Source organism: Panicum virgatum, chromosome 3K, assembly GCF_016808335.1.
Source record: "Panicum virgatum strain AP13 chromosome 3K, P.virgatum_v5, whole genome shotgun sequence".
Taxonomy (NCBI): Eukaryota; Viridiplantae; Streptophyta; class Magnoliopsida; order Poales; family Poaceae; genus Panicum; species Panicum virgatum.
The window spans coordinates 26,512,038-26,630,296 of record NC_053138.1 but is presented as its reverse complement, the minus strand read 5'-3'; the positions used below and the strand labels follow the sequence as shown (position 1 = coordinate 26,630,296).

At 46.9% G+C, this 118,259-nt stretch overlaps 8 protein-coding genes, 3 long non-coding RNA genes and 1 pseudogene across 11 annotated transcripts; 4 read left to right on the top strand and 8 right to left on the bottom strand.

Moving 5' to 3' along the window:
• Nucleotides 1–11,125: 11,125 nt before the first annotated feature.
• On the bottom strand, nucleotides 11,126–12,022 carry LOC120700778 (ATP-dependent DNA helicase PIF1-like). The gene has a single exon (XM_039985005.1). It carries the CDS (start codon nucleotides 12,020–12,022, stop codon nucleotides 11,126–11,128), a length of 897 nt encoding a protein of 298 aa, XP_039840939.1.
• A 12,466-nt stretch (nucleotides 12,023–24,488) lies between these two features.
• Nucleotides 24,489–26,361, bottom strand: LOC120698704. The gene is made up of 3 exons (XR_005684991.1): nucleotides 26,347–26,361; nucleotides 25,507–25,819; nucleotides 24,489–24,906 (listed from the first exon to the last, which is right to left on the bottom strand). It is a non-coding gene; the product is annotated as an uncharacterized LOC120698704 (long non-coding RNA).
• A 2,596-nt stretch (nucleotides 26,362–28,957) lies between these two features.
• Nucleotides 28,958–44,754, bottom strand: LOC120700777 (annotated as a pseudogene).
• Nucleotides 44,755–48,552: 3,798 nt separating this feature from the next.
• LOC120701364 (protein NRT1/ PTR FAMILY 3.1-like) lies at nucleotides 48,553–51,027 on the top strand. The gene is made up of 3 exons (XM_039985448.1): nucleotides 48,553–48,747; nucleotides 48,819–49,614; nucleotides 49,788–51,027. Exons 1-3 carry the CDS (start codon nucleotides 48,663–48,665, stop codon nucleotides 50,587–50,589), a joined length of 1,683 nt encoding a protein of 560 aa, XP_039841382.1. The 5' UTR covers nucleotides 48,553–48,662; the 3' UTR covers nucleotides 50,590–51,027.
• Nucleotides 50,902–51,378, top strand: LOC120700776. The gene has a single exon (XM_039985004.1). The coding sequence runs from the start codon at nucleotides 50,902–50,904 to the stop codon at nucleotides 51,376–51,378; it is 477 nt and encodes a 158-aa protein (XP_039840938.1).
• A 7,310-nt stretch (nucleotides 51,379–58,688) lies between these two features.
• Nucleotides 58,689–60,661, bottom strand: LOC120698703 (protein NRT1/ PTR FAMILY 3.1-like). Its single transcript, XM_039982415.1, has 2 exons — nucleotides 59,899–60,661; nucleotides 58,689–59,779 (listed from the first exon to the last, which is right to left on the bottom strand). The coding sequence occupies exons 1-2, from the start codon at nucleotides 60,435–60,437 to the stop codon at nucleotides 58,861–58,863; spliced, it is 1,458 nt and encodes a 485-aa protein (XP_039838349.1). The 5' UTR covers nucleotides 60,438–60,661; the 3' UTR covers nucleotides 58,689–58,860.
• A 2,571-nt stretch (nucleotides 60,662–63,232) lies between these two features.
• Nucleotides 63,233–68,720, bottom strand: LOC120698702 (protein NRT1/ PTR FAMILY 3.1-like). Its single transcript, XM_039982414.1, has 3 exons — nucleotides 68,468–68,720; nucleotides 64,501–65,287; nucleotides 63,233–64,407 (listed from the first exon to the last, which is right to left on the bottom strand). Exons 1-3 carry the CDS (start codon nucleotides 68,568–68,570, stop codon nucleotides 63,501–63,503), a joined length of 1,797 nt encoding a protein of 598 aa, XP_039838348.1. The 5' UTR covers nucleotides 68,571–68,720; the 3' UTR covers nucleotides 63,233–63,500.
• A 14,059-nt stretch (nucleotides 68,721–82,779) lies between these two features.
• LOC120701363 lies at nucleotides 82,780–83,626 on the bottom strand. The gene is made up of 2 exons (XR_005686064.1): nucleotides 83,562–83,626; nucleotides 82,780–83,258 (listed from the first exon to the last, which is right to left on the bottom strand). It is a non-coding gene; the product is annotated as an uncharacterized LOC120701363 (long non-coding RNA).
• A 2-nt stretch (nucleotides 83,627–83,628) lies between these two features.
• LOC120701362 lies at nucleotides 83,629–84,867 on the bottom strand. Its single transcript, XR_005686062.1, has 3 exons — nucleotides 84,847–84,867; nucleotides 84,305–84,617; nucleotides 83,629–83,703 (listed from the first exon to the last, which is right to left on the bottom strand). It is a non-coding gene; the product is annotated as an uncharacterized LOC120701362 (long non-coding RNA).
• Nucleotides 84,868–87,694: 2,827 nt separating this feature from the next.
• Nucleotides 87,695–89,641, bottom strand: LOC120700775 (protein NRT1/ PTR FAMILY 3.1-like). The gene is made up of 4 exons (XM_039985003.1): nucleotides 89,551–89,641; nucleotides 89,088–89,436; nucleotides 88,656–88,805; nucleotides 87,695–88,568 (listed from the first exon to the last, which is right to left on the bottom strand). The coding sequence occupies exons 1-4, from the start codon at nucleotides 89,639–89,641 to the stop codon at nucleotides 87,695–87,697; spliced, it is 1,464 nt and encodes a 487-aa protein (XP_039840937.1).
• Nucleotides 89,642–105,741: 16,100 nt separating this feature from the next.
• On the top strand, nucleotides 105,742–107,682 carry LOC120701361 (protein NRT1/ PTR FAMILY 3.1-like). Its single transcript, XM_039985447.1, has 2 exons — nucleotides 105,742–106,488; nucleotides 106,665–107,682. Exons 1-2 carry the CDS (start codon nucleotides 105,914–105,916, stop codon nucleotides 107,584–107,586), a joined length of 1,497 nt encoding a protein of 498 aa, XP_039841381.1. The 5' UTR covers nucleotides 105,742–105,913; the 3' UTR covers nucleotides 107,587–107,682.
• A 4,483-nt stretch (nucleotides 107,683–112,165) lies between these two features.
• On the top strand, nucleotides 112,166–112,765 carry LOC120698701. The gene is made up of 2 exons (XM_039982412.1): nucleotides 112,166–112,444; nucleotides 112,516–112,765. Exons 1-2 carry the CDS (start codon nucleotides 112,178–112,180, stop codon nucleotides 112,615–112,617), a joined length of 369 nt encoding a protein of 122 aa, XP_039838346.1. The 5' UTR covers nucleotides 112,166–112,177; the 3' UTR covers nucleotides 112,618–112,765.
• The last annotated feature ends 5,494 nt before the right edge of the window (nucleotides 112,766–118,259 follow it).

The window sequence follows — 118,259 nt, the reverse complement described above, 5'->3', positions numbered from 1 at the left end:
ATCAGTCGGAGTCAACTGACCCCCGATCGACAAAAGCACCTCGATTCGCAGCTGGCTGCAATAGAAACACTCTCAAGCTGCGAGAGTACCTGAGAGCTTTAGAGTGTTGTGTCTCCAACACAACACTCTAAAGCTCTCAGGTACTCATGCTTAGGAGACATCTCCCTTCTCCCTCAGTTGCTTTCTGCATTCCCTTCGCTAGAACTGTGCACACAGTTCTGGCGAGAGTAGGCCTCCGGAACCTCTGCAACGCTGAGATCCTGCTCGGGACAGCGGGGCAATCAAATTTTTGGGGAGCATCTTGACGCGACTGCTCGCTCCCCGAACGTCTACGTCCTCTACTTCCTGGTGGCCGAACGTCTACGTCCTCTACATCCCGGTGGTCGTACCTGTGTTCTCCAAGTGAACATCAAGATCGTCTCGACTACTTCCCGATGGCCATCTGCACTGCAACGACTAAGGTCGGCTACATCGAACAGCCCTGACCGACACAATATCCAGTCATAGGAACGGCGCACCCGGTGCCTCCGGCACTGGTCACGTCTTGGAGTACAGTCTGAAACTCATGTGTTTCATTCTGTTTATTTTTGTGTTAATTCTGAACACATGCACATGCTTTGTTTCCCTCACTGTAGTCATGGGAATATTGCTTAATTACATAATTAATTTTGGAATTAAATTATGTCTGAAAGTGCCTATATTTCTAACAATCCAAAAACCTGATTTTGTTAATAGGCTTTCGGTAGTTAGCTATCCATCATCGATCAAACCACCATCTTTTACTGGTTCCAATTACAAGCGTTGGCGTGAATGGGCTATATTGTGGTTTACGGCAATGCGCGTGATGTATGTGACAGAGGGGAAACCTAGTCAGTACACTCCAGAGGAGGAGAGTGCTTTCGAAGCTTCTGATAACCTCTTCCGAGGTTGTCTCATAAGCATGCTTGCTGAAAATCTTGTGGACACATATATCTGTCTCACGACTGGCAAACAAATGTGGGATGCTCTTGAGGCTCAATATGGAGTTTCTGATGCCGGCAGCGAGTTGTACATCATGGAGCAATTTCTGAACTACAGGATGGTTGAAGACCGTTCTGTGGAAGAACAAGCTCATGAAATACATACGCTGGCAAAAAATCTCAAAAATTGCAGCAAATAGACTCCATGTGTACTTTCAGATAAGTTTGTGGCCGGAGGTATTATATCTAAGCTGCCATCTTCTTGGAAGGATTTTGCTACTTCACTAAAACACAAGAGGCAAGAGTTCACCATTGACGGACTCATTGGGACTTTTGATGTTGAAGAGAAGGTGAGAGCAAAAGATGCACATGGAAAAGGAATAGTTGGAACTTCAAGTGCCAACTATGTTCAGAAGAACGATTCCCACAAGAACAAGAAGAAGCCACTGCAGAACCAAACAAAGACTAAGCAAACAACCACGTTCAAGAAGAAGAAGAAGAAGAAGGGAACTTTCTTTGTGTGTGACAGTCCGGACCACTTTGCTGCAAAGTGTCCGAATCGCAAAGGCAAAAATTCTGCCAACATGGTCATTAGCGAGGCTGGAGGAATATTGGGGTACGGTAATTTATTACCTACAGTTCTTTCAGTATTTTGTTCACCCGGGTGGTGGGTGGATATTGGGGCTAATATTCATGTGTATGCTGATGTTTCTTTATTTTCTTCTTACCAGGTCGGAGGGACTGCCTCCTTGTTGATGGGGAACGGATCACATGCGCGTGTTCTTAGTGTTGGTACGGTGAATCTGAAGTTTACTTTGGGGAAGACCGTGCAGCATGTCCCCACTATCAAGAAGAATCTAGTCAGCGGCTCTCTACTGCGTAGAGATGGTTTTAAGTTAGTCTTTGAGTCCAATAAATATGTCTTGTCTAAATTTGGTACTTTTATTTAAAAAGGTTATGATAGCGGAGGCTTGTTCCGCTTGTCTTTGTCAGATGATTGTAATAAAGTTGTGAACAATGTTATTAACGTTGATGAATCAAATATTTGGCATTCGAGGCTTTATCATGTTAATTTTGGTTGTATGATGCGGCTAGCTAATTTGAGTTTAATTCCAAAATTTACCTTTGTCAAAAATTCTAAGTGCCACGTATGTGTTGAATCAAAACAAACTCGCAAGCCACACAAGGCTACCGAGGTGAGAGACTTGGCACCTCTTGAATTAATTCATTCCAATCTGTGCGAAATGAATGGCATATTGACAAAAGGTGGTAAAAAATATTTCATGACTTTAATCGATGATTGCACTAGATATTATTACATCTATTTGTTGAAATCAAAAGATGAAGCTTTGCACTACTTTAAAATTTATAAAGCTGAAGTAGAAAATCAACTTGAGAGAAAAATAAAAAGAGTTAGGTCGGATCGTGGTGGCGAGTACTTCTCAAATAATTTCACTTCATTCTGCGAAGAACATGGTATTATTAATGAGAGGATGCCTCCCTATTCGCCTCAGTCAAATGGGTTACCGAAAGAAAGAACTGCACTCTAACTAATTTGGTTAACGCCATGTTAGATATTGCGGGACTTTCCAAGGAATGGTGGGGTGAGGCTATATTGACTGCATGTCATGTCCTAAATCGTGTTCCTACAAAGAATAAAGAAATAACACCATACGAGGAATGGGAGAAGAAAATGTCAACACTTTCATACTTACGTACATGGGGTTATTTGGCCAAGGTCAGTGTGCCAATAACCAAGAAACGTAAGTTTGGACCTAAAACTGTGGATTGTGTCTTTCTAGGTTATGCTATTAACAGCATTGGTTATAGATTTTTAATAGTGAAATCTGGAGTACTTGACATGCATATTGGTACTATTATGGAGTCCAGAGATACTATATTTTTTGAAAACATTTTTCCTATGAGAGATGAAACAAGTTCATCTAGGCCAGAGTTTATCGAAAATGATAACTTTACTGAACCGATAGAACACAGTGAACCTACACTTGTGGATATTCCTGAGGAGGATAACAATGAAACTCTTAGAAAGAGTAAGAGACAAGTGACTGCAAAGTCTTTTGATGATGACTTTATTGTATACCTCATGGATGATACTCCCAGAACCATTGAAGAGGCATATTCATCTCCTGTTGCTGACTATTAGAAGGAAGCAGTGAGGACTAAGATGGATTCTATTGTGTCTAATGGAACCTGGAAATTTGTTGAACGTCCTTATGTGTGCAAACCTGTAGGATGTAAGTGGGTGTTCAAAAAGAAGCTCAGGCTAGATGGTACTATTGAAAAGTACAAGGCTAGACTTGCGGCCAAGGGTTATACCCAGAAAGAAGGAGAAGATTTCTTTGATACTTATTCATCTGTTGTCCGATTGACAACAATTCGAGTGTTACTTTCCTTGACAGCCTCTCATGGTCTTCTTGAGATGGACGTTGAGATAGCTTTCCTTAATGGAGAGTTGGAGGAGGAGATCTATAAGGATCATGTGACACCCTAGGTGTCTGCACAGTAGTTGTGTATCTATTGTGTGCATTATGTGCTTGAATTGTTTGAAAAATGAACTTTTTGTAAATATAAAGGTTATATGTGTAATTATGATTTTATGCAAGGTCCTTTCTACAGTTATATTTGAATAGGTTGGGTAATTACAGCTTTTGTGGAGGGTGTTTTTGCAAAATTCAGTGCAATCATTGCTTGGCAGAAAAACTTTCATTTCAGCCTAAGTTTAAAGTGAAATTACCTTGAAAAAGATAAAATTCCTAGAATTCAAAATTCCTCTTATGTTTTCAAAATTAGCTCTTGAATCTTTGATCAAATAAATTTTTGCACAACATCAAAGTTGTAGATATTGAAAAGTTGAAAAACTTTCATGTTGCACACTTTTTCATTTGAGCTTTAGTTTAAAAGTTATTGCTTGTTTACATTTGGGTCCCTGGAAATTTCAGAAATTGCAACTCAGTCCACCTTTCTTCTTCCCTCTCTGCTTCTCTGTTCAGCGCCGTCGGCGTGTCGCCGCGCCGCCCGCCGCTCTGGGCCACCTCCCCGCGCCACTTCTTGCTCGCGCTGGCTTCCACGGGTCGCACAGAAGCTCCCCACCGCCCTTTGCCATCGCGCTGTGCCTCTCCTTGCTCTGCCATGCGCCCCCGCCGAGCCCAGCGGCCGCCACCTCGCCGTCGCGGTGGCGAGCCCGCTGCACAACCCCAGAACATCAACTCGCGCACGCCCCAGCATCTGGAGAACCCCTGCACTCTATTCCGCACGCTCTCTCTCCGATTCCCCACTCCCAGAGCTTAGAACGTCGTTGCCGCTCCACAGAACGCTGGCGAGCTCACCCTCGCCGTCGAACCGCGCCTCCGCAGCTCCTCCGCCCGCGCTGACACCCTAGCGAGCTCCGCCGTGACCTCGCGCAGCTCTTAGGCCCCTTCTCCTCGCCCAATCCTCACTGGAACCACCCCGCCGCCGCACAGAGCTCCGCCACCGCTGGCTGCTCACCGTGGAGTTCATAGCTCCGGTCCTCCTCCGCTCAACCCAGCCCCTCCATTAGCTTCGCATCGATCTCAAGTAGCTCACCCACCCCTCCCCTTTGCCCAGAACCCGTCGGAGCAACCTCGCCGTCGAGTTCCCTCCGCCGCCGCTCGCCTGCTCTCGTCGCGCCACCGCTACAGGCCACCCCGACCTCAATCCCGGCCATCTACAGGTGCGCAAGGGTCTGGTGAATCTCCCACGCCCCTCCACCCTCGCCACCGGTGACCCCTCTCGCCGGTTTTGGCCAGTCAACGCCGTGCCTCCCCGCTGACCCGGCCAAGGACCCCGTGTTAGAAGGAACAAAAGTTCCAGGGGGCTGTCTGCAAACCCCGTGACACATATGAATAGTAGCAGCAAGGGCTCCTTTGTAATTTTTTGCAGTGAACTTTGAATTTCAATAGAAATTCGTAGAAAATTCGTAAATTAGCAAATCTTGATGTTTTGGAATCCTTGTGCAAAGCTCTATGCATTAGAATCATAATATGCTGGGTGTTAGTTGAAATTTTTTGCTGGAAAATTAGATTTATGTTACTAGTTGCATAAATACTAGTTGTTTTATCTTTTTCTTAACTATTGTTTGAAGCCATGTCTTGCAGTGAATTTTTATGGTGGTTTGTTCCTGTAACACTAGTATTTCTATAAAAATTTTGTGATCAGTTCTCTTGTGTATCTATTTATTTGATTTAATCCTTGTTTAGCAGACTTTAATTATGATAAATAGTTTATGCTGATGATAAATCATGAAAATATTCCTGAGTGTTCTTCTAGAGTATCTTAGCTTGTCCATGAAGTTGAGACCCAGTTCATGACTAGAACAGGAGCTAAAAATGAATCTTGCTAATCTGATGTCTGTTTTGTTTATTTTGTCAGAATTAATTCTGAGTAGGTAAAATCATGAAAAATTCGCAGTAGCTAATTCATCCCTGTGTAGGTCTTCTGTTAAATTTTGAGCTTCTGTTTTGCTATGGTTTAACCTGTGTAATTCAATCTTGTTCTAACTATTATTTGAATGAATGAATTGTTGTGTTTAAATGGCTACATGTTTTAGCATAAATTTTACAAGGTAGCCTACTCTGTTCATGTTCTGTTTAGGGTAATTTTTGCTAAATTTATTACTGTTTTTGCTCTGAGTTGTTAATTTATTAGCAAACCATGATTTAATTGCTATAGGAATCAACCACCACTCACTTTATGAAGTTAGTATAGCTTTCTTGTGCTGTTGATCATGATGCCTTGTGTAGTTAGATTTGTTAGTTAACTACTCTATAAACGATTGCCCATGTGTGTTTTAATTTTGTTTGCTTAGCTTCACCACATCGTGAGTGTGTTTATAATTCTGTTCTTGCATTACATATAGATACGACTGCTTTGTCGGACGGGACGTACGAGCTGATCCCGGATTCCGAAGGAGGTGATCTCGAAACTCAAGCGAACACTACTATACTAACTGAAGCCCCGGACCAAAGTTCGGAAGAGCCCAGGGCTGAAATAGTTAGTGGCTACCGAGAAGGCAAGCCCCGGACATAACCTATATTTCAAATTATTATCATTTACTGTTATTACTTACTTGTGCATTTATAGTTCTTAGGATTTGAGTTGAAACCCTAGATGCATGATCCTAGGAACCTTTGTACTGAACACTAGACCTGAGTTCGAATAATTGCTAAGCTTATAGGACCGGTAAAAGTCGAGTGATTGCCTGTCACTCGCGAGCTTTATAGGAACTGCTTGTTTACTTTCTGTTATCAATATAAGGACGACGGACGGGGTTGTGTTCGATATCATGACCTTATGTGAGACCCCGTCTGTGTTGATGAACTTGCTAAGGTCGCGGTGTGTGGTAGTGCTGGTTAAGTTTTTGAACGTACTAGCCACATGCCGTAAATATGGTACGCGGTAAGCCTATTAACCGATTGGACCGGGGAGTGGATATACTGACACTCTCTCTTAGAAATAGGTTTTTAATTATGTTTATGTTGATCAACACCACGGGTGCAGGGAGGAAGTTGGTGCCCTGTAGTCGGGGAGAGTGTTCCTATCCACAAGCCGGAAAGAAAGACAAACGGTTGTTTGGGAACGACCCGAAGGTGTTCCAAACGTGTGTGTTAGGTCTGCCTGGCTAGGTTAACAAATTCGATTCGAATCGTCTACTTCCCACAGTTTGGGACTACTTGATCTCTTTGCCACACAGAGTAATAAGAGCAACAATATTATGATCAATCTTGATGTTTGCTTAGAGTTCTACCATGATTGGATAGTAGTTGCTTACATAGAATGGTTAATCAACTAGAATCTTGGAAGCTAAAACTTGAAAGTAAGGACCTACTCTTTATTGCTTTTCAGCAAAAAGGAAAACCAGAGCCTCACAGAACCTTGCATAGTCTACCTAAAGTGGGCTACGTATACCCGTTGACGGTTAAGTCTTACTGAGTATTAGAATACTCAGCCTTGCTGTTGAAACCCTTTTTCAGGTATGAGTTTTGAGGACCAGGTCGCTAGTTTGCCTTGGCCCTGCTCTTTGCCTCCTGGCTGGTCCGTAGAGTGGGATAGGTCTTCGGCCGGCAATGACCTTGACGAGTGATACCTTGCTTGGGCTAGCTTGGTATACTTTTGCGACGTGTTGTAGCCGTCGTGTTTTATCTTCCGCTATTTAAACTCTGAAGTTTTACACTTAAGGCTTGTATAACAGTTTTACAAAGTTTGGTTTTGTAATAAGTATTTTGAATCATGTTGTAATCTTTACTTTGCCTATTTTGTAAAATTGTGGTTGTAATATCTCTAGACTCGCCTTCGTGCGGGGTATGCTTGTTCGATCCGAGAACCGGTGGTTGTATCGGGACGTTACCCGACAGACCAAGAATTGTTCCGTTTGAAGTGCGTTTGAGCTGGTGTTGCCTTTATGGTGATGGCCTGCGCACTTGAGCCGGGATAATTCAGGTGGTTCTGCCACAGATCAGCCAGATGGTTTGTATCAAAAGGTCAAAAAGGAATGGTGTGTAAGTTGCTGAAATCTTTATATGGTCTCAAGCAAGCGCCTAAGCAGTGGCATGAGAAGTTCGACAGAACTTTAACATCTGCGGGCTTTGTTGTAAACGAAGCTGATAGATGTGTGTACTATCATTTTGGTGGTGCTGAAGGAGTGATTCTGTGCTTGTATGTGGATGACATACTAATCTTTGGGACAAGCCTTATTGTGATTAAGGAAGTCAAAGACTTTTTATCTCAAAGTTTTGAGATGAAGGATGTGGGAGAAGCTGATGTTATCCTTAATATAAAACTTGTAAAAGAAAGTAATGGTGGGGTGACTTTTACACAGTCTCACTATGTGGAGAAAGTTTTAAGTCGCTTTGGTTACAGTGACTATAAACCTGTCTCAACACCATACGATGCCAGTGTGGTTCTGAGGAAGAACAAACGAATAATGAAAGATTAGCTGAGGTATTCTCCGACTATTGGTTCATTGGTGTATTTAGCTAGTGCAATAAGGCCTGACATCTCGTTTGCTGTGAGCAAATTGAGCCGGTTTGTTTCAAACCCGGGAGATGATCATTGGAAGGCTCTTGAAAGAGTTATGCGCTATCTAAAAGGAATAATGGACTACGGAATTCACTACACTGGGTATTCTAGGGTACTAGAAGGGTATAGTGATTCAAACTGGATTTCTGATGCAGATGAAATAAAAGCCACAGGTGGATATGTGTTCACACTTGGAGGTGGTGCTGTTTCTTAGAAGTCTTGCAGGCAGACCATCTTAACGAGGTCAACAATGGAAACAGAACTCACAGCATTAGATATCGCCACTGTTGAGGCTGAATGGCTTCGTGAGCTCCTAATGGATCTGCCGATAGTTGAAAAACCGATACCGGCTATCTTACAGAAATGTGATAATCAAACTATGATTGTCAAGGTCAACAGTTCTAAGGACAATATGAAGTCTTCCAAGCATGTAAAAAGTCGATTGAAATTTGCCAGGAAATTGAAAAACTCTAGAGTTATTGCCTTGGACTATGTTCAAACGGCGAAGAACCTGGCAGATCAATTCACAAAGGGTCTTTCACGAAATGTGATAGACAATGCATCCTTGGAATTGGGCATGAGATGCGCATGAGTCATTCTATAGTCTTAACCTGTTCTATATGATCGGAGATCCCGTGAAGTAGGATGGTAAAACAAACTAAAGTCTGACTGAGAAAAGAGAACCTTTGTAAAAGGCTCATTCCGTGTATAAGATGCATCTCTCTTCTTATCTGTATGGTAGGTTGGTCTATACTTTAATGTGTTCCAGGTGGTTTCTTTAAAATAAGTGAGTTGTTTTCTTAAAACAAAGATGTTGTCCTACAGAACATCTATAAGGAATACACATATATGAGTCTGACTATTGGTCATAGTCTATGAGAAGTGGGTAATCTCTAGAAACTCATGAAAGGTAGGGAGTACGACTTATAAGCTCCAAACTGCGGGGATGGTAACCCTCCCCTCCTTAGTCTATAAAAGGAGGAGGCCAGAACGCAGTCGCACAAAGGCACACGCACTCTTCCTATATTGGCACTCGCCTCAATCACCTCTACCACACCCAGGGACTTGGGAGCCTCTCTCCCTCTCCCGCACAGGCTTGTACCCTCTACTACAAGCACCTCGGTACAAGATAATACAGTACCCCTCTCCCCGCTGGATGTACGGCCTCATCGGCCGGAACTAGGATAACCCCGGAGTCACTGTGTTTTCCCTTGCATCAATCATTTAGAGACTAGGGTAAGCAGCATTATTACTAGTTGGTGCTAGACCGCAAGGTCCGGACACCGATAGGATGGGAGGACATTGATCAAAAAATTAAAGAACCACGTCGGCATTGGAAGCTCGCGTGGCACGTTTGGGACCTCAGATGAACTACTCAACACAGTTTAGGGATCTAGATGGACGATTTGAGAGTTTAGGAACCTAGGTGGAACTGCCGGACAACTTTGAGGACCCCGAGTGCAATTTACTCTTGTTGGAGACAGTCTAACGAAATGAGGTGGACTCAGGCCTCACGTAAAAATGAGGGTAGTTCCCGATTTGGATTTTTTTTATATTCGATTGATATAATAGTATTAGTCATGAATTATGACTTCGGCATGGCGCTCAAGTTGTTACGTGGGACAGAGACTGCCACATATTCTTTTGCGAAATAATTGCGAAATTTCTTTTCTGATTATAATGCAAATGTAAATTATTGGACTTGCTGATTAATAAAGCAAATGTAAATTATTGTACTAAATTAATATTAAACCTCAGTGCCGCACCAAATGTTTAGCACTTGTGTGGCGAAAAGGTATGAAAAAAAATTTCAGTGAATATTATCCAGCGCAAGCGTGCTGCTTAACTGAATTCTAAATCGTCGTCCGTAAAATTTTTTTTCTTTTTTTTCCTTTTGTGGATCAGAATCTCATCAGTAGGATAATGCTCCTTGCGTCCAAAAAAAAAGAGAAAAAGATAAGTGTTCGTGCGCAAATATAGCTGTCCACGAAATCATTGTTGATGCACCGAGCTGGATGCGCGTGCGTCCACGCCACGATCACGGATAGCAACGAGTTACCTTGTACTCCTTGTCATGCTACGAACAGCGGGCGGCGCCGTCCACCGGCGGCGTGGGGTGGGCGCCGACGGCGACGGCACGGCGGGTCAGCGGCATCTCGGTGAGCAGTGGAGCAGTGGCGGCACCGCTGCACTGACTGAAGATACTTGGCATCTCTCCCTTTTCTGGCGGAGGAAAATAGACGGACACTAGTGCTACTTGCTGGGAATGCTACATCCTACATGCCTACCTGGTCCTCGGCACTTCTGGCGATGGAGAAACATTGCCGGTATTCCCTTTTTTGAAGTTGAAATTAGACTTTTCAAAAAAAAAGTTGAAATTAGATACCAATGATGAGAAGCAGAGATATTTCTGCAGGGTTATTTTCTACTGCAGAAAGTGGCAAAGATTAGCACTTTATACAGTACTAATTGAATGCACGTGCGTTGCTATGGGAGTTAATTTTCTTAACGCAGAAAAAGAGTATACAAGAACAAATTATAATGCAAATCAAACATTCAACTGGATACAACAGTCTGAGTTAAAGATTCAATTATAAAAAGATGCAAATATGCCAACAAATATTCACCATTGTCACCAAGGTCAACTGAATATTCAAACAAGTGTACACTACATTCTATTTTATATCTCTTCCTACGATGCGGCTAAGATAATTTTTTACATCCGTAGGAAGTAAACTTTTATAAGAATTCAAGTCCGACGTCAACAGATCGATGATGAAGTTGGCCCGTGTAATCAGCCGTAAGAAAGCTGCAGACTTGCAGTAATATGCAGCATTTTGTTCGGACATATTATCCCAGATCAATTTACAACACAACAACAATCTTTACAACTTTTGATACTTACACTGTTTGGTACCAATTGAAGAATTTACAGATTTGATAGTAGCATGCAAGGACATTGCAATCCAGAGCTGCAATTTACAGAGCCATGGTGAAGGCGGATGCTCATCTATAGCGTTAGGACCTCCTTATACACAATATTCTTTGTGTATGTATCATTTCTCATCGGTCTCTTTTTCTTTTCGTTATCCAATATTTTTTTCTCTCCTTCACACGTTGGGAATAGTTTGCCCTTGTGCCTTGTTAACCGTCATGGCAAAGCTGAGCCTAATAGGGAATTGCTTTCTCTTGAACTGGAACGGGAACATCTCATCATCTGATGGGCATAAGGGTATCCGAGGAAGGAAAACCCGCTTTCCAGCATGCTGGCCCAATACAATTTCAGCGTTGATTGAGTTTTTTGCGAATCCTCGTACCACCAGTCTCGTTCCGTTGCAGAGTCCATTCGCAGGGTCGATATTTCTAAGCAATATGATTGGGCAGCCGATCTTAAGCTTTAGCATGTGTGGAGGTAAACCATTTGGGGTCAATGTGTTAAGAAACTCCGAGGGGTAATAGTTATGTGGATCGTCAATTGTAGAGTCAAAGCTATGATAAACCATCTCGTCCCCTTGAAAACTACTGATCATCTTCATATTAATCATATCCACCCGCTCATTTCGTGTTGACAAAATCGCCCTCGAAGTGATGTAGTCTTTGCTTGCCATGTTCTCATTCAGCTCTGGGAATATGCATTCAATCAATCTATCAAGATCCTTACCATCTCTAGTATAAGGCACGCATATATCGTCCGGGAGACGGACATCTCCATCACCGTTTACCTCCTCTGTTCCACCACCGATGCGCAAGAGATAATCTGCAAACCATGGGTCGCTCTGTGCCCGCATGTTGCGCACCAACTTTAGATGCCGCATCCAATCCCAAAGGTACGACCTCCGCAGCGAAGCATTGACTATTTGAGCCCTCGACCCCTTCAGGACAACAGGGAGGACCTGCCTGAAATCTCCACCAAAAACAACAATCTTCCCACCAAACGGCAGCTCCGGCCGATCCATTATATCTCTCAAGCTTTTGTCAAGAGCCTCCACCGCTTGCCTCTTTGTCATTGTAGCCTCATCCCAAATTATAAGAGATGTTCCCCGTAGCAGCTTTGCAGTACCACTTTGTTTCGTGAAGCTACATAATCCACCATCCTCAATAGTAAGTGGTATTTGGAAGCGTGAGTGAGCAGTTCTTCCACCGGGCATGATGGAGGCGGCAACACTAGATGTAGATGTCGCCACAGCAAGCTTGTTCTCACTACGTACTCTAGCGAGCAGGGCCCTGTAAAGAAAAGTCTTCCCAGTGCCGCTAGGTTTTTGGGTATTTTAACGATGCGAATTAATCCGCAAGCGCACGGATACCGCCGTAGCTTTCACCCATTAGTATTCAAGGGTATCGTATCCACAGGGAATGTGTGTGCACTAACTCCTAACTCAGTCGGCCCAAGGACACACCAAAATTAAGTGGCAAGGCTGGAGAGGATTCCTGCGGTAGCACTAATGATGAGTTAAAGGTCGATCTCTCGGGTAAGACTCGCTTCGGGCACCGACTTACCCCTAAAATGGTCAGGACCTCCGGCCAACGGCTCTACGCTATATCCGAACGTGGAGGGCTACTAAAGACCAACAAGGCTGTCACCACCTGCGGCCTACCTCACAGACCGTGGGATATAAGACAAACGAAGGTAACCCTTAGCCTAGACACCATGTCTATGCTACTGATTACTACTGCAGTCTAACTACATCTGATATCCCGTAGCAAACTACAGCACTCCGTATAAATACGGAGTGACGAACCCGCGAGTAAGAGAACTGATCTCACTCATACGAAAGTACTATGCAATACAAGAATCATAAATACTAACTTACTCATAATAGAGGAAGTCAGCATCCGTAGAGGTACAAGTTGGATAAGAGCGCCGACAAGCCGGCGCCCCTCCGAACTACTCCTCACGCTCCTGCTACTCTAAGCACTAGCCTAGGCAGCGCCTCGCCTTTGCAATGGAGCACAAGATCTACATGATGGTGGTGTCTTGAATGGGGTGTTGTCCTCCTCCTTATGTAGCCTCTCCAAAGGTGGATCTGCGGTTAGACTTGCGAGGTGGTACTATGCACGTCCGGAATATATGTAGGGGAGCTGTGGGAATTTGCAGCAGAAAGATGGGCCTGATTTGGCCCACTAGGGGGTCGGGCGACCCCAAATGGCACTCCCCTGGGCCTGCCATCCTCTGGACAGCTGATAGGTGGGCCCTGGTCTTGATCCTTGGGTGCATCTTCCTTGTCGTGCCCATTTCGTCTAGTTTGTGGGCCCTTCTTGTAAGTGAAACACAGGTGCAAAATATTCTGTGCATTTCTTCTCTGTTCACTTGTGTTTTCCTCGTTTTACAGTTGTGGGTGCCTGCAAATGATAATTCACCAAAACTCATGGAATTTGATTAGTCATAAGCCCTATAACTAAGTTTGGTGATTATTGAACATGAAAAGCTGCAGTAGTTGACGGCTGATTTTAGGACTTAACAGCCGTCAACAACACCCCCACACTTAGCCTTTGCTTGTCCTCGAGTGAAGGAGAAAGGACTAAGTTGGATGCCACTCCTTGGATGTAACCTGCATACAAGTTATTCCAAGCTTCCTCTAGTCCTGTGAACTTTGAAGTGGCTACCATGCTTTCTTAGGTAATTGAAGAATGGAATGATACAGACTTCAGGTTCCTAGCTCTTCTTGCTTAGAAACTTGGGTTTTATATTTTGAAACAAAAGAATAATCTTGCTCCTCAAATTAACCTCTCAAATCACTCTTTTTGTATCAGATCCTCACCAAGGCAATGTTGTTGCCTTCTTTTCTCCTATCATCTAATTAGGCTTATGTGGAGCTTAGGGTAGGAGTAAAGAGACATGTTTGCTTTGCTTATATTGCTAAGTCAAAAACATGATCCAAGTAGAAATGAGTCATACACTCTGATCAAGATGTGCAAGTGTGTGTGATTTTTTTTAGGGTGGATGAACTCCTTTGCATGATCCATCTCTCTTCTTTATTTTTCATGGATGTGGACTATCTTTCTCTTTTTTTTTCTTTTTGACATACCTTGTGGGCATGTGGCATACCTTCTTTGGGTATGCATCTTTCTTTTCTTTTTCTTTTTATTTTTTTCTAACATGCCTTTTGAGCATGTGGCATACCTTCTTTGGGTATGCATCTTTTATTTCTTTTTACATAGTCCACATCCTTTATGGTCACTTTAGAGAGAAAGAGTCATGGTATGTCATGGAATTTTATTTTGTGAGTGGTTGGAAATGCTTGCTATCTGTGAGTGGACGTCTACGTGATCTTGATCATGAGAATATGACAAGTCTCTAATAAGGGTCAAAGAATTTGACAAAACTCAAAGCAAAGTCAAACTGCATATGAAGGTTTGAGCATGAACATCTAACTTTGGCTTTGGTAGGATTTCATTAATTTGAGGAGACAAGCTGTTGATGATTTTTTTTTTGAAAAAAAAATCCCAAGTACTTTGCAAGGAAGAGCATGGTTCCATTCATCCAATCATATCACATTAGTCAATTACTTAGATAGCATGGGGTCCCTATGAGAATATATGTTCACAAGAACTTGAAAGAATGCAAGGAATAAAGAGTATGCAAGTTTATTCATGAAAGGGCATGGAGTGCATAAGGTGAATTGGCATAGGTTCATTGAGTTTAATTTTAGTGATCAGCATGCAATTTGTTTAAGCTCTAGAAATATGGAGTTTGAGGGTAGTGTTGCACAAACCATCGTTTGTTGAGGAAGAAGAGGGAACTACCCTGGTCCTCAGCGTGCTGGACTGTTGATGTTGTGCAACATGTTGGGAGAGAGATCTCGAAGGAGTTTGCATTTGATGATTTGAGAGATCTCTACCACACTTATTCTTGTACATATTTTTATTCAAAAGAAAAACAAAGGTGGAAACAAAAAGGACTCTACCGATTTTGAACACCGGGGAGTCTAAACTTTATTCAAATAAAAAGTGAGAAGTGCTTGAAGCACCATATATTATTTTATTTTTTGTTTTATATTATTATTTTTTGTAAAGATAATCCGGGCTACCCCCGGCAGTATTTTGTTTATGGTCGCAAGCTCGACCATGTGGGTTCATCCTGCAGCTACCATGGTGATGTAGTTCCCAGCTTCACCACCATTTATGGATTTATAGTTGTTCGAGCTGCAAGGTTAGTGCACAAATACAACAACGAGCCCTGCATAGATATTATGATAAGAAAAACCGAATACAACCATCCTAAAGGGCATTAACCCTCAGATGATCATAAGACTCACAGCGACTTGGCACAAAAGAACTCGGAGATGTCAAGGAGGAGCATGATCTTTGTGATGAAATTTCATGCTCATGAAGAGAGTGGCCTGATCTCCGGAAAGAAAAACTCGAGAATGTTAATGGCCGCATAAAGAAAGAGGATGTGTAACTCTGTGGGCCAAATGAACGATTCTGAGTTCGGTCATGAGGGAAATGAGTTTCTTTCAACTCATCCCCTCCTTAGGTAGGAAGCTTCGCATTTCATCAAAGATAAACATGGAGGCAAAGCAATCCTTCCTAAGCTTCCAATAGAAGTTCATGAAGTGTGAACATAACTTCTATTGGGCATCAATCAAAACCAAGGAACAAGACGAGAATTTTGATTCACTTGATTTGATTGGCATCGATCGAAAATCGAGGATAAGGGTGGGAGTTTGTCTCACTCGATTTGATCGGTAAGGAACGAGGGTGAATCAAGTAGCCGGATGAGGAACTAACTTCAGAGAGGATGGCTTTAAAGACTCACCCTACAAGGACGGAAGGTGTGTACGAGGATAACCTTCCAAGGGTAGCAGGGGTAGAGGTAGAGATAAGAAAAGCAAAAAGATACGAGAGTAGAATGGGTAGCAGGGGTGAGGTAGAGCTAAAGAAAGAGAAAACAGATTTTTTTTTTTGTTTTGAAAATATACGAGGACCAACTAGGTTCGAAGTTAGAACAACAACCGTTCCCCGGCAATGGCGTCAGAAAGCTTGTTGGGTATTTTAATGATGCGAATTAATCTGCAAGCGCACGGATACCGTCGTAGATTTCACCCGTGAGTATTCAAGGGTATCGTATCCACAGGGAATGTGTGTGCACTAACTCCTAACTCAGTCGGCCCAAGGACACACCAAGATTAAGTGGCAAGGCTGGAGAGAATTCCTGCGGTAGAACTAAAGATGAGTTAAAGGTCGATCTCTCGGGTAAGACTCGATTCGGGCACCGGCTTACCCCTGAAATGGTCAGGAGACTCCGACCAACGGCTCTACGCTATATCCGAACGTGGAGGGCTACTAAGGACCAACAGGGCTGTCACCACCTGCGGCCTACCTCACAGGCCGTGGGATATAAGGCAAACGAAGGTAACCCTTAGCCTAGTGTTGACGCTCCTTAGCGCCCCAATTTATGTACCGCAAGCGCACGGATCATGGTAGCTTTTCTCTTAGAGTACTCCCCCAAGGTTTATCAATCCGTGGATCGACAAAGAACTACCTAAGGTTTTCTATCTAATCTAATAGATCTATCCTAACATGAAGCATGAATTGCACATATAGAGTAAACCTTTAATATATATGAGTGTTGTGTAAAGGTTGATCTCATCCATGAACATAGGCGTAACCATAGCAAAACCAAAGACATGACTAGGCCTATCGTTATCTAGTTGTAGTTCAAGCTAACGAGCAAAAAAATCATGCATCTCAATCAATAGCATCCTTAAATCAAATCCTCCAATCCAACCCCTCGGGAACCCCTCTACTCAGGCCATGCCCTGTCATGACGCTCCCTTTGGACAAAAGCACCCCGAAGCACGCTAGACGTGTCGAACTCCCTTGGGTAGATCCGGTATGAACTCCTAGCCACCATAGCTACAAGAACACCCCATGCAATCTATCTCGAGAATAGATCTAGGAATAAGCTCACCCAAGGCAAGAACGAAATAAAAAAGGAGAGACATGATCGCTAATAGATTCGGAAGACATGATTATCATTACTCACATAATAGATGTGTTGGATCATCACCTCCGTGTGCACACCATCGATGAATCCAACTAGCTCATGAACTCCGCCATGGCACAACCACGCAGGGAGGCCATGGCGGCTAGGGGTGGCCTAGGCCATCTCCTAGATAACTTCGAAGACTTACGGCGGCCGTCGTCTCCCTCCGGTCTTGGCCCTAGGTTTTCGTCGAGTTCTGGGTGGATGGATGCCCCGAGTTGAATAAGGTGCGAGCTATTTATGAGCCGATGAAGCCACCGGTCGAAGGGGAGGACGAACCGCCTCGGAAACGGGCTAGGCCGGCCGGCTCATGGGCCTAGGCCAGCCGGCCTACCCTCTTTTGGGCCCGCCTCGGTCTCATCTTTCGCGTGTAGACTCCTCGCATGTTCTAGAGATTATGTCCTTCATGATTGCACCCCTTTGGATGTTGTTATCTTGGAGATATCTTCAAGAAAAGGATAGAATAGGGAATCCTTCCTTAAATTTTCATTTGCTTTGCTTAATCCCGAAGTATCTTGATCTCATCTTCGTGGGCTTGGTTCTTTGGGCTCTCATGGAGGATGGATGTGCATGAATGGGCTTCGAATCAACATGGGCTTTGGTCCTTCCTTTGGGCTTTGGCCTTCGTCTTTCTTCGTGTTAGCGCTCGATCACGGGCCTCGTCATTTCATACTCCAAAATAGGCCAAAAACCTACAAAAACGAAATTCCTCCAAAATATATGTGCAAATGTGAAAATGACCAATAATTAGGCCGGGGTTAGGACAGTTAGTGATTTTGATATTAAATTTATGCCATTATCACGGATAAACAAGAGATAAAATGGGTACTTAAGGAGCGCCAACATTCCCCACATGCTTAAATCTTGCTCGTCCTCGAGTAAGTCCAGGAGCTTTGCATATAAAGAAATCAGCGTTGCCCCTCAATGTCCTCTCTGCACTTAGTCATACATAACAAGACATATTGCTCTCTCAAGTATTTAGCATTTAAGTTCATGTTGTGACCGGCTACTTTTTCATTATGGAAGATAGACTAGCAATTAAAGAACAAGCCACAATAATAAATAAATACCATGCTCTCAAACTTAAGCGAACTTCAAACCTTTTACCTTGTTTCATCGTGAAGAGTTTTCAAAAGAATGCATATCAAACATAAGTGAGGTTCTCTTGCAAAAGATCATGGAAACACTCATCTCATCAAGTCGCTCAAGCCTACATTAGATTGTCTTCAACCTATTCTACTCATATATAAAAGTGGAAGGCTTATGTGGAGCTTGGTAGGTAAAAACAATCCTAGCAAAATATTATACTTGAAATATTATCAAACTAAGAGAGATCTAATGAAATTACCGAGACTAGTCAAAAAGGCCATTGGAAAATAATGTTGGAGAGGGAGAAAGATGAAACACACACATTTAGATAGGTGGACATGTGCAAGTGGCAAATGGATGATCCTGAGACAAAAATGAAGTTCTCGTTATCGGATTGCACATGGTTGGAAGATTTAAGTATGGACTAATTCTTCAAAGTAACTTGGAAAATTAATGAAACCAAAAAGAGCTAAGGAGCATTTTATTCTTCTCTTTTTTCTTTCATTTTTCTTTTTTTCTCCTTTTTTCATTTTTCTATTTTTCTCTTTTTTTCTATTTTTCTTTCTTTTTGCTCCTTAGAATTTTTGATAACATAGAATACTTACCCAGTCATCCCCCCATGCTTGAACGAATGCTCGTCCTCGAGTATGAATAGTGGGAGAACCAACTAGCTAGGGTAAGTATCTCAAAATCACCTTCTTCTTCGTAGAACCTCTTGAATCTCCGGGGAGCCTTGTCTCCCAAAACTTTTTTTTATATGGTGCCCTTGATTCTTTTGATTCTGTCGAAATGATAATCCATACTCAAATTGGGTTGTGGTCAAGGAGTTAATCACAAAAAGATATGTTTTTTTGGTTTAGAATGGATATCCAGTGAGGTTTGCAAAATTTCTGAAGTAGAAACTCACAATGCATGGATAAATAGGCTAGCAAAAAGAAGGTTACACAAAAAAATGGAATGACCAGCTTCTTAGTCTCATACCAAAGAAATCAATCTTAATCCAACTCATCAAAATATAAATTTGCAATCTAAAGGTTTCATCATAAAAGAATATGAATGTATAGGCTTTGGTAGGTAGAACTTTGCAAGAAATTCACAAATGTAGATAGCATAGGAATTAAGTTTTCAAATTAAACAACACAAGGTGTAAGGTCATCAGTAGACTTAAATCAAAGAGCAACATAGAATATGTGGTTCTAGAATTTAGTCATTTAACCTCCACAAATAAAAGAGCCGATATTTAATTATTTTAATTCCATTTAATTGAGAGGAAATGGTCAAGTCATATACAACATAGCGTAGGTAAAACAAAGCAGCAACTTTCATCATTTTTCCATAAGCAAAAAGGCATTGCCAAAATGTATCAATGTGGTGAGCACAAATTATGGTGATCCTACACTTATTGAAAACAAAAACAAAACTAGGTTGTCCTCCTAGAAGCCTTGTGATAGGTTGAGAGATATATACAAAGGTTGCATCTATGGTTGAAGGCATATATGTACAAGCATTTAGAAAATGAGAGAGTTGAGGAAGATTTACCGTCCTTCTCGATACTCGTAATGAAGTGTAGAGCAGCCTCCCCCATACTTAAGCATTGTGCTAAGTATGGAAGAAGAATCATGAGAATCTTGTGGCAACTGTGATTATCTTACTCCATGAGATCTTTCTTCCTTGTCCACGAAATCTCCCCCCCCATGCTTAGCATGATGCTAGGCGTGGAAGGAGAAGATGGACCATCTTGCAATTCTTGAAGTCCTCCCCTCATGTGTATGAATATCATCTTCAATGTGTCTTCACCTATGTTGCCTCAATTTCCTTCAACTTCTTCTTGTACTAAGTCATGGTCCCAATCATTGCTTCACATCGTCGTCGCTTCCTTCAATTCCTCGTTGTCCCATTGCTGTCTCATCTTCACAAATTTTTCTTTCAATTTCCAGAACTGAACATGTACTGAAACATTGCTCCATTGCGAAGTGCACGAATTTTCCTCTCCAACGAGTCCTCATTCAACTAAAATTGATTCCGAACAAGAGAGTTATGTCCATTTCATCCCAGCGCTGCAATCTGTTCCGACGAATTTCAGAACGCGCAACGTCCAATGTTCTTGCTATATCTCCTTGTATGGGTCTTCAAATTCATTGATCTTGGATGCGTTGGAACGGGAATTTCATGGAGCTTCTGAATATCAACTTTTTTTTCCTTGTACATCTCTATCCATGTGCAAAATTTGATGAAAACAGCAGTGCTTGATCTCAAACTTTGGAGATGTTGACGAATTTGATTTCTTTTTTGATCACGGATTCATGGGAACGCTTTGTCATGCCCGCAAAACAATCAAGTGCACACACTACCCCCGGGGTGACAGTCGGGAGTAGAGACAAATGCCAACAAACCAACCATCCCTAGAATCTCAACTTGTGGGATAGCTAGCTTAGCGAAATCTGATGAGTGTACGTGTGTGGAAGTGTAAATGCAGATAAAAGAAAGATATAAAAATAATGACAATGTTTGCACCAAATTCTAAACACCATGTTTACAACTAGGTTGCTTAATTTTCTATATAGCCATAAAGATATAATCGAGGTCAAAACACCATGTTTATTTCAAGGTTAAAAATTCTTCACGACGCAAGAAAGGTAAAGCACATTGCAAAGCTTATAAATCAACCTAAAGCAACATGAGAATAAAATAGATTGCTATCTTGGTCAAAAGAGCTTAAAGATGGAGGTCCGCAAACAAGTTTAAACACCACGTTTACACAAGATTGCAAAAGGTAAATGGTATCATGATAAGCAATACATGGATAGGAAAGCATACATCAATAAGATTGAGACCAAGCTAGCAAAATGAGGGCATGAACAATGGAATGGATGCAAAGTGCAAATGCAAAGTTAGCAAAAACAAGTGTTAGTATGGTGGAAAGGACTTTTCGATGTTGTTCCGCAACTAGCTTATTCAAAAACAATTGCTAAGAGTGGCAAAAAGCCTCCGCGACACTTCATACGAAGTGAGGCTTTTGTCAATGAAAAGGTTGTTAATCGAAGAGGACCAAGCAACCGAGCTAACTAGGTTTTAGAAGTAGGTTTATGGGTTTCCTATATTTTTTGGCTTAAAACAAAAATTTTGAAGAGAGAGTGTTGGGTATAGAAATTCTATCTAAGGTGGTTTTAAAAAACTTGAGAGAAACAGAAGTTAGATTTTTTTTTAAATGCAACATGCAATGCAATGCAAGGGTGAGACAAACAACATACAATGCAATGCAACACAGGGTGGGTGAACAAAATGATATGACATGATGAGGTGGTCTAAAACAAAATAAAAAGTTAGCCTAAGTTAACTAGCCACAAGTTTAGAATCAAAGGGTGGTGCAATGCTTCATAAATCTCTCTAAAAAGACACAAAAAAAGACTCAAAATACTAATAGGCACACAAAAAGGTCTACAAGTTTCCCAAGATCAAATAACAAAGTGCTCCCTCAATAACATTTAGAATGAACAACATGAAGTTGTGGTTTTTGTTAGAGCAATGGTGCAATGTTACTTGATATTCCAATTAAAAAGTGCAATGTAGACGGTCATATTAATATATATAAAATAAAAGATCGGGTTGCCTCCCGCAAAACGCTTCATTTAAAGTCATAGAGCTCGACTTTCTTACCTTCAAATTGATGCGAAGCCAAGGTCCTTCATGCAAGAGGTGAAGGTGTTCCATGCAGCTCTTATTCCACTTTCCATGTTAGACATGATCAATCACGCTTAATGGAAAACTTGGTCAATCGTCTCTCACATCATCGTCACCTCCTTCTTGAAACATGGTCAAAACGCTTCATTTAAAGTCATAGAGCTCCACTTTCTTGCATTGTAAATCTCTAGACTTGTGCACAAAATTGATGAGGCTTAGCGACGTCCGTTCTTGAAACTTGAAGATGTTGATGATGGTGATCAAAATTTTGGGCACGGTTTCCCTCCTCATCATTTGAGTTTCATGTCCTGCATGGTTAGTGAAATTCAGGGCTTCTCCCGACATGTGCTCTTTTAGGGTCATAAGCTTGACCAAACGCAAAGCAAGATCGAGATTTGCAATTATTTGTAAACGTATGCAACATAATCACATCCTCAATTAAATTTCATCAAAAAGGCATGGTGGAATTAAATGCAGCATGTGTTTCTTGCATAGCGTAGAGCTCATTATTAGGCAGAGGTTCTTTAAGCATGAAATCAACATTCTCAAGAAACTCTAGCCTATCATCATGAAAAGAACAAGGCATAGAATTTAAACTTTCATTCCGACTATCGGTTCGAGCATGAGATTTTTAAAGATTATCAACAAAACCAATAGAAGCTTGAGAATTCAATGTATACCTTGGCCTCGGAGCTTTTTCATACTCATTGGAGTCATGGTACTTTGTGCGAGATGTCATCTTGATGCACTCTTCGTGGTCCGTCGTGGCTTGCTTCTCACGTCTCCATGTGTTGAATGTTGCGCTCTTGTAATCCGTCCTGGTTTGTTTGCAACATCTTCGTTTGTCGAAGGTCGACCGCTTGTGCCTTCATTTGCCAATGCCATTGGGGTTCTTCCTCTGCTCCAAGCCTCTGAATTTTATCATGTACGCTTGATGAAAGCATCGCCCAAGCTCCCCTTCATTGTTGTCATCGTCATCTTCTCTATCTTGTTCTCATCGCGTTGCTCCTGCCTCTTCTTCGTGGAATCTCTCATGTATACTCAACAGAACATATACCAAAATATAGATCTATTGAAATGTTTATGAAATTAACTTTCCAACGATTGGTCATTCATCTTAAACCGAGTCCAAACGAGAGAGTTATGCCCGTTTCACTTTTGGCGCTGCGTGCTGTCCAGAAATTTTCAGAGTGCACAACCTTCAATGTTTTGGCCATACCCACTTGTAGGAATCTCCGATTCACTTGGTTCTTAATTTGTTGGAACGGGAACTTCGTGGAGCTTTTGAATATCCAAAAATATGCTGCTATTTGCTTCTGAGGTCGAGCTGGACATTGATGAGAACAATATCTTCATGTGAATTCATCTGAAGATGTCAATGATCTCGATCATGTTGTCTTTGGAGCGTAGTGTCGTGCGTCTCTAGGCTTCAAGGTCATCACCATTGATTACCAGAAATCACGGCTTCAATGATGTGTCTTCTCCATTGTAGGTCATTTGACTTTTTTTATTCTAATTTTGACAACTCATCTTATTCAAAAATTTGTGCAAAATATCACTTCTTTTGTTATGGATTGCTTTATTAATACAAGATCTTCAAAAATAACTTAAATTTGGCAATGTTTGCAAAAAAAAATTTGAATAAAACGAGTGGTCAAACTTAAGGTCAAAAAAGTCAAATGAACTACAACTTGAAACGGAGGTAGTATGTGTGTGTCTATATATATATATATATATATATATATATATATATATATATATATATATATATATATATAGGACAGCGCTATTCCATACCTTGGGTATGGAATAGTTATTCCATACCCGAGCCCATCTCTGGCGCGCACCCGAGCGCACTGCTCGGGGCCGCCTGCTCGTGTTTTTGGTTTTCCTTTGCGGAAGTGGCTCAGTGCGGTTCCCTGTTGCTAGGAAGATGCGATTTTCCCGGGAGCTGTGATGGGTGTGACGGTGGTTACATCTTATCCACGGGGGCGTTTGATGAATTCAGTGCTGAAAATCGTTTGTCGCAGTAAGCTAGCGGAGTACAAAATTACGCCATGCATATGCCCTGATGTGACGACTCATCCAATTCCATTTGTTTCTATCGACATGTGGATGCGTCAGCTCATGGATTAAATTATTTTTTCTTTACAATACCAACCGTGATACATCTGCTCATGGATTAAATTAATTATTCTTTACATCAATGACCATGAAAAAAGCATTCATTGGTTGAATAAGGGGCACTAACAGATCTGCTTCATGGCGCCAAATTTTACGATTTGGACTTGCAAGAAAAACCACAAATCAAACAACTAATTAAGTAACTATATGAATAAAAAAAAGATTAGCATCCAGAAAACATAAGGCACAGTACACATAAAAGAATTTACATATCTTGAATCAAGAATCTAGCTAGTGATTGATTGGCATACTAGTGACCAAACAACATGCCTATGCTGACCTTCACTTGCATCAGGCATGAACATATGATTTTTTTTAATCCAATCAGACCATAAGAAGGGTTAGGATTCTTAGGAAGGATCACACTACAGACGTTCAAATTCAAATGGATGTAGATGAGGATGTGCTGTTCTTGGCTTGACAGCATGCTTGCTCTTATCTTCCATCAGGCATGAGTACTTCCATCTTAAGATGCAGCAGCACCAGTACATCCAATTACATCTGAAAAGGAAACCCACACAAAGATTAAAAAAACTCTTTGGGGGATTGGTCACAATTAACCACAACTAAATCAATTTAATGTTGTATATACGACTACATATAAGGTGGCCCAATTGTTGTAACAAAATTAAAAATACGTTTCAGATATCAGAAAGGTTATGAATCAGTATGACATATAGGGGCAACTATTTACACTAAACTTTAAAGAAAAGGCATACATGGATTTGCACATACGAATCTTACAGCTGAAATTACAGTAAGTAAAACAATAGAGGAGGCGCCACAAAAGATTATTGTGATGACCTCCTCTGCCCCTAGCTGATGAACTACGGCTCGACAATGGCTCTGGCAATGAGCTCCATGATCTTCACGGAGTGAGACACCATGGGAGCTCAGACTCTCAGCTGGTACAAACCAGCTTAACCACCAGCTGCTTGTGTCCTCACACTGCACACAAGTGAGAGGTCTGAGAGCAGAGAAATCAAATCATCCCAAATCATGTATTAAATGCAAACAACAAAGCAGGATAAAGTAGTGATTAGTGAACCTGCCACAGCAAGTAATCAGAAAAATACTCCTGCTTGTTTATCCAGTATATGAATAGATATTTAGTAACTACTTATCATTGTATTCATTTCTTTTACATTCCACATAAACATATTTTCCATCATGTAGGACAAGGGAAAATGCAAAAAACATACTCTAAACTACAAGGGTTGAAAAAGATAGAAACCTGAATTCCAGTTAGTATAATAGAAGAACACACTGTCAGTGTACTCTGATTTACATGCCCTGACTGAAATGCACCCTAACCTTTTGTATGTACATTCTATCAGTTAATTGCGTACTGCAAACACTTGCTGAAAAGCACCAATCTTTGTTGTGGTTTTGACATAATTCTTAAATGCATATAATGATTAGTGGCAAGAAAAAACAAGGAGCAGATGGACCCGTTAGTGTATGTGCTGACTGGCACTTCTAATTCAAAATCAGAGAAAGACCTAGCAATAATCCTGAATACACGTGAGAGGAGCGTGACCACCTCACCTGAATCCAAAAGAGGGGCATTACGGTCAGTGCCACACATAATCTGAATCAAATTGAGTGAAGCATTCAGAAATTCAGGAAAGTGAAGTCCCTTTTGAGTACACAAAGCTTGTTCCTGCCCTCGTTGCTGATCTCCACGTTGGAGGAATGGTGCAGAGCAAATCAACATTAGCATCCCCAGCTCTCCGCTGCCTCACGTTTCATCTTCCATAACACATGCATCAAGTCAGCTTTAGCCACCAGTGGCCACTGGCCGTTGCCATCGCACTCGCCGTGCACGCCAGTGGGAGAGGTAAGTGGACGGATAGAAAACCTGCACCGTGATCTCAAAGTAGAATGGGTGAGTTCATCCATAGGTATAAGGCGAAGCTGCTGGTCAGATATTTTGCACGCAAGAAACAAGGGAACAGGGAAAAGGATCACAAAGCTAGAGATTTTACCAAGATGCGACCTAATTTGAGCTACAACCTCCACAAATTATCGGGATCTCTGAGCTAAATTGACCAAAACAACAGAAATTGATGGGAAAAGATAGAAGGGGACCTTAAGCCAGCGGGGGTTCCCCAGCGATTCATCAGATTGAGCGCCGCCACCCAGGGGCTAGAGTAAATCTTTCTGCAAAATTGAAGAAAAAAGGAATTATGTCTAAACTTTGCGCAGTGGAGACGTGCCTGCTGCGGCCTGCTGGAGATTCGACGGGAAACGGCGGTGCGCGGTGACGGGAGGGATAGCAAACTTGGGGATGTGCTGCTACATGACCCTGCTAATGGAAGACCTCGAGAGCGGCGACCATGATGTTCAACGGGCGCCGCGAAATTAACCGTAGGAACAGCAAGGGACCTTGAGCCAGCGGGGAATCACCTGATCCGAAGGCAGGCTGAGGAGGATCGACGGCGATGGGAGGACGGATCGGTCTCGTGGAACAACGACGGGAGCACTGAGCGGCGTCGCATTGAATGCGGGGACACGCAAGGGTTGGCCAGCAACCGGCCGCGGGCGGCGCCAGTACCCGGATCGGCGACGGGAGGAATGGCGGAGCAAAATGGATCGCGACCTGGGGAAGAAAACCGCTTCGGGAGAGGACGAAGCCCCGTCGGGAGGAGGGTGGGGCGCCGGAAGGAGGGAGCGCCACGTTGGGAGGAGGGTGCGGCGCCGGGAAGAGGGGATCCTGTTGGGAGGAGGGTGCGGCGCCGGGCGCTCCGGGAGGATGAGAGCGGCGTTGCCGGTGCGAGGGTGCGCCTCCGGGGCGTGGATAACCGAGATCGCGGTGCGGCGCCGCCGATGAACGGAACCCGAGCGGGGGGGGGGGGGGGGCGAGGCGTGAACCGGCGCCGGGGCGTCGAGTTGAGGGAGTGGCGACGGCAGGGTGGTGCGGCGCCGCCGGGAACGGGGAGGTACGGCGCCTAGGCGAGCTGGGCGGTTCGTCGTGGGGGATGGGGGAGTGGGGGAGTGGGCGAGCTGGGCGGTTCGTCATGGGGGAGGGGCGAGGCCGGGTTGGGGCGCGCCGCGCGCGGGGATGAGCGCGGGTCGGGTGCGCAGGCTGCGATCGGTCGGGTGCAAAGGTTGGTCCGGTTGGTTGGCTAGGGTACGAAATAGTTTATTCCATAACCAAAGTACTAAATAGAGCTACTATATATATATATTTGAAATGGAGGGAGTATATGTAATAATTGGGAATCAATTAAAATTCTATCGAGTGCTGAAAATCAAATGTTATCGAAATCGTCGAGTTTTGTTTACAGAAGACGAATCTGGCCCATTTCTTACCAGCCCAGTCGGGGCTTCACGTGGACCGCGTACGGCCCAGGCCATGTCTCTATCCAACGCCTATGGGCGGCCCGTCGCTGATCGACTAAAAAACCTGCAATTTTTGTCTCAGCTATTGCTGCTAGCAAATCCAAGACTAAAAAAAATAGAATACTATTGCTGAACCGATGACGGGCAGCTGTGCGTGCATGCAGCAAGCAGCAGCAGTGTTTTCCTTACCGTCGGTAAGGTGAACCCTGAGCAGCAGCAGATTCTATACAGTGCGTACTTGCTAGCTCTGGCACCATGTATTGCTAGCCTGGTTTGGACTGAAGAAGAACGTTTGGCTAGCTGAAACTGAAACTAAAATTATTTGCATACTAGGAGTACGATCTGAACTGGTTGCACTGAAAATATTAGAAGTCAAACATGCATGTGACTGGCGGTCATTTTATATTCCTGGAAGATGTTCTAGTTTAAAAAAATTGTTTCGCATTAAAAAAATGTTTCAAAAAATCATCTAAGTATAATTTTATTTTGAAGATTTTGTCGCAAACGTAGTGGTACAGTCAGATTTTGATCTACGGTTTTGAGAAATGTAACTATATGACCCCTACACGATGGGGTTGCTCTCGTGTCTTCGGCGCGCTCTCTCTTTCCTCGCTGTCCCCAACGTGTGTGAGAACAGCCACGCCTGTCGGCTGTCGCGTGGTTCGTTCACTGACTAGCGATGCTTCCGCTGCTGGAGCCTAAATTATGCTTCCACTTGATGATAATTTGTCATTGGATTGCTCCTTATTTTATCCCTCCATCTGTGCCCCACTGCTTCCTGTAGCTGATATAAACGTCGTTATAGTTACTGTTGATTATTCACCATCTGTACTTCTTATTCTTCTTCTTTGCCTTTTTTTTCTTTTTAAAAAAATCTCTTCTATAAAAGTGATCTAGTTCTCTCTGTCTGAGCATACTGTGGATACATCGGGCACAGAATCACCATTTAGAATCCAACACAAGATGGAAAAAGAAAAAAATAACAGTCGTAATCAGGTAGCCACAAATACTGAAAACTAATGCAGGGATGTTTCTTCAATCAATTTTCGTCGTAGTCTCAACGAAAAACTAAAGCAATACGATGGAATGGAAACAGAGAAACGGTACCATAATATCATGGTCTCGATATGATACCCCTGTTTCTCCCTCTTATCTCCAGGCAGCTCCAATAATTCACTTCAATCTTCGGTACACGACTACTTGCAACCATGACATGCCAAAAGAGAGGGGAAAAAAAGGCGCATCCATGCACTAGCCAAGGACCCAGAAGGCCAGAAGTCCTAGACTATGCGAATTCACATTATCCTATTTTCCAAGTGATTTGTCAGTTGTTACTTGTGACCCTACTCTCCTGAAAACAAACAGTTTCGGTTACGCAACTGTTAGGAAACTTTTTAACGCTACTTGACTAGAAAAACAATTTCCACTACGCCCACATGCTGTTGCCATCATTAGAAAATCTTTGAGCTGGTGCTGGTGCGCTATCAAAGTGAAAGACAGTCTGTGGTAGTATGTTTTTTTATTTTTATTTTGCGGGTAGTATGTTTACAAAACTCGTAATCCTTGTGGCATGAACAGGCGGATAACTACTTACTAAAGCATCCCAATAACCAGATGCAGCACGCGTTCGTTCTAACAACAATCCGAATCGATTTTATGCCATCCCGTCGCCATTTTTCTGTGGAGAAGGGAGGTCGCCGGGCTCCTCGTCGCGATGGCCACGTTCCTCAGCCACCTCCAGTGGCTTCAATGTGTAGAAGTAGAAGCAGCAGAGGTAGTGTCCCAGGTTGAGCACCATGACGAGGGTGACGAGCCAGTAGTAGTTGTCGATCCTGCCCCGGTTGATGTTGTCCTGGAGCCAGTCCCCGCGGCCCCGCGTGGCGCGCTGCACCGCCGCGACGAGCGCCGTGCTCAGGTAGCTCCCGAAGGAGCCGCAGAGCCAGAAGAGCGCGACGGCCGTGCTGCGCATGCTCTCCGGCGACTGGTCGTACAGGAACTCCATCTGCCCCACCGACGCGAAGGCGTCGGCGACGCCGTGGATGGCGTACTGCGGCACCAGCCAGAAGACGCTCATCGGGACGACGGCCTTGGGGCTGTCCAGGAGCCCGTGCTCGGCCGCCGCGGCGCGGCGCCTGGCCTCGACGAGCGCAGCGGCGGTGTGATAGAACCGCCAAACTAAAACTCAAATTAAGCTAAATGACCATCATTTGAACACATCAGGCACATTTTGCTTAACGGTTTAATTTGATAGTCCTTTCGAAACCGACATTCCGATCGAAACAAACACCAGTAGTCCCACGCGAAGGTGAGCGCAGGCAGTACAAACATGACGAGTACATAAAAATAGGATTACAATATCGAGTATAGTACACTAAGTTCTACAAACCTGGTTTAATTACAAAACAATATACAAGAGTAACTTTATTTTAAAACAAGGTCCGATATAGGAAACCTGACGACTATACTACATAAAACGCAGTATCGAATCACACACTCAGCCCACGGGTGTGTGATTTGGAAACTAGCACTGACTAAGCATCTGGTCCAGCCACCTCCCAACCATCCGCACCAAGCTGTATAAACTTAGCACAACAAGGGCAGAAGTCGATCCCATCCTGACCTGAAATAGTTTGAGCCACAACCCTGAGTATACTAATACTCCGCAAGACTTACCCGACTATGGGTATACATAGCCCATTATCTAGACATGCACGGCTTTTTGGCTGTGGGTTGTTTTGCGGACATGCATTTAAGAGTGAGTCCTTACTTTCAATATTTTAGCTCAAGGTTGGGAATGGTTACCTATTTTCTACAGTTTGCATTTCTATACCAATCAGTGTGGAAAAACAATTGATTAGGTACAACTATACTAATCATCTTATTCTCTTCCATATCCTTACTACGATGCGGTGCTGTGATAAAGGTGCTCATATCCGAGATGCGACGTACGGCGGATCGATCCGATTTAACCTTGCAAGGTGGACTTAACCAACACGGCACGTATTTGCCCCGTCGGACTATACATGCCAACCATTCCCCTCCCCGCCTCGAACTACAGGAACCAGCCCAACGACATATGGTCAGCCGAGCTCAACGTGAGACCACCAAAAGTAAACATATGCATCCCAATTCTCCGCGACTACTCGACTCACCCCAGGAGTTGGGTGCGGGTTCCTGTACTTTCGAAGTAAGGCAGTACTCGGCTTACCGGTTTCGACTACCTCCTACTCCCGGCATGCAGTTAGTACAATTCAAACTCGATCACAGGGCCAAACAACGAACGGTCTTTAATCGACACAGACGGGCTAGCCTTTCCCCGCCCGGTCTCCATTTCCTTTTCTTTCTCCAACCTATTCCATTATTCCATATACTCAAAACAACGATACATCCTATATCTCGCAAGTGACCAGAAATCACTCGACTTCTACCGAGATCTTATTAAGCATAGCATTTTTATCGTCCTATACATACTAGTAGAACTACAGGGAACCTATGGATCATATAACTAGAGTTCCAAATAATTCCTAAACCTAATGCACAAATAATAGAAACATATATAGATGTCATAAATTGAAATCATAGGATGTGCACCGGGGCTTGCCTGCGGGCTGCTGCTCAATGCTGGTGTCTACTGGGCCTTGGGCCGGGTCGTCACGAAACTCCTACGGGGCTGGCTCCGTCTGTTCCTGCGGCTCCGCGATCACCTCGTACACGACTTCCTCGGTCGCGGATTCTATATGTATGCATATGAGATAATGAGTAAATGCCATGCATATGAGACAATGAGTAAATGCTAACATGACTTTGCCACTAGAAGATAAACATTAAACAAATTAACAATTTACATAGAATGACGCATGTATGGTGATAATTAACTTTAACCCTAAGTGTTAGTAACAATTAGAAGCCAAATTATCAATTAGAGCATGATTTATTATAAAATAAAATATGACTAGCAAAGACATTATTATTTGCCTCTTATAATTTGTATAAAAATCTACATGTAAAATAAATATTATTATACCTATACATATAATTAAGTTTGGTTACATATTATATTCATATACTAAACTAGGTCCTATGAGTATGAAAATTTTATGGTGGATCACCCATGTTTAAAGTAAGTTACTGCAAAAAAATTCATAATTTTTAGATTAACAAATCTATAGAAACTAATTAAGCAAGACTAAACACAATCTAAATTCTTGCAGGGGTAAAAAGGTCATTTTGCCACTGTGGATATTTTTCCTCTATAGATCTTACCCTAACAAATCCAACAAAATTTATTTCATATTTTTTGCATTTTTCTTTGAATTTATATGGAATTTACAAATTACAGTTGAAATAAAACACAAAATAAAGAAAACTTTTTAACCCCTGACCCGTGGGCCCCTTTGGTCAGTGACCCAAAACAGAGGGGGGGGGGCAACGCGACCAGGCGCGCGGCTCGCGGCGGCGCTGGGGTGAGGCCGCGGCGGCGGCGCCGGCCGACGGCGAGCAGGGCGGCGGCGGGGCCCTTGGCTCGCGCGCCCAGGCCGCGGTGGCGGTGCGGCGCGGGGGAGGGCGGAGAGGCGGTGGCGGCGGCGCGCAGTCGCGCCAGCGGCGGCGCTAGGGCAGGGGAGGCGGCGGCGCGGCTCGTGCCGGCGGCGGCGAGGCCAGGCGGCGGCGGAGCGGCACGGTGCGAGCATCAGCGGCCTCGGGCGACGCCGGTGCGCGCGCAAACGGGGCGGGAGGTGGTGCAGAGGCGGCTCGTGGCGCACGGCGGCGACGGCGCAGTTCGGCCTGCGGCGGCGTGGTCGAAATCGAGCGTGGAAACTTGGTGAACGTGGAAAAGTAAGGGGAGCATGAGCTTCAGTGCATCACCTAGGGTCGATTTGAGCTGCTGGGCGAAGAGAACGGTGGTCGGAGGTGGGTTGTCGGCGTTGAGGCGGAGCTCGAGCTCACTGGTGACCGGCGGCCGCGAAATCAAGGATTCCCGGTGCTCTGGTCGAGGGGGCTCGTGAAGGAGAGGTCGAGGAGGATGCTATGGACGTGGAGGAACTTCGGTTGCGAGGGATTTGAATTCCATGGGGAGAAGCTCGCGGAATCAGCTGGAGACAGTGAGCTTGCTCACTCTCCGTCCATGGCGAACTCAGGGAGGAAAAGGAGAGGAACGGGAGCGCGTAAACGGGAGTGAGGCAGGTGGCGAGCTCGGAACGGTGCCGGGAACGACTTGGCGACGCTCGACGGCCGGGAAATCGGGATCGCTCTCCACGACGGCACGCACAGCGGCTTCGGGAGGCGTCGGCGCCATTACTGCGACGTGCAGCACAGGGGGAAGTATGGGAGAGGGGAGGGAGAGACTGACATGTGGGGTCCACGTGTAAGGTTTGATTTTCATTTAATCCCTAATTTTTGGATTGTTACAATCCTTCCCCCTAAAAGAAATCTCGTCCCGAGATTTAGGAGAAAAGTGCCGAATTGAAAGGAAGTCGGAAACTCATATACCTTGGTATAATTGGAGCAACTCAGGACATTTGGATTGAATAAATTCCTCTGTTTCCCAGGTAGCTTCTCGCTCTGAGTGATTACTCCACTGTACTTTATAGAAATTGCTGGTTTGATTTCGAGTGACCCGAGTCTTGTGATCAATAATTTTCACTGGATGCTCTGGATAGACAAGATCGGGCTCCAGTTGTAACTTCTCTATGTCCATTATTTTGTTTGGAACATGGAGGCATTTCCTGAGTTGGGAAACATGGAATATATTATGAACTGCGGATAATTGGGCAGGAAGTTCCAAGCGATATGCTACTGGCCCACATTGTTCGATGATAGGAAAAGGCCCAACATAGCGAGGGCGTGAGCTTTCCCTTCACACCGAACCGTTGGACTCCTCTCATCGGGGATACCCGTAAATAGACATGATCTCCCACTTGGAATGAGATCGATTGACGTTTCTTGTCCGCATAGCTTTTCTGCCAGGATTGGGCTATTTTCAAGTTCTCCTGTATAACCCGGACTTGTTCTTCCGCCTCACTGACCATATCAGGGCCGAATACATTTCTCTCACCGGCTTCCGACCAATTCAATGGAGTTCTACACCTTCGCCCATATAATGCCTCAAAAGGAGCCATTTTGATGCTTTCCTGATAGCTGTTATTATAGGAGAATTCAGCTAAAGGTAGACACTCATCCCATTTATGACTATAGGTGAGTGCACAGGCTCTAAGCATATCTTCGAGAATCTGATTTATTCTCTCTGTCTGACCATCAGTCTGAGGATGATAAGCCGAACTGCGAATGAGTTGAGTACCAAGGGCTGCATGGAAGTGCTCCCAAAAACGTGCAACGAATTGGGTACCACGGTCAGAAAGGATAGTCTTGGGTACTCCATGCAAACTCAGGATACGACTGATATAAAGCTCAGCATAATGTTGTGCCCTATAGATGGTTTTTACGGGAAGGAAATGAGCTGACTTCGTGAGACGGTCTACAATAACCCAAATAGAATCATATCCTTTAGAAGTCTTGGGAAGTCCAACAATGAAATCCATACTAATATCTTCCCATTTTCCTGATGGAATAGCCAGCGGTTGAAGAAGACCAGCTGATCTCAAGTGGCTCGCTTTAACTCTTTTACAAATGTCACACTCAGACACATATTTGGCAATTTCCCGCTTCATTCTTGTCCACCAAAATCGCTGCTTCAAATCTTGATACATTTTATTGCTGCCCGGGTGGATAGAATACCTAGAAAGATGAGCTTCATCAAGGATTTGTTTTGGGAGCTCTAAATCTTTAGGTACCACCAAACGATCCTTGAACCATAGAATTCCAGCCTCATCTAAATGAAAACACTTCACCCCCGGGTCATTTTCCGCAAGTCTTTGGCGAATCTTTTCCATCCCGACATTATGTTTTTGAGCAGAAATAATCCGATCTCGAAAAGTAGGTGAGAGGACCAAATTATTAAGACTGCCGTGTGTGATGATCCCCAAGTTTAATTTTTCCAGTTCATAACAAAGGGTCTCATTGAAAGGCACAATAGACAGGCAGTTGCACTGAGCCTTGCGGCTTAAAGCATCTGCTACCACATTGGCCTTACCCGGGTGATAGTGAATCTCCAAATCATAATCCTTAATCAATTCCAACCATCGCCTTTGGCGTAGATTTAGTTCATTCTGGGTGAAGATATACTTGAGACTTTTATGATCTGTATATATGTGAACAGGATTGCCTAGAAGATAATGACGCCAGATCTTCAAAGCATGAACCACTGCTGCTAGTTCTAAATCATGAGTGGCATAATTTTCCTCATGCCGTCGGAGTGCTCTGGAAGCATAAGCAATTACTCGATGGTCTTGCATGAGGACACAACCTAAACCCGTACCCGATGCATCACAATAGACATCAAAGGGTCGAGTAATATCAGGCTGGGCTAAAACAGGGGCAGATGTCAAAAGTTTCCTCAAGGTCAGAAAAGTCTGATCACATTTATCATTCCAATTAAATTTCACCCCTTTCTTGAGCAACTCAGTCATGGGCTTAGCAATTTTTGAAAAATCCGGAACAAACCGCCGGTAATATCCTGCTAGCCCAAGAAAACTCCGAATTTCCGGAACAGATGTAGGTGCTTCCCAATTCAAAACATCTTGGATTTTACTGGGGTCAACAGAAATTCCATCTTCTGATATAACATGACCCAAGAATGGAACTTTCTTTAGCCAAAACTCACACTTGGTGAATTTGGCATACAATTTGTGTTCCCGAAGATGCTGGAGAACAATGCGAATATGCTCAGCATGTTCTTCTTCATTTTTGGAATATATAAGAATGTCGTCGATGAAAACCACGACAAACTTATCCAACTCGGGCATAAACACCGAGTTCATGAGATACATGAAATGAGCCGGGGCATTCGTCAACCCAAATGACATAACGAGATATTCATAAAGCCCATAACGTGTGGAGAAAGCCGTCTTTGGGATATCTTCGAGCCTAATTTTTATTTGATGATAGCCCGATCGAAGATCAATTTTGGAGAATACCTTGGCCCCGACTAACTGATCAAACAAAATATCAATTCGGGGGAGTGGATATTTGTTTTTGATGGTGACAGCATTCAAAGGCCAATAGTCCACGCACAACCTGAGGCTTTGATCTTTCTTCTTAACAAAGAGCGCTGGACAGCCCCAAGGTGAAGTGCTAGGACGGATATAACCCTTATCAAGCAACTCCTGCAATTGCTTCTTTAGTTCTGCTAACTCATTGGGTGGCATACGATAAGGTCTTCTGGCAATTGGTGCCGTTCCCGGTTGCAATTCAATGGCAAACTCTATCTTACGGTCAGGTGGCATGCCTGGTAAGTCATCCGGAAAAACATCCGGATATTCACACACCACTGGTATTTCAGCCAGACTTTTGGCCTCAACCTGATTCACTGTGGATGTCGAAGGTATATGGTCCACCAGATTCAAAGTCATAGAACCATGAATGGAAGAGTTAATATGCACAGATCGTGAGGTAGTGTCTAGAAGAACTCCTCGACCATCCATCCAGTTCATGCCCAATATAATATCTACACTCTGAGTTGGTAGAATTATAAGGGCCGTAGGAAAAATTTTCTCTTGCAACTGTAGGGGTACTTGCTTAACAAATTGATTGGTGATTAATTTTCCCCCAGGTGAGTGAATATGGTACGGTTTGGACATGCTCTCTATTTTCAGTCCCAGTCTAATGACACACTCCTTGCTAATAAACGTGTGAGATGCACCCGAATCAAATAATACGGTAACAGGTTGATTATGAACTGAAAACATACCCGCCATCACTTGAGCTCCCTTAGGAACATTCTCTAGCGTGGTATAATGCACGCATCCTGGCTTGAAATGAACCACTTTCGGCTTCAGATTGTGCTGATTAGAACCCTGAACTTGTTTAGGTGGCATAGGGCATTCACGTGCGAAATGACCAACTTGACCACAGTTGTAACAGGGAGGGAAATTAGGGCGTACACCCTGTGGTTGCACCCATGTCTTCTGCACATTCTGCTGAGGCACCGGAGATCTGACTACCCCTTGAGGCTGTGGGTACTGAGGCGGTCTATACCCCGTCTGGTGCTGTGTTGGCCGATAACCCGACTGCTGTTGTGGAGGCCGATATGTGGTCTGATACTGTACTGGTCGGTACACCGGCCGATGCTGATAAGGTGCACGAGGGGGTCCGGCCTGAATCAGACGAAACCTCTGATTAGCCTGACTAGAAGATCCACCCACTGGTGCCTTCCTCTTTTTCTCTGCTTGGTGAGCTATACGGGCGTCCTCTTGGGTGATAGCCCCATTGACCAACTCACTAAAAGTGTTGAATTTGAACATGATCAAGCGCTCCTAGAGCTTGCTGCTAAGCCCCTGCCTGAAGCATGCTTGTTTCTTTTCATCTGTTTCCACATGATATCCAGCATATTGAGACAAGGTGTTGAAAGCTTGAGCATATTGTGTCACAGTATTATTACCCTGTTTCAGAGCCAAAAACTCATTGAGCTTCCTGCGAATCACCCCTGCAGGGATATGATGTGCCCTGAAAGCTTCCTTGAAATCATCCCAAGAAAACCGAGTGCCAGCAGGGAACATAGCTACGTGATTATCCCACCACGTACGTGCAGGACCTCTGAGTTGCTGAGCTGCAAATGATGCCTTGTCATTGTCATCATACTGATATAGAGTGAACTTGGACTCAATGGTCCGGAGCCAACTGTCAGCTTCCAGTGGCTCATCCGCCTTATGGAAAAGCCGTGGCTGAGTACCCAAGAACTCCTGATACCCAGGGACAGGCGGCTGGTGATGATTATGATTTCCATGCCGCGGTGCAGCACCTTGATGAACGAGCTGACGGAGCAGTTCCGTCTGTTCATCGCGCCCAGTCAACATGGCCGCGATTGCCTCAACCAAATTGGGAGGCGGTGGCAGCGCATTAGCACCATTGGGCGCAGAGGAGTCATTATCGGTGTTCGGCATTCTGCAATTAATTATGAATTGATTAGTCCCAATACCTTGATTAAGTTAAATAATCATGATAGCAACTAATATTCAATTCATGAAAAATGCTGAATTTAGAACACCGATTAAATAACTCAACAATTGTATCACCACTTTTATGCCCCAAAATGGGAATAAGAATAACTGGATCATGCATGAGGGAGGTAAAACCATTTTTGCATCAACTAGTGAATACAAAATAGGCCCCAACTAAATCTCAATATCACAAATCTTCGCGGTATAGATATGACAGTATCTCCTAAACTATACGTCCAAAAATTCATAACTTTTGCAAGTGAGTGGTTATCGAAATACTCCACAACTTTTGTATAACGCGCGTTTACCGCATGGACTGTCTTCACGAATTTTTACGTACTAAACCTCGGAATTACCATAAGTCGAATGCTAAGATGATATTTTACAATGGGATTACACACCTACAAACTCAATCCAAACATATACAAACCACAGTCCTTATCTTACATCAGAGTTATTCTAGTCATACTACCAGATCTAGTTGTCTCTCATACATTTACTAAACTACAATACTATGTTAACCCTAACTACTTCCAAAGTCCACTACTCAACGCGGCGGCTGGTACTCGAAGACACGCTCAACCTCGATCCCACGTGCGCGTAACTCCTCCTGCAGGCGTCCCACGTTCTGCTCGTTCACTAAGATGGCTGTGGACCCTGCCTGAGGTGGAACGTCGTTCTGACCGACGGAACTCGCTGCATCAGACATCTCCTGAGGCCCAACTCCTGACTCAACACCTGACACCTGAGGTGGTGGCTCAGGTGGGGCTGCGGCCTGCTGCTGCTGAAGCTGCAACTGGTGCACGTTCCCTAGTGCAACCTGAAGCGCGTCCTGTAAGTGGTCAGCTAGAGCCTCCTGGTCGTCCACCTGCTCAGTCAACTCCTCAATCTGCTGAGCCTGCTCCGCTAGCTGCTCTGTCTGCTCCGCTAGCTGCTATGACTGCTCCTCTAGCTGATGTGACTGCTCCAAAATCTGCTGAGCCTGCTCAACTATCCTCTGCTCCTGCTCCCAGAACTGCTGTGCCAACCCAACTACCTGCTGACTCTGCTCTGCGAGCTGCTGGCTCTGTCCTAAGATCTGCTGAGTCTGCTCCTGCACTGTGGCGTGAGCTGTCCGAAGTCCCTGCCGGTAGAGTGTGTTCTCACTCCTAAACTGGTCGCACACACCCAACATACCGGCGGCGTAGCGGGCGATCCTGGCCAAGGCTGGGACGTGGCCTGGAAGAGTAGAGTCCAACAGAAGAGAAAACCGCTGCCTCGAGTACTCAGAAGTCACTCTGACAGGAAAACCAACCGTCGAGGCAGAGTAACTCGCAAAGATGGGCTCCTGCTCACAAAACTGGGTAATAGCCATCGCAGCTGCACGATCCCAAACGCTCAAAATCTCGGCACCCTCAGTGTGCACCTCCCAAGGGTCTGACGGAAAGAGACCGAGGCGTGCCGGAACTAGCAGGCGAGCCTCCCAACCAGAGATGCCCCCCTCGGAGGACACGCGACCGTAGTACTGGGGAGACTCAGTGTGGCCAAACTCCTGGAGCACCTCCCATAGCAGCACGGGAAGGCCCTCACGGCGAAGACAAGTGGAACGCACCCACCCGTCCTCGTCAAAGTGGAAGTCCGACAAGGCTGCCATCTGCGAAAAACGCCGACAGCGGTAAGGAACATTCCCAAAAGAATATACGAACTCATAACTCATAAAACTGCAAACATTTACAGCACTCTAGAGAAACAAAAATTCTTTTAACTTCAAACTTCCAACAAACTTCACAGCACTCTAGAGAATGGTATTATGCATGATCGTCCTACGTCACTCTTCCAACAAAATTTGCCGACAATAATAGGGCATTATACGTGATCTTTCGGTGGCAACATACGCTCTCAATTATATAATCGATTTCTACACGCCTTAACTTACGCGTTCGTTTGTTAGTGTACCTGCAAAAAGCACATGATATACAGATATATGCATATATCCACGACTGGACCCTTCGTGCCAGCACACACGAACGGCCCCCATGTGTCCTATGCCCCATGGGTAACGCATATGCAGTTACCCACATATTCACACATACATCACCATCCACTATAGAGATGGCGCCCATGCGTTTAACGCTGCATGGACAGCGCTGCATACGTTACCGAGGCAACGTATTCACTTCCCGTACAAATCGCCTTACGGGACATCCAAGGGTACACGTGTCCCAAGGTACACGGTCATAACCAATCGCATGACAGATTTACATCTCGTAACATTGCCTTACGAAATGGCCGTGCTCACAATCACACGGTGGGAAGTCCGCGCTCCATATCAGGCGGCAGATAGCGACAGGCTCATTTGAATGGAGCCTTATCACCTCCTCGTATGCTCATCATACGGGACCCGCGCACGTATGAAACACGTGGGCTATTCTAAGGACTACCAAGAATGCTCACCTTGCTTACCTCAGCGTAGGTGCGTCGTTACAACATTAAGTAAGGGTTATGCAAGAAATTAAGGTTTAACCGAAAGAAATGTGTTGGAAGTCAGTGAATATAAATATTGCCACCAATTCATAAATAACCAAGTACTATGTAGGGCTTAATACGGATTTAATCGTAAAGCGTGACTGAAACGATTTTCTTTATAACCTAGAAATTTGTTTTTACTTTTGAAAGTCTAGAAAATAGTCACATCCATACCACCCCTGGTGTATTTCGGCTCTGATACCAGCTGTGACAGAACTGCCAACCTAAAACTCAAATTAAGCTAAATGGCCATCATTTGAACACATCAGGCACATTTGGCTTAACGGTTTAATTTGATAGTCCTTTCGAAACCGACATTCCGATCGAAACAAACACCAGTAGTCCCACGCGAAGGTGAGCGCAGGCAGTACAAACATGACGAGTACATAAAAATAGGATTACAATATCGAGTATAGTACACTAAGTTCTACAAACCTGGTTTAATTACAAAACAATATACAAGAGTAACTTTATTTTAAAACAAGGTCCGATATAGGAAACCTGACGACTATACTACATAAAACGCAGTATCGAATCACACACTCAGCCCACGGGTGTGTGATTTGGAAACTAGCACTGACTAAGCATCTGGTCCAGCCACCTCCCAACCATCCGCACCAAGCTGTATAAACTTAGCACAACAAGGGCAGAAGTCGATCCCATCCTGACCTGAAATAGTTTGAGCCACAACCCTGAGTATACTAATACTCCGCAAGACTTACCCGACTATGGGTATACATAGCCCATTATCTAGACATGCACGGCTTTTTGGCTGTGGGTTGTTTTGCGGACATGCATTTAAGAGTGAGTCCTTACTTTCAATATTTTAGCTCAAGGTTGGGAATGGTTACCTATTTTCTACAGTTTGCATTTCTATACCAATCAGTGTGGAAAAACAATTGATTAGGTACAACTATACTAATCATCTTATTCTCTTCCATATCCTTACTACGATGCGGTGCTGTGATAAAGGTGCTCATATCTGAGATGCGACGTACGGCGGATCGATCCGATTTAACCTTGCAAGGTGGACCTAACCAACACGGCACGTATTTGCCCCGTCGGACTATACATGCCAACCATTCCCCTCCCCGCCTCGAACTACAGGAACCAGCCCAACGACATATGGTCAGCCGAGCTCAACGTGAGACCACCAAAAGTAAACATATGCATCCCAATTCTCCGCGACTACTCGACTCGCCCCAGGAGTTGGGTGCGGGTTCCTGTACTTTCGAAGCAAGGCAGTACTCGGCTTACCGGTTTCGACTATCTCCTACTCCCGGCATGCAGTTAGTACAATTCAAACTCGATCACAGGGCCAGACAACGAACGGTCCTTAATCGACACAGACGGGCTAGCCTTTCCCCGCCCGGTCTCCATTTCCTTTTCTTTCTCCAACCTATTCCATTATTCCATATACTCAAAACAACGATACATCCTATATCTCGCGAGTGACCAGAAATCACTCGACTTCTACCGAGATCTTATTAAGCATAGCATTTCTATCGTCCTATACATACTAGTAGAACTACAGGGAACCTAGGGATCATGCAACTAGAGTTCCAAATAATTCCTAAACCTAATGCACAAATAATAGAAACATATATAGATGTCATAAATTGAAATCATAGGATGTGCACCGGGGCTTGCCTGCGGGCTGCTGCTCAATGCTGGTGTCTACTGGGCCTTGGGCCGGGTCGTCACGAAACTCCTGCGGGGCTGGCTCCGTCTGTTCCTGCGGCTCCGCGATCACCTCGTACACGACTTCCTCGGTCGCGGATTCTATATGTATGCATATGAGATAATGAGTAAATGCCATGCATATGAGACAATGAGTAAATGCTAACATGACTTTGCCACTAGAAGATAAACATTAAACAAATTAACAATTTACATAGAATGACGCATGTATGGTGATAATTAACTTTAACCCTAAGTGTTAGTAACAATTAGAAGCCAAATTATCAATTAGAGCATGATTTATTATAAAATAAAATATGACTAGCAAAGACATTATTATTTGCCTCTTATAATTTGTATAAAAATCTACATGTAAAATAAATATTATTATACCTATACATATAATTAAGTTTGGTTACATATTATATTCATATACTAAACTAGGTCCTATGAGTATGAAAATTTTATGGTGGATCACTCATGTTTAAAGTAAGTTACTGCAAAAAATTTCATAATTTTTAGATTAACAAATCTATAGAAACTAATTAAGCAAGACTAAACACAATCTAAATTCTTGCAGGGGTAAAAAGGTCATTTTGCCACTGTGGATATTTTTCCTCTATAGATCTTACCCTAACAAATCCAACAAAATTTAGTTCATATTTTTCGCATTTTTCTTTGAATTTATATGGAATTTACAAATTACGGCTGAAATAAAACACAAAATAAAGAAAACTTTTTAACCCCTGACCCGTGGGCCCCTTTGGTCAGTGACCCAAAACAGAGGGGGGGCAACGCGACCAGGCGCGCGGCTCGCGGTGGCGCTGGGGTGAGGCCGCGGCGGCGGCGCCGGCCGACGGCGAGCAGGGCGGCGGCGGGGCCCTTGGCTCGCGCGCCCAGGCCGCGGTGGCGGTGCGGCGCGGGGGAGGGCGGAGAGGTGGTGGCGGCAGCGCGCAGTCGCGCCAGTGGCGGCGCTAGGGCAGGGGAGGCGGCGGCGCGGCTCGTGCCGGCGGCGGCGAGGCCAGGCGGCGGCGGAGCGGCACGGTGCGAGCATCAGCGGCCTCGGGCGACGCCGGTGCGCGCGCAAACGGGGCGGGAGGTGGTGCAGAGGCGGCTCGTGGCGCACGGCGGCGACGGCGCAGTTCGGCCGGCGGCGGCGTGGTCGAAATCGAGCGTGGAAACTTGGTGAACGTGGAAAAGTAAGGGGAGCATGAGCTTCAGTGCATCACCTAGGGTCGATTTGAGCTGCTGGGCGAAGAGAACGGTGGTCAGAGGTGGGTTGTCGGCGTTGAGGCGGAGCTCGAGCTCACTAGTGACCGGCGGCCGCGAAATCAAGGATTCCCGGTGCTCTGGTCGAGGGGGCTCGTGAAGGAGAGGTCGAGGAGGATGCTATGGACGTGGAGGAACTTCGGTTGCGAGGGATTTGAATTCCATGGGGAGAAGCTCGCGGAATCAGCTGGAGACAGTGAGCTTGCTCACTCTCCGTCCATGGCGAACTCAGGGAGGAAAAGGAGAGGAACGGGAGCGCGTAAACGGGAGTGAGGCAGGTGGCGAGCTCGGAACGGTGCCGGGAACGACTTGGCGACGCTCGACGGCCGGGAAATCGGGATCGCTCTCCACGACGGCACGCACAGCGGCTTCGGGAGGCGTCGGCGCCATTACTGCGACGTGCAGCACAGGGGGAAGTATGGGAGAGGGGAGGGAGAGACTGACATGTGGGGTCCACATGTAAGGTTTGATTTTCATTTAATCCCTAATTTTTGGATTGTTACAGGCGGCGACGGCCAGCCCGATGCCCATGCGCTGGAAGTAGGTGATTCCGGATGGCAGGCCCGTGGCGCGCCGCGCCAGGGGCATGAAGGCGCGGTCGTAGAGGATGATGCTCACGAGCGTGGCCCCGTCGTGAAGATGGACAGCGTCGCCGGCGGGATCTCCAGGCTCCGGGTGACGTGGCGCTCCATGGTGCGCGCCTGCATGATGGTGAAGGAGCCGTTGTGCGAGCCGGCGGTGGCGAGGACGATGCCGGCCGACCAGATGGGCAGCAGGTTGGCGAGGGACTTGAGCTCCTCCACGCGGTGCACCGTCGACAGACGCCACAGCTTCGGCCGCCCGGCGTCACGATCGCGGCCCGGTCCAAGAATCTTGATGCACATTGCATTATTGTTGTGGATGTCAGAGATCAGAAAACTGTACCTTCGTTCGTGCACATCTAGAAGGAATTAAACTACCTGAGCTTGTCAGTATGCAGGAGCCTGCCTTTGGTGGAGATGAGGGCATCGAGCTCCTTGTCCTGGTACAGCAAGCCGGTGTCCTCCGGCACGGCGGCGTTGCGCTTCCTGAACGCGGCGGCGAGGACCTGCGCGAGCCTCGTGAACGGTTAGTGGCTGGGCATGCAGATCGTGCGGCGTGTGCGAGAGACTCGGAGTCCAGGACGTTGCTCGACGGGTGCGTCACGTTGTCGCCTGGGTCTATAAGATCCTGTAGTCATTTGCTTGTTCCGTGAGTTGAATACAGAGGCCAACATACAGGCCGTTCGCCGGCCGGGGCGTTCGTCGCCGCAAGTCTGTGTTCGTGTGTGTATCCACTTCCTGAGCTAGCTTCTCTCTCGTGTGTGCGTCCACATGAGTTCTTGCTGGAGTCCGTGAGCTCGTGCTAGCTACTGATCCTGGGCAGCTCCAACATACACCACGGCGAGCTGGCCCCCGGAGGGGCGCCGGCACGCGTCGGCGGCGGCGCACGGCGGGGGGCGTAGCGAAGGGACGACGGCGGACAGGACGAGGCCGAGCATGCCGAGCTGGTAGAAGACGGAGCCCGCGACGATGATCCAGAAGCGGCTGATGTAGGAGTCGGTGAAGAAGGCGCCGAGGACGACGGTGAGGCTGGTGGTGCCGCCGAAGTTGGTGAGCGTGTTGGACGCGTCCACCAGCGTCATGTTCAGCTGCTGCGTCAGGTAGGAGATGAGGTTCGCGTTGAAGCCGGCCGTGGCGAACCGGTCGCAGATCTCGTTCGCTGCAACGGACAGGCCGGTGATTCATGCGGCCGTCAGCAATTCAGCACCATAAACGTTAATAATCCAGAAGATGGCAGCGATGAAAGAAAGATCAACAAATGCACTGTGCTCACCCATGATGAATGGCAGGGTGTTGTACCCTCCCTGCTTCCATCTCTTCTGCTGCTCTCCATCTCCCTCCCTATCCACGGTTGCGGTCGCCATGGCTGCAGCCTGCAGAGAACCCATGTCCTCCCTGCTATAGAGCAAACGAGAAGTTGGTGATGCTCAACTGTTGAAGCAGGAACAAGCCATTCTATTCTGTAATAAACAACACATGCCTTACATGTGCTGTGAGGATCGAGCCATGTATGTTTTGATAAGCACGCTGAATCGCTGATCCAGCAGCAGACAAATCACAGCGGTGCCCAGGGGCTACCTGCTAGCAGTACAGTACAGGGCGATCTGAGTGTACCATGACTTCTGAGTGTACGATTTGGCTGCAGTACCAGATTATATCATCGATCTACTCAGCCGCTCTTGACTTAAATAGTGCAGAAACCAGTATCATAATCCGGCCTTTAGCTGTCACAGGGGTCCCTGATGGTGCCCCTGTACTTTTCAGCAAGTTAACTAGGACCTCGAGAAGGCAATGCCAGTGCTGCCAGCCTGATGCGTCGTGATCTGCATGAGTGAGGGCCTGGAGAAACGGTGTGGGGATGCTGCTGCCATGCTGGACACACAATTGCAAGTTGACTTTGCTGACGAACTCTACTATCTGCCAACGAAGCTGAGTAGACGAGTAGTACTCCCACAAGTTCACAGGAATCCAGAGCGGACAAGGAGGATAGAATGTACCCAGCCCTGTACGAACAACGGGTTCTCCACTGTATTATAGAAGAAAGGGAAAAGTCCGGTTTACGTTCTCAAACTATTACAAAAGTTTAATTTTCAATCTTCATCTACGAAATCGGATAACAAGGACATCCACCTACTAAAACCGGACAAATTTAGTCCCTTGGTGGTTTCGAAGATGGTTTCCATTTTCTAAGAATTAAAAATAGTTAGATTTAAACTAAAATAATTTATAAGTAATCCATTTTAAATAAAAATATGAGATGGTATCAAAAGTTTTCTCAAAATATAACATATCTATTGGCATGATACTTGTTAGTTATTCAGATATAATTATATTCATAATATTTGGTTGTTTGTAGTTATGTCTATTATTTTTTAATAACTAAAATTTAAATAGAGCAATAGTATATAGTTAAGTTTTTAGAAATTTTTTTATACTAGTTTCATATTTTTCTGATTTAAAATGAATTAGTTTTAATTTTTTATATTTAATTAGTATTTTTATATATTTTTAGAAAAATATAAAACCACCTTCGAAATCATCTAAGGGCCAAATTTTTCTGATTTTACCAGTTGGGTGGCCTATATTATCTAATTTTGTAGTTGAAGATTGAAATTCGAACTTTTATGATAGTTTAAGGGTGTAAATTAGATTTTTTTTCTAAAAGAAAAGGTATCCATCTCGCACGCTACAATCCGATGCCGAGGACAAACGAGTCGTGAAATGATCTTTAGGCTTCCAATTTTTTTTACGAGTCGTGAAAGGATCTTTGGACATCTATTTTTTTTTCTTCGACCTTTTTTATGATCTGCTGCAACATGCGCATTCTTTTATTGCCGCGCTGAGTATGACGCAGAGTTGGTAAGTGGGATCGGTCCCAGAGAAAGGTTTGTGGCTCGATTGAGCTGGTCTTCTGCATCTTATCCTATCTGTCACCGATCTCGCCCTGTCTGAACAGTACATGTTTTGAGGTTCGTCGACGTCTATGATCTGGTAATCAGGTGATCAATCCCCAATAAATATTGAGTTTACAATCGCCCGCATCTAGGAGCGAAGCTATTCCACAAGTTCACCGGGGTCCTATCTATCAAACGACGGGGTCATCAAGCACTATTAACATTTATGAACAGTGATTTTCATTGGATTTAGCAAAATTTTGTCGGGTCGGCGGACCCTGGCGAGAAGCTGCAGCTCTGCCACTGCCCGCATCCAACCGAACTGACGGTCGAAGAACACATGGAGGGGCCCACGACCACGTGATTCTTGGCCCTATTTGGTTTCCGCGCTAGAGAGTGTTAGGAAACTTTGACCGTTAATTACGGTGCCAAATAAAGTCAGTTTATAAAACCAACTCCAGAACCACTGCGTTAGGAACCTTGAAGAATCTAATGAGGCCTTTAACTGTGCGATTTGAGGATGATACTGTAGCATCACTGTAGCCAATCATCGATTATTACTGTCACTAGATTCGTCGCGAAAAGTTACACTCATTCCTAAAAAGTTTTTGCAAATAGACTTTATTTAGCACTCCATGCATACGAAATTCCTTTTTTAAAAACGTGCGCGCTAGGACGTGCTAGGATCATAGCACTCTCTTTCTTCTTTCCTTCTCCAGATCTCGCTCGACTGCAGGTGACTCCGGAGAGCTCCGCGCCCCAGGGCGAGTTGCGCAGCGACGACCTCCGCCTCTCGGGGGAGCGGCGCGGCTGTCCGACTACGGGGAAGGTCCGGCGACGGGGACCCTCTATCTCTCACCCTGTGTCTCTTTCTCCATCCATCTCTCCCTCCCTCTCTCTCCAGTGGTGGAGGCGCCGGCGGGGCCGGCTTCCCCGGCCGGTGGCGCGATGGCCTTCAGCGATGACGGCGTCGCCCCCCTCAGAGCCTCTGCTCTCCCAGCGCCGCCGCGGATCCGTCAAGCAGCAGCAACGGTCGGCAATTGTTTTTTTTATTTATCTGATGGAAACATTTTTAACAAATTTTTTTATCCAAGTTTTTTGTTTTAGATTTTTTCCTTTTGTTTTCTTTTTTTGATGGAAAATTTTTTATAACAATTTTTTTGCCCGAGTTTTGTGTTTTTGGATGCAAAAGTTTTCTCTTGCAAAATTTTCAGTGCATTTCTCAAAATTTCTCTTTGAAATTTTTGTCACAAAATTTTTTCCACTCTCGAAAATTTTTCCTGAAAAATTTTTTCTCCAAAAAACGACAAAAAGTTACTAAAAAGGAAAAATACACGGTCGGAAAAATCGAGACCGCAACTGACGGGCGACCGTAAATTAGCCTCCCCTTATCAATCATTCCCAACTTGAACCGTTGGTTTCCTACATGAGCCGGCCAGATCAAGTGCTACAAATATGAACACTACCTGGTGTATAGGACTGCTATAGTACCGCACAGTGATGAACAATGATTCACCTCTTGGCGGTGTTTGGTTGTAAAAGTAAAAAATTCGCGAAAAGAGAATTTTGTATGTATGAAATACTAAATGTAGTCTATTTGTAAAACCTTTTTAGAGATAGATGCAACTTTGCGAGCTGAATCTAATGAGTCTAATTAATATATGATTAGATACAGTAATGCTACAGTGACCATGCTCTAATCATCGTCAAAATCATGTGGTCAAAGGTCTCATTATGTATTAAATTGCTACAGTACCCATGGTTGTGGAGGTGCTTTTGTAATTAGACTTAATTTAATATGTCTAATTAGTGGTCAAAGTTATAAAAAGTTTCCATCCCTAACCAAACACAGCCCTCAATTGAGGACTACTGAGCTGTTGTTGCTACTGCAACTGATGCACAGGAATCGGACTCGGCGTGTGCCTGCAAATTCGAGTGAAAAAGGCACTTATAGGTAGAATCTCACATGTGTAATTTGGTCAAATTTGTTTCGGAACAAAAATTTCAAAATAATTTTTATTTATTGCACGAACAATAACAATTGTTCCAGTAATAAAAAGATTATTCTGGAATAGAAAAATAATTATTAGATCTTATGTGATGATCTGCGCGCATCTGAACTGCACCGGTCGCTCGCTTGTCTGATTGTCTCTGTCTCTTGTGCCCGCCGCGCTGTTCGCACGCTGGGTTAGTTCGCCGGCCACCGAATCCTGCGCCGTCGCGGACTAGATTACACTGCCCACTTGACCCAGTCTGCAGGGAGGGCAGCACTCGACCGGCAATAGCAACTCTACTGCCACTTCGGTTTCGTATACAGTGTATCTCAGTATCCGTAGCTAGCTAATCTGGTACGGCAGCAAGGAGCAAGGACGGAGGCCATGGCGGCTGCGGCGCCGGCCGACGAGGATGGGTCGCCGAGGAAGACGAAGCAGGGCGGCTTCAAGACAATGCCCTTCATACTAGGTGCGTGCAGTCACGGCACTCTGATCAGTTTTCCTCGGTAGAATCGCAGTTCGATCAGTGTTTTCCTGCAGCGAACGAGATCTGCGACCGCTTCGCCACGGCCGGCTTCAACGCCAACCTGATCACGTACCTCACGCAGCAGCTGCACCTGCCGCTCGCGGAGGCCTCCAACCTGCTCACCAACTTCAACGGCACGGAGGCCTTCACGCCGGTCCTGGGCGCCATCGTCGCCGACTCCTGCGCCGGCCGCTTCTGGACCATCGCGGGCGGCGGCGCGCTGTACCAGCTCGGCATGCTGGGCCTCGTCGCGGCCGCGCTAGCCCCGGCGCTCCGCCCCGCGCCGTGCGCCGCCGCCGCCTCTGCCACGGCGGCGGCGCCCCCGTCGTGCCAGCGCGCATGCGGCGGGCAGCTCGCCATGCTGTACCTGTCGCTGCTCCTCACCGCGCTCGGCGGCGGCGGCATCCGGCCCTGCGTGGTGGCGTTCGGCGCCGACCAGTTCGGCCGGCGCCCCGGCGGCGACCAGAAGTGGAGCTACTTCAACCTCTACTTCTTCAGCATGGGGCTCGCCGTGCTGCTGGCGCTCACCATCGTGGTGTACCTCCAGGAGAACGTGGGGTGGGGATGGGGGTTCGGGATCCCGGCCATCGCCATGTTCCTCTCCGTGCTGTCGTTCGTGGCCGGGTACCCGCTCTACGTGAAAGTGAAGCCCGAGGGAAGCCCCTTCAAGCGGCTGCTGCAGGTCCTCGTCGCCGCCTTCAGGAAGAGGAAGGTGGACGTGCCGGAGGACGCCGGCTTGCTCTACCACAACAAGGAGCTCGACGCCCCCATCGCCGCCGACGGGAGGCTGCTGCACACCGATCAGCTAAGGCAAGTTGATCTACCACTGTGCTTTATTTCTTAGTTGAGTCTTGTTGGTCCATGTGCATCGACAGATGTGCGTCAATTTGCTCATGTGGTTCGTTGTTTATTTTTGGCTGGGCTCGACGTCTCCGAGATCAGAATTACTAATTCCTGCTGGTACTTGCCTGCCCCACGTGAAGGTTATTGGACCGAGCGGCCGTGGTGACGACGGGCGACGTCGCCGACTCCGGCGAGCCGCACCTGTGGCGCGTGTCGACGGTGCACCGCGTGGAGGAGCTCAAATCCATCGTCCGCATGCTGCCCCTGTGGGCGGCCAGCATCACGCTCATCGCCGCGGCGTCGCACAACTTCACCTTCGCCATCCAGCAGGCGCGCACCATGGACCGCCACCTCACCGCGAGCTTCCAGATCCCGCCGGCCACCATGATCATCTTCACCACGCTCTCCATGCTCGCCAGCCTCGCGCTCTACGACCGCGCCCTCGTGCCCCTCGCGCGCCGCTGCACGGGGCGGCGGTCGGGCATCACCTACTTCCAGCGCATGGGCGCCCGCCTCGCCGTCTCCGTCCTGGGCGTCATGGCCGGCGCGCTCGTGGAGGCCAGGCGGCGCGCCGCGGCCGCCGAGCACGGTCTGCTGGACAAGCCCGCCGCCGTCGTGCCCGTCAGCGTGTTCTGGCTGGTGCCGCAGTACGCGCTCCACGGCGTGAGCGACGCGCTCTCGACGGTGGGCCACATGGAGTTCCTATACGACCAGTCACCGGAGAGCATGCGCAGCTCGGCGGCGGCGCTCTTCTGGGTCGCCGTCTCCCTCGGGAACTACCTGGGCACGGCGCTCGTGGCGGTGGTGCAGAGCGCCAGCGGAGGGGTGTGGCTCCAGGACAACATCAACCGGGGGAGGCTGGACTACTACTACTGGCTCGTCACCTTCCTCCTGGTGCTCAATCTCGCTTATTACATCGCGTGCTTCCATTTCTACACCTAGAAATCGTTCGAGGTCGACGCCGGCGACGGGCCTCATGACGGCCGTGGGGAGCAACGGCTAGCTGAGCCCTGCCACGGCCAGGTTGGGGCGTCACAGAACGGAGGAGGGAGTATTTGTTAGAGCGGACGCGCTCAGGCCCACAGGACCGCAAGTGCTGCCGTGTTTATATTGACCCAGTGTTTTTCATCTTCTTTCGAGAGGGCTTGGCCTAATTTTGTTTGATCGTATGGCCATGCAAGCCATCACGGTCACGGGGGAGATAAACACGAGCCTAATTCTGTTGGATCGATCTCCTGCGACCGTGTGTGCAAGATGGATCTGCTACCCGACGACCTGCTCGCCGACGTCTTCCGCCGCCTCGCGCCGTGCGGCCTCGCCGCGTCGCGCTGCGTACGCAAAGCCTGGTGCGCCATCATCGACACCCGACGCCTGCTCCGCGCCGACCTCCTCCCACTCCGGCTCGACGGCTTCTTCTGCCTCGGGCGGATCCTCCACCCTCCCCCATGTTTCTTCTCGCGCCGCCCCTCGCCAGGCCGCCAGCAGGTCGCCGGCGGCCTCGACTTCCTGGGCACCCGCGACGCCATGGACCTGCACATCATAGACCACTGCAACAGCCTGCTCCTGCTCGACTTCGGGCGCCTGGTTAACCCCGCCACGCGGCAGTGGGCGCGCTTGCCTTCCTCCCCGCAGCAGTCCACCGGGATGGAGGATTTCTACGACAACTACGGCCTGGTGTACGACCCTATGGTGTTGTTGACGCCTTTTACGGCCGACACACGATCGCGCTAGGTCGCGCGACACGAGGATGAGCTCCTTGCAGCACCTCCTGTGTGGAGCAGTCAGACCAGTCAGAGGGACCGGTCAGACCGGTCGCCGTGCAGAACGGCGACGATCCTACGAACGCTCGCCCGGGAGGGATCCCGTCGGGGCAAGCGCGTGTAGGGTTGCTCTAGGCTCGGCAGGCCAGCTAGGGCGTCCTCAAACGCCATAGAGACGAGAGAAGAACATCATTTCGAGGTTGAAAAAGTAGGATAAAGGTAAAAAGATAAAAAATGTGTTTTTGATAGATTCGATTGGGTTGTCCCTTCAATCGGCCGTGACCCTTTATATTTATAGTGTGGGGAAGACTTACCCCGCAAGAAATCATGTTTACATATCTAAATCTATTAAGAACTCTAATTGTACTCGAACTCCTCCTAGACCGGTCAGACCGGTCGGACCTACTGGTCAGACCGGTTGGTCATGCCAGACCGTCTACAGACGCCTAGACCGGTCAGACCGTCTGGACACACCGGTCTGTTCAGTTTACTGCCAATTTCGGTCGTCAACATATGCCCCCCTGTTCTTTGGCAAAGCTTGCGTGCTAAAGAACACTTCTCTGGACCAAAATTGTCTAAGAGAGACGATTAACAATACGTCGGCCATACATTATATTTAAACATGCTAAAATAGCCGAACCAAGAGAACTAGCATGTAACAATTTCTAGCTTACGATCAGCAAACTATTTCGGCTTTATATTCCTTAGCATGTTCAATAACAAAAATCTTGAGACGGCCAATGCGGCCGATTATACAAATCATAGCTCCTTAGTAAAGTATAAAACTGATAATCATAATATGGCAGCCAAGGATTATGACCAAACCATGGATTAAGCAAACCTGAATATGCAGACCATGGTACATGCATCGACGGGATGAATGACGAAGACCAATACGATGACCGTTGATGCTTTCTTGATCTTGGTGATGAAGAACTCCTTTTTCGTTTGCCTTCCAATTGATTGCTTTGTTTTTGCGCAAATATCTTCTTGTATTTATCCAGAAGCTCCTCAAAGGTCGGCTTGATCCTATTTTTTGCACCACCAGACTTTACAGGTTCAGACCGGTCAGACCGGTCTGACGAACCGGTCAGACCGGTCCTGTCAGAACCGATATAGATGCTCTTATCTTGCCCCCCAGCCGAACTTGAACATTGTTCGACTATATTGTTTGAAGTATGGGCTCCATTGGGAACAATCTGAGCAACGGAACTAGCCGATGTTTCTTCAATGGTCGGCTTTTTTATCTTGTGTCAAATCTGAATTTTTATTCAATCACCCATCTTTTTTGACACGATAAACTTGCTTGATCACCATGTGTTTCTTTTTCTGCACAGGTCGATTTTTTCGATCAAAACGGCCATTATTTGTAGGTGATGGCTTACTAATTGCCGGCTCCCTATAGGTAATATAATTTGGGCACAAATATATAGGAAGAAACGGCATATATGAATTAAAATACCATGACGGATAAAAACAAGGCATGCTATAATAAGACCCGTATGGTATATGTGTAGACGACCTATGTGATGAAAACGGCACTGAATTAGAAAAATTATTCGTTTGCCGATTCCGATCATGGAATTGTTGTCTTGGAGTGGATCTTGAGTATTTTGGATGTTTTAGCCGACTAGCATCATTATTTTGTTTTTTGAATTTAGCCGGAAGATCTCCAAGAAAGGGCTTCGGCTTTTCCTTTTGATGATTGTGACGGCATTTGGATTCAACAGTTTTCCAAACACCAATCTCGGGTTTTTTGGACTTAACCATCTTAGGCTTTGATTTATTCTGCAAAACTCTAGATGAGCCGGTTAGACCGGTCTTAAGACCGATCAGACCGGTTACAATGCAACCGGCAGCTTTGCCTTTGTTTTGTTGCCCCCCGAGCGTTGAAGTACTAGATTTAGTCTCTGTGCTCTTGTAAGAGGAATTTGGTTCTACAATTTCGGCTTGAGACGGCCGAACGGTATCTTCACCAACAACATCACAAATAGGCAAATCTTTACAAGGATTATTAGTCGGCTTTTCAATAACCGACTTTTGAACAATAGGAGCTTGAATAAAATCTTTAACAATACTAGATACATAATCAGATAAATTACCTGAAGATTGCATCTTCATCAATATGTCAATGGGGAATGTTATTTGCCGCTCCTTTATCACTTTGACTCCTTGTTCACGTGCCGCCATATTGCTAAGGTTTGACAAATTGGCCACGATAACTTGAATTTCTTCCCCAGCGGAGTCGCCAAAATATGTTGACGCCTTTTACGGGCCAACACACGATCGCGCTAGGTCGCGCGACACGAGGAGGAGCTCCTTGCAGCACCTCCTGCGTAGAGCGGTCAGACCGGTCAGAGGGACCGGTCAGACCGGTCGCCGTGCAGAACGGCGACGATCATACGAACGCTCGCCCGGGAGGGATCCCGTCAGGGCAAGCGTGTATAGGGTTGCCCTAGGCTCGGCAGGCCAGTTAGGGCGTCCTCAAATGCCATGAAGACGAGAGAAGAACAACATGTCGAGGTTGGAAAAGTAGGGTAAAGGTAAAAAGATAAAAGATGTGTTTTTGATAGATTCGATTGGGTTGTCACTTCAATCGGACGGGACCCTTTATATTTATAGGGTGGGGAAGACTTATCCCGCAAGAAATCCTGTTTACAGATCTAAATCTATTAAGAACTCTAATTGTACTCGGACTCCTCCTAGACCGGTCAGACCGGTTGGTCATGCCAGACCGTCCAGAGAAGCCTAGACCGGTCAGACCGCCTGGACACACCGGTCAGACCGGTCTGTTCAGGTTACTGCCAATTTTGGTCGTCAACAGGTGTCACCACACTACGCGATGTTCCTGATCCCCACAGTTCCTGCGAGGCTCGGTTCCAGCAGCATGTTCCAGGAGGACTCGGAATGGCCCCCGTCGCCGTACTCGACGCACGAGCACGTCTTCTCGTCGAGGAGTTGGAGGTGGGAAGAGAGGTCCTTCGTCCTTGAAGGGGGCGTAGCTGTGGCGACGATTGCTGACATGATGCTCACTTACAACCGGTTTCAGGGTAAAATTACAAGGTTAGAGGTGTACAACTCCGACCTTCTCACGTATTCAGGTGTACAAATCTGACCTCCTCACGTATTCACGTTTTACACGAACGCTTGCACCAAGCGAAGGTCTTCGTTTCCTTCGGGGAGCTCCGGGGGTCACGGCCTTGGAGGTTCCGTCAACGAGTGATCAGCCGTCACCTTCGTTCCCGAAGGCGATCCCTTTACCCGAAGGTCCTGGTCTTCGAACTTGTGCACCTGAGCAGCCATTCGTCACCTTCGGCCAACCGAAGGTGATATCCTTCATCACCGAAGGTCTTGGTCTTTGAGCTTGCGCTTCTGAGCAACCATTCGTCACCTTCGGCCAACCGAAGGTGATATCTTTCGTCACCGAAGGTCCTGGTCTTTGAGCTTGCGCTTCTGAGTGACCATCCGACACCTTCGGGTATGCTTGCCTTCCTCTCATTGGAGCCCTGCAAACGAGTTAGGGAGCATTTCCGAGGGTGAGGGCTTGACCCGAAGATCCAATCCCCAACACAGTCTATTTGCGGGGAGCACTCTATGTGCACTGTCAAGATGATTCTGTTATGAGGTATCCATTCTCTACTAGCTCCTCTATTTTAATTTATTTCTCTCTAGCTAGATTGTCCTCCTTTTATCATTATTTACTTATTATTAATTGCATATCTGTTTTATTACATGTTCTTATATTCGTAGAATAAACTTGTTAAATGATAAGTTCCAAATGATCAAATCCCCATTGGAGAGCGAAGTAGTCGGTGAAGATGATGTTCTTAACTTGGGGAAATAGGAGAAAGGCGTATACTGCGCGTTACTCTGGAATGATAGGTGGCCTCATTGTCGAGTGTGCATGGTTGCTTAATGAATCGTGCGATCAGACGGAGTGGGCGTTGAAGAGTAACATCAGCCTTCAAGCGGTGGTGCAAAACTATCCCTTTTCTGTTCAGAATAGATACAGCAAACCATGGATCGTCATAAACAACAATGTGGACATGAAGGAAGCACGGGCAGAAGAGCAATTTGAATGGAACTTCGAAGATGGTGCAATCCTTGAAACCAAAGATTCGGTTGAAACGTATGACCAAGAAACATTTTTTCTCGGATTTCATCCTTACAAAGAGATTGTGTTCTTTTGTCTATCACGAGCAAGAGCAGTATCTTATCATTTGAACAGCTCCAAGGTTCAAGAGTTGGGCATCTTATATGATTTACCAGACATAATAAAGTCATTTCCATACACACCATGCTGGATTGGGGAGCTACGTGCGTGAAAACAATTAGGTTAATTATATGGAAGCTACATTATTCTTTGGATATTTCACGCGTATAAATATTGTTTGGAACATATTACATATTACATATTTCACTCATGAAAGCAATTAGATCTGTTACTTTAATTCACGCGTATAAATATTGATTCATACCTTTGTGCTACTAATAAGATTATTAGAGTGCATGTCTCCGGTTTGTTTTCATTAATCTTCCGGTTATGTTTTGCTTTCTTTCTTTTGATATGACTATATATAACAAATATGCCCGTGTGTTGCTTGATCAAACTCACTTCACTATGTTTGCAAAGGAAGTTATATAAATATATTGATTAGCATAGTATAATTTTAAAAGTGATTTTATAAAAAGTGTGATATATATACTGTATATATATATATATATATATATATATATATATATATATATATATATATATCTTATAATAGATTTTTATAACTAGAAAAGTAATAACCTAGTATGTGCGATTGAAAGAGTAATAATCTAGCATGTGTCGTCGAGAATTTCAGTATTTTCCTATTTTAGTCATCATGCGTCAATCCATCTATATGGTTTCATATCTTCTGATGACCATAGGGTCTGGTTTCTGGTTTCGATTCGATATTTTTTTCATCCATGGACCCACCATCATGGGGTCCTCTTTAGAAATAGGTAAAGATAAATATATATACCACAATTGGTGTTAGGCTACTGTTGGCATGTTTCAGTCCTCCAGAGCCGAAAAGTAGAAAGAATCCTGGGGCCTGATTGGTTCTCGGATGAACTCAGCGAGGCTCGCACCACTCATACAGGCTCACGTCGGCCAGGCATGCCACATGCAACAGCCTTTTGTTTGGTTTGCATCTGAACGGAGACAGGCTAGCAAGAAACTGCGTTTGGTTGCCTAGCTCGTAGCTGCCAGCTTGCTTTTTTCTCTCTACACGTTTGCCCAGCGCGCTCGTTTTGCATCTCGCGAGCCTGGCCCGCCGGAAACGGTCGATTTTGCCGTATCTGCAGAGCCAGGCCCGGTGGTGCATTTTGCATCGTCGAGGCCAGGCCCGAAACATAGTGCAGGTAAGCAATCAGATGGAAGTTGCATCCGGCGAGCCTAGATGACCCCTATGCGGGCATCCAATCAGGCCCCAAATTATTCCGGCCGACAAGCTTAGGTCCAAACATGGTGATACACCCATTATGCTTGCACTATGTCTCTGTCCAATTCAGCAACCATACTGTATGCGTCTGATTTGCAAAGCAATGCACCATACTCAAAGCAAACTAGCAGTACAACAACAATACAAGGTAACTTTAGAAGGAAGATGGATTCCTTTGGAATTAACAAGAGTAGTTCCTTTGGAATTAGCAAAGGGGGGAATGGTCACTTGAAACAATACGTGGTCTGCACACAGCCACAAACTGACAGAAAATAGAAGTCATTATTTGAAGGAAAATTTTGAACTTAAGTAAACTGAGGCTCCTTTATCATTGTAATTTCTTATTAACATTATTCCAATGAAGCCCAGGAATTTTAGTACCAATATCCTGGCCTTGTCCCCTCACAATTGGCCCCAGAATAGCAGATGCACTTCTTTGGGAAGCTGGATTGCACTACACAAGAGGATGCGGTAAGCTTTTTAAATTCCAACTATACGTGTTAGAGCAACTCCAGCAATGGTCTCTATCCAAAGTCTCTACTTTTTTAAGTAGGGGCTACTCCTACTTTTAGGGGTTATTATTTCTATAGTCAACTCCAGCAATACCCTCTAATCTCAGTCTCTACTTTTTTTTGACATATTGGACCTACTTGTCAGATTTTTTTTTTATTCCATGTAGCTCCCTAAGCATCTCTAGTTCTCTACCTTGGGTCTCTCTCCCATGGCGCGCGCGCTCTCTCTCTCCACTCTCCAGTGGCGTGCTCTCTCCCTCTTTCACTCCCTCTCTCTCCAGTTGCTCTCCAGCGGCGCCTGAACTCGTGGGCCACGGCCATCGAAGGTCACCTCCACTCCGCGAGGCTCTGCAGGGACTTCTTGGCGTGGATCTCGCCGCCGGAGGCACAACAGGTGGTGGATCTCACCATCGGAGGCCGGCGGCAGCTTGGGGGCAGCAGCTTGTGTTCAGCTCGAGCTTCGCGAGGGAGAGGGTCAGGCGCGCATGGCCGCGCGCGGGCGCCGGCAGCTTGGGGCCACACCATGGACTCCGCCGCGGGGAGGACCGCGTGCGCCGGCTGCGGTGCTGAGGCCTCCTCGGTCTCCGCCTCGAATTTGAGTCCATCTAGACCGGCGGAAGAGATTGCAATGGGGCGGCGAAGGAGGCGTGCTTGAGCAGCGAGTACACCACTGGCATGGACCCAAGCAGGTAGTGCGTGTCCAGCGTCATGGCGATGTGGACCAGCCCGTGGTCGTCGCCGCCGCCGCGGGGCACCCCTCCCCATTCCGGTACTTCGGCGCCCTCGGCGAACCTCGGCAGCGCCCCCGCTGCCGCTCCCGAGACCGCGACGGCCAAGAAGACCGCCACAAAACTGGGGCGCACCGCCTCGCCGCCCATGGACGCCGGCGACGTGGGTGCTCTTGTGCGCCTTCTCGGATTCTCTCCTCCCCGCGGTGGACGGCGCGAGCGTGCCGCAGCTCGGGGGTGGCGTCGCAGGCGCCGCAGCTCGAGCTGGTGGAGCTCGGCCGGGCGTGCACCACCTGCCGCCGGCGTACAGGGCGCACAAGCCGGTGCCGAGCTGGGTCCCGCTCGGGGTCGGAGCCGGCGAGCAGATCGCCGTGCGCGGGGGAGTAGGGGCCTCGCTATGCGCCCGTGGGAGAAGGGGCCGGATGGGGAAAATTAGGTATCTCTGCTGGAGTTGATTTTTTAGCTCTCGGTCCTTATTTTAGAAGTAAGGATCTAAGTAAGAATTCTGCTGGAGTTGCTCTTAATGTCATAATAATTTATATCCAAATTACTACTTTCCAAACAAAACGTACGTATGATACGAGTCTTCATACCAACGCATACTCAAATCAGGCATACATACAGAAGTATGTAGAATAATTTGAGGACATAAATAAACATGTGCACTGATTGAAAAAAAATTCTGCAAACACTATTCGCTATTGCTAAAGAGTTCACAAATGTCGAAGTACACCCTAAGCTACCTGAAGCTTTCCTTTGCACCCTTCTTGGCGGTGGCGGCGCCATTGCCGTCGACATTGACATGGTCGAGCTCCACCTCCTTGTCATCCCCGACCGTCTCCAATGTCTTGAAGGTGTAGTACCTGACGCAAAGGAAGTAGTAAACGAGGTTGAGCACCTGCAATGCCACGACGAGCCAGTAGTAGTTGTCCAGCTTCCCCCGGTTGAGGTTGTCCTGGAGCCACTGCCCGCTCCGCCGTGTCCTGCTGTGCACGATGGTCACCAGCAGCGTGCCGAGGTAGCTCCCCATCGAGTTGGTCAGCCAGTAGAGCGCCGCCGCCGTGCTCCGCAGGCTCTCCGGCGCCTGGTCGTACAGGAACTCCATGCGGCCGACGTCCATGAACGCGTCGGCCACGCCGTGGATGGCGTACTGCGGCACCAGCCAGAGGACGCTCATCGGCACGGTGGCCTCGGGCGCGTCCAGCAGCCCGCTCGCGGCGGCCACGGACCGGCGCCTCCGCTCGACGGCCGCGGCCACCGCGTTGGCCAGCACGGCGAGGGCCATGCCGACGCCCGTGCGCTGGAGGTGGGTGATGCCGGTGGGGTGGCCGGTGCGGCGGCGGAGCGCGCGTACGTGGACGCGGTCGTAGACGGCGAGGGTGAGCAGCATGGCGAGGTTGGCGAAGACGAGCATGGACGCCGGCGGGATCCTGAAGCGCGGCGCCACGTCGCGGTCCATGGTGCGCGCCTGCTGGATCGCGAAGCTGCTGTTGTGCGACCCCGAGGTCACCAGGAGGATGGTGGCCGCCCAGATCGGCAGCATGCGTATGATCGACTTGAGCTCCTCGACGCGGTGCACGGTCGACAGCCGCCACAGCTTTGGTTCGCCGGACGGCAGCATGTCGCCGCCCGTCACTATGGCTGCCTTGTCAAGGAACCTGGCGGGCACAATGCAAGTGCTTAATCGTCAGGTCGATCATGCAGACAAAACAACCTAGTACAATAATTCACCTGCCTTTAATTGGCCAATAGTTCTAAGAGTTTAAATTTAGCTTACTTTAGTTGATCGGTGTGAAGAAGGCGGCCGGCGGTGGAGATGCCGACGTCGAGGTCCTTGTCCTGGTACAGGAGGCTCGGGTCCGGCATGGCGGCTTTCCGCTTCTTGAACGCCGCGGCGGCGATCTGCGCCAGCCGGACCATGGGGCTTCCCCCGGGCGGCATCCTGACGTAGAGCGAGTACCCGGACACGAAGGCGACCACCGCGGCGAGCATGGTGAGCGTCGGGATGCCGAGGCCCCATCCCCACCCGATATTCTCCTGGACGTACACGACGGCCGTGGCGGCCGTGAGCTTGGCCAGCACGATGCCGAAGAAGTAGATGTTGAAGAAGCTCCACCTGGGCTTGGCGCCCCGGGCCGGCCTGCCGAACGCCATGATGCAGGGGCGCGTGCCCCCGGTGCCGATGGACGTGCAGAGCAGCGACAGGTAGAGCACGGCGATCTGGGAGGACGACGCGCGCCGGCAGCCGACGCCGTTCTTGGCGCAGGGCGGCGGGCGGAGCGAGGGGAGCGCGGCGGAGAGGGTGAGGAGGACCATGCCGAGCTGGTAGACGGCGGAGCCGAAGGCGATGGTCCAGAAGCGGCCGGCGAAGGAGTCGGCGATGAGGCCGCCGACGAGCGGGGTGAGGTTGGCGGTGCCGTTGAAATTGGTGATGATGTTGGAGGCCTCGACGAGCGGCAGGTGCAGCTGGAGGGTGAGGTACGAGATCAGGTTCGAGCTGAACCCGACGTTGGCGATCCGGTCGCAGAAGTCGTTCGCTGTCGTCGTGTAGAGTAGAAACATGGTGGGAAATGTTACCCATATTTGTATTCTACTTGATTTGATTTTTTTTTTGTAAAGTAACTATACATGATTTGAATTGGTTGAAGAATCGAGATCTTCATTTTGTTTTAGTGGTTATGGTTATGTTGCCCACAGTTTTCCTATTTTGCCTTCTCAAACTAAATAGCACGGCTGAATACTTTCTTTTCCCTTATTGTATTAGCTTTAAAAATGTGTGCGCCTTCGTTTATGTGCCTGTTTATTTGCATGGCGATTGAATACAAATACAGTGCCTGTTTATTTGCCCTCTAGATAATATAATCTAGCTTATATAATCTCATAAGTTGTTCAAGGTATGATTATTTCAATATAAAATCTAGCATATATACACTGGATTCTGTAATCTGATCAGGGGCACAAATAGGACCAGAATGGCTTAACCGAATCCCCCCTGCACATGACTGAAGGTTTATTTGTTTACCCTCTAGATTATGGAATCAAGCTTATATAATCTAGCTTGCAAAATGTCCAGATCATTCTCAACTTTCTGCAAATTTCATATGTAACATAAAGTTTGAGGTCGAAATTTTACATGGTTATATAACTTCACCTCCTTAATCTCCTAGAAAGGTTTTGAGACATTTTTTTCCTAAAGGATTTTTTCCTTTGTTAATTTGCATGGAAAGGTTGGATGATGGTGAATAGTGATATCATTATTATTAGCCTAGAGACTGATCCGTAGTTGATGCACCTAATATCTGATCAGCATGTTAAGAAATTATTTCACAGCTAGACTTGTCTCATGGGTAGCCTTCACTGACCCGTGAAGGAAAAGGATTTGGGGAACCACATCTGCAGGCACCCAGCTCAAGAAACAGAACAGGAGGTGGGTGAGGGTGGGGGATCTAGTGGAGCAAGACCACCAGGAACCTATTGCCGAGAACTAGCTAATCCATCCCATGAATCAGTTCTTCACGAGGCCGTCGCTTTTCCAGCACATAAGCATATTTGTGAAGCTCAAAAATCTGTAGAAGCCCTTGCACAGCTTCATAAACCAACCACGACAGAATTGTAAACAAAAATAATAATATTCTCGCAAAAAAGGAAAGGAAAAAAAACTAATAATAGCATCATCAGGAAGGGTGAATAGGTCACCTAGGATGAAGGGCATGGCCCTGAAACCGCCCTTCTGCTTCGCCTTCTTCTCCCCCGCATCCATCTCCTCGCCTCTCCGGTCCTCCGCCTCCGCCATTGCTCTCCTCGTCCTCCTCTAGAGGAGAAGCTAGCTGGCCTCACAGTCAGTGGACGTGGTAGGCTGGATTTGGATATATGTCCAAGGACAAGCATCACGGAATGGGGAGCTTGCAGTTGCAGCCTGCAGGCTTCATCTCAGGACGGCCGACCGGGGTTGAATATATTACCCAAAAGAGCCCTCCAGGGCATTATAAAATCCCAACTGTTGGTTGAGATATTATTGAGTGTATGACGCCATTGAAGATCCTCCATCCACTGCATCGAGATAAAATGGCAGAATGTCATGTTACCAGTTGCCGTTTAACGACCATTAGGACGGGCATTATCTCGACTCAAAGTTTTGTAAACTAAGCCTGCCATGGAATGGGCAACCAGCATGGGTAGACGTTTGTTGAGCTTTGTTTCATCTTGAGCAGCAACCAGAGAAGATTTTTCTAGAGTTTCTTTGTGATTTTTGATCTCCTGGCACGCTTACTCTGTTCTGGAATATAAGGCATCGAAGGGTTCCAATTTGTACTGCATTTTAGGATTTCTGGATAAGTATTAAAGAAAATCATTTAATTTTTCTTGGACCTCACATGCATGCTTACCTTTTCTATTCCTTCCTCCACCACTTAATTTTAGGAACAACTTTAATTACAGTTGATAACCTACAGTTCTCGAAGGGCAGATGCGTCTTTTATTCCGTCTCCTAATCTGTTTCTTTTATTTTGTCTTCTAATCTGTTCTAGAATTGCTAGAATGACTTGTATTACAGGACGGAGGGAGTACCGATAATTCATGATTACAATTAATGCATTTCATTCCGAGCATAAGTCAAACCATGAGGTTGGCAAGGATAAAATAAGACCACGACCTTTGGGCTGAAGGCATGTGTTGAGGGTCCAATCATGATAACATATTTTAACAATCAGACCGAATATATAGATCCTACGTAATTTGTGCTCTGAACCTGTCCTTAACTGAATTTTAGCTCTATGATTGGAAGTGTGAATACACAGATACACAGTTACGACGTAATGTTAATGTATGTAACTAAAAACATAACTGTACTACTTTAGGCAACTACGACAGCAGAAATTTGAGTTTAAGGTAATAGCATAGCATCATGCAAATAAGTATAAACCACTCCTTTTTCTGGATTTGTTTAATTCTTTTCTTCAATTTTTTCTGATTAAGTACCTAAAGTCCCTCGTATTTTTTTTATTTTATGGATATTGCTATCTGCTCAAGGGCCCATGTGATTTCATATCTACTTTTACATGAATTTTGTTGTGAGTATATATTTTGCTGGTTTTTCTTAGATTTCAATGACATTCTAAAGCGCTCTTTTCTCTCTATGCTCTTGTATTAGGGATGTACTACTATAAATGTTACACATCAAAATCAAGCATAGAAATCTAGGGAATAAACATTACTCCTACATTTCTCGAACAATTACCTTACACAAAATGTGCTACTGGTAATGTTCTTAGAATCGGGGTAAGATTATGTGGCAAGCATAAAAGAAAAGGTTATCTAAATACCATTATTCCATCCCAACCCAAACTAGCCATTTAGATGGGGATCGAAGCACATACTAAACTACTTGAAGCTTCCACCCTGCTTCTTTGCGGCGGCGTCGGTGCCATTGCCATGGTAGAGCTCGACCTCCTCCTCTCCACCGACCGTCTCCAATGGCTTAAAGGTGTAGTACTTGACGCAGATGAAGAAGTAGACGAGGTTGACCACCTCCAGAGCCACGACGAGCCAATAGTAATTGTCAAGCTTCCCTCGGTTGAGGTTGTCCGGGAGCCATTGGCCGCTGCGCTGCGTCTTGGCGTGCACGATGGTCACCAGCAGCGTGCCGAGGTAGCTCCCGATCGAGAAGGTCAGCCAGTAGAGCGCCGCCGCCATGCTCCGCATGCTCTCCGGCGCCTGGTCGTACAGGAACTCCATGCGGCCGACGTCCATGAAGGCGTTGGCGACGCCGTGGATGGCGAACTGCGGCACCAGCCAGAAGACGCTCATCGGCAGCGTGCCCTTGGGGGCGTCGAGCAGGCCGCTCGCCGCGGCCACGGACCTGCGCCTCCGCTCGACGACGGCAGCCACCGCGTTGGACAGCATGGCGATGGCCAGGCCGACGCCCGTGCGCTGGAGGTGGGTGATGCCACTCGGCCGGCCGGTGAAGCGGCGGAGCACGCGGACAAGAACGCGGTCGTACAAGGCCAGCGTCAGCAGCATGGCGAGGTTGGTGAAGATGAACATGGAGGCCGGCGGGATCTTGAAGCGCGGCGTGATGGCGCGGTCCATGGTGCGCGCCTGCTGGATGGCGAAGCTGTGGTTGTGCGACGACGACGTCACGAGGATGATGCCGGCGGCGCAGATCGGCAGTATCCGGATGATCGACTTGAGCTCCTCGACGCGGTGCACCGTCGACAGCCGCCACGGCCTCGGCTGGCCGGACGGCAGCACGTCGCCGTCCGTCACGATAGCCGCCTTGTCAAAGAACCTGGTGAGGAACAGCACAAGTCAGTTCGTGCGTGCAGTTCGATCGATCGAGTTGCCAAATCACTTTTGGTCGCAATTTTGACTTAATAATTACTTGAGCTGGTCGGTGTGAAGAAGGCGGCCGGCGGTGGAGATGCCGGCGTCGAGATTCTTGTCCTGGTACAGGAGGCTCGGGTCCGGCACGGCGGCTTTTCTCTTCTTGAACGCCGCGACGGCGACCTGCGCCAGCCGGACCATGGGGCTGCCCCCGGGCGGCATCCTGACGTAGAGCGAGTACCCGGATATGAAGGCGATCACCGCGGCGAGCATGGCGATGGTGGGCACGCCGAGCCCCCACCCCCACCCGACGTTCTCCTGGATGTACACCACGGCGGTGACGGCCGTGAGCTTGGCGAGCTCGACGGCGAAGAAGTAGAGGTTGAAGAAGCTCCACTTGGGCCTGGCGCCCCGGCGCCCGTGCGCCGCGCTCAGCTCGAGCTGGTCGGCGCCGAACCCCACGGTGCAGGGGCGCGTGCCCCCCGTGCCGATCGACGTGCAGAGCAGCGACAGGTAGAGCACGGCGATCTGGTAGGAGGACGCGCGCCGGCAGTCGGCGGCGTGCTTGGCGCAGGGCGGCGGGTGCAGCGAGGGGAGCGCGGCGGAGAGGGTGAGACAGACCTTGCCGATCTGGTAGACGGCGGAGCCGACGGCGATGGTCCAGAAGCGGCCGGCGAAGGAGTCGGCGATGAGGCCGCCGACGAGCGGGGTGAGGTTGGCGGTGCCATTGTAGTTGGTGATGATGTTGGAGGCGTGGACGAGCGGCAGGTGCAGCTGCAGGGTGAGGTACGTGATGAGGTTCGAGGTGAACCCCACCGAGGCGAGCCGGTCGCAGAAGTCGTTGGCTGCCGTACGTCGGGCACAGCCATGGCGGGAAACGGTCAGTTTAAATTCAAGTGTTTGGCAAAGAAATTAGTTTATTTTCCGCCCTAATTCATGTGTATTGAGAGCGAATGGATTTATCCAAACAAGTGGTGAGAGCAATTAACACTGGGGTTTAGTCACACCGGGACACGAGGGCAGCACCATCAGTCACCAGTGGGCACAGGGCAGTGCTGGGATAGTGAGGCCTGTTTGGATGTTCTAGATCCTAGAATGCACTTTCCCCGAGGAAAGAATATTACATACATAGAGTACTAAATGAAATCTATTTGCAAACCTCTATAAAAATAGGTGTAACTCTTCGTGCTACAGTAACCATCCTCTAATCGTGCAGTCAAATGCCTTATTAGATTCCTCTCGTGAAGTAGTACAGGGTTGTGGAGTTAGTTTTGCAAACTGCCTTCATATAACTAGGAAGGCCATCCGCGCATTTGCGCGGCTAGATGTGACCATCTCTAATATTATATTTTAAATTATTTAATTGTTTATATTTATTATTTGTGTGGCTAGGTGTAAGTATATTTAAGGTTATATTTTTTAATCGGCTTTCATAAAGTTTTTTTTTACGAAAATCAAGATCTATTAAAGCTATTTTGAGGATCAATAATTTGATTTTATTTTCATACTCCTTCTAGGTTTGAATTGGATACCATTTTCAGATAGTTCTAAGTTTGTTGTTGAATACGTTGATTAAAAAATATTTAGTTTCATTAAAGTGTAAATTTTTTTAATAGTACTCAAAGTTGTGTTTTGAGGATCGCGTCAATGAAAAATAGATAATATTCATTTGGAGGTAGTATTATTTTTGACATAAGAAATTTTTTAAGTATTTTTTTAGATTTACGTGTTACAATTAATGTTGTAGCATAATTTATTTATTTATTTAATTTGGATTCTAAGTCAATGATTTCGGCAGCTTCTTGACGTCTTCCTGGTACTCACTTGCTGGTGTTGCTGCTTCTTGTTTGCTGTTATCTTGGTTGCTCAAGGGGAGAGACAAAAAGGATAGGTTTACTCTCTCATTCCCTGCTTAATTCGTAGAATCGATAGAGTGTGTGAATCCTATTCACCGAGTGTGTGAATCCTATTCACCTCGACCATTCATTTCTTCGTTGTTGCCCCTAATCCAATAATAGTTCCTCCACACTCCACACTCCACTCTTCCGCATCGTCCACTCCGTATCCGCGCAAGCTTATGGCCTTTCTTTTTCTCATTTTCTTTTTTTCATTTTTCCTATTTTTTATCATCCTCCTTATCGTTTCCAATAGAATATGAATTTAGTGCACCTATTTTGTTCCTCTCTTAGCTTGGGTACTCATTTAATCAATTCAAATATGCTGCAACTGATTTGCCTAAGACAGTGAGATAAACAATAGTTGACATAAGGTTGTTTCTGGTTTTTTAGCGCCATTTATTAGTTTCAACATGACTTTTGACTGAAATATTAGTAAATAGAACACATATTAACTTTGTCAGTACATGTTTCGATTGTATGCTAAAAATAATATTACAATTATTCAACTAAAATGATAGTATTTCTCTGTAAACTGTGAGGTTACAACTTTTCTACTTTTTTCAGCGTGGTGCTGTGGTGTGCAAATATTTTTCTGAAGCTTGTCCGGAATTTTTAGGCCTTGAGATCAAATGCGGAGGCTTCGTTTGTTGACCTAATAATAAGATATCTCAGTACAATGTGAGGCTACAACTTTTCTATTTTTTCCAGCGTGGTGCTATGGTGTGCAAATATTTTTGAAGCTTGTTCGGAATTTTTTTATCAATGTTTATGCCTGTAGAAATTAAAAATTATAATAGTAATTTTTAAGAATCTCTTAGCCTATCCAATGCTAGTTGTTTAGAGTCTCATTACTATGTTAAATATTGGATTAATTTCTTCATAATAGCGTGGCGGACTATATTTAGTTAGACATAGGGGTATTTTGAGTCGATTTTTATCATAATAACATAGGTTGGGTTAATTTCTTTATAATGACGTGGTGGGCTATATTTAGTCAGACATAGAGGTATTTTGGATCGATTTTTATCATAATGGCAGTGGTGGGTAATTTTAATTTTTCTTATTTTGTCCGATTAATGTGAAAATTTCTAGATCTTGAGAGCAAACATGGAGGCTCCGTTTGTTGGCCAAATAATAAGATAATAGATACCAGTAATTAATGGTCGAAGTTCCTAGCACAACAACTTGTGCTAGGGAACCAAATATGGCCACTTTCTGGTTTGAAGCAGCTGAGGGCAGTGGTGGGCTCAATCAAATCAGATGGCCGGGACGCCCTTGGAGGCGGCCGGCAAAGAGGGACAGGGGCTTATCTTGCTGTCGAGGAAGAGAGCGTGTTCGCACGTTTTTCATCCGAGACGGAGATCGGAGGAACCAGAAAGGTGCAGTGGTCAGTGGAGCGGAGCCAGAGGAACCTTCATCCCTGATCCCTCCTCCTACCGTAGGCTCAATGGTGAATTCCTAATAAACTCTGAGCTTCCATTGTAGACAGATTTTTATCCCCATAAAAGCCAGCCAAAACCCGAGTACAAACAGATAGCACTATGTGCTTGGTTGCTACCACTGACAGCTACACTTTAGCAGTTTAGAATTTCAAGCAGAACCTTGGTACTGTTCTTGGTTGAATTGTCTGATGCAAATCCGAAGTCGTCATTTTGTATAGCTGCCTACACCTGTCGAGCACAAAGACTGCTGCGAAAGAGAGAGCGCCCCTACACGCGTGGACGGGTGTGCTCGATCGGTGCGAGCAACGTGTTCAGAGTTCAGACTTGCAGCTCCCGTTGGCGTTGCAGCACCGAAAGGTGGCGCGCATGCAGGGACAATTAGAAATTCAAAAGAAAAAAGTTGTCTGCAACGAGAGATTCTAGTAATAATTGTCTGTATTTATGGGTGCAGCTGCCGTGCTATTTCCTGATATGAGCGGTTACTATTTTTTTTCCTGAACAACTGGTTATGAATTTGACGGTGTAAAATACAGACTATTGTAGAGCCACCCAGCTCAGCTCAAGAAGCAGAGGAAGAATCTGAAGGACAATCCAGTAAGGTAGAAACAGGAATCAACTACTAAGCAAGAACAGACCAAATCATATGGAGTAGCAGCAACTGAAGGAGCGAACAAGAATCACTCACCCAGGATGAAGGGCATGGTCCGGAACCCGCCCTGGCGTTTCGCCTTCCTCGCGGCGGCCGCGTCCGCGCCCTCCTTCTCCCCTCTCCCGTCCTCAGCCGCCATTTTTCTCCCCCTCCCGCTCCTTCAGAGCAGAACAAGCTAGCAGCCTCAGAGCGCCCGCCCAGTGGGGAGCTAGCTATGAGCCGGCCGGTTAGGCAGGCACTGCCGCCGCACACTTGGGCCGCCGGCGCCCAACACTTTGCGATGCGTGTGGGAAATTTCGATGATATTTTTTAAAATATTTTTATTTATTCCGAAAAAATTCTATCTTGAGAATAATTTTTATCTTGTTTCGAAACATTTTATTTAGTTTCGGAATAATTTCTATTTTTGGGATATTTATATTTTGTTTCAGAATATTTTATTTTGTTCTGAAATAATTTGCATCTCTGGAACATTTCAATTCTGACGGACTTGTGCGATGGTATGACTAGTAGTCGCACGTGCTATGAATAGACGCCCCCGCAAAGAATGCCACCAGGATCAACAACACTGCAAGCTAGGATCATCACCATTGTAGGTAGGTCAGTTCTTAACAATGTTTTACCACTGATTTTGAAAATCAGTCGGAGTCAACTGATCTCCGATCGACAAAAGCACCTCGATTCGTAGCTGGCTGCAATAGAAACACTCTCAAGCTGCGAGAGTACCTGAGGGCTTGAGAGTGTTGTGTCTCCAACACCACACTCTAAAGCTCTCAGGTACTCCTGCTTAGGAGACCTCTCCCTTCTCCCTCAATTGCTTTCTGCATTCCCATCGCTAGAACTGCGCACACAGTTCTGGCGAGAGTAGGTCTCCGGAACCTCTGCAACGCTGAGATCCTGCTCGGGACAGTGGGGCAATCAGATTTTTGGGGAGCATCTTGACGCGACTGCTCTCTCCCCGAACATCTACGTCCTCTACTTCCTGGTGGCCGAACGTCTACGTCCTCTACATCCCGGTGGTCGTACCTGTGTTCCCCAAGTGAACATCAAGATCGTCTCGACTACTCCCCGATAGCCATCTGCACTGCAACGACTAAGGTCGGCTACATCGAACAGCCCTGACCGACACAATATCCAGTCATAGGAACAGCGCACCCGGTGCCTCCGGCACTGGTCCTGTCTTGGAGTACAGTCTGAAACTCATGTGTTTCATTCTGTTTATTTTTGTGTTAATTCTGAACACTAGCACATGCTTTGTTTCACTCACTGTAGTCATGGAAATATTGCTTAATTACATAATTAATTTTGGAATTAAATTATGTCTGAAAGTTCCTATATTTCTAACAATCCAAAAACCTGATTTTATTAATAGGCTTTCGGTAGCTAGCTTTCCACCATCGATCAAACCACCATCTTTTACTGGTTCCAATTACAAGCGTTGGCGTGAATGGGCTATATCGTGGTTTACGGCAATGCGCGTGATGTATGTGACAGAGGGGAAACCTAGTCAGTACACTCCAGAGGAGGAGAGTGCTTTCGAAGCTTCTGATAACCTCTTCCGAGGTTGTCTCATAAGCATGCTTGCTGAAAATCTTGTGGACACATATATCTGTCTCAAGACTGGCAAACAAATGTGGGATGCTCTTGAGGCTCAATATGGAGTTTCTGATGCCGGCAGCGAGTTGTACATCATGGAGCAATTTCTGGACTACAGGATGGTTGAAGACCGTTCTGTGGAAGAACAAGCTCATGAAATACATACGCTGACAAAAAATCTCAAAAATTGTAGCAAAGAGACTCCTGTGTACTTCCATATAAGTTTGTGGCCGGAGGTATTATCTCTAAGCTGCCATCTTCTTGGAAGGATTTTGCTACTTCATTAAAACACAAGAGGCAAGAGTTCACCATTGACGGACTCATTGGGACTTTTGATGTTGAAGAGAAGGTGAGAGCAAAAGATGCACATGGAAAAGGAATAGTTGGAACTTCAAGTGGCAACTATGTTCAGAAGAACGATTCCCACAAGAACAAGAAGAAGCCACTGTAGAACCAAATAAAGACTAAGCAAACAACCATGTTCAAGAAGAAGAAGAAGAAGGGAACTTGCTTTGTGTGTGACAGTCCAGACCACTTTGCTGCAAAGTGTCCGAATCGCAAAGGCAAAAATTCTGCAACATGGTCATTAGCGAGGCTGGAAGAATATTGGGGTACAGTAATTTATTACCTACAGTTCTTTCAGTATTTTGTTCACCCGGGTGGTGGGTGGATATTGGGGCTAATATTCATGTGTATGCTGATGCTTCTTTATTTTCTTCTTACCAGGTCGGAGGGATTGCCTCCTTGTTGATGGGGAACAGATCACATGCACGTGTTCTTGGTGTTGGTACGGTGAATCTGAAGTTTACTTTGGGGAAGACCGTGCAGCATGTCCCCACTATCAAGAAGAATCTAGTCAGCGGCTCTCTACTATGTAGAGATGGTTTTAAGTTAGTCTTTGAGTCCAATAAATGTGTCTTGTCTAAATTTGGTACTTTTATTTAAAAAGGTTCCAATAAGTTGTGAACAATGTTATTAACGTTGATGAATCAAATATTTGGAATTCGAGGCTTTATCATGTTAATTTTGGTTGTATGATGCGGCTAGCTAATTTGAGTTTAATTCCAAAATTTACCTTTGTCAAAAATTCTAAGTGCCACGTAAGTGTTGAATCAAAACAAACTCGCAAGCCACACAAGGCTACCGAGGCGAGAGACTTGGCACCTCTTGAATTAATTCATTCTGATCTATGCGAAATGAATGGCATATTGACAAAAGGTGATAAAAAATATTTCATGACTTTAATCGATGATTGCACTAGATATTATTACATCTATTTGTTGAAATCAAAAGATGAAGCCTTGCACTACTTTAAAATTTATAAAGCTGAAGTAGAAAATCAACTTGAGAGAAAAATAAAAAGAGTTAGGTCGGATCGTAGTGGCGAGTACTTCTAAAATAATTTCACTTCATTCTGCGAAGAACATGGTATTATTCATGAGAGGATGCCTCCCTATTCGCCTCAGTCAAATGGGTTACCGAAAGAAAGAACCGCACTCTAACTAATTTGGTTAACGCCATGTTAGATATTGCGAGACTTTCCAAGGATTGATGGGGTGAGGCTATATTGACTGCATGTCATGTCCTAAATCGTGTTCCTACAAAGAATAAAGAAATAACACCATTCGAGGAATGGGAGAAGAAAATGCCAACACTTTCATACTTATGTACATGGGGTTATTTGGCCAAGGTCAGTGTGCCAATAACCAAGAAACGTAAGTTTGGACCTAAAACTGTGGATTGTGTCTTTCTAGGTTATGCTATTCACAGTGTTGGTTATAGATTTTTAATAGTGAAATCTGGAGTACTTGACATGCATATTGGTACTATTATGGAGTCCAGAGATGCTATATTTTTTGAAAACATTTTTCCTATGAGAGATGAAGTTCATCTAGGCCAGAGTTTATCGAAAATGATAACTTTACTGAACCGATAGAACACAGTGAACCTACACTTGTGGATATTCCTGAGGAGGATAACAATGAAACTCTTAGAAAGAGTAAGAGACAAGTGACTGCAAAGTCTTTTGATGATGACTTTATTGTATACCTCATGGATGATACTCCCAGAACCATTGAAGAGGCATATTCATCTCCTGTTGCTGACTATTAGAAGGAAGCAGTGAGGACTGAGATGGATTCTATTGTGTCTAATGGAACATGGAAATTTGTTGAACGTCCTTATGGGTGCAAACCTGTACGATGTAAGTGGGTATTCAAAAAGAAGCTCAGGCTAGATGGTACTATTGAAAAGTACAAGGCTAGACTTGTGGCCAAGGGTTATACCCAAAAAGCAGAAGATTTCTTTGATACTTATTCATCTGTTGCCCGATTGACAATAATTCGAGTGTTACTTTCCTTGACAGCCTCTCATGGTCTTCTCGAGATGGACGTTAAGATAGCTTTCCTTAATGGAGAGTTGGAGGAGGAGATCTATATGGATCAGTCAGATGATTTTGTATCAAAAGGTCAAAAAGGAATGGTGTGTAAGTTGCTGAAATCTTTATATGGTCTCAAGCAAGCGCCTAAGCAGTGGCATGAGAAGTTCGACAGAACTTTAACATCTGCGGGCTTTGTTGTAAACGAAGCTGATAGATGTGTGTACTATCATTTTGGTGGTGCTGAAGGAGTGATTCTGTGCTTGTATGTGGATGACATACTAATCTTAGGGACAAGCCTTATTGTGATTAAGGAAGTCAAAGACTTTTTATCTCAAAGTTTTGAGATGAAGGATGTGGGAGAAGCTGATGTTATCCTTAATATAAAACTTGTAAAAGAAAGTAATGGTGGGGTGACTCTTACACAGTCTCACTATGTGGAGAAAGTTTTAAGTCGCTTTGGTTACAGTGACTATAAACCTGTCTCAACACCATACGATGCCAGTGTGATTCTGAGGAAGAACAAACGAATAATGAAAGATTAGCTGAGGTATTCTCTGATTATTGGTTCATTGGTGTATTTAGCTAGTGCAACAAGGCTTGACATCTCGTTTGCTGTGAGCAAATTGAGCCGGTTTGTTTCAAACCCGGGAGATGATCATTGGAAGGCTCTTGAAAGAGTTATGCGCTATCTAAAAGGAATAATGAACTACGGAATTCACTACACTGGGTATTCTAGGGTACTAGAAGGGTATAGTGATTCAAACTGGATTTCTAATGCTGATGAAATTAAAGCCACAGTGGATATGTGTTCACACTTGGAGGTGGTGCTGTTTCTTAGAAGTCTTGCAGGTAGACCATCTTAACGAAGTCAACAATGGAAACAGAACTCACAGCATTAGATATCGTCACTGTTGAGGCTGAATGGCTTCGTGAGCTCCTAATGGATCTGCCGATAGTTGAAAAACCGATACCGGCTATCTTAAGGAACTGTGATAATCAAACCATGATAGTCAAGGTCAATAGTTCTAAGGACAATATGAAGTCTTCCAGGCATGTAAAAATTCGATTGAAATTTGTCAGGAAATTGAAAAACTCCAGAGTTATTGCCTTGGACTATGTTCAAACGGTGAAGAACCTGGCAGATCAATTCACAAAGGGTCTTTCACGAAATGTGATAGACAATGCATCCTTGGAATTGGGCATGAGACGCGCATGAGTCATTCTATAGTGGTAACCTATTCTATATGATCGGAGATCCCGTGAAGTAGGATGGTAAAACAAACTAAAGTCTGACTGAGAGAAGATAACCTTTGTAAAAGGCTCATTCCGTGTATAAGATGCATTTCTCTTCTTATCTGTATGGTAGGTTGGTCTATACTTTAATGTGTCCCAGGTGGTTTCTTTAAAATAAGTGAGTTGTTTTCTTAAAACAAAGATGTTGTCCTACAGAACATCTGTAAGGAATACACCTATATGAGTCTGACTATTGGTCATAGTCTATGAGAAGTGGGTAATCTCTAGAAACTCATGAAAGGTAGGGAGTATGACTTATAAACTCCAAACTGCGGGGATGGTAACCCTCCCCTCCTTAGTCTATAAAAGGAGGAGGCCAGAACGTAGTCACACAAAGGCACACGCAATCTTCCTATATTGGCACTCACCTCAATCACCTCTAGCACACCTAGGGACTTGGGAGCCTCTCTCCCTCTCCCGTACAGGCTTGTACCCTCTACTATAAGCACCTCGGTACAAGATAATACAGTACCCCTCTCCCCGCTGGACGTACGGCCTCATCGGCCGGAACTAGGATAACCCCGGAGTCACTGTGTTTTCCCTTGCATCAATCATTTAGAGACTAGGGTAAGCAGCATTATTATTAGTTGGTGCTAGACCGCAAGGTCCGGACACCGATAGGATGGGAGGACATTGATAAAAAAATTAAAGAAATTTAGGGGGATTTTTGCAAATATTTGTCAGCGTGGCGCCACGTCGGCATTGGAAGCTCGCGTAACACGTTTGGGACCTCAGATGAACTACTCAACACAGTTTAGGGATCTAGATGGACGATTTGAGAGTTTAGGAACCTAGGTGGAACTGCCGGACAAGTTTGAGGACCCGGAGTGCAATTTACTCTTGTTGGAAACAGTCTAACGAAATGAGGTGGACTCAGGCCTCACGTAAAAATGAGGGTAGTTCCAGATTTGGATTTTTTTATATTCGATTGATATAATAGTATTAGTCATGAATTATGACTTCGGCATGGCGCTCAAGTTGTTACGTGGGACAGAGACTGCCACATATTCTTTTGCGAAATAATTGCGAAATTTCTTTTCTGATTATAATGCAAATGTAAATTATTGGACTTGCTGATTAATAAAGCAAATGTAAATTATTGTACTAAATTAATATTAAACCTCAGTGCCGCACCAAATGTTTAGCACTTGTGTGGCGAAAAGGTATGAAAAAAAAATTCAGTGAATATTATCCAGCTCAAGCGTGCTGCTTAACTGAATTCTAAATCGTCGTCCGTAAATTCTTTTTTCTTTTTTTTCCTTTTGTGGATCAGAATCTCATCAGTAGGATAATGCTCCTTGCGTCCAAAAAAAAAGAGAAAAAGATAAGTGTTCGTGCGCAAATATAGCTGTCCACGAAATCATTGTTGATGCACCGAGCTGGATGCGCGCGCGTCCACGCCACGATCACGGATAGCAACGAGTTACCTTGTACTTCTAGTCATGCTACGAACAGCGGGCGGCGCCGTCCACCGGCGGCGTGGGGAGGGCGCCGACGGCGACGGCACGGCGGGTCAGCGGCATCTCGGTGAGCAGTGGAGCAGTGGCGGCACCGCTGCACTGACTGAAGATACTCGGCATCTCTCCCTTTTCTGGCGGAGGAAAATAGACGGACACTAGTGCTACTTGCTGGGAATGCTACATCCTACATGCCTACCTGGTCCTCGGCACTTCTGGCGATGGAGAAACATTGCCGGTATTCCCTTTTTTGAAGTTGAAATTAGACTTTTCAAAAAAAAAGTTGAAATTAGATACCAATGATGAGAAGCAGAGATATTTCTGCTGGGTTATTTTCTACTGGAGAAAGTGGCAAAGCTTAGCACTTTATACAGTACTAATTGAATGCACGTGCGTTGCTACGGGAGTTAATTTTCTTAACGCAAAAAAAGAGTATACAAGAACAAATTATAATGCAAATCAAACATTCAACTGGATACCAACAGTCTGAGTTAAAGATTCAGTTATAAAAAGATGCAAATATGCCAACAAATATTCACCATTGTCACCAAGGTCAACTGAATATTCAAACAAGTGTACACTACATTCTATTTTATATTTCTTCCTACGATGCGGCTAAGATAATTTTTTTACATCTGTAGGAAGTAAACTTTTATAAGAATTCAAGTCCGACGTCAACAGATCGATGATGAAGTTGGCCCATGTAATCAGCCGTAAGAAAGCTGCAGACTTGCAGTAATATGCAGCATTTTGTTCGGACATATTATCCCAGATCAATTTACAACACAACAACAATCTTTACAACTTTTGATACTTACTCTGTTTGGTACCAATTGAAGAATTTACATATTTGATAGTAGCATGCAAGGACATTGCAATCCAGAGCTGCAAATTACAGAACCATGGTGAAGGCGGATGCTCATCTATAGCGTTAGGACCTCCTTATACACAATATTCTTTGTGTATGTACCATTTCTCATTGGTCTCTTTTTCTTTTGGTTATCCAATATTTTTTTCTCTCCTTCACACTTGGTTTTCTCTTGTCCTTCTTCTGGGATTTCTTCTTATCCTTGTTTTCATCTTCCTTGTCGCCTTCGTCGGTATTAGATGGGAGTGCGAGGATCTTAATGTTTGATCTGGCGGTTGCTCTAGATAGCGCAACGTACAACTAACCATGTGAGAACACGGGTTCGGGCAAGTACACCCCCACGTTGGGAATAGTTTGCCCTTGTGCCTTGTTAACCGTCATGGCAAAGCTGAGCCTAATAGGGAATTGCTTTCTCTTGAACTGGAACAGGAACATCTCATCATCTGATGGGCATAAGGGTATCCGAGGAAGGAAAACCCGCTTTCCAGCATGCTGGCCCAATACAATTTCAGCGTTGATTGAGTTTTTTGCGAATCCTCGTACCACCAGTCTCGTTCCGTTGCAGAGTCCATTCGCAGGGTCGATATTTCTAAGCAATATGATTGGGCAGCCGATCTTAAGCTTTAGCATGTGTGGAGGTAAACCATTTGGGGTCAAGGTGTTAAGAAACTCCGAGGGGTAATAGTTATGTGGATCATCAATTGTAGAGTCAAAGCTATGATAAACCATCTCGTCCCCTTGAAAACTACTGATCATCTTCATCTTAATCATACCCACCCGCTCATTTCGTGTTGACAAAATCGCCCTCGAAGTGATGTAGTCTTTGCTTGCCATGTTCTCATTCAGCTCTGGGAATATGCATTCAATCAATCTATCAAGATCCTTACCATCTCCAGTATAAGGCACGCATATATCGTCCGGGAGACGGACATCTCCATCACCGTTTACCTCCTCTGTTCCACCACCGATGCGCAAGAGATAATCTGCAAACCATGGGTCGCTCTGTGCCCGCATGTTGCGCACCAACTTTAGATGTCGCATCCAATCCCAAAGGTACGACCTCCACAGTGAAGCATTGACTATTTGAGCCCTCGACCCCTTCCGGACAACAGGGAGGACCTGCCTGAAATCTCCACCGAAAACAACAATCTTCCCACCAAACGGCAGTTCCGGCCGATCCATTATATCTCTCAAGCTTTTGTCAAGAGCCTCCACCGCTTGCCTCTTTGTCATTGTAGCCTCATCCCAAATTATAAGAGATGTTCCCCGCAGCAGCTTTGCAGTACCACTTTGTTTCGTGAAGCTACATAATCCACCATCCTCAATAGTAAGTGGTATTTGGAAGCGTGAGTGGGCGGTTCTTCAACTGGGCATGATGGAGGCGGCAACAGTAGATGTAGATGTCGCCACAGCAAGCTTGTTCTCACTACGTACTCTAGCGAGCAGGGCCCTGTAAAGAAAAGTCTTCCCAGTGCCGCTAGGTTGTTGGGTATTTTAACGATGCGAATTAATCCGTAAGCGCACGGATACTGTCGTAGCTTTCACCCATGAGTATTCAAGGGTATCGTATCCACAGGGAACGTGTGTGCACTAACTCGTAACTTAGTCAGCCCAAGAAATCATGACCAGCTTCTTAGTCTCATACCAAAGAAATCAATCTTAATCCAACTCATCAAAATATAAGTTTGCAATCTAAAGGTTTCATCATAAAAGAATATGAATGTATAGGCTTTGGTAGGTAGAACTTTGCAAGAGATTCACAAATGTAGATAGCATAGGAATTAAGTTTTCAAATTAAACAACACAAGGTGTAAGGCCATCGGTAGACTTATATCAAAGAGCAACATAGAATATGTGGTTCTAGAATTTAGTCATTTAACCTCCACAAATAAAAGAGCCGGTATTTAATTATTTTAATTCCATTTAATTGAGAGCAAATGGTCAATTCATATACAATATAGCGTAGGTAAAACAAAGCAGCAACTTTCATCATTTTTCCATAAGCAAAAGGCATTGCCAAAATGTATCAATGTGGTGAGCACAAATTATGGTGATCCTACACTTATTGAAAACAAAAATAAAACTAGGTTGTCCTCCTAGAAGCCATGTGATAGGTTGAGAGATATATACAAAGGTTGCATCTATGGTTGAAGGCATATATGTACAAGCATTTAGAAAAAGAGAGAGTTGAGGAAGATTTACCGTCTTTCTCGATGCTCGTAATGAAGTGTAGAGCGGCCTCCCCCATACTTAAGCATTGTGCTAAGCATGGAAGAAGAATCATGAGCATCTTGTGGCAACTGTGATTATCTTACTCCATGAGATATTTCTTCATTGTCCACGAAATCCTCCCCCATGCTTAGCATGATGCTAGGCGTGGAAGGAGAAGATGGACCATCTTGCAATTCTTGAAGTCCTTCCCTCATGTGTATGAATATCATCTTCAATGTGTCTTCACCTTTGTTGCCTCAATTTCCTTCAACTTCTTCTTGTACTAAGTCATGGTCCCAATCATTGCTTCACATCGTCGTCGCCTCCTTCAATTCCTCATTGTCCCATTGCTGTCTCATCTTCACGAATTTTTCTTTTAATTTCCAGAACTGAACATGTACTAAAACATTGCTCCATTGCGAAGTGCACGAATTTTTCTTTCCAACGAGTCCTCATTCACCCAAAATTGATTCCGAACAAGAGAGTTATGTCCATTTCATCCCAGCGCTGCAATCTGTTCCGACGAATTTCAGAACGCGCAACGTCCAATACTCTTGCTATATCTCCTTGTATGGGTCTTCAAATTCATTGATCTTGGATGCGTTGGAATGAGAATTTCATGGAGCTTCTGAATATAAACTTTTTTTTCCTTGTACATCTCTGTCCATATGCAAAATTTGATGAAAACTGTAGGGCTTGCTCTCGAATTTTGGAGATGTTGACGAATTTGATTTCTTCTTTGATCACGGATTCATGGGAACGCTTTGTCATGCCCACAAAACAATCAAGTGCACACACTACCCTCGGGGTGACGGTCGGGAGTAGAGACAAATGCCAACAAACCAACCATCCATAAAATCTCAACTTGTGGGATAGCTAGCTTAGTAAAATCTGATGAGTGTACGTGTGTGGAAGTGTAAATGCAGATAAAAGAAAGATATAAAAACAATGACAATGTTTGCACCAAATTCTAAACACCATATTTACAACTAGGTTGCTTAATTTTCTATATAGCCATAAAGATATAACTGAGGTCAAAACACCATGTTCATTTCAAGGTTAAAAATTCTTCACGATGCAAGAAAGGTAAAGCGCATTGCAAAGCTTATAAATCAACCTAAAGCAACATGAGAACAAAATAGATTGCTATCTTGGTCAAAAGAGCTTAAAGATGGAGGTCCGCAAACAAGTTTAAACACCACGTTTACACAAGATTGCAAAAGGTAAATGCTATCATGATAAGCAATACATGGATAGGAAAGCATACATCAATAAGATTGAGACCAAGCTAGCAAAATGAGGGCATGAGCAATGGAATGGATGCAAAGTGCAAATGCAAAGTTAGCAAAAACAAGTGTTAGCATGGTGGAAAGGACCTTTCGATGTTGTTCCGCAACTAGCTTATTCAAAAACAATTGCTAAGAGTGACAAAAAGCCTCCGCGACACTTCATAAGAAGTGAGGTTTTTATCAATGAAAAGGTTATTAATCGAAGAGGACCAAGCAACCGAGCTAACCAGGTTTTAGAAGTAGGTTTATGGGTTTCCTATATTTTTTGGCTTAAAACAAAAATTTTGAAGAGAGAGTGTTGGGTATAAAAATTCTATCTAAGGTGGTTTTAAAAAACTAGAGAGAAACAGAAGTTAGATTTTTTTAAATGCAACATGTAATGCAATGCAAGGGTGAGACAAACAACATACAATGCAATGCAACACGGGGTGGGCGAACAAAATGATATGACATGATGAGGTGGTCTAAAACAAAATAAAAAGTTAGCCTAAGTTAACTAGCCACAAGTTTAGAATCAAAGGGTGGTGCAATGCTTCATAAATCTCTCTAAAAAGACACAAAAAAAGACTCAAAACACTAATAGGCACACAAAAAGGTCTACAAGTTTCCCAAGATCAAATAACAAAGTGCTCCCTCAATTACATTTAGAATGAACAACATGAAGTTGTGGTTTTTGTTAGAGCAATGGTACAATGTTACTTGATATTCCAATTAAAGAGTGCAATGTAGACGGTCACATTAATATATATAAAATAAAAGATCGGGTTGCCTCCCGCAAAGCGCTTCATTTAAAGTCATAGAGCTCGACTTTCTTACCTTCAAATTGATGCGAAGCCATGGTCCTTCATGCAAGAGGTGAAAGTGTTCCATGCAGCTCTTATTCCACTTCCCATGTTGGACATGATCAATCACGCTTAATGGAAAACTTGGCCAATCGTCTCTCACGTCATCATCACCTCCTTCTTTGTTGTCCTTCGTCGCTACCTTTCTTTTCATGGATTTTCCTCTCTGTCCAGATTGGGAGTTGTGCCAACCAATTGATCTAATGCAAGGTGCACGAAATCTTCTTTCCAACAAGTCTTCATTTTCCCAAAACGCATTCCAATTGAGGAAGTTATGTCCCTTTTTCCCCGTCACTGCAATCTGCCCCGTGCTGATTTCAGCACGTGCATCTCCGATGTTTGAGACATAGCTCCTCCCGTGGGTCTTCAATTGTATCGATCATGGATGCGTTGAGCCGAGGACTTGATAGAGATCTTGAATATTCAACTTTCTTGCATTGTAAATCTCTGGACTTGTGCACAAAATTGATGAGGCTTAGCGACGTCCGTTCTTGAAACTTGAAGATGTTGATGATGGTGATCAAAATTTTGGGCACGGTTTCCCTCCTCATCATTTGAGTTTCATGTCCTGCATGGTTAGTGAAATTCGGGGCTTCTCCCGACATGTGCTCTTTTAGGGTCATGAGTTTGACCAAGCGCAAAGCAAGATCAAGATTTGCAATTATTTGTAAACGTATGCAACATAATCACATCCTCAATTAAATTTCATCAAAAAGGCATGGTGGAATTAAATGCAGCATGTGTTTTTTGCATAGCATGGAGCTCATTATTAGGCAGAGGTTCTTTAAGCATGAAATCAACATTCTCAAGAAACTCTAGCCTATCATCATGAAAAGAATAAGGCATAGAATTTGAACTTTCATTCTGACTATCGGTTCGAGCATGAGATTTTTAAAGATTATCAACAAAACCAATAGAAGTTTGAGAATTCAATGTATACCTTGGCCTCGGAGCTTTTTCATACTCATTGGAGTCATGGTTCTTTGTGCGAGATGTCATCTTGATGCACTCTTCGTGGTCCGTCGTGGCTTGCTTCTCACGTTTCCATGTGTTGAATGTTGCGCTCTTGTAATCCGTCGTGGTTTGTTTGCAACATCTTCGTTTGTCGAAGGTCGACCGCTTGTGCCTTCATTTGCCAATGTCATTGGGGTTCTTCCTCTACTCCAAGCCTCTGAATTTTATCATGTACGCTTGATGAAAGCATCGCCCAAGCTCCCCTTCATTGTTGTCATCGTCATCTTCTCTATCTTGTTCTCATCGCGTTGCTCCTGTCTCTTCTTCGTGGAATCTCTCCTGTATACTCAACAGAACATATACCAAAATATAGATCTATTGAAATATTTATGAAATTACCTTTCCAACGAATGGTCATTCATCTTAAACCGAGTCCAAACGAGGGAGTTATGCCCATTTCACTTTTGGCGCTGCGTGATGTCTAGAAATTTTCAGAGTGCACAACCTTCAATGTTTTTGTCATACCCGCTTGTAGGAATATCCGATTGACTTGGTTCTTGATTCGTTGGAACGGGAACTTCGTGGAGCTTTTGAATATCTAAAAATATGCTTCTATTTGCTTCTGAGGTTGAGCTGGACATTGATGAGAACAATATCTTCTTGTGAATTCATCCGAAGATGTCAATGATCTCGATCATGTGGTCTTTGGAGCGTAGTGTCGTGCGTCCCTAGGCTTCAAGGTCATCACCATTGATTACCAGAAATCACGGCTTCAATGATGTGTCTTCTCCATTGTAGGTCATTTGACTTTTTTATTCTAATTTTGACAACTCATCTTATTCAAAAATTTGTGCAAAATATCACTTCTTTTGTTATGGATTGCTTTATTAATACAAGATCTTCAAAAATAACTTAAATTTGGCAATGTTTGCAAATTTTTTTTTGAATAAAACGAGTGGTCAAACTTAAGATCAAAAAAATCAAATGAACTACAACTTGAAACGGAGGTAGTATATATATATATATATATGACAGCGCTATTCCATACCCTGGGTATGGAATAGTTATTCCATACCCAAGCCCATCTCTGGCGCGCACCCGAGTGCGCTGCTCGCGGCCGCCTGCTCGTGTTTTTGGTTTTCCTCTGCGGAAGTGGCTCAGTGCGGTTCCCTGTTGCTACGAAGATGCGATTTTCCCGGGAGCTGTGATGGGTGTGACGGTGGTTACATCTTATCCACGGGGGCGTTTGATGAATTCAGTGCTGAAAATCGTTTGTCGCAGTAAGCTAGCGGAGTACAAAATTACGCCATGCATGTGCCCTGATGTGATGACTCATCCAATTCCATTTGTTTCTATCGACATGTGGATGCGTCAGCTCATGGATTAAATTATTTTTTCTTTACAATACCAACCGTGATACATCTGCTCATGGATTAAATTAATTATTCTTTACATCGATGACCATGAAAAAAGCATACATTGGTTGAATAAGGGGCACTAACAGATCTGCTTCATGGCGCCAAATTTTACGATTTGGACTTGCAAGAAAAACCACAAATCAAACAACTAACTAGGTAACTATATGAATAAAAAAAAGGATTAGCATCCAGAAAACATAAGGCACAGTACACATAAAAGAATTTACATATCTTGAATCAAGAATCTAGCTAGTGATTGATTGGCATACTAGTGACCAAACAACATGCCTATGCTGACCTTCACTTGCATCAGGCATGAACATATGATTTTTTTTAATCCAATCAGACCATAAAAAGGGTTAGGATTCTTAGGAAGGATCACACTACAGACGTTCAAATTCAAATGGATGTAGATGAGGATGTGCTGTTCTTGGCTTGACAGCATGCTTGCTCTTATCTTCCATCAGGCATGAGTACTTCCATCTTAAGATGCAGCAGCACCAGTACATCCAATTACATCTGAAAAGGAAACCCACACAAAGATTAAAAAAACTCTTTGGGGGATTGGTCACAATTAACCACAACTAAATCAATTTAATGTTGTATATACGACTACATATAAGGTGGCCCAATTGTTGTAACAAAATTAAAAATACGTTTCAGATATCAGAAAGGTTATGAATCAGTATGACATATAGGGGCAACTATTTACACTAAACTTTAAAGAAAAGGCATACATGGATTTGCACATACGAATCTTACAGCTGAAATTACAGTAAGTAAAACAATAGAGGAGGTGCCACAAAAGATTATTGTGATGACCTCCTCTGCCCCTAGCTGATGAACTACGGCTCGACAATGGCTCTGGCAATGAGCTCCATGATCTTCAGAGTGAGACACCATGGGAGCTCAGACTCTCAGCTGGTACAAACCAGCTTAACCACCAGCTGCTTGTGTCCTCACACTGCACACAAGTGAGAGGTCTGAGAGCAGAGAAATCAAATCATCCCAAATCATGTATTAAATGCAAACAACAAAGCAGGATAAAGTAGTGATTAGTGAACCTGCCACAGCAAGTAATCAGAAAAATACTCCTGCTTGTTTATCCAGTATATTAATAGATATTTAGTAACTATTTATCATTGTATTCATTTCTTTTACATTCCACATAAACATATTTTCCATCATGTAGGACAAGGGAAAATGCAAAAAACATACTCTAAACTACAAGGGCTGAAAAAGATAGAAACCTGAATTCCAGTTAGTATAATAGAAGAACACACTATCAGTGTACTCTGATTTACATGCCCTGACTGAAATGCGCCCTAACCTTTTGTATGTACACTCTATCAGTTAATTGCGTACTGCAAACACTTGGTGAAAAGCACCAATCTTTGTTGTGGTTTTGACATAATTCTTAAATGCATATAATGATTAGTGGCAAGAAAAAACAAGGAGCAGATGGACCCCGTTAGTGTATTTGCTGACTGGCACTTCTAATTCAAAATCAGAGAAAGACCTAGCAATAATCCTGAATACACGTGAGAGGAGCGTGACCACCTCACCTGAATCCAAAAGAGGGGCATTACGGTCAGTGCCACACATAATCTGAATCAAATTCAGTGAAGCATTCAGAAATTCAGGAAAGTGAAGTCCCTTTTGAGTACACAAAGCTTGTTCCTGCCCTCGTTGCTGATCTCCACGTTGGAGGAATGGTGCAGAGCAAATCAACGTTAGCATCCCCAGCTCTCCGCTGCCTCACGTTTCATCTTCCATAACACATGCATCAAGGCAGCTTTAGCCACCAGTGGCCACTGGCCGTTGCCATCGCACTCGCCATGCACGCCAGTGGGAGAGGTAAGTGGACGGATAGAAAACCTGCACCGTGATCTCAAAGTAGAATGGGTGAGTTCATCCATAGGTATAAGGCGAAGCTGCTGGTCAGATATTTTGCACGCAAGAAACAAGGGAATAGGGAAAAGGATCACAAAGCTAGAGATTTTACCAATATGCGACCTAATTTGAGCTACAACCTCCACAAATTATCGGGATCTCTGAGCTAAATTGACCAAAACACAGAAATTGATGGGAAAAGATAGAAGGGGACCTTGAGCCAGCGGGGGTTCCCTAGCGATTCATCAGATTGAGCGCCGCCACCCAGGAGCTAGAGTAAATCTTTCTGTAAAATTGAAGAAAAAAGGAATTATGTCTAAGCTTTGCGCAGTGGAGACGTGCCTGCTGCGGCCTGCGGGAGATTCGACGTGAAACGGCGGTGCGCGGTGACGGGAGGGATAGCAAACTTGGGGATGTGCTGCTACATGACCCTGCTAATGGAAGACCTCGAGAGCGGCGACCATGATGTTCAACGGGCACCGCGAAATTAACCGTAGGAATAGCAAGGGACCTTGAGCCAGTGGGGAATCACCTGATCCGAAGGCAAGCTGAGGAGGATCGATGGCGATGGGAGGACGGATCGGTCTCGTGGAACAACGACGGGAGCACTGAGCGGCGTCGCGTTGAATGCGGGGACACGCAAGGGTTGGCCAGCAACCGACCGCGGGCGGCGCCAGTACCCGGATCGGCGACGGGAGGAATGGCGGAGCAAAACGGATCGCGACCTGGGAAAGAAAACCGCTTCGGGAGAGGACGAAGCCCCGTCGGGAGGAGGGTGGGGCGCCGGAAGGAGGGAGCGCCACGTTGGGAGAAGGGTGCGGCGCTGGGAAGAGGGGATCCTGTTGGGAGGAGGGTGCGGCGCCGGGCGCTCCGGGAGGATGAGAGCGGCGTCGCCGGTGCGAGGGTGCGGCTCCGGGGTGTGGATAACCGAGATCGCGGTGCGGCGCCGCCGATGAACGGAACCCGAGCGGGCGGGGGGCGGCGCCGAGGCGTGAACCGGCGCCGGGGCGTCGAGTTGAGGGAGTGGCGACGACAGGGTGGTGCGGCGCCGCCGGGGAACGGGGAGGTACGGCGCCTGGGCGAGCTGGGCGGTTCGTCGGGGGGGGGGGGGATGGGGGACTGGGCGAGTGGGCGAGCTGGGCGGTTCGTCATGGGGCGCGCCGCGCGCGGGGATGAGCGCGGGTCAGGTGCGCAGGCTGCGATCGGTCGGGTGCAAAGGTTGGTCCGGTTGGTTGGCTAGGGTACGGAATAGTTTATTCCATATCCAAAGTACTAAATAGAGAGCTACTATACATATATTTGAAATGGAGGGAGTATATGCAATAATTGGGAATCAATTAAAATTCTATCGAGTGCTGAAAATCAAATGTTATCGGAATCGTCGAGTTTTGTTTACAGAAGACGAATCCGGCCCATTTCTTACCAGCCCAGTCGGGGCTTCACGTGGACCGCGTACGGCCCAGGCCATGTCTCTATCCAACCCTATGGGCGGCCCGTCGCTGATCGACTAAAAAACCTGCAATTTTTGTCTCAGCTATTGCTGCTAGCAAATCCAAGACTAAAAAAAAATAGAATACTATTGCTGAACCGATGACGGGCAGCTGTGCGTGCATGCAGCAAGCAGCAGCAGATTCTATACAGTGCGTACTTGCTAGCTCTGGCACCATGTATTGCTAGCCTGGTTTGGACTGAAGAAGAACGTTTGGCTAGCTGAAACTGAAACTAAAATTATTTGCATACTAGGAGTACGATCTGAACTGGTTGCACTGAAAATATTAGAAGTCAAACATGCATGTGACTGACGGTCATTTTATATTCTTGGAAGAATGTTCTAGTTTAAAAAAAATGTTTCGCATTAAAAAAATGTTTCAAAAAATCATCTAAGTATAATTTTATTTTGAAGATTTTGTCGCAAACGTAGTGGTACAGTCAGATTTTGATCTACGGTTTTGAGAAATGTAACTATATGACCCCTACACGATGGGGTTGCTTTCGTGTCTTCGGCGCGCTCTCTCTTTCCTCGCTGTCCCCAACGTGTGTGAGAACAGCCACGCCTGTCGGCTGTCGCGTGGTTCGTTCACTGACTAGCGATGCTTCCGCTGCTGGAGCCTAAATTATGCTTCCACTTGATGATAATTTGTCATTGGATTGCTCCTTATTTTATCCCTCCATCTGTGCCCCACTGCTTCCTGTAGCTGATATAAACGTCGTTATAGTTACTGTTGATTATTCACCATCTGTACTTCTTATTCTTCTTCTTTGCCTTTTTTTTCTTTTTAAAAAAATCTCTTCTATAAAAGTGATCTAGTTCTCTCTGTCTGAGCATACTGTGGATACATCGGGCACAGAATCACCATTTAGAATCCAACACAAGATGGAAAAAGAAAAAAGTAACAGTCGTAATCAGGTAGCCACAAATACTGAAAACTAATGCAGGGATGTTTCTTCAATCAATTTTCGTCGTAGTCTCAACGAAAAACTAAAGCAATACGATGGAATGGAAACAGAGAAACGGTACCATAATATCATGGTCTCGATATGATACCCCTGTTTCTCCCTCTTATCTCCAGGCAGCTCCAATAATTCACTTCAATCTTCGGTACACGACTACTTGCAACCATGGCATGCCAAAAGAGGAAAAAAAAGGCGCATCCATGCACTAGCCAAGGACCCAGAAGGCCAGAAGTCCTAGACTATGCGAATTCACATTATCCTATTTTCCAAGTGATTTGTCAGTTGTTACTTGTGACCCTACTCTCCTGAAAACAAACAGTTTCGGTTACGCAACTGTTAGGAAACTTTTTAACGCTACTTGACTAGAAAAACAATTTCCACTACGCCCACATGCTGTTGCCATCATTAGAAAATCTTTGAGCTGGTGCTGGTGCGCTATCAAAGTGAAAGACAGTCTGTGGTAGTATGTTTTTTTATTTTTATTTTGCGGGTAGTATGTTTACAAAACTCGTAATCCTTGTGGCATGAACAGGCGGATAACTACTTACTAAAGCATCCCAATAACCAGATGCAGCACGCGTTCGTTCTAACAACAATCCGAATCGATTTTATGCCATCCCGTCGCCATTTTTCTGTGGAGAAGGGAGGTCGCCGGGCTCCTCGTCGCGATGGCCACGTTCCTCAGCCACCTCCAGTGGCTTCAATGTGTAGAAGTAGAAGCAGCAGAGGTAGTGTCCCAGGTTGAGCACCATGACGAGGGTGACGAGCCAGTAGTAGTTGTCGATCCTGCCCCGGTTGATGTTGTCCTGGAGCCAGTCCCCGCGGCCCCGCGTGGCGCGCTGCACCGCCGCGACGAGCGCCGTGCTCAGGTAGCTCCCGAAGGAGCCGCAGAGCCAGAAGAGCGCGACGGCCGTGCTGCGCATGCTCTCCGGCGACTGGTCGTACAGGAACTCCATCTGCCCCACCGACGCGAAGGCGTCGGCGACGCCGTGGATGGCGTACTGCGGCACCAGCCAGAAGACGCTCATCGGGACGACGGCCTTGGGGCTGTCCAGGAGCCCGTGCTCGGCCGCCGCGGCGCGGCGCCTGGCCTCGACGAGCGCGGCGGCGGCGACGGCCAGCCCGATGCCCATGCGCTGGAAGTAGGTGATTCCGGATGGCAGGCCCGTGGCGCGCCGCGCCAGGGGCACGAAGGCGCGGTCGTAGAGGATGATGCTCACGAGCGTGGCCCCCGTCGTGAAGATGGACAGCGTCGCCGGCGGGATCTCCAGGCTCCGGGTGACGTGGCGCTCCATGGTGCGCGCCTGCATGATGGTGAAGGAGCCGTTGTGCGAGCCGGCGGTGGCGAGGACGATGCCGGCCGACCAGATGGGCAGCAGGTTGGCGAGGGACTTGAGCTCCTCCACGCGGTGCACCGTCGACAGACGCCACAGCTTCGGCCGCCCGGCCGCCGGCGTCACGATCGCGGCCCGGTCCAAGAATCTTGATGCACATTGCATTATTGTTGTGGATGTCAGAGATCAGAAAACTGTACCTTCGTTCGTGCACATCTAGAAGGAATTAAACTACCTGAGCTTGTCAGTATGCAGGAGCCTGCCTTTGGTGGAGATGAGGGCATCGAGCTCCTTGTCCTGGTACAGCAAGCCGGTGTCCTCCGGCACGGCGGCGTTGCGCTTCCTGAACGCGGCGGCGAGGACCTGCGCGAGCCTCGTGAACGGTTAGTGGCTGGGCATGCAGATCGTGCGGCGTGTGCGAGAGACTCGGAGTCCAGGACGTTGCTCGACGGGTGCGTCACGTTGTCGCCTGGGTCTATAAGATCCTGTAGTCATTTGCTTGTTCCGTGAGTTGAATACAGAGGCCAACATACAGGCCGTTCGCCGGCCGGGGCGTTCGTCGCCGCAAGTCTGTGTTCGTGTGTGTATCCACTTCCTGAGCTAGCTTCTCTCTCGTGTGTGCGTCCACATGAGTTCTTGCTGGAGTCCGTGAGCTCGTGCTAGCTACTGATCCTGGGCAGCTCCAACATACACCACGGCGAGCTGGCCCCCGGAGGGGCGCCGGCACGCGTCGGCGGCGGCGCACGGCGGGGGGCGTAGCGAAGGGACGACGGCGGACAGGACGAGGCCGAGCATGCCGAGCTGGTAGAAGACGGAGCCCGCGACGATGATCCAGAAGCGGCTGATGTAGGAGTCGGTGAAGAAGGCGCCGAGGACGACGGTGAGGCTGGTGGTGCCGCCGAAGTTGGTGAGCGTGTTGGACGCGTCCACCAGCGTCATGTTCAGCTGCTGCGTCAGGTAGGAGATGAGGTTCGCGTTGAAGCCGGCCGTGGCGAACCGGTCGCAGATCTCGTTCGCTGCAACGGACAGGCCGGTGATTCATGCGGCCGTCAGCAATTCAGCACCATAAACGTTAATAATCCAGAAGATGGCAGCGATGAAAGAAAGATCAACAAATGCACTGTGCTCACCCATGATGAATGGCAGGGTGTTGTACCCTCCCTGCTTCCATCTCTTCTGCTGCTCTCCATCTCCCTCCCTATCCACGGTTGCGGTCGCCATGGCTGCAGCCTGCAGAGAACCCATGTCCTCCCTGCTATAGAGCAAACGAGAAGTTGGTGATGCTAAACTGTTGAAGAAGGAACAAGCCATTCTATTCTGTAATAAACAACACATGCCTTACATGTGCTGTGAGGATCGAGCCATGTATGTTTTGATAAGCACGCTGAATCGCTGATCCAGCAGCAGACAAATCACAGCGGTGCCCAGGGGCTACCTGCTAGCAGTACAGTACAGGCGATATGAGGCCGTGTTTAGTTTCAAGCGCAAATTTTTTTTTGTTGGAATCTTGTTAATTTGAAGCCCTCACCCTTGGAAATGATCCCTAACCCGTTTGCAGGGCTCCAACGAGAGGAAGGCGAGCATACCCGAAGGTGACAAATGGTCACTCAGAAGCACAAGCATAAAGACCAAAACCTTCGGTGAATGAAGTATATCACCTTCGGGTGACCGAAGGTGATGAATGGTCATTCAGAAGCACAAGTTCAAAGACCAAAACCTTCGGTGAATGAATGATCTCACCTTCGGGAGGCCGAAGGTGACAAATGGTCACTCAGAAGCACAAGTTCAAAGACCAAGACCTTCGGTGAATGAATGATCTCACCTTCGGGCGGCCGAAGGTGACGAATGGCTACTCAGAAGCACAAGCTCGAAAACCAGGACCTTCGGGTAAGGGGATCGCCTTCGGGAACGAAGGTGACGGCTGATCGCTCGTTGACGGAACCCTCAGGGCCGTGACCTCTGGAGCTTCCCGAAGGAAACGAAGACCTTCGTTTGATGCAAGCGTGCGTGTAAAACGTGAATACGTGAGAAGGTCGGGTTTGTACACCTGAATACGTGAGAAGGTCGGATTTGTACACCTTTAACTTGGTAATTTTACCCCAAAACCGGTTGTAAGTGAGCTGTAAATGAGTTGGAAGGGGGCAATTTAGGAAAACCTGGCCGAGGGCTAGGGGTATAAATAGCCCCCTCTCTCCACAGTGTAAAGGGTTGAATTTTCTGGTTATTGCTGGAGAATTAAGTGCCTACCTTCATTGACATTTTCATACTGTTCATGCTCCCTGTTTGGGTATCTAAGAAGCTGAGATCCCAACAGCGGCGCCCACCGTTCCAGCTCGAAAAACAACCTTCGATGGCCCTAGCGAAGAAGAAAGCCTTCGCCGGCACCACAAGCAACACCACTGAGCAGCACGAGCAGCACGAAGCCAACACACGAATTGAAGACACCAACAACGAAGCTGTTCTTCATGGAGATCTGGTTGATGACACCGAAAACACCGAAGCTCATCAAAACCAATCCGCGGAGCTCACAGAAACAGCACTCAAGCTCAAGGCCCTTGAAATGAAGAAAAGGAACATCGAAGCTCAGCTTGGCACCAAAAAGAGGGCACTGGACCAGGCAAACAAGCTAGCCGAGGCCAGGCGCAAACTAGCAGAAATGGAGGCGGAAGTTGAGAATTTGCAGAGGGCATACCAAGAAATGCCCGAAGGTTCCGTCCAACAAGAAAACCGCATCATCCACCAGACAACCTTCACTCACAATGAAGACCGAAGGCCACCACCGGTCAACCTCCCATGACTCAACCTCACCACTCTCAGTCGCTCTGCAGCGAACTTCATGGCCGCTCGGCTACAAGTCTACACAGCTCCCCAAGTACAATGCAACAACTGATCCAACCCAGTTCCTCATGGTCTACGAAGAAACCATCGCTTCAGCCGGAGGTGACGACTCAACCATGGCCAAGTCCTTCGTCATGGCTTGCGAAGGTTCTGTGGCCAACTGGTACTCATACCTTCCCCCACAATCAATCAATAACTGGTATCAGCTGAAAGGAAGGCTCCTCCAGGACTTCCAGGGATTTAGAAGGCTAAACACCAACACTGTGAAGGACTTCAAGACTTCCACAGCACGACCGTGAGCCTCTCTATGACTATTTCCGGAGGTTCGTTCAGAAGAAGGCTCAAATACCAAACTTCCCAGAGAAAGATGCGATCGAGAAATGCATCGAAGGTCTCCTGCCTGGCCAGCTTGCTTCTCATCTCACAAGAGAGCCCCCGAGGACCCTGGAGGAGCTCTACACAGAAGCAGAGAAATACACGAAGTCAGACGCTGACCACCGCAGAAGGGTAGAGCAAAGAAGAATCATGCGTCAGGCAGAAAAATACAATCAGCAAACATGGCTGCAAGAGAAATAGCCAGCTCAGCAACTCATTTTACCTGTGGAACCCTCACAAGATGATGAGGAACAGCTAACCTTCGATCCCTTCATGATACCACCAGTGTCGGAACCTCAACACTCAAATGACAAGCAACCTTCGTCCGGAGCACGAGGCAGAGGTCGCGGCAGAGGAAGGGGCCGAGGTCGTGGACCTTCGCGTGAGCCCAAAAAATTCTTCTGTCACTTCCACAGGTCTGACTCCGACCATAGAACAAACCAATGCCCGGAGAAGAAGAAGACCCTTAACAGAATGGAGTCCGAGAAAAAAGCCAAGCTAGTTGGGCACACTACATGGCCTCAGACTCCACAAGCTCCTCAACAAATGCAGTACACACAACCTTCGTTCGTTCCACCCCCCATTTACCCAAGCATACCGCCTACCCATGTTCAACTACAACTGGCAGCTGCAGCCAAACCCGCAAACACAACCCAGTCAACCCACCACCCAAGCTCAACCAACACAAGAGCAGCTACCACCGCCCCCATCCCACCCACCAAAACAAGAAAACCAAACCACAAATAGTCAACCCGAGGCACTACCAACCTTCGGGATGATCATGCCCATCTCCGGAGGATCCACCCTGGACTTCGAAAACAAGAGACAGCACAGAGACTACATCAGGCAAGACCATTGCATCGTCTCCGAAGGTCCAACCAAGATAACCCAGTGGTCACACTCTCCGATCACCTTCTCCGAAGAAGATGTCAACATCATCAGCTACCCACACATAGATGCTCTTGTGATCGAGGCAAACATTCAGGGCTGGAGGATTGACAAGATACTAGTTGACACTGGCAGCTCAGCAGACATCATCTTCTCCGACACCTTCGACAAGATGGGCATCGACCGAAGCCTGCTTCAGCCTTCGGATATCCCTTTAATGGGCTTCGGAGGAAAGAAAGTGAACGCAATCGGCAAACTGTCACTCGCTGTGTCCTTCGGAGACACGGCCAGCGCAAGAATAGAGCACATCACCTTCGATGTGGTAGAGATGCCCTACCCATACCGCGCAATCCTAGGAAGGGGGACAATCAACAAGTTCGAAGCTATCGTTCATCAATTGTACTTGTGCATGAAGATTCCAGCTCCCGCGGGGGTCATCACCGTCCGCGCGGACCAGCAGCTTGCGCGGGACATAGAGCGGGGATACACCCTTGCCAGAAAAATGTCCACAACCTTCGGACCGAATCTAAGTCTGCTACATTCAAAGAGCAGCAGAGAGACGATGAGAAAGCAACCTTCGAGGAAGACTGCGAAGTCAAGAAAGTCCCTCTTGACGTACATCTACCCGACAAAATGGTAACCATCAATGCAACCCTCGAGCCCGAGGAAGAAAAAGAGCTTCTTGAGTTCCTCCGCAAGAATCAAGATATTTTTACATGGTCCGCCAGCGACCTACGGGGCTTCAGCAGAAATATCATTGAGCATCGCTTGGATATCAACCCAAACATCAAGCCAAAGAAGCAGAAGCTTCGCAAAATGGCAGATGAAAAAGTCGCAGCAGTCAAGGCCGAAGTCCAGAGACTACAAGATGCAAATGTTATTCGAGAAGTCAAATACCCAACATGGCTGGCAAACACCGTGCCGGTCAAAAAGAAGAATGGCAAGTGGCGCATGTGCATCGATTTCACTGACCTCAATAAAGCCTGCCCGAAGGATGACTTCCCGCTGCCAAGAATCGACAGAGTCGTCGATGATGCGGCAAACAGTCAACTGATGTCTCTGCTGGATTGTTTCTCCGGATACCATCAGATTTGGATGAGGAAAGAAGACGAAGAAAAAACAAGCTTCATAACCCCCTTCGGCACCTACTGCTTCGTGAGGATGCCCGAAGGATTGAAAAATGCAAGACAATCTTTTTCAAGAATGTCTTCGGTGGTCCTGGTACACCAACTCAGAAGAAACATCCTGGCTTACGTTGATGATATTGTAGTAACCAGTTCAATAAGAGGTAACCATGTGGTAGACCTGGCTGAAACCTTTGCAAGCCTAAGAAAAGCAGGCATGTCCTTGAACCCCAGCAAGTGCATCTTCGGAGTTCACAAAGGAAAGGTGCTAGGATGCCTCGTGTCCACCAAAGGCATCGAAGCAAATCCTGACAAAGTAAAGTCTCTCTGGAACATGGAGGAGCCCAAGTCCATCAGGGACATACAGAAGCTCACAGGGCGGATAGCGGCCCTAAACAGATTTATCCCTCGCTCTGCTGACCGAAGCCTGCCATTCCTCAAGGTTCTTCGCAATGCAAACAAATTCGAGTGGGGCCTCGAGCAAAGCGAAGCCCTTCAGGCACTCAAAAACCATCTCCAGAACATGGTCAAAATGACCTCACCTGACCCGAAGGATGTGTTGCTCCTATACATCGCGGCATCCTACTCTGCGATTAGTGTAGCGCTCGTGCTCGAGAGAGAAACAGAGGGAAAGAAGAAGCAGCTACCAGTTTACTTCGTATCCGAAGCTCTTGCTGGCTCAAAGCTCCTGTACTCAGAGCTAGAGAAAATTGCATATGCAGTAGTCATGTCTGCTCGGAAGCTTCGACACTACTTCGAAGCTCACAAGATAATCGTAGTTACAGATCAACCTCTGCATGACTTGTTCAACAACAGAGAGGCCTCAGCCAGAATTGCTAAATGGGCTTCGGAACTCTCTGAGTTCTACATAGACTTCGAGAGAAGAACAACCATCAAGTCACAAGTATTGGCATTCTTCATTGCCGATTGGACATCCCCAATCTTCAAGGAGGAACCTTCGGCTGAAATCTGGATCGTGCACTGCGACGGGGCCTGGTGCAACGAAGGAGCGGGTATTGCTGCAATCATACAATCTCCTTCGGGAGCAAAAACAAGATATGCGGCACGCCTAAACTTCGGCTACCTCGAATCATCAACCAACAACACCACCGAGTATGAAGCTTTGCTCCTGGGCCTTCGCAAAATGAAAGCCCTCGGCCATCAAAACTTCATAGTCAGAACATATTCGAAGGTTGTTAGAGACCCTATTGAAAAAGACGCAGAGGCAAGAAAACCAGAACTCATCGAGTACCTCGATGCCGTCAGAGCCATGGAGAAACATTTCAAGGGCTTCGACATCGTCCATATCCCGAGGCATATGAACGACGAAGCTGACAAACTGGCAAAAGCAGCATCTAGAAAGGAACAATTACCCTTGGATGTATTTTTCGAAGAAATCACAGAACCTTCGGTTAAGCCAAAAAAGGAAAAACAAGTTTCAGTCATCTCAGCCGAAGACTGGAGAACACCCATAATGGAGTACCTTCGGGGAAACATCGAGCTGCCAAATGAGAGAGAGAGAGAGAGGAGAAGAAAATGTTCCAGAGAGCGTGGGGCTATATCATCTCCGAGTGAGAGTTGTTCAAGTCAGGCGTCACCAGCCCATGGTTAAAGTGCATCTCGACAACCGAAGGAATCGAGCTCCTCAAGGAAATTCACTCCGGGTTTTGTGGATCCCACATTGGCTTCAGACAACTTGTCTCCAAAGCCTTTAGGTAAGGATTCTTCTAGCCAATGGCGCTGAAGGACGCTCAGCACATAGTGAAAACATGCCAAGCATGCCAAATGATGCGCCTGAAGTCCTCTAAACCTTCGGAGTCAACTCAGCTGATACCTCCGATCTGGCCTCTTCAAAGATGGGGAATTGACCTAGTTGGACCTCTACCCACAGCTCAGGGCAATTACAAGTACGCAGCAGTTGCTGTTGAGTATTTCACAAAGTGGATCGAGGCCAAGCCACTCATCAACACCACATCAGAAACAATCAGAAAATTCTTCTGGCAGAACATCATTTGCAGGTTCGGGGTCCCAAGGGAGATCACTGTCGACAACGGCAAACAATTTGATTCACAGCCCTTCAGAGAATTCTGCTACAGTGTGGGCACGAAGGTAATCTTTGCCTCGGTGTACCACCCGCAATCCAACGGGGCCGTTGAAAGGGCCAACGTCATCATCTTCGGCATCATCAAAAAGTGCCTGTTTGATCAGAAAAAGGGCAAATGGGCCGATGAACTCCCGAAGGTCATCTGGTCCCACAACACCTTAGAATCAAGAACAACCAAGTTCACCCCATTCAGGCTACTCTACGGTGCCGAAGCAATGACACCAGAGGAGCTCAAAAACCGAAGCCTAAGGGTCACCCACCAAGTTGAGGCCATCCCCTCGGATGACAAAGACCTCATGGAGCTAGACATCCTACAAGCCTCGGAAAACCTAGAAAAATATCAACAAGAAACCACGAAGTGGAGGGACAAGAAGGTAGTGAAAAAGAGCATCACAGTCGGAGACTGGTTCCTAAAAAGAAAGCCAAATGCCGAAACCTCCGGCAAACTTCAATCCAAGTGGGAAGGGCCATTCCTAGTAATCAAGAGCAACAGGCCAGGGTCATATCACCTGTCCGACGCCGAAGGCAATGAGCTGCAACATCCTTGGAATGCGGACAACCTTAAAAAGTACTACATTTAAGCTTGTAAAAAGGCCGCATCGCGAAGCTATAAGCGATTGCGAACCTTCGCAGATATTTTCAGTTCTTTTCATATTATAAAAGGGCCGTACTCTTTTCCTCACAGGGGGAAACTCCACATCGGAGGTGAGGTTTTTGACGAGACGGACCCATTGTAAACTATTTCAATGCAATGAATTCCCCCTAACAAACGGTCACCTTCGCCTAAGCAGCCCAAATGGCAAGCTTCGGCCAGCATCTACATGCTGCATAAGACAGTAAGTTAGCAAAGCATGCAGAATCCGCAAACTTTGCATATTTATTAAAACGAACGCCAAGGGGCTTCGACCTTTCAAAAGGCCCGAACCAAAAAACCTTCGGCACAAAAGGCACAATAAGTGCAAAACAAACGCCAAGGGGCTTCGACCTTTCAAAAGGCCCGAACCAAAAAACCTTCGGCACAAAAGACACAATAAGTGCAAAACAAACGCCAAGGGGCTTCGACCTTTCAAAAGGCCCGAACCAAAAAACCTTCGGTACAAAAGGCACAATATGTGCAAAACAAACGCCAAGGGGCTTCGACCTTTCAAAAGGTCCGAACCAAAAAACCTTTGGCACAAAAAGTGCAAAACGAACGCCAAGGGGCTTTGACCTTTCAAAAGGTCCGAACCAAAAAACCTTCGGCACAAAAAGCACAATAAGTGCAAAACGAATGCCAAGGGGCTCCGACCTTTCAAAAGGTCCGAACCAAAAAACCTTCGGCACAAAAGGCACAAAAAGTGAAAAACGCGCGCGAAGGGGCTTCGACCTTTCAAAAAGGTCTGAACCAAAAAACCTTAGGCACAAAAGAAACAAAAAGTGCAAAACGAAAGCCAAGGGGCCTCGACCTTTCAAAAGGTCCGAACCAAAAATAACCTCGGAAGAATCGAAAGATGGATGCCAGAAAGGGGGGAGACATTTTTTCATCTGAACCCTCGGCACCAATCATTCGATGTACCTGAAACAAAAAGAACAAAACCCCTCGAAGAACAGCGCGCAAGAAAGGGGGGAGATGTTTTTCCCCAAAATAGAAAATTTCCGCGCGTTGCCTCGATTAGTAAACAAATTATCTATTAGTGCCGATTCGTTAGGAAGGGGGGAGATGTTTTTCAAAGAAACACAACCCTAACAAGCGTCCCTCTGACGACAACAACTTCTCGAAGGACACGTCCAGCAACCAACACAAGCCGACCAATTTTTACCGAAGGGAACTTGCCCCTGCAAAAAGCAACCTTCGAAAAGATCCCCTGGGACAACACGCTGGCAAGGGGGGAGACGTTTTTCTCCAAAAACAAAAACCTCGCGTGTCGCCCAGTCCCACATTACCTAACAAACCTCCGGGAGGAATGTACCAGAAAGGGCAGAGACATTTTATTAAGACAGCTCGCACATCCCACAACTAGGCACATCGAAGGATGCACAAAACACAGCACCTTGAAGGATGCACATAACAAGGCACCTCGACGGATGCACACATCAAAACACCCCGAAGTATACACACACGTACAACACCTCGAAGGATGCATTCAAAGAGTCATCTCGAAGGATGCCCACACAAAGGCATCTCGAAGGATGCACACAGAGAGGAAGCCCGAAGGATGCGCAATAAGAAGCCCCGGGAAAGGCAATCGCGAGAATACATACACGTCGAGAAGCATCGCGAAGGTCACTTTCGGACGAAACAGAAAAAGAGGTTACAATGAATCACGACCGGACTAGCATAAGTATTCTGCAACGCTGCATCCGGGACGAGAAAGGCTGAAAGCCTCCCAGCTCATCGATACCTTAGAGTTGTTCGCATCCTGTAGTATGGAAATATTTGCAAACAAATTCTAAAGCTCCCAAAACAAATCCCTACAAGCTAATCTTTACATCTGAGCCCTCGGCATTCCGTCCGCGTCGTGTCCCGAAGGAGACCCGCTAGCCTCAGGCGTACCACAGACCCCAGAAGGTTGATCAGGATTTAATTCCTGCACAAATAACAAAGTTTTACCACAAGAAAGCAAAAAACCAAAAAACACAGAGCCAGCCGAAAGAAAAGCTTACCACTGTCGCAGCAGCCGCGAGGGTCCGAACAACGACCTTGCCCGAAGGTTCCCAGAAACGCTCGAAGTATGAAATCTTGACATCCTGAATCCTGTTAACCTCCTCGGACAAACCCTCATAGGGGACGTACTGAAAGCCCCCTCCGAGTTTAGAGAGGTTGACGGCACCGGCGCGGAGAAGGTTCCCTACAAGCCCCTCGAAGGAGACGGACGCCGCGTTATCGTTCGCAACGCTCATCACCTCCCCGAGCCCCTCAAACTCCGACAGCAACCAGTCCAGAAGCTAAAGGATAACCTGAGAACCCTCGGCAGGCTCAGGCAAGGGCAGAGGCTCGGCTCCGAGAGCAGCAAGAGCCTTCTTGTACTCTTGGTACACTACCTCAGCTCGCGAAGCGACCTCAGCCAAGACTTGCTCGAGCTCACCCACTTTAGCGTGAACCTTCTCCAATTCGGCGATCCTTCCCTTGAGTGCAGCCTTCTCGTTCGCATCCCTTTCCACAGTCTTCCGAAGGCTCTATAGAACCTTCTCATTGTCCGAAGCAGTTGTCTCCAGCTTCGAACACTTGGCCTTCATTTGCTTGTTTTCGTCCTTCAGAGCAATAACTTCTGCCTCAGCCCGCTGCAGTTTGTCCGCCAGACTCAATCTCTCAGTGGCGCTCTTGACCCGAAGGTCCACATCCGCCTTGTCTTTCTGCATCAAAATACAGCTAGCCTGGGCAAGCTTCTTGCTCAAGTCAGCAACGATGAAGGCAGCATCGGAGGTGGATGTTTCTGCCACGGCTGCAATAAACTCTGAATCAAACACAAAATCACCTTCGGGGACACAAAAAATTGAACAAAGGCCAAACGCAGTCAGGCCCCGCCTTACCCTTTTCAGGAGGGAGACCACCGGACGTGCCAGGCCCATGCATCACGGCCAAAAGTTGCTGCATCGACGCAGACACAACTGCAAAGACAACAAAAAGGGAGCCCTGAGGTCTCAAACAAACCAAGCGCCCACGCGAAACAAAGTTACGAAGCTTACCAGGTTCGTCGAAGTTCAACCCCTCCAGCATCGCCAGCTCATTGTCCGCAGGTGGAGCCGAGGACCCACCCGGGATATCCCCGCCCCTAAGAGAGAGCAGCGTCTCACCAACCAAAACCTCCCCCTCCTCGACGCCAGCCGAAGGGGTAGGAATGGCGGCCGCCGACACCGGCGCCGGAGCCTTCGGAGCACCGGCCGCAGGCCCCGTGGGTCTCGGCTCAGCCGACTTCGGAATGTTCGAAGGCTTGGCGCCAGTCTTAACGAGACTCTGGATCCTCTGACGTTTCGTTATACCTTCGGGGGGACAATAAAGGTTAATCAGTGCCCTTGCCACCTCAACCCGACGGCCGGAACCAAAAAACATGGTCCCGTACTCATCGCTAAGATCATAACAGGATCTAAAAAGCCTCCCCTCGGGAACTACAATCTCCCCGCCCACCGTCCCCATGAGCTCTTCCATAAAGGAGGGCGTACCACTATCCCCCGAAGAAACCTCCTCATCTCGCGCCTTCCTCTTAGCGCTCTCGGTCCTCGCAACCGAAGACTTCGAGCTCGAAGGCTTCCTCCCCCTTCCGTGACCCCGACCACCACCCCCGTCACCTTCGCCAGAAGTCCCCACCACCTCTTTTTTAGCCTTGCCCTTGGACTTCTTCGACGCCACTTCGGAGCCAACATTGCCCGGAGGCGTCATCCTCGGAACTGCACCCGCAAGCAACGGCCGAAGGCCGTACTCCACGCCCATCTCCTCCAAACATCTGTTCAAACGAAGGTTCCTCTTGCAAATCTCGACCAAGGAAAGATATTCCTTCTTGTTCCAAGGCCCCACGATTTCCGAGGCCTCCCGCTCCAACTCAGCAACAATCACCTCATCGCTCGAACCCTCGGGCCTCCGAAGCCCAAAAACTGGAGAGGTCAAGTCATACTCCATCCCAGCAAAACGGTTCCGCTCGAACCCTCGTGGAGCCCAACCAGCGGACAAAGGCCAAATCCCCGCGGCCAAAAACTCTTCCACCACATCTCTACCACTGCAAACCTGGCAAGCTGTCATGAAGGCTTCCACACACGGCTTAAAGCCCGGCGCACGCTTGTTGTACGCAGGTTGATAAGTGTGATCGAACACCTCGATATTCGAAGCTAACAGATATTTCTCCTCACTTGAACCCTCGGGATCCGGAAAACCGATTTTGGCATAAAACCAGTACCCTAGCCAGTTCCCCTCCCATTTGTTTCACTGGGCTGCGGCAAGCACAACCTTCGTCAAGCCTGTCTTCTTGTTGGTCTTGCGAGGGACGAAGGTGCAACACCCATTCTGCACCTCACTCTCTTCATCATCATCATCCACAAAAATCTTTCGAGGCTGACAGTGTAACTGAAACAGCCTACAAAAGGCATCAACGGACACCCCACCTCCGAACGTCCTCACAACCCACAAAAATTTTGACAACGCTGCTATCCCGTTCGGGGTGAAATGGTGAAGCTTCACGTTGAATGGCTCCAGTAGCTTGGGAACTACAGGATCCATAGGAATGCGCAACCCAGCGGTAAAAAAATTCTTAAAAACAACCACCTCTCCAGTCTGAGGCACCGGAAAAACCTCCGGGCCTGGAGGTCGACACACCCCCTCGGGAAAATATCCTTTCGAAACATAGAAATCGATCGTACTCTGAGAGACGACAAATGGCTCGAAGAGCAAGGTCTTACGCTTCTCAGGACCCATCAGGTCGGAAACACTCGCTGAAACCCCAGACAGACTTCCGCTGGCCTGTTCTTGTTGGACTGCCGGACGCGAAGCCTCGGATCCTTCGGGGTGTTCAACGGGATCAGAGTCTACGCGGAGAACCGCCCTCTTAATAAATGCCATATCTACATGAAAACGAAGAAATGCATATTAGAAAAAAGGGTTCAAACAAACCTTCGATTAGCCTCGCTGTTTGCAAGCGTGCGTGTAAAACGTGCGTGCAAAACGTGAATACGTGAGAAGGTTGGGTTTGTACCCTAAATGCGTGAGAAGGTCGAATTTGTACACCTTTAACCTGGTAATTTTACCCCAAAACCGGTTGTAATTGAGCTGTAAATGAGTTGGAAGGGCGCAATTTAGGAAAACCTGGCCGAGGGCCAGGGGTATAAATAGCCCCATCTCTCCACAGTGTAAATGATTGAATTTTCTAGTTATTGCTGGAGAATTAAGTGTCTACCTTCATTACCATTTTCATACTGTTCGTACTCCCTGTTTGAGTATCTAGGAAGCTAAGATACCATATGAAACATATGGGGTGTGATCGGCCTGAGTGTACCATGACTTCTGAGTGTACGGTTTGGCTGCAGTACCAGATTATATCATCGATCTACTCAGCCGCTCTTGACTTAAATAGTGCAGAAACCAGTATTATAATCCGGCCTTTAGCTGTCACAGGGGTCCCTGATGGTGCCCCTGTACTTTTCAGCAAGTTAACTGGCCTGTGTTTAGATGCAAAAATCAAAATTCCAAAAAAAAATTCCGGCACCTGCATGGAGACTTAAATCTAGACGAAATAAAAAACGCATTGTGACTGCTGACTGTAAATCGCGAGACGAATCTAATGAACCTAATTATGCTGTAATTAGATGCTAAATTGCTACAGTAATGCTACAGTAAATAACCTTTAATGACAGATTAATTAGACTCATTAGATTCGTCTCGCGATTTACAGACGAGTTCTGTAATTATTTTTGTGATTAATCTATGTTTAGTACTTCAAATGTAGAAAGATGACTTTTCAAAATTTTTACAACCGCAACCAAACGGACTCTATACCTCGAGAAGGCAATGCCAGTGCTGCCAGCCTGATGCGTCGTGATCTGCATGAGTGATGGCCTGGTGAAACGGTGTGGGGATGCTGCTGCCATGCTGGACACACAACTGCAAGTTGACTTTGCTGACGAACTCTACTATCTGCCAACGAAGCTGAGTAGACGAGTAGTACTCCCACAAGTTCACAGGAATCCAGAGCGGACAAGGAGGATAGAATGTACCCAGCCCTGTACGAACAACGGGTTCTCCACTGTATTATAGAAGAAAGGGAAAAGTCCATTTTACGTTCTCAAACTATTACAAAAATTTAATTTTTAATCTTCATCTACGAAATCGGATAACAAAGGACATCCACCTACTAAAACCGGACAAATTTGGTCCCTCGATGGTTTCGAAGATGGTTTCCATTTTTTAAGAATTAAAAATAGTTTGATTTAAACTAAAATAATTTATAAGTAATCCATTTTAAATAAAAATATGAGATGGTATCAAAAGTTTTCTAAAAATATAACCTATCTATTGGCATGATACTTGTTAGTTATTTAGATATAATTATGTTCATAATATTTGGTTGCTCGTAGTTATGTCTATTATTTTTTAATAACTAAAATTTAAATAGAGCAATAGTATATAGTTAAATTTTTTGAAAATTTTTTATACTAGTTTCATATTTTTCTGATTTAAAATGAATTAGTTTTAATTTTTTAGATTTAATTAGTATTTTTATATTTTTTAGAAAAATATAAAACCACCTTCGAAATCATCCAAGGGCCAAATTTTTCCGATTTTACCAGTTGGATGGCCTATGTTATCTAGTTTTGTAGTTGAAGATTGAAAATCGAATTTTTATGATAGTTTAAGAGTGTAAATTAGATTTTTTTTCTAAAAGAAAAGGTATCCATCTCGCACGCTGCAATCCGATGCCGAGGACAAACGAGTCGTGAAATGATATTTAGGCTTCCAATTTTTTTTTACGAGTCGTGAAAGGATCTTTGGACATCTATTTTTTTTTCTTCGACCTTTTGTATGATCTGCTACAACATGAGCATTCTTTTATTGCCGCCTGAGTATGACGCAGAGTTGGTAAGTGGGATCGGTCCCAGAGAAAGGTTTGTGGCTCGATTGAGCTGGTCTTCTGCATCTTATCCTATCTGTCACCGATCTCGCCCTGTCCGAACAGTACATGTTTTGAGGTTCGTCGACGTCTATGATCTGGTAATCAGGTGATCAATCCCCAATATTGAGTTTACAATCGCCCGCATCCAACCGAACTGACGGTCGACGACCACATGGAGGGGCCCACGACCACGTGATTCTTGGCCCTATTTGGTTCCCGCGCTAGAGAGTGTTAGGAAATTTGACAGTTAATTACGGTGCCAAATAAAATCAATTTATAAAACCAACTCCAAAATCCCTGTACTAGGAACTTTGAAGGATCTAATGAGATCTTTGGCCGTGTGATTTGAGGATGATACTGTAGCATCACTGTAGCTAATCATCGATTAATTACCGTCACTAGGTTCGTCGCGAAAAGTTACACTCATTCCTAAAAAATTTTTGCAAATAGATTTTATTTAGCACTCCATACATACCAATTTTTTTAAAAACGTGCGCGCTAGGACGTGCTAGGATCATAGCACTCTCTTTCTTCTTTCCTTCTCCAGATCTCGCTCGACTGCAGGTGACTCCGGAGAGCTCCGCGCCCCAGGGCGAGTTGCGCAGCGACGACCTCCGCCTGTCGGGGGAGCGGCGCGGCTGTCCGACGACGGGGAAGGTCTGGCGGCGATGACCCTCTATCTCTCACCCTGTGTCTCTTTCTCCATCCATCTCTCCCTCCCTCTCTCTCCAGTGGTGGAGGCGCCGGCGGGGGCCGGCTTCCCCGGCCGGTGGCGCGATGGCCTTCAGCGGTGACGGCGTCGCCCCCCTCAGAGCCCCTGCTCTCCCAGCGCCGCCGCGGATCCGTCAAGCAGCAGCAACGGTCGCCAATTGTTTTTTTATTTATCTGATGGAAACATTTTTAACAAAATTTTTTATCCAAGTTTTTTGTTTTCGATTTTTTTCCTTTTGTTTTCTTTTTCTGATGGAAAATTTTTTATAACAATTTTTTTGCCCGAGTTTTGTGATTTTGGATGCAAAAGTTTTCTCTTGCAAAATTTTCAGTGCGTTTCTCAAAATTTCTCTTTCAAATTTTTCGTCACCAAAATTTTTCCTCTCTCAAAAATTTTTCCTGAAAAATTTTTTCTCCAAAAAACGACAAAAAGTTACTAAAAAGGAAAAACACACGGTCGGAAAATCGAGACCGCAACTGACGGGCGACCGTAAATTAGCCTCCCCCTTATCAATCATTCCCAACTTGAACCGTTGGTTTCCTAGATGAGCCGGGCAGATCAAGTGCTACAAATATGAACACTACCCGGTGTATAGGACTGCTATAGTACCGCACAGTGATGAACAATGATTCACCTCTTCGCCGTGTTTGGTTGTAACAGTAAAAATTTCGCAGAAAGAGAATTTTGTATGTATGGAATACTAAATGTAGTCTATTTGTAAAATCTTTTTAGAGATGGATGCAACTTTGCGAGCTGAATCTAATGAGTCTAATTAATACATGATTAGATACAGTAATGCTACAGTGACCATGCTCTAATCATCGTCAAATAATGTGGTCAAAGGTCTCATTAGGTATAAAATTGCTACAGTACCCATGATTGTGGAGGTGCTTTTGTAATTAGATTTAATTTAATATCTCTAATTAGTGGTAAAAGTTGCAAAAAGTTTCCATCCCTAACCAAACACAACCCTCAATCGAGGACTACTGAGCTGTTGTTGCTACTGCAACTGATGCACAGGAATCGGACTCGGCGTGTGCGTGCAAATTCGAGTGAAAAAGGCACTTATAGGTAGAATCTCACATGTGTAATTTAGTCAAATTTGTTTCGGAACAAAAATTTTAAAATAATTTTTATTTATTGCACGAACAATAACCATTGTTCCAGTAATAAAAAAATTATTTTGGAATAGAAAAATAATTATTGGATCTTATGTGATAATTTGACTGCGCGCATCTGAACTGCACCGTTCGCTCGCTTGTCTGATTGTCTCTGTCTCTTGTGCCCGCCGCGCTGTTCGCACGCTGGGTTAGTTCGCCGGCCACCGAATCCTGCGCCGTCGCGGACTAGATTACACTGCCCACTTGACCCAGTCTGCAGGGAGGGCAGCACTCGACCGGCAATAGCAACTCTACTGCCACTTCGGTTTCGTATACAGTGTATCTCAGTATCCGTAGCTAGCTAATCTGGTACGGCAGCAAGGAGCAAGGACGGAGGCCATGGCGGCTGCGGCGCCGGCCGACGAGGATGGGTCGCCTAGGAAGACGAAGCAGGGCGGCTTCAAGACAATGCCCTTCATACTAGGTGCGTGCAGTCACGGCACTCTGATCAGTTTTCCTCGGTAGAATCGCAGTTCGATCAGTGTTTTCCTGCAGCGAACGAGATCTGCGACCGCTTCGCCACGGCCGGCTTCAACGCCAACCTGATCACGTACCTCACGCACAGCAGCTGCACCTGCCGCTCGCGGAGGCCTCCAACCTGCTCACCAACTTCAACGGCACGGCGGCCTTCACGCCGGTCCTGGGCGCCATCGTCGCCGACTCCTGCGCCGGCCGCTTCTGGACCATCGCGGGCGGCGGCGCGCTGTACCAGCTCGGCATGCTGGGCCTCGTCGCGGCCGCGCTAGCCCCGGCGCTCCGCCCCGCGCCGTGCGCCGCCGCCGCCTCTGCCACGGCGGCGGCGCCCCCGTCGTGCCAGCGCGCATGCGGCGGGCAGCTCGCCATGCTGTACCTGTCGCTGCTCCTCACCGCGCTCGGCGGCGGCGGCATCCGGCCCTGCGTGGTGGCGTTCGGCGCCGACCAGTTCGGCCGGCGCCCCGGCGGCGAGCAGAAGTGGAGCTACTTCAACCTCTACTTCTTCAGCATGGGGCTCGCCGTGCTGCTGGCGCTCACCATCGTGGTGTACATCCAGGAGAACGTGGGGTGGGGATGGGGGTTCGGGATCCCGGCCATCGCCATGTTCCTCTCCGTGCTGTCGTTCGTGGCCGGGTACCCGCTCTACGTGAAGGTGAAGCCCGAGGGAAGCCCCTTCAAGCGGCTGCTGCAGGTCCTCGTCGCCGCCTTCAGGAAGAGGAAGGTGGACGTGCCGGAGGACGCCGGCTTGCTCTACCACAACAAGGAGCTCGACGCCCCCATCGCCGCCGACGGGAGGCTGCTGCACACCGATCAGCTAAGGCAAGTTGATCTACCACTGTGCTTTATTTCTTAGTTGAGTCTTGTTGGTCCATGTGCATCGACAGATGTGCGTCAATTTGCTCATGTGGTTCGTTGTTTATTTTTGGCTGGGCTCGACGACGTCTCCGAGATCAGAATTACTAATTCCTGCTGGTACTTGCCTGCCCCACGTGAAGGTTATTGGACCGAGCGGCCGTGGTGACGACGGGCGACGTCGCCGACTCCGGCGAGCCGCACCTGTGGCGCGTGTCGACGGTGCACCGCGTGGAGGAGCTCAAATCCATCGTCCGCATGCTGCCCCTGTGGGCGGCCAGCATCACGCTCATCGCCGCGGCGTCGCACAACTTCACCTTCGCCATCCAGCAGGCGCGCACCATGGACCGCCACCTCACCGCGAGCTTCCAGATCCCGCCGGCCACCATGATCATCTTCACCACGCTCTCCATGCTCGCCAGCCTCGCGCTCTACGACCGCGCCCTCGTGCCCCTCGCGCGCCGCTGCACGGGGCGGCGGTCGGGCATCACCTACTTCCAGCGCATGGGCGCCGGCCTCGCCGTCTCCGTCCTGGGCGTCATGGCCGGCGCGCTCGTGGAGGCAAGGCGGCGCGCCGCGGCCGCCGAGCACGGCCTGCTGGACAAGCCCGCCGCCGTCGTGCCCGTCAGCGTGTTCTGGCTGGTGCCGCAGTACGCGCTCCACGGCGTGAGCGACGCGCTCTCGACGGTGGGCCACATGGAGTTCCTATACGACCAGTCGCCGGAGAGCATGCGCAGCTCGGCGGCGGCGCTCTTCTGGTTCGCCGACTCCCTCGGGAACTACCTGGGCACGGCGCTCGTGGCGGTGGTGCAGAGCGCCAGCGGAGGGGTGTGGCTCCAGGACAACATCAACCGGGGGAGGCTGGACTACTACTACTGGCTCGTCACCTTCCTCCTGGTGCTCAATCTCGCTTATTACATCGCGTGCTTCCATTTCTACACCTTGAAATCGTTCGAGGTCGACGCCGGCGACGGGCCTCATGACGGCCGTGGGGAGCAATGGCTAGCTGAGCCCTGCCACGGCCAGGTTGGGGCGTCACAGAACGGAGGAGGGAGTATTTGTTAGAGTGGACGCGCTCAGGCCCACAGGACCGCAAGTGCTGCCGTGTTTATATTGACCCAATGTTTTTCATCTTCTTTCGAGAGGGCTTGGCCTAATTTTGTTTGATCGTATGGCCATGCAAGCCATCACGGTCATGGGGGAGATAAACACGAGCCTAATTCTGTTGGATCGATCTCCTGCGACCGTGTGTGCAAGATGGATCTGCTACCCGACGACCTGCTCACCGACGTCTTCCGCCGCCTCGCGCCGTGCGGCTTCGCCGCGTCGCGCTGTGTGCGCAAAGCCTGGTGCGCCATCATCGACACCCGACGCCTGCTCCGCGCCGACCTCCTCCCACTCCGGCTCGACGGCTTTTTCTGCCTCGGGCAGATCCTCCACCCTCCCCCATGTTTCTTCTCGCGCCGCCCCTCGCCAGGCCGCCAGCAGGTCGCCGGCGGCCTCGACTTCCTGGGCACCCGCGACGCCATGGACCTGCACATCATAGACCACTGCAACGGCCTGCTCCTGCTCGACTTCGGGCGGCTGGTTAACCCTGCCACGCGGCAGTGGGCGCGCTTGCCTCCCTCCCCGCACCCGTCCACCGGGATGGAGGATTTCTACGACAACTACGGCCTCGTGTACGATCCTATGGTGTCACCGCACTACGAGGTGTTTCTGATCCCCACAGTTCCTGCGAGGCTCGGTTCCAGCAGCAGGTTAAGGAGGACTCGGAATGGCCCCCGTCGTCGTACTCGATGCACGTCTTCTCGTCGAGGAGTTGGAGGTGGGAAGAGAGGTCCTTCGTCCTTGAAGGGGGCGTAGCTGTGGCGACGATTGCTGACATGATGCTGCCCGATCGGCAAAATTTCGAACGCCACACAGTATGTTGGGATCTTAGCTTCGATGCCCAAACATAGAGCATGAAAAGTATGAAAATGACAATAAAAGTAAGAACTTAATTCTCCAGTAATAACTAGAAAAATTCAACCCTTTACACTGTGGAGAGATGGGGCTATTTATACCCCTAGTCTTCGGCCGGATTTTCCTAAATTGCCCCCTTCCAACTCATTTACAGCTCACTTATAACCGGTTTCAGGGTAAAATTACAAGGTTAGAGGTGTACAACTCCTACCTTCTCACGTATTCAGGTGTACAAACCCAACCTTCTCACGTATTCACGTTTTACACGCACGCTTGCACCAAGCGAAGGTCTTCGTTTCCTTCGGGGAGCTCCGGGGGTCACGGCCTTGAAGGTTCCGTAAACGAGCGATCAGCCGTCACCTTCGTTCTCGAAGGCGACCCCTTTACCCGAAGGTTCTGGTCTTCGAATTTGTGCATCTGAGCAGCCATTCGTCACCTTCGGCCAACCGAAGGTGATATCCTTCGTCACCGAAGGTCTTGGTCTTTGAGCTTGCGCTTCTGAGCAGCCATTCGTCACCTTCAACCAACCGAAGTTGATATCCTTCGTCACCGAAGGTCCTGGTCTTTGAGCTTGCGCTTCTGAGTGACCATCCGACACCTTCGGATATGCTTGCCTTCCTCTCGTTGGAGCCCTGCAAACGAGTTAGGGAGCATTTCCGAGGGTGGGGGCTTGACCCGAAGGTCCAATCCCCAACAGTAGCCCCTCGAGGGTGAGGTCCGAAGCCGACGGTCCGAACCCACGTTAAAAAAGAAGATTGCGTGTAACCTTCGGGAAGCTCCCGAGGAAAAACGTTTCCCGAACCGTCGGCTGCAACGGTCGGTTTTGATGATGTACGTGTCAGGCTCCGATTGCGCCGCTTGGGCGGCCGTCTCCTTGATTTTACTGTTGGTACTGTTGCTTTCCCTCGCCTATATAAGTGGAGGGGGGGGGGTAAATCCTGTGCCCTCTCAAGCTTTTTGTACCTTCGACGCTTTCCACTATAAAGCGCTTCTTCCGAAGGTTCCGCTTTCGTGCGTGATCGCTCGTTTTTCTCGGTGTAAGTGGATTAGTGGTTCATGGCTCGCACTATGCAAACAGCGAGGTTGATCGAAGGTTCGTTTGAACCCTTTTTCCTAATTTGCCTTTCTTCATTTTGGTGTAGATATGGCATTCATTAAGAGGGCGGTTCTTCGTGCAGACTCTGGTCCAGCTCCCGAAGTAGAGACGAGTGCTTCACAGCCGCCTCAGCAGCAGCAGTCCAGCGAGAGCCTTTCGGCGGTGTTCGCGGATGTTTCAAAACTTATGGCTCCGGAGAAACATAAGACTCTGCTTTCTGAGCCATCTGTCGTTTCTCAGAGCACGATAGACTTCTACGTTTTGAAAGGCTATTTCGCCGAAGGTGTTTGTCGTCCTCCAGGGGCGGAAGTGATTCTTGTACCGAAGACCGGCGAGGTTGTGGTTTTTAAGGACTTTTTTACTGCGGGGCTTAGACTTCCGATGGATCCACTTGTGCCGAAGCTTTTGGAGCCATTCAATGTGAAGCTGCACCACTTCACCCCGAACGGGATTGTTGCTTTGGCCAAGTTTTTGTGGGTGGTGTGGACCTTCAGAGGAGAAGTGTCCGTGGATGCCTTTTGTAGGCTTTTTCAGCTGCATTGCCAGCCTCGCAAGGTGTATGTGGATGAGGACGCTGAGCTTAGCGAGGTTCAAAATGGCTGTTGCACCTTCGTTCCTCGCAAGCCGAACAAGAGGATTGGCCTAGAGAAGGTTATGCTTTCGACGGCTTATAAGAACAAGTGGGAGGGGAACTGGTTGGGATACTGGTTTTACGCCAAGATTGGCTTTCCTGATCCCGAAGGTTCTGACGAGGAGAAGTATATGTTGGCTTCGGACATCGAGATGTTCGAACACGTCTATCAGCCTACCTTCAGCAAGCGTGGGCCGGGTTTCAAATCATGCCTAGAGGCCTTCATGACGGCTTGCCAAATTTGTGGCAGTAGGGATGTGGTGGAGGAGTTTTTGGCTGCGAAGGTTTGGCCTTTGTCTGCTGGCTGGTCTCCGTTGAGGTTCGAGCGTAAGCGTTTTGCTGGCTTGAAGTATGACGTGACGTCTCCAGCTTTTGGGCTTCGGAGACCCGAAGGTTGCAGCGACGAAGTGTGTGGGGAACAGGAAGGAGTATGGCTCTTTGGTGGAGGTGTGTGGGGAGAACCTTCGGTTGAACCGGTGTTTGGCTGAGATGGGCGTGGCTTATGAGCCTCGGCCGGTGCCGGAGAACGCCATTCCGAGAATGACGCCGCCCGGGAACATTGGTTCGGAGGTTCCCGGGTCGAAGTCTAAAGGTAAGGCTAAGGTGGAGGAGGTGGGGAGTTCCGGGGCTGTTGGCACGCGGGGGCGTGGGTGTGGCCGGAAATCTTCGAGCACGAAGGTTTCTGTTGCGAGGGCTGAGAGCGCCAAGAGGAAGGCACGAGATGAGGAGGTTTCTTCAGGCGATAGCGGTACGCCCTCATTTATGGAAGAGCTCATGGGGACGGTGGGCGGGGAGATTGTAGTTCCCGAATGGAGGCTTTTTAGATCCTGTTATGATCTTAGCGATGAGTACGGGACCATGCTTTTTGGTTCCGGCCGTCGGGTTGAGGTGGCGAGGGCGCTGATTAATCTTTATTGTTCCCCCGAAGGTATAACCAAACACCGGAGGATTCAGAGTCTCGTTAAGACTGGCTCCAAGCCTTCGGACATTCCGAAGCCGCCGGAGCCTAAGCCCACCATGGCTGCGGCCGGTGCCCCGAAGGATCCGGCCCCGATTACGGCGGTCGCCACACCTACCCTTGCGGCGGGTGTCGAGGAGGAGGAGATTGTGGTTGGTGAGACGCTGCTCTCTCTCAGACGCTTCCCCGGTGGTTTGTCGGCTCTACCTTCGGATAAGGAGGTGGAGATGTTGGAGGGATTGAATCTCGACGAAGCCGGTAAGGTTCGCTTCCCTATTTTTGTGAACCCTTTGTTTGTGATCTTATAATATCCCTCTTTTTATTTCCTTCATAGCTGTCTCTGCGTCGATGAAGCAACTTTTGGCTCTGATGCATGGGCCTGGAACGACTGGGATTCTTCCTCCTGAAAGAGGTTGGGTGGAGTCTGATTACGTTTAGCCTTTCTTCACTTTTTGGTGTCCCCGAAGGTGATTTTGTGTTTGATTCAGAGTTTAATGCAGCCGTGGCAGAGACGTCTACCTCTGACGCTGCCTTCATCGTTGCTGAGTTGAGCAAGAAGCTGGCCCACGCCAGCTGTATTTTGATGCAGAAGGCCAAGGCGGATGCGGACCTTCGGGTGACTAGCGCCACCGAGAGATTGGGTCTAGCTGACAAACTACGGCGAGCTGAGGTGGAGGTTCTCGGTCTGAAGGACGAAAACTAGCAACTGAAGGTCAAGTGTTCGAAACTGGAGTCAACTGCTTCGGATAATGAGAAGGTTCTAGAGAGCCTTTGGAGGACTGTTGAGGGGGACGCAAATGAGAAGGCTGCCCTCAAGGGGAGGATCACCGAGCTGGAGAGGGTTCACGCTAAAATGGGTGAACTCGAGCAGGTCTTCACCGAGGTCGCCTCACGAGCCGATGGAGTGTACCAAGAGTACAAGAAGGCTCTTGCTGCTCTTGACGCGGAGCCTTTACCCTTGCCTGAGCCGGCCGAAGGTTCCCTGGTCATCCTTCAGCTCTTGGATTGGATGATGTCTGAGTTTGAGGGCCTCAGTGAGGTGATGAGCGTTGCAAATGACAACGCGGCCTCTGTTTCCTTCGAGGGGCTTGTTGGAAACCTTCTTCGCGCCGGCGCAGTTGATCTTGCCCGACTGGAGGGTTTTCAGTATGTCCCCTACGAAGGTTTGGCTGAGGAGGTGGCAAAGATTCAGGAGGTGAAGGTTGCGTTATTTGAACAATTCTGGGAACCTTCGGGCAAGGTCGCCGTTCGGACTCTGGCAGCCGCTGCTACTGAGGTAGGGTTGGTTCCAGCAACCGTTCATTTTTCTTCTGCTTGTTTTTGATTCGGTTCGTCTATTTTGGGTAGGGGTCGACTCCTGATCAGCCTTCGGAGGACAATCGAATGTCCGAGGCTCGCAGGTCTCCTTCGGGGAATGACGCCGGTGGTTCGTCGGGGGCTCAGGTCTAGAGATTAGTTTGTAGTTTACTTTGGTAGTTTCTGGCACTTGGTCTGTAAATATTCCCATGGTGCAGGATATGAACAATGCTATGGTATTGATGAGCTGGGAGGCTTTCAGCCTTGCTCGTCATGGATGCAGCGTGGTAGAATATTTATGCTGGTCCGGTCGAAATTCATTGTAATATGTTTTGCTCTTTCGTCTGAATGTGACCTTCGCAATTGCCTTTAACGTGGCTTCTTATTGCGTATCCTTCGGGTTCCCTTTCTGTGTGCATCCTTCAAGATGCCTGAGATGTCCTTCGGGTGTTTTGATTTGTGCATCCGACGAGATGCTTTGTTATGTGCATCCTTCGAGGTGTTGTTTCTGTGCATCCTTCGAGGTGCCTTGTTATGTGCATCCTTCGAGGTGTTGTGTTTTGTGCATCCTTCGAGATGCCTTGTTATGTGCATCCTTCGAGGTGCTGTGTTTTGTGCATCCTTCGAGGTGCCTTGTTATGTGCATCCTTCGAGGTGCTGTGTTTTGTCCATCCTTCGAGATGTCTTGTTATGTTCATCCTTCGAGGCGACGCTCGTTAGGGTTTTGTTTTTTTTTGGAAAAACATCTCCCCCTTCCTAACGAGTTGTTGCCTGGAGGCAGTTTATGTAGAAAGGGGAGTTCTCTTTTGTGGAACCTTAATAGATTATTTGCTTACCACCGAGGCAACGCGCAGAAATTTCGTATTTTTGGAAAAACGTCTCCCCCCTTTCTTGCGCGTTGTTGTCTTCGGGGGGTTTTGTTCTTTTTGTTTCGTGTGGATCGAGTGATTGATGCCAAGGGGTTGGATGGAAAAACGTCTCCCCCCTTTCTGGCATCCATGTTTCGATCGTTCCGAGGGGATTTTTCTTTTTGTTTTGTGCCGAAGGTCTTTTGGTTCGGTTCATTTTAAAAGTCGAAGCCCCCCTTTTTTGTTGAAGTTTTTTTGTTTCCGCCTTTTTGAAAGGTCGAAGCCCCTTGGCGTTCTTTTTGCTCTTTTTGTGCCTTTTTTATCGAAGGTTATTTGTTTCGGACCTTTTGAAGGTCTTAGCCCTTTGGCGTTCGTTTTGGGCTTGTTGTGCCTTTTGTGCCGAAGGTTTTTTGGTTCGGACCTTTTATAACGTCGAAGCCCCTTGGCGTTCGTTTTGCACTTGTTGTGCCTTTTGTGCCGAAGGTTTTTTGGTTCGAACCTTTTATAAGGTCGAAGCCCCTTGGCGTTCGTTTTGCACTTTTTTGACTTTAGTGCCGAAGGTTTTTTTGTTTCGGACCTTTAATATGTCGAAGCCCTTTGGCGTTCGTTTTGAACTTATTGTGCCTTTTGTGCCGAAGCTTTTTGGTTCGGACCTTTTATAAGGTCGAAGCCCCTTGGCGTTCGTTTTGCACTTGTTGTGCCTTTTGTGTCGAAGGTTTTTTCGTTCGGACCTTTTATAAGGTCGAAGCCCCTTGGCGTTCGTTTTGCACTTTTTTTGACTTTAGTGCCGAAGGTTTTTTGGTTCGGACCTTTAATATGTCGAACCCCTTTGGTGTTCGTTTTGAACTTATTATGCCTTTTGTGCCGAAGGTTTTTTGGTTCGGACCTATTATAAGGTCGAAGCCCCTTGGCGTTCATTTTGCACTTTTTGTGCCTTTAGTGCCGAAGGTTTTTTGGTTCAGACCTTTAAAAGGCCAAAGTCCCTTGGCGTTCGTTTTGCACTTATTGTGACTTTGGTGCCGAAGGTTTTTTGGTTCGGACCTTTTGAAAGGTCGAAGCCCCTTGGCGTTCGTTTTGCACTTATTGTGCCTTTTATGCCGAAGGTTTTTTGGTTCGGACCTTTTGAAAGGTCGAAGTCCCTTGGCGTTCGTTTTGCACTTATTGTGCCTTTTGTGCCGAATGTTTTTTGGTTCGGACCTTTTGAAAAGTCGAAGCCCCTTGGCATTCGTTTTGCACTTATTGTGCCTTTTATGCCGAAGGTTTTTTGGTTCGGACCTTTTGAAAGGTCGAAGCCCCTTGGCGTTCGTTTTGATAAGTATGCAAAGTTTGCGGATTCTGCATACTTTGCTAACTTACTGTCTTATGCAGCATGTAGATGCTAGCCGAAGCTTGCCATTTGGGCTGCTTAGGCGAAAGTGATTTTTTGTTTGGGGGAATTCATTGTATTGAAATGGTTTACAATGGGTCCACCTCGTCAAAAACCTCACCTCTGGTGTGGAGTTTCCCCCCTGTGAGGAAAAGAGTACGGCCCTTTTACAATGTAAAAAGAACTGAAAATATCTGCAAAGGTCCGCAATCGCTTATAGTTTCGCGATGCGGCCTTTTCACAAGCTTAAATGTAGTACTTTTTAAGGCTGTCCGCATTCCAAGGATGCTGCAGTTCATTGCCTTCGGCGTCAGATAGGTGATATGACCCTGGCCTGTTGCTCTTGATTACTAGGAATGGTCCTTCCCACTTGGCTTTCTTTTTAGGACCCAGTCTCCGACTGTGATGCTCTTTTTCACGACCTTCTTGTCCCTCCACTTCGTGGTTTCTTGTTGATACTTTTCTTCGTTTTTCGAAGCTTGTAGGATGTCTAGCTCCATGAGGTCTTTGTCATCCGAGGGGATGGCCTCAACTTGGTGGGTGACCCTTAGGCTTCGGTTTTTGAGCTCCTCTGGTGTCATTGCTTCGGCACCGTAGAGTAGCATGAATGGGGTGAACTTGGTTGTTCTTGATTCTAAGGTGTTGTGGGACCAGATGACCTTCAGGAGTTCATCAGCCCATTTGCCCTTTTTCTGATCAAACAGGCACTTTTTGATGCTGCCGAAGATGATGCCATTGGCCCTTTCAACGGCCCCGTTGGATTGCGGGTGGTACACTGAGGCAAAGATTACCTTCGTGCCCACACTGTAGCAGAATTCTCTAAAGGGCTGTGAATCAAATTGTTTGCCGTTGTCGACAGTGATCTCCCTTGGGACCCCGAACCTGCAGATGATGTTCTCCCAGAAGAATTTTCTGATTGTTTCTGATGTGGTGTTGATGAGTGGCTTGGCCTCGATCCACTTTGTGAAATACTCAACAGCAACTGCTGCGTACTTGTAATTGCCCTGAGCTGTGGGTAGAGGTCCAACTAGGTCAATTCCCCATCTTTGAAGAGGCCAGATCGGAGGTATCAGCTGAGTTGACTCCAAAGGTTTAGAGGACTTCGGGCCCATCATTTGGCATGCTTGGTATGTTTTCACTATGTGCTGAGCGTCCTTCAGCGCCGTTGGCCAGAAGAATCCTTGCCTAAAGGCTTTGAAGACAAGTTGTCTGAAGCCAATGTGTGATCCACAAAACCCGGAGTGAATTTTCTTGAGGGGTTCGATTCCTTCGGTTGTCGAGATGCACTTTAACCATGGGCTGGTGACACCTGACTTGAACAACTCTCCCTCAGAGATGATATAGCCCCCCACTCTCTGGAACATTTTTTCTCCTCTTTCTCATTTGTCAGCTCGATGTTTCCCCGAAGGTACTCCATTATAGGTCTTCTCCAATCTTCGACTGAGATTACTGAAACTTATTTTTCATTTTTCGGCTTGACCGAAGGTTCTGTGATTTCTTCGAAAAATACACCCGAGGGTAATTGTTCCTTTCTAGATGTTGCTTTTGTCAGTTTGTCAGCTTCGTCGTTCATGTGCCTCGGGATATGGACGATGTCGAAGCCCTTGAAATGCTTCTCCATGGCTCTGACGGCATCGAGGTACTCGATTAGTGCTGGTTTTCTTGCCTCTGCGTCTTTTTCGACGTGGTCTCTAACAACCTTCGAATATGTTCTGACTATAAAATTTTGATGGCCAAGGGCTTTCATTTTGCGAAGGCCCAGGAGCAAGGCTTCATACTCGGTGGTGTTGTTGGTTGATGATTCGAGGTTGCCGAAGCTTGGCTGTGCTACGTATCTTGTTTTTGTTCCCGAAGGAGATTCTATGATTGCAGCAATTCCCGCTCCTTCATTGCACCAGGCCCCGTCGCAGTGCATGATCCAGGTTTCAGCCTAATGTTCCTCCTTGAAGATTGGGGATGTCCATTCGGCAATGAAGTCTGCCAATACTTGTGACTTGATGGCTGTTCTTCTCTCGAAGTCTATGTGGAACTCAGAGAGTTCCGAAGCCCATTTAGCAATCCTGACTGAGGCCTCTCTGTTGTTGAACAAGTCATGCAGAGGTTGATCTGTAACTACGATTATCTTGTGAGCTTCGAAATAGTGTCGAAGCTTCCGTGCAGACATGACTACAGCATATGCAATTTTCTCTAGCTCTGAGTACATGAGCTTCGAGCATGCAAGAGCTTCGGATACGAAGTAAACAGGTGGCTGCTTCTTTTTTCCCTCGATTTCTCTCTCGAGTACGAGCGCTGCACAGACAGCATAGTAGGATGCTGCGATGTACAGGAGCAACACATCCTTCGGGTCAGGCGAGGTCATTTTGACCATGTTCTGGAGATGGTTTTTGAGTTCCTGAAGGGCTTCGCTTTGCTCGAGGCCCCACTCGAATTTATTTGCATTGTGAAGGACCTTGAAGAATGGTACGCTTCGGTCAGCGGAGCGAGGGATAAATCTGTTTAGGGCTGCTATCCGCCCTGTGAGCTTCTGTACGTCCCTGATGGACTTGGGCTCCTCCATGTTCCAGAGAGCTTTTACTTTGTCAGGATTTGCTTCGATGCCTTTGGTGGACACGAGGCATCCAAGCACCTTTCCTTTGTGAACTCCAAAGATGCACTTGTTGGGGTTCAAGGACATCCCTGCTTTTCTTAGGCTTGCGAAGGTTTCATCCAGGTCTGCCACATGGTTACTTCTTATTGAACTGGTTACTACAATATCATCAACGTAAGCCAGAACATTTCTTCCGAGTTGGTGCTCTAGGACCACCGAAGGCATTCTTGAAAAAGACTGTCCTGCATTTTTCAATCCTTCGGGCATCCTCACGAAGCAGTAGGTGCCGAAGGGGGTTATGAAACTTGTTTTTTCTTCGTCTTCTTTCCTCATCCAAATCTGATGGTATCCGGAGAAACAATCCAGCAGAGACATCAGTTGACTGTTTGCCGCATCATCGACGACTCTGTCGATTCTTGGCAGCGGGAAAGTCATCCTTTGGGCAGGCTTTATTGAGGTCAGTGAAATCGATGCACATGCGCCACTTGCCATTCTTCTTTTTGACCGGCACGGTGTTTGCCAGCCATGTTGGGTATTTGACTTCTCGAATAACATTTGCATCTAGCAGTCTCTGGACTTCGGCCTTGACTGCTGCGACTTTTTCCTCTGCTATTTTGCGAAGCTTCTGCTTCTTTGGCTTGATGTTTGGGTTGATGTCCAAGCGATGCTCAATGATATCTCTGCTGACGCCCTGTAGGTCACTGGCGGACCATGCAAAAACATCTTGATTCTTGAGGAACTCAAGAAGCTCTTTTTCTTCCTCATGCTCGAGGGTTGCATTGATGATTACCATTTTATCGGGTAGATGTACGTCAAGGGGGACCTTCTTGACTTCGCAGTCTTCCTCGAAGGTTGCTTTCTCATGATCTCTCTACTGCTCTTTGAAGGTAGCAGACTTGGATTCAGTCTAAAGGTTGTGGATATTTTCTAGCCTGGGGTGTATCCCCGCTCTATGTCCCGCGCAAGCTGCTGGTCCCCGCGGACGGTGATGACC

Excerpts from the sequence above, each read along its gene's own strand:
- LOC120698703 (XM_039982415.1), bottom strand. The coding sequence starts at position 60,437 with ATGGTCCTCCTCACCCTCTCCGCCGCGCTCCCCTCGCTCCGCCCGCCG. Across the intron at positions 59,780-59,898 it reads CTTCACACCGATCAACTAAA|GTTCCTTGACAAGGCAGCCA; the intron begins GTAAGCTAAATT and ends TGTGCCCGCCAG.
- LOC120701364 (XM_039985448.1), top strand. The coding sequence starts at position 48,663 with ATGGCGGCTGCGGCGCCGGCCGACGAGGATGGGTCGCCGAGGAAGACG. Across the intron at positions 48,748-48,818 it reads GACAATGCCCTTCATACTAG|CGAACGAGATCTGCGACCGC; the intron begins GTGCGTGCAGTC and ends GTTTTCCTGCAG. Across the intron at positions 49,615-49,787 it reads CTGCACACCGATCAGCTAAG|GTTATTGGACCGAGCGGCCG; the intron begins GCAAGTTGATCT and ends CCCCACGTGAAG.
- LOC120700778 (XM_039985005.1), bottom strand. The coding sequence starts at position 12,022 with ATGACAAAGAGGCAAGCGGTGGAGGCTCTTGACAAAAGCTTGAGAGAT.
- LOC120700776 (XM_039985004.1), top strand. The coding sequence starts at position 50,902 with ATGGATCTGCTACCCGACGACCTGCTCGCCGACGTCTTCCGCCGCCTC.
- LOC120698701 (XM_039982412.1), top strand. The coding sequence starts at position 112,178 with ATGATGTCTGAGTTTGAGGGCCTCAGTGAGGTGATGAGCGTTGCAAAT. Across the intron at positions 112,445-112,515 it reads TGGCAGCCGCTGCTACTGAG|GGGTCGACTCCTGATCAGCC; the intron begins GTAGGGTTGGTT and ends TATTTTGGGTAG.
- LOC120698702 (XM_039982414.1), bottom strand. The coding sequence starts at position 68,570 with ATGGCGGCTGAGGACGGGAGAGGGGAGAAGGAGGGCGCGGACGCGGCC. Across the intron at positions 65,288-68,467 it reads GACCATGCCCTTCATCCTGG|CCAACGACTTCTGCGACCGG; the intron begins GTGAGTGATTCT and ends GACGTACGGCAG. Across the intron at positions 64,408-64,500 it reads CTTCACACCGACCAGCTCAA|GTTCTTTGACAAGGCGGCTA; the intron begins GTAATTATTAAG and ends GTTCCTCACCAG.
- LOC120701361 (XM_039985447.1), top strand. The coding sequence starts at position 105,914 with ATGCTGGGCCTCGTCGCGGCCGCGCTAGCCCCGGCGCTCCGCCCCGCG. Across the intron at positions 106,489-106,664 it reads CTGCACACCGATCAGCTAAG|GTTATTGGACCGAGCGGCCG; the intron begins GCAAGTTGATCT and ends CCCCACGTGAAG.
- LOC120700775 (XM_039985003.1), bottom strand. The coding sequence starts at position 89,641 with ATGGCGACCGCAACCGTGGATAGGGAGGGAGATGGAGAGCAGCAGAAG. Across the intron at positions 89,437-89,550 it reads CACCCTGCCATTCATCATGG|CGAACGAGATCTGCGACCGG; the intron begins GTGAGCACAGTG and ends TGTCCGTTGCAG. Across the intron at positions 88,806-89,087 it reads GTTGGAGCTGCCCAGGATCA|ACCGTTCACGAGGCTCGCGC; the intron begins GTAGCTAGCACG and ends GCCCAGCCACTA.